This window comes from Talpa occidentalis, unplaced genomic scaffold, assembly GCF_014898055.3.
Source record: "Talpa occidentalis isolate TD23 unplaced genomic scaffold, MPIMG_talOcc4v2.1 talOcc4.13, whole genome shotgun sequence".
Taxonomy (NCBI): domain Eukaryota; kingdom Metazoa; phylum Chordata; class Mammalia; order Eulipotyphla; family Talpidae; genus Talpa; species Talpa occidentalis.
The window spans coordinates 36,406,545-36,550,723 of NW_023601322.1; the positions used below are offsets into that span (position 1 = coordinate 36,406,545).

The 144,179-nt window shown below is 42.1% G+C and overlaps 1 protein-coding gene across 1 annotated transcript; it reads left to right on the forward strand.

The window, feature by feature from the left end:
- Positions 1-19,760: 19,760 nt before the first annotated feature.
- Positions 19,761-112,801, forward strand: KCTD1 (potassium channel tetramerization domain containing 1). The gene is given in 8 exon segments (XM_037508708.2): positions 19,761-20,492; positions 20,495-21,526; positions 21,529-21,545; positions 21,548-21,874; positions 63,009-63,187; positions 93,454-93,598; positions 107,557-107,862; positions 111,853-112,801. Coding segments are annotated over 8 exon segments (2,598 nt in total). The 5' UTR covers positions 19,761-20,059; the 3' UTR covers positions 112,012-112,801.
- The last annotated feature ends 31,378 nt before the right edge of the window (positions 112,802-144,179 follow it).

Here is a 144,179-nt window from a genome sequence, read left to right on the forward strand (position 1 = left end):
GTCTATATGCTAAAATGCTGCTTAAGCAATGGAGAGAGGATCAATTAACAGACTAATAGCCTTTTAAAAATGTTAAATAGCAATTTTTCTCCTTCCCCAAAACCAACCTCCCCACCTTTTTTTTTGAGAAAGAGGAGAGAGAGAGCTAAGGAAGGAAGGGAGGGAGGAAGAAATAATACTACTTTCTCAAAGAAGATATATTTGGAATGCACCTCTATATGTTTCAAACAACCTCAACAAAAGTCATTTTAGCACAAAAAGATATTTATGCTATTTGTTGGTCTTCCAAATTTCCTCTTCCATTCTCTAGTCTCAAAAGGTATCAATGGCAGCAAATTAATTACAAATTAATAGGGAGCAGAATGTTGGCCTTGATTAAGCTCTCAATGGATCAAGTTAATTACTCTATTTTTTTACTTGTATTATTCTATGGTGTAATGGTTTCAGATGCAATGATTATATAAATGACTGCTTTTATACCCTACCCACCTCATTGTGTTTTTTTTTATGTTGAAGAAAAAAGTATTTTAAAAATGCATTTATATTTATTAACTACTCCACTCTTCCCCACCCCTTGATAATTCCACTTAACATTACTTTTGCTATATTTGGGGTTGCATTTAAAATCACCTTATAGAGTCACCTTATGCAGAGAGGAAACAGGTAAAGAATGAAGAAGATCTAAAATGTTTTAACTTAAAATGTTATGAATGTTTAAGAAAGTTGACTTTGATTATCTTGAATTTGACTTCACAAAATGTATTTTTCTGAAAATATTCCGATGGTTTTCTTCAAATGAGATCTCTCTCTCTCTCTTTTCTCACACACATACACACACAAAGAGAGAGAGAACTATTTTTGTACATAGATTAGAAGAAATACCAATAGTTTCTTCAAAGTATGTATTCTATTCCTATTTGCTGTGGTGGATGCTTTAAGAAGAAAAATACTAGACCCCTGTCTCTGGAACAAAAGCAGCTCCCTCTCATTCCCACATGGCATCTATCTTCCTTTGGAGTTAAAACAATTACTATGCCCCTTACTCTCAAGAAAGCACGTGGGAATTGCAAATAGAGTCCAGGGTGGATGTTATATAATTTGTATGTCAATAATTTTCCAAATGCAACACTTCAGAATTAGTAACACATCTCTTAAAACAGTGAAAAATATCTGGAGGTTCTTATTCCTAACAGAGATTAGTAAAACCATCCAAGTCCCTGTCCTGGGAGATACTAAAAGATAGAGACATTGGGCCTCCCTTGGTGGCGCAGGCAGTTGAGCGCTGCGCTATGAAGCTGTCTACAGCCTCTGCAGCGCTGGTTTGATCCCTGGCCGGCCGGGGAGGGTCCCACATGGCGCACAGACCTCTCCAGTCTTGTCCGCTGCTCCCCTCAGCAGTGTACCTAGTCTGTCTGCCTGTTCTGTTCCCCGCTCTGTCTCTGGTGAATCTCTCACCCTCCCATTCATCTGGCCTGTGCCCCGGTTCTTGTATATATAAATTTAAAAAATCTTTAAAAAAAAAATAAATAAATAAAAATAAAAAAATAAAAGCTAGAGACATTGATGTTCCGGTATGTCTCTTTAAACACCAGTCTGTGGAATACTAGGCAACTGGCTGTATCAAGGGAAGCTGGTCAGCATTTGAATTCCACTCGGAGAGAGGATGATCTTCAAAGTCACTTCCCTTCTTTCCTAGCTCCTAGAGAGCCTCCTATAGCATAGAAATCCTTTCCCTTGTTCTTTTGTCTCAGGAAGCAGCCCTTTGTGACACCAACCTCAGAGCTGATGCCTGAACCAGCCAGAGGACATAGTGGCACAGATTCCTGGGTGGAAAGGAACAGATGGCTTCCTCACAACTCGCCCTCTCTCCTTCAAGATCTTGCCTCCAAAACTGAGCTTGGGGATTATTGTCTAGGGTTCTCCAAGCCACCAGGGAAAATGCCAGTTGTGTGGGCTGTGACTTTGGGATGAGACCCTAGAGCCTGTAGAGTCAAGTTGAACCTCCAAGTGCCAGCCTTCTGGATTTCAGCACACAGTCTGCTCCAAAGGAATGTTCGTGCAGACACTCCCCGAAGGAGCTCCCTCCCCAAACTGCAAATTCAGACCTCCCAAACAGATTTGTCAAGTTGGAAATCTCTATATATACCCACCCTCACCCTCCGTGGGCAGACGAAATTTCAGAGCTGTGTTCTCGGTGAATTGTTAACCAGCTCAGAGGCTGGCAGCGCACCTGGAGTGGCAAGCTTTTGTTGGTTTGTTTCAGGACAGCCAGAAGGAGCTCGGTGGAACTGGTCTGGTGCCTCTGTGGTGCAGGTGTGGACCTGGCAGGGTAGGAAGTGCAGCCAGGGAAAACATGGGCAGGAGTCTGGGCAGACTGGGCTGTCCTTAGAGAATATGACTTCCTCTTTCCCTACTCAGGCACTGGAACCGTGGACAGACTGTGTCACCTTGCAAAATGAGTTTCAGGAAGAAAATTGCTTAAAAATGCCCAAAAATCCTGCATTGACTTAATTAAAGAGGAGATGATATTTCCTTACAGATTTTTTTTAGTACATTTCAAAATGGCAAGTCATTAGATTCAATTCAGTTCAGTCAACAGGGATTCATACCTACTATGTGTCTGTGTTTGTGCTAGGCTGTTGGTATAAGGAACACTCTTTCCCATAGGGATCAGACTCTACTAATTTATCTTGGGTGATAAATGTAAAGAATATTGTGAAAGATACATTTCTCCTAAATAAAACTTAAGAATTCACAAATCCAGAGAGAAAATTATTCAGGAAGAAAATATTCTTCGAATGGCAAATTCCCACAATACTAACAAAAACAGCAACTGAGTTTGTATACCAAGTACAGATCTATTTTTGCCTTTCATCTAGTGATTTCAAAGAGTTTAGCAATCACTGCTGAGCTAATCCTTGGTACTAAACCTGACTCTTCCATCTCCTTCAGAAAAAAAAATTGGCACTAACACTTCAACATCCCACAGGGAAGAAGTTCTAGAAACAATGCATGTTCACCCCCACAGGAGAATCAAGCAGCAAATGAAAGACAGGCTAATTTATTCCAAAAAGTAAGTTGGGACTCAAAAAAATCAAATCAATGCACAATAAAAATGAATGTCACTAAAAAAGTGCAAAGTTATTTCATGCAGGTGGACCTGAAAAACTCTTTAATGTGCCTTTAGGCATCCTTGGTGAACTTTGTCTATCAGAGCCCTAAACTCCAAAGTACTTTTCTGGGGATACTTGCTTCATTTTCCTCCAGAGAATTGCTTCCTCCTGTTTTAAAAACAGAAAGGAAGATAAACATTTCATTTCCATCACATAATCTATAAAGACAACCTGATTCAGCTGATGATCTCCAAGTGCTTTGATGGGTCCCCTCAGAGCCATACTCATTTGAAGGGAAAGGTTATGAATGAAAGAATTCAATTGTTGCAAAAATAAATTGAGAGTGTGCCAGAGATGGAGGTGATCTGGAACAGACCTGATCCCTAATTACATAGTAATCTGATACTTAGCACTCTCACCTGCCAGTCTTCATCTTCAAAGGACCTTACCAATACTAATGAATTCTTCACTTCCTTTTCTCTCCTCTCCTCCCATAATAGCTACTCTTGAAAGAAAAGTCGATCTAACTCTTTAGAAAACTTGACTCACATGATCATATTCTAGAGGAGAGTCATGAGTATCTCTTTCCTTTTGATGTTTGGTGATGTTTCCTTTTGCTTTGTTTTGAATAGATATCACTGATTCTGTGGCCCCGCGAAATTGTTCTTGAAAATAGCACACACAAATAAAGGCACATTAGAGCCATTCTGTAGAGATGGTGTTGTAATAAAATGACCCAGAATATTAGCAGGGACAAGCAGTGGTGGCTTCATGAAAGCCTCCACGACATGTGAGCTAAATCCTAACAGATAAGGATTTAGTGTCAAGTGTATAAGAGGGGAAGGCAAACTCGGCAGAAGGGACCTGTGTGGACAAAGACCCAGGACTTGAATGGGCATTGATGGTGCAGACAAAAGGCACAGTGCAGTGAGCTGGAGCCCAGGCTGGAGGTGAGAAAGGTTGATTGGAAAGAGACTGACAAAGTGACTTTCTCAAGGTCCCACAGCTGGGAAGTGGCACTGCGGTGATTTAAGCCAGGCTGTCTGCTCTGAGTCCCTGCTCGGTGGAACTCCTCACCTCCCTACCCTTTCTATACAAAAAGCAACATAAAAGGAACTCACCACCCGATGGGTGAGAAAGGCAAGTAAGTTCACACTACAACATATGCCAAGGATAGTTATCCAGTACCTTCCCTGCGTCAGTAACTATGCTAGGCAAAGTGAATGCATATTTTTTTAATCAGAAGCCAAAGGAGCTCTCTTTTAATGAATGTCAAGGAGTCTGGTTAAGGAGAATAACAATTATAATGTGTAACCTCTAACAGGTCTGTCCAAAATGCTGGGAATCTTAGGGAAGACTGACAGTAGAGAGTCATGAGAAATGGCATCTGAGGATTTGAGAAAAGACTGGAAGACTCACCAGGTCTACATTGTAGGTACTACACAGAATCATGATCATTGCCAGCAATTATTATGCACCTGGCGCAGGCAGTTGAGCGCTGCGCTATGAAGCTGTCTACAGCCTCTGCAGCGCTGGTTTGATCCCTGGCCGGCCGGGGAGGGTCCCACATGGCGCACAGACCTCTCCAGTCTTGTCCGCTGCTCCCCTCAGCAGTGTACCTAGTCTGTCTGCCTGTTCTGTTCCCCGCTCTGTCTCTGGTGAATCTCTCACCCTCCCATTCATCTGGCCTGTGCCCAAGTCTTGTATATATAAATTTAAAAAAATCTTTAAAAAAAAAATAAATAAATAAAATAAAAAAATAAAAGCTAGAGACATTGATGTTCCGGTATGTCTCTTTAAACACCAGTCTGTGGAATACTAGGCAACTGGCTGTATCAAGGGAAGCTGGTCAGCATTTGAATTCCACTCGGAGAGAGGATGATCTTCAAAGTCACTTCCCTTCTTTCCTAGCTCCTAGAGAGCCTCCTATAGCATAGAAATCCTTTCCCTTGTTCTTTTGTCTCAGGAAGCAGCCCTTTGTGACACCAACCTCAGAGCTGATGCCTGAACCAGCCAGAGGACATAGTGGCACAGATTCCTGGGTGGAAAGGAACAGATGGCTTCCTCACAACTCGCCCTCTCTCCTTCAAGATCTTGCCTCCAAAACTGAGCTTGGGGATTATTGTCTAGGGTTCTCCAAGCCACCAGGGAAAATGCCAGTTGTGTGGGCTGTGACTTTGGGATGAGACCCTAGAGCCTGTAGAGTCAAGTTGAACCTCCAAGTGCCAGCCTTCTGGATTTCAGCACACAGTCTGCTCCAAAGGAATGTTCGTGCAGACACTCCCCGAAGGAGCTCCCTCCCCAAACTGCAAATTCAGACCTCCCAAACAGATTTGTCAAGTTGGAAATCTCTATATATACCCACCCTCACCCTCCGTGGGCAGACGAAATTTCAGAGCTGTGTTCTCGGTGAATTGTTAACCAGCTCAGAGGCTGGCAGCGCACCTGGAGTGGCAAGCTTTTGTTGGTTTGTTTCAGGACAGCCAGAAGGAGCTCGGTGGAACTGGTCTGGTGCCTCTGTGGTGCAGGTGTGGACCTGGCAGGGTAGGAAGTGCAGCCAGGGAAAACATGGGCAGGAGTCTGGGCAGACTGGGCTGTCCTTAGAGAATATGACTTCCTCTTTCCCTACTCAGGCACTGGAACCGTGGACAGACTGTGTCACCTTGCAAAATGAGTTTCAGGAAGAAAATTGCTTAAAAATGCCCAAAATCCTGCATTGACTTAATTAAAGAGGAGATGATATTTCCTTACAGATTTTTTTTAGTACATTTCAAAATGGCAAGTCATTAGATTCAATTCAGTTCAGTCAACAGGGATTCATACCTACTATGTGTCTGTGTTTGTGCTAGGCTGTTGGTATAAGGAACACTCTTTCCCATAGGGATCAGACTCTACTAATTTATCTTGGGTGATAAATGTAAAGAATATTGTGAAAGATACATTTCTCCTAAATAAAACTTAAGAATTCACAAATCCAGAGAGAAAATTATTCAGGAAGAAAATATTCTTCGAATGGCAAATTCCCACAATACTAACAAAAACAGCAACTGAGTTTGTATACCAAGTACAGATCTATTTTTGCCTTTCATCTAGTGATTTCAAAGAGTTTAGCAATCACTGCTGAGCTAATCCTTGGTACTAAACCTGACTCTTCCATCTCCTTCAGAAAATAAAAAATTGGCACTAACACTTCAACATCCCACAGGGAAGAAGTTCTAGAAACAATGCATGTTCACCCCCACAGGAGAATCAAGCAGCAAATGAAAGACAGGCTAATTTATTCCAAAAAGTAAGTTGGGACTCAAAAAAATCAAATCAATGCACAATAAAAATGAATGTCACTAAAAAAGTGCAAAGTTATTTCATGCAGGTGGACCTGAAAAACTCTTTAATGTGCCTTTAGGCATCCTTGGTGAACTTTGTCTATCAGAGCCCTAAACTCCAAAGTACTTTTCTGGGGATACTTGCTTCATTTTCCTCCAGAGAATTGCTTCCTCCTGTTTTAAAAACAGAAAGGAAGATAAACATTTCATTTCCATCACATAATCTATAAAGACAACCTGATTCAGCTGATGATCTCCAAGTGCTTTGATGGGTCCCCTCAGAGCCATACTCATTTGAAGGGAAAGGTTATGAATGAAAGAATTCAATTGTTGCAAAAATAAATTGAGAGTGTGCCAGAGATGGAGGTGATCTGGAACAGACCTGATCCCTAATTACATAGTAATCTGATACTTAGCACTCTCACCTGCCAGTCTTCATCTTCAAAGGACCTTACCAATACTAATGAATTCTTCACTTCCTTTTCTCTCCTCTCCTCCCATAATAGCTACTCTTGAAAGAAAAGTCGATCTAACTCTTTAGAAAACTTGACTCACATGATCATATTCTAGAGGAGAGTCATGAGTATCTCTTTCCTTTTGATGTTTGGTGATGTTTCCTTTTGCTTTGTTTTGAATAGATATCACTGATTCTGTGGCCCCGCGAAATTGTTCTTGAAAATAGCACACACAAATAAAGGCACATTAGAGCCATTCTGTAGAGATGGTGTTGTAATAAAATGACCCAGAATATTAGCAGGGACAAGCAGTGGTGGCTTCATGAAAGCCTCCACGACATGTGAGCTAAATCCTAACAGATAAGGATTTAGTGTCAAGTGTATAAGAGGGGAAGGCAAACTCGGCAGAAGGGACCTGTGTGGACAAAGACCCAGGACTTGAATGGGCATTGATGGTGCAGACAAAAGGCACAGTGCAGTGAGCTGGAGCCCAGGCTGGAGGTGAGAAAGGTTGATTGGAAAGAGACTGACAAAGTGACTTTCTCAAGGTCCCACAGCTGGGAAGTGGCACTGCGGTGATTTAAGCCAGGCTGTCTGCTCTGAGTCCCTGCTCGGTGGAACTCCTCACCTCCCTACCCTTTCTATACAAAAAGCAACATAAAAGGAACTCACCACCCGATGGGTGAGAAAGGCAAGTAAGTTCACACTACAACATATGCCAAGGATAGTTATCCAGTACCTTCCCTGCGTCAGTAACTATGCTAGGCAAAGTGAATGCATATTTTTTTAATCAGAAGCCAAAGGAGCTCTCTTTTAATGAATGTCAAGGAGTCTGGTTAAGGAGAATAACAATTATAATGTGTAACCTCTAACAGGTCTGTCCAAAATGCTGGGAATCTTAGGGAAGACTGACAGTAGAGAGTCATGAGAAATGGCATCTGAGGATTTGAGAAAAGACTGGAAGACTCACCAGGTCTACATTGTAGGTACTACACAGAATCATGATCATTGCCAGCAATTATTATGCACCTACAGTGTGCCAGGCACTGTTCTAACCACTCTCCTGTAATAACTCATTTAATCCTCCCAATAATCTATCGTGCTACAAAATACTAACATAGAGAGTGGAGGAATTTTGCCCAAAATCACACAACACATAAGTGGCAGAGCCCAAAATTTGAATCTAAGTTATTTGGCACCAGAACCCAAGCACTTAATCACTACACTATACTCTCTTACTACAGAGAAAGGAACACCAGCCTCTTGAAGTTAGGGAAGGCTTCCAAGTAGAGGCAACATGGGAGGTAATTCCAAAAAGATCTCTAGGAGTTCAGCCACTGAACAAGGGGATCAAGAGGATGTCAGGCCAAGGGACTACAAGCTTAGGTATGCAGGAGGGGAAGCAAGTATTTTCAAGGAAAAGTAATTGTTTCCTGGTAGCGGGAGGGAATAGGTGGATGTTATGGAATGGTGGGTATCACTGAAGAAGTAAGAAGGGAGTAGCTTTTACTCTGGATTTGTTGCTTTTCAAAGATGAGATGCTCACACAAATAGGCCAAGTGAAAGAGCCTCAGAAACTCGTTCAGCCTGGACACATGTGGTGGCAGCTCCCTCTTCTACTTCAGCTTATATTCAAAGTCACAGAGGGGCGGGATGCCTGAATTAGGGTGATGCCACTGAAACTGCAGAGCATGAGCTGGAGAGCACTGATTTTAGGGGTTCTTATAACATGGATGCATCACAGAGACAGGAAGAAAGAGGAGAGGGTTCGACTGAATTGTGTCCCCTCCAAAATCTCAATGTTGCAGCCCTAACTTCTAGTATGACTGTTTTGGGGCACAGGGTATTCAAGGAGGTGATTAGGTTAAATGAGATGATGAGGGTGGGGCCCTAATCTTATAGGACTACAGTGCTTCTAAGAAGATGGAGACTTATGCTTTCTCTTTCTCCAAACACACTCAGAGAAGTCCTGTGAGGACACAGAGAGAAGGCACCATTTACAAGCCAGGAAGAGAGGTCTCACTAGAGACCAGTCCTGATGGCACTTTTATCCCGAACTTCTAGCTTCCACAACTGTGAAAAGATAAATGTCAGTTTAATCCACCCAGTCTGTGGTATTTTGTTATGGCAGCTAAGGCTGACTAATACAGAAAGACAATCCATATTTGGATGAATACACAGCAGATGGCTTTAAAGCAAATGGTGAGTTGACTAGGCAGGGTTTGGCACTGCAGTGTAAGTTGACAGTGCAATGGGGCAGGCCTCTGCCCCACCCCACGACATTGGTTGGGGGGCTCCACTTGAAGAGCAGAATCTGACTGCCCCAAAATTTCTACCCCCTTTCTTCTCACTCTTGGTTGCCTTCCATCCTAATTTCTAGAGAAAGAGACTGGCTTGGGAGTTCCATCCTGGTTTTTAGTGGGTTCCATCTAGGTTTCTAGTTATTCTAGGGACTAGTCCAGCAACTCGTTCTTGTTCCAATCAGGTAGGGCTGGTGGTCATGTGATAGAATACTTGGCTTGACCAATCTGCCCGTTCAACAGTGACTGTGAGCAAGGTGGCATTCTCTAGAAAGGCCTGGAATGTGTCAGGCAGTATGACTGAAACATCTACAATGGAAGAGGGGGTGGTATGAAGATCATTATTATGGCTTTAGGTTTCTTAGGTACATCACTTATAAAATACACATATATCCTTTTAGTTCAGTTTTTTCAACAAATTACATCATATTTTACATCAATACTCTTTACTCATTTAATAAAATGCCTTGGAGATCATTCCATTCAGCACTTACAAATCTATGTTATTCTTTGTATCTACAGCTAGTACTCCATTGGGCAGATGAGGCATTATTTATTCACCACCCACCTCTAGTTAGGTTGTATCTGATGATGCTTTATTACAAATAATGTTTCAAGAAAATTCTTGTACATTTTTCTTTGTGTACAGCCTAGATTCCTAGAAATGAATTGCTGGGTTGAAAGGAATGTGCATTTTGTGTGCTTATAGCTTACTGCCAGATTGTCCTCTAAAAACACTGTACCAATTTATACTTCTAGCAGTAATGCATGTGCTTATTATGCCACATCCATATGAATGTTTTCTAAACTATTTTGAGTCACAGCCCCTTTATATACTGCTGAAAGCTATGAATCCTTGTTCTAGGAAAATAAGTCAATGTACATACACTGAATACTTTCTGCATACAATATCTGCTGATCCACAGACACCTGAAGAGGACCCAGGAAACCCAAAACATTATAGTAAGCACCCTTGAGTAGATATATATGGTAGTCTCCCAGTCTAGGACAGCAGGTCTCAATCTTAGCTGCAAATCACCTAGAAAGCTGAAAATTCCCCATGTTCAGGCCACTTCCCAAACCAAACAGCTTCTCCGGGGAAAGGATCTAGGCGTCAGTAATTTTTGGCAAATTTTCTGAGCTATTCTAACAGGCAGTCAATGGCAAGAAACACTGCGGCCTAGGAGAGGCCTAATTTGAAGACAATCAGTGTACCAGGAGGCTTTCAGAGCCTCAGACCTGGCTGCGAGAGCTTTTATTTTAAGAGAGGCAGGTGGGGAGGACCTGGCATTGATTATGTGTGTTTCATTGGGAAAATGTTCAGCATACACAAAAGTAGACAGAATGAATGCCCATGTGACCTAGATTCAACACTTTTTAAATTTTGCCATCTTTGCTCTGTTTCTTTGGGGGTGGTGCGAGCTGACTGACATTTCTCCCTTAAGTTACTCATCAGGGCTGGTATTTTTAAAAAGTTCCTCCTGGTGATCTAGGTGCTACCAATGGTAAGTACGCATGTGCAATGTAAAGCCTCCCAAACAGGAAGAAACCCCACATAGTGACAGAAGAAGGAGGAAATACCAAATGCAACTCTGGAGAACTTGCAGCCAAAGGGCAGAGGGCTGTGCAAGCTCTGGTGGGCCTGGGTCTACCCACAAGGGTCGCCAGCCTTGCCAATGTGCTGGAAGCTGCAATGGTTGGAGAAGGTTTCAGGGAGAGGTACGATGTGGAGTTACACCTTAGAGAATCAGGACAATCTAGATCAGCAGAGGGGAGGAGCGGAAGAATTTCCCGGTCAGAAGGAAGCTGGTATTTCCAGCAGGTACAGGCCCCTCCCTTCAGCCATGGGAGTCTTATGGAAGACACCTTCCCCTGTCCTGCTAAATTGACTCTGGAAGGCTCACTGAGCTTCGCAATCTCAACCCCGAGTGCCATCTTTCCTCATTTTCTGAGCTGAATTGGATATGTTTATCCGCCTGATCTCCTCGTCGGTGGTTCTCAAAATGGGATCCAGGAACCAGCAGCAGCAGCAGTGTTGGCCTGGTGCTTGCACATTCACAGCCCCACCTTGGACCTGCTACTTCCTGGGACACCCTAGGGGTGGGTCCTGAGCTCTGTGTCTTGACAGATGGATTCAGCAGATGGATTCAGATGCAATCCCAAATTTGAGGCTCAGTAGCCAAGTCCTCCACTTTTTCAAGCACTGTTCTCTCTGGAGTGAGTCCTCTCTCTCTGAAGGCTGGACTCATCTTGGGGAGATACAATGAAGAATGTTGGGATATTAGACTTGGAAAGATTATGGGGAACTTGAACCTAAGGTAGGAAAGGAACATGAAGACTTCTTGAACATGGGAGAGATGTATTGAAATGGTGTTGGAAACTGTGTTTTCAGAATGCAGTTTGAGCCCAACCCCCCCTGAAATGATAGGCAAAATTGGTTATGCGTGTGTATCTTCTGAAGAAGAGGTTTCATAATTTTCTTTCAATTTTTAAATGAGTTCATGGCCCCAAAGTGATTTCGTAATCACTGCTAGAGAGGAAATAATTTGATTACTTGCTAAATTACATTAGCTTTTGAGACAGTGTTTCTCAAAGTGTGGTCAGATTCATATTAGAATTGTCTGAGCTGTGTGTTTAAAAAATGTACATTCTTGGGTTGTACCCTAGACCTGCAAAATCAGAACCTCCGGAGTTGGCACCTAAGAATCTACATTTGAAAAGAAGTTCCCTAGGTGATTCTGATGCTTTTCTAAGATTCACAAACTGTCTCAGGTTTTAAATCTACATAAGTCAATAGTTCTAGAAAAAAATTAATAATGAATTTAGAAAGCATATGAAGCACTAATCCTTGATCCAAGGGTAGAAAAAGCCTTACAATGCCTACAATGCCCCAGATCAGTAGCCAAAGAGCTTTCCTGGGCATTTCAGTGATCATCCATTTAAAGTTATATAGCAGTCCTCGCTTATGCATAGTTGCAGTTACCCCTGGCTCACTGTGGTCCTAAAATATTATGTACAATATGGCATTCTGAAAGAGAGAGAGAGAGAGAACGGCCACATTCACATAACTTTTATTACAGTATAGTCTTACTATACTTAATTTATGTTAAATTTTATCACAGTTGTGTACATATAGGGAAAAATATAGTGTGTGTGTATGTTTCAGTACTATCTGAAGTCACAGGCATCCACAAGGGTCTTGGATTGTATCCCACTCAGATAAGAGGGATCTCTATTACATACGTTATCATATAGACAGCAAAATGGACCTGAAGCGAAGTTGTTTCTCAAACTCTTTGCTAGATGGAAATAAGATAAGTATGAGAAAGGCAGAAGGAAAACTATTGACCACATGTGCCTGCTGCAGGTTCACCCCTCCCTGGAGTCAGGCCAGGCATGTTCCTAGAGAGAATCTTCTGCATTCATGCCTCACAGCGCGCGCTTGGCAGAGTTTGCCAAAAATCCATTGATCACAAATATTGAATTATGGATTTTGAAATATGTAGTACTTAAATAGTACACCATGTGGGATTGAATGTATGGAAATACACTCAAATTTTTTTCCTGGGTAGTGGGAACAGAACTGAAAGGTGCAGTGTGGAAAAGTAGTAAAGAAAGTCTGTGTGCTATAGAGTCATTAGCTATATGATGTTGGGCAAGTTATTAAGCTCTCTGGGTTTCTACGCACCTGGAAAATATGATCTCCCTATGTACTCAAGAAAACAACTTGAGAGGTTAGATACAAGATATCACATCCAGCACCCGCTAAGTGTTAACAAGAAATATAGCATCTGTATACTTTTCAGAATTTCTGTACTCTGAATCTTCCCCCATGAAGACCGACTGCTTTTATAATCAGAAAAAGGTGATAGACCATAGTCTTTTTAATTTAAGAAAATGAACCACAAAGAGAAAAAAGATAGTAAAATAAACAGATACAATCACCACCACGGATGTTTTTATTTGCAGTAATGAAAATACATGACCCCTGGGGGTATCCTCATCAAATCACAGATTGTCGGAAGAGTAAACATGAAGAATTATGAGTCCTGTACTGGTGTTCACTGTGCTCTGCCTCTGCAAACTAACCCCGAAAATAGAGGGGTTATACCACAATGTTTCTCTGCCTCTCCAATATCAGGTACAAAGCCTGGATCTCCAGCATCAAATTATTAAAGAAATAGAACACACTCATCCGAGGGCTTCTTTAAATATTCAGATAAATCCATATGCCCCTATCAGTTAAATTAAGCTTTCCTAAGAAAAAGTAAGTCAATTAGTTCAAAATGTGGGTTAGTGCTTCTGGGTATTTAAAAGGGGATTCTTTTTCTTTTTTAGTTCATTTAGAAACATAGCCACAGGGCAGGTACATATCCACTCCACACACGTCCTGTGAATTGCCTCTATATACCTAGATACTAATTTCTGATATCCAGAGCTTTAAAATTTGGTCCTTAAACTTTCTCAAAGTCATGAACATTTTGAAATGGGAGCTTTAAAAAATTATCTTGCTTTGACCTTCTACTTATATCAGTTATTTTCACCATCATTATCCATATTCAGCCAAGGGCTTGAAGCTGCTATAGAAAACAAGAAGACATGATTTCTAGCGTAACTGAGCTTCTTCTTTCAACACTCTCTAAACTTTTGAGAACAAAGTTAGGTCTCCAAGACATTATGACTTGTAGCTCTACTGCACACTTTGTGACATGTCCTGCAAAATTCATTTGTCCAAGTGATCTAGAGGCAGTAAACTAAATTTTACCAAAATACAAATTAAAAACAAATATTTATTAAGATTAATTTGCAGGATCAACTTCTGGGTTATAGAATATGAACATTTTCATTACTTTTGAGAGGTTGAGGTTGCTAAATTGCTCTCTTAAAAGGTTAGCTTAATTGGCTCTGATAATGAAAATATGAGCACAACATTTTTATACCAACATTTGGGTTTACAGTGGTTTTTAACCTTTTGTTGTTTGTTTCATTTTGTTTTTACTAATAAGCTACTTTTTTGAAGTGTAGCAAATAGTTTCAGGAATATTTTATAAGCGATAATAGATAATAGCCCCTCTACTATTCAAAATATATGTATTTGTTATACAACATTAATATGTAACGTTATCTCCTTTCCTATCTTAATTAGTATTCCAATGGTATTGAAATAAATGTCACTTAATAATAGGACTAAAATCCACTTCAATCCCACATACCATTTAAAGATATATGACAGGAGATAAAGAAATGACTATCATTATTAATTTAGTCTGATTTAACTTTGACAGTCTTTGCATTTGACTTTATTAACTAAATGAAGTTTCATTATCAGAATATTATAACAGATAGTTCATGTTTAGACTCCCCTCCCCCCAAAAAAATCCCTTACTTAGGGAAAACCACACTTCTTTCAAACATTATTGGTTCTTAACACAAACCTAGGAGACTGGTAGGTGATTATTAGGTGGAAAGATCAAGAATTGTAGTTGCCAGGTGGCAATTAGAAATTAAAATCTCTACTCCTGTCAATCACTGTGTTAAGTTCACTCTGACCTGTTTTTGGACAAAACAACAAAGAGGAAAAATAGGTCATACCCTCCTCCAGATAGATGTAGACTAGCCCAGGATTTCAACAGAAAACACCTCACTTTAGTCTGGCTGGGTTTGTTGGCTTTCCTTTTGCATCAAACTTCTTCACTGTCATTTCTTTTAAAACACCAATGAGTCCCTACTTTCAATAGCCCAGGAATAGTTTAGATGCCAAGTAACAAAACTGCATTTTCAGGCCATTTCAACTGTACTCAGTCTAAGACCTTGGCTTAGTACTTACTATTCTGGCTTTCCAAGATTCCCAAATCAAATGATACACAGAAGTATTTTAATAGTAGGGAACTGTTAACTAGAAAATTTTCCAAGAACCTAAATGTGGTGAAATGACTCAAGTGTGGATTAGGGAGCCAAACTTCCCTGCCATATGGAGGACTGGGAGACCTTGGGCAAGTGGCTTAACCTTTGTTAAGGTCTTAATTTTCTTCAAGCATGGGAAATATCAGAGACTTCATAAATAAGAATGAAAAGTGAATGTTTACTAATGTTCCAGGCACCGTATTAAGTGCTTTGTTCACATTAACTCATTTAATTCTCCCAACAATCCTATGAGGTAGCGGCGGCTATTATTATTATTTTCTTCCAGATAATAACATAATGGGAGGAAAAAGACAGCTGGTAAGGCCAAACAAAGATTTAAACCCGATGGTCTGGTTTCAAAGACCTGGTTTCAAAGCTTTTAACCACTATGCTATCCAACCAGTTCTTATGGTTAGAGTTCTCTGTAGGCATCAATATTTGTATGTTTATTGACTGTCAACTCTGCCAGTCATTCTACTAAAATATGTTAAGATACTGCCTTGGAAATGAATCAGAAAAGCAATAATAAATAAGACATAGTTTCTGCTCTTGTGGAGTCATTTTCATTTTGTTTTAGTTTGTAGAGTTAAATTACATGGGTTCTATTTTCATCTGAGTTCAAACAACACAATTCAAGATGACCTTCAATTAAATTCAACAGAATTTAATAACGAAATTATGAAACACATGTCCAAAGAGCTTCAATTTGAATTCATATTTAACCTACTAAGTACTTTGTACTTAGTAATCAAATCAAGAAAGAATGAATTAAATGATGAATTAAAAGGTGACTTAATTAAATGCCTTTTCTGGTCACTCCTCCCAAAAGGCCACAAAATTTCTTGAACGTACCAATTTAAATTCTCCCAACCTACCTCTCTTAATACATAGATACTTCCATTCCTCTACCCCTAATTCTACTACTGCAATAACTCTTAACATGTTCCACTAGAGAATTAATTAATTGCAGGGAAATATTAAACCAAAGCAGTTATTACATTCATCTTAATTTGCAAACAGTAATTTTGCCTGGTAGTTACCTTTTGTCATGAATTTTAATATAGAAATTCAGATTCATGATATTTCATATTTTCCAAAAAAGTTTCTTGTTAAATATAGAATTTAACTAAACACAGATCCATCCATCTATCCAGAGTACAGGAGTGCTCACCATATCCCAGGCAACAGCTCAAACTACAAAGGTATATTGGGGTAGTAGAGGAAACAGGCAGATAAAAAAAGCAATTACATCAATTACATAACAGATGATGCTGAGAAGATTAGAAGCAAAGAGGAGGGATTTCTGAATGTTTTTATGTGGCAGAACCTTCATAAGATGTGAACCTGAAATGTAGAGTTATAAAATGAGAAGGCAACTTAGGGTTTGTTCTTTCAAAATAACCATGTCACTACTTTTTAATTAACCTAAGAAAGGGAGAAGCACAAATATATATATGATACTTTACAGTGATGAAAAACAAACTTCTTGTTGAAGTTGTAAACATTTTAATGTAACATATAGCAAAGAGTCTGACAAATAATGCAATAAATATGCCGTATAGAGCTGGAAGAGTTTTTTAGATGAAGAAGCCATGCATTCTGCACGGGGAGTCGAGATTTCTTTCAAAGGAGTGATTGCTGTCAGTGGTAAGCAGGGACACGAAGGGACCTCACCACAGGAGAGGTGGAAGGCTGGGCTGATAAGCAGAAGACAAGGGATACTGCCTCTCTATCAAAACAATAGGAAGCTTTTTTGATTCTCTCAATTTGGAATTGAGTTGCATAGAACCACAGGATGCTTATAAGGAATCATTTTTTTTTAATGGAATTGAACTCCTTTATGAACTGAACTATAAATTTGTGTTACTGGGTATAAAAAAATAAGCAATGTGGGTTTGGGGGGGGAAGGGGTTTTGGGAGGGCTAATAACTGCTTGATTTTTCTGGGTGTTCTTTCTAGTAAATACTAACCTGAAAGGGTCTTTTCCAATATTTTATCTAGTGTCATCATGGGCCAAAATTTTTGGCAGTAATTCTGGAGCTGGTGCCAGGAAGCAGATTCACCGTCGGACGGTGAATAGGCCAAGGCATATTTCCCAAGGTGCATTGTTCATATCTAATGTAAGCGGGGGTCCTGCGCGCAGTTTGCAAACTGTTCAGGCAGCATCAGAAACTCTTGTTTTTCCAAGACCGTTAAAAAGTTTTTTGCTTTTGGGTTTTTGGGTTCTGCTATTCCCCACACCCGCCCCCATGGCTTGTGCCAGTTGAGACCTGCCCTGGGGGGTATTTTGTCCTGGGAGCACAAAACTATTTTCTTTTCTGGAAATAAGTTGACGTCAACTGGGAGCTGTTTTTGGTTGCTTTGTTTCCCGGAGCGTCCAACCCAGCTCACCGCCTCCGGCAAATTGCGAGCAATTCAAAGCAGCTCTCCCAGTGAGAGAGAGAGAGAGAGTGAGTGAGTGAGTGAGTGAGTGAGTGTGTGTTGGGGGCGGGGCTCGGGGGGGGAGGGAGAGATGAGGGTACCCCAGGCCCGAAGAAGTAGAGACACCTAGTAAACACCTCAACTCCTGCAAGGAATTTAAGCTCGAGTCCCCAGGCCCGGACCCGGGCACCTCCCCAGGGTTAACTGCGCTTCTGGTAGGAAACGCCGCTCGCTCGCAGCCCCAGGTAGCTTTTGCCTGGTGTCCACCTGAGCTCCCAGCACCACTGAAATTCTCTTCCCGATGGAGCATTCCGGGCTGAAAACCTGGGAGCTTTACGGGACAAAGGGCCAACTCTCCGGACATAATTGCGTGACTGGTGTGTGTGTGCCAATTCGTGTGCACATATCCGCGCGTGCAATTAACCTTGCCTGGGCTCGGGAAACAAGCACGCCATTCTACATTATTAACGCCGGCAAGTGCATTTTGAACAAAGTCGGCCCCACCTCAGGGACAACTCCTGAGAAGTGCAATCTCCTGATTCCACACCTCCCGGGACGCTTTTCTGCAGAGCCGGGCAGGATGTGTGTGCGTGTGTGTGTGTGGTTTTCCCCGAGGAGCGGGAGGGGGCCTGTGAGGCAGGGACTTGCTCTAACTTGTTCACACCTGGCGCGGTTTCCCCAACGCTCCGCGGCGTCCAGGGCCGAGGACCGATCGCTGTTAGAAGACACCTTCGACTCCTACTTAGACTCCCACGCGGCGCCGAGAGCTAATCTTCCTTTTTCTTTTAGTTTTTTAAATAACAAATTGATGGATGGGTTTCTACTGATGTGTAAAATTACAAACCCCCCTGAAAGTAAGGCACAGGGTCGGACAGGGACCAACCGGCATTTGAAATACCTCGCGGCCGAACTCCGAGAATTCGGACTCGGAAAGCAAACGCGAGGATGCACACCGGGCGCTGACCAGGCTGCCTCGCCAAGGGTCGGCTGGTCCCCGGGGCGTGCTGGTGGTACTTAACCTCGCTCCTGGGACTCGGACCCGGCCGGTGCGCCACGGGACACGCGGGCGGCCCCGGGAGGATAAAGTCAGGATGCAGCGCGAGCTCGGGAGGTGGTGGCCCGCGCAGCGCGGCCAAAGAAAACAGCCGCGGTCTCCCGCGCAGCCGCTGGACCCGAAGAGCGGGAGGCGGCGACGCGAGGACGCGCCCGGAGTCTGGGCGCGCCGGGGGCGGGCGTTTGGCTGGAATTGGGACAGTGTCTCCTATGGGAAAGCGGGACCCGGCGAGCTCTTTGGCCGCCTTTCCAGTTTCGGAGGTGCCCGCCCCCGCGCGCCGGAGGCAGCGCAGCCCGGAGGGCAAACGAATGGCGGTTGGCAAACTTGGAACAAGAACGCGCTCGCGATCCGAATTGCCGGAATTGTGGCGGGGGCGGCCAGGACCCAAGTTCACTTTTTCCGCCCGCCCGACGGACCTTGGGGCCCGGCACTGCTCCAGCTCCAACCTGACGGAGCGCCTAGCCAGAGGGAGTGGTGTCGTCGGCGCGGCGGGCCCGGAGGGCGGCGGGCTGGACGGGTGGGGAAGGGTCCCCAGGGTCCCGGCACTTCTTCCCAGTCTCCCCTCCCTGCCGCCCCTCCCAGTCTCTCTCCCTCGCTCCTACCCTAGGCTGGCTGGACTGGCGCGGACTTGCCCCAGACCTACGGGGAGCGCCTCAGGTCTTTAATGACAGCTTAAAAGTGGCTGTTGGAAAAGTCGAAAGGGATGAGGCTGGCGTGGGGCGTGTTTCGCTCCTTTGCAAGAGTCGGAAAGGGAGCTGGGAGCCGTGCGGCTGGCCCAGGCCCCCGCGCCTCGCCGCCAGCAAGTAGGTGGGGGAGCCGCCGCCGCCAGCCCATCCCGCTCCCAAGCCTCGCCCGCTGCGCCCTGGCCGCGGGCGCAGAGAGGGTGCGGGGCCTCGCCGTGCCTCCTCCACCCTGCTCATTAACCTGCTGGCTCCACTCCGCTCCGGGCGGCCCCACCGGGCTTCCAGCAGCAGCTCCGCGGCCCGCCCGGCGCAGCCGCCGCCCCGAACCCCGGCTCCGGGGGGCAATGAGGGGGCGGTGGAAGGGGCACCGCTCCTCGGGCATTACTTAGAGAAGCGAGACCGCCCCGCCCTCCCGCCGGCCCTCCCTCTCTCCCGCCCGGGCCCGCGCGCCACTCCGCCAGAGGGTAAGTTGGGAGTGTTTCGCCCCCCCCCCCCCCCCGACAGCTCTCCCTCCCCTGCCCTGCCTCCTTCAAAGTTTCCCTGGGAGTGGGGAGTGGGACAGACGGGGAATAGGGCCCGCCGCTCCCCGCTCCCAGCCTACCTTGCCCCCGCCTCTCCTCCCCTCCGAGCCCCGCGCGCCGCGGCCCCTCCGGAGCTGCGCTCCGAGCTGACAATTGGAGCGCGGCTCCTTTAAGAGCCCGGCTTTGCCTCCCGGTAGCTGAAGGTCATTAAACACAAAAGCTCTCAGCGCTGCGGTCCAATATAGCGCATGCGCCCTGCCCGAGGACTGGCAGAGAGACGGCAATATGGCGAGAATGCCTGGCAGCGGGGACTGTAACACCAGCGCGGGCGGCAGCGCCGGCGCCGCGGCCGCGGAGAACAATGGGGAGCGGGGCGAGGGCGAGCGAAGTGCGGGGGGCCGCGGCCGCCGCCTCCACGGCCGCCCGCACTACTGCAGCGCGGGCGAGGAGGAGGAGGAGGAGGACGAGGAGGAGGACGAGATCCAGGAGGTGCAGATAACGGGGGACGAGGACGAGGAGGAGGAGGACGGCGGCGGGGGGCTGGGGGAGGACGAGGAGGAGGACGAGGAGGAGGAGGAGATGGGGCTGGACTGGGACGAGCCCCTGGAGCCCGAGGACTCGGCCGGGGAGGAGCTGGAGCCCGAGCCGGTCCATATGATCAATATGGACCAGAGCGCCGCGCTGGAGCCCGAGGCGCCGCCGCGACTGCTGGCGCCCCGGCCCGCTGCGGGGCGCCGGGGGACAGCGCCGAGCTGGACCCCGACGTGCTGCAGCGCCCCGAGCGGGCCCGGCTGAGCGAGAACACCCGGCTGGCCACCCGCTACGCCGTGCGCATCTTCCGGGAGTACCTGAGCGAGAAGGCGCAGAGCCCCGACTTCGAGACCATGGACAAGGGGGCGCTGTGCCGCGTGCTGCGCTCCTTCTACGCCGAGGCCCGCTCCAAGAGCGGCCAGCTCTACAGCAAGTCGTCGCTCATCAGCATCCGCAGCTCCCTCAACCGCTACCTCAACGAGCCCCCGTACTGCCGCACGCTCGACCTCACCAAGGACCCCGAGCTGCGCAGCGCCAACCTGACGCTGGCCGCGGTCATCCGCAAGCTCGAGGAGCAGGGCGCGGGGCCGGTGGTGCAGAAACAAGCCATCACGCGCGCCGACCTGCGCAAGCTCTACACTTCCAGCGTCTTCAGCACCAACACGCCCTTCGGGCTGCTCAACAAGGTCTGGTTCGAGACGTGCATGTACTTCTGTACGCGCGGCCGAGAGAACCAGCGCGAGCTGGAGGAGGACTCCTTTGGGCTGGCGATGGACGAGGACGGCCGCAAGTTCGTCTACTTTAAGTCCCTCGGGCCCTACCACAAGTCGCGCTCGTCGTCGTGGAGCAAGAAGCGCGCCGAGAGCAGCGACGAGGAGAACTTGCCCCGCATGTACGAGACGGGCACCGAGTTCTGCCCCTACGCCAGCTTCGTCAAGTACCTGTCGAAGCGCAACCCCCTCTGCAAGGCGTTCTTCCAGCGGCCCCGGGACCACTGCAGCGAGGGCGATGTAACCTGGTACGAGAACAAAGCCATCGGCAAGAACTTGCTGGGCACCAGGATGCAGATGCTCTCCAAGGCGGCCAAGCTCTCCAAGACCTACACCAACCACTGCATCGGCGCCGTCTCCATCGCCACGCTCAACAGCATCGCGGGCATTGGCACCAAACTGGGCTCGCCTGCCCCTCAGGGCTGCTACTCCGAAGCTCTGAACGGGGCGGCCCGCACCACTCCCACCACCCCGCCCAACCCATCCCTCCCACCACCACCGCCCCCAGCCACCCTCGTTGGGGAACACCTATATCCTCCCCAAAGACAGCCAGGTCGGGCCCGACGTGAAATCCGAGGCTGCGCCCAAGCGCGCCCTGTACGAGTCGGTGTTCGGGCCGGGGGAAATCTGCGGCCCTTCTTCCCCCAAACGACTTTGTATCCGCCCCTCGGAGCCTGTGGATGCGGTGGTGGTGGTTTCCGTGAAACACGACCCCCTGCCTCTTCTGCCAGAAGCCAATGGGCACAGAAGCACCAATTCTCCCACAGTAGTTTCACCTGCTATTGTTTCCCCCACCCAGGTAACCAAACCAAACTCTATGCATGAAATGTTTCTCTGGTGGCACTTGGGGACTAACTTGTGCTAATGCAGGTCTGGGTTGGGGGGAAGTTTTGAAAAGTAGCAAATATGCTGAAGCGGATTTGATTTCACCCTTAACTCTCTTGGTGCTTTTCAGGAAACTTTACACCTCACTTTAAACGGTTTGAGAGGGCCAGCTACCTGACCAATCACTGCTTCGCGGTCACACTAAAAACTTCAAAGCTCGCAGAACAAAAGTTCACCTCTCTGCAGCCTCTCTCCATTTGAATGCATGAATTTTATGAGACAAAGAGAGTAGGATTACTGTACTACGCATCATGGAAGCTGTTACTTAAAATATATTTGATTAAAGCAACCATTAAAATACTCTTATAGGTTCGCCCTAACTTATAAAGGTAGAAAAAGTTATACATTATTAAAAAGAAAACATGCCAATCCCACTTCCTGTAAGGGGGTGGGGAGTAGAGAGGCTGGCAGTTGAGTGCCAAGTTATACTGTAATGTATAGTTGAAACTTAAGTGAGTTTCCTTAAACTAAAATCACTTGTTAAAGTTGTTATGCACATGAAAATGCAGTATCTGCACTCCGGTCCGGGCACCCCGGCCTCTGGTATCCAGCATGTTACTGAGACACTCCTGTGTGTCTCTAGCCCATGGAACTCACCCTGTAGAGAGCAGAGAAGACTTAGGAGGATAGATAATTAAGACAACAGAACAGCAGGGTGGAAAGAATTCTATGTAAGGGTGCTAGCCTAGGAGCGCACCCACCTTGGGCAAATCCGTGCCTCTCTCTGGGCTTCAGAGTCCTCATGAAAGATAAGGGAGCTGTGTCGACACTAAAACGGCTAAATTCTAAGTTGAATTCTGGGCCCTTATTGGCAACTCTGGTGGCTACGTCTTGTCTTACTTTTCCTAGAGGAGTGTGTGCATATTGTTAAAGTCATACTCATTTTTTGGATACTCTTCTGCAGGAACCAGTAACCAGATGTCTTTGGGGACTGAACTCTAATTCTGTAGGCAGGAATAGCCACTGGAGGTTTTACAGCTTTGACCTCCCTGACACGAAGCAGAAGTAGGAATTTCCACTTTAAGTCAGGAGGTGTAGTGCAGGCCCTTCAGGAACAGATGTCAGGTACCTCTGTGGAAGGTGGAAATTCCAAAGTGGAAATTCCAGTTCTAGACAAACTGACCCTTTCAAACGTTTGCCAACTAATCAGCAAGCCTCAAGGCCAACTGAGAAAGGGGCTCTGAATGGTAATATAAACACTAAGAGTTCTCTAAAATACACAGGACCTGTAGGCTCTGTGTCTCTCTGTACTTCCAGTGTGCGGCGTGCGTTTCTGACAGGCCAGGAGGTTGTTTTAAGGAATTTGAAGGATGGACAGGAGAATTCTTTCTCTTTGGAGAATTTGGGTTTGCTTTTTCTGTGAAAGCAGAAATCGATGTTCACAGTCTTCTGGTAACGTCAAAACCCTCAAAATGTCCTTCTTGTGAGCTGCTTCTGATTTATTAAGAGTTAAAAGCCTAAGAGAGTTTATTAAAGTATGTATCTGCTTGGAATAATAATGAAACGATTTGACTGCTCTTATCTTGGTGCTGGTTTCATGACCCCAGAGTCCTAGAATCATGAGTCAAGATCTACAAAGCATTGGGGGGAGGGGGAGAAGGGTGTTTAGTTGGTTTTGTTTTGTTCTAAGGAATGCAATCTTTCAATGTCTTTTATTTTAACTAAGGGAGATAAATCTATAAACCTGAATATTGATTCTTTATTGTCTGATAACTCCCAAGTTCAATACAGATTTTTGTGGCCATGAGTTGGTTATTACTGTGGCTTTCAAACATTATTTTTGCTGAACAGTTTTGCAGTTAAAACACTACAAAAGTTGTTCTTTTTGCACATATTAACTAATCAGCTCTTCACTTCTATTAGAGTTACACTTCTTTATATCACCGTTCAGCAGTTTAATGGTACTCTTTAGTAACTCCTGGAGAGCTCACTTTTCTGAAATTGGAGCATTCTAAGTATGAAATGGATGTTTAGTTTAGGTAGAAAACTGATATTGAATTTATTTCCCCTGTATTGATTAAAATCACAGTAATGATTGAGGTCCAGCGCATTTCCTGGGGATTTATGGCCAACTGGGGTTACTGGCCCAGAGCATTGCTTTAGGTCATCAACTCCTCTGGCTGGTCATTTCCCCAGGAAATGCCCTGTGTACCTCGAGCCTCGGTCATTATTACTTAATTGTAAACATAGGCTCTCTAACTTTCACACTGACTTGACCTCATCAAGTGTTGTGGCACTGAACTCCACCGTTGGCGATATTATCCTAGACTTCCCGATGACATGGTCACACCCGGATATTTGATTGACTTTTAGCGTTGTAAGTTTCTCAAAAAATGAAGAGTCTGTTTAAATGCATTTACTCTCTTTGCTTTTTGAGGGCATTAATAAGTGGGTCATTTATGGGTCTGGTTAAAAAAATGAATGTCCTCACACATTCACAAAGGTTATGGAATTTTGATTTTTACTCATGTAAAAATTCTTTAATGTTTGGGGGAAGGAGAGGGTTGTAGTGGTTGACAGTTACTTTATCTGATTCACTCTTTAATTCTTTGAATTTCAAAGTGAAGGGTAGTTGGGGGCTTCCTTTTCCATCACATAGCTGCTGTGCTCTCAGATGATACAATTCTTGGTACAGATGATCCCAGCTCCCAGGGAGAGATTATGGTATATTTTAAGATTCAGCACCTTATCTCATATCTTCATAGCTGTTCTCTTTGAATGAGAATACATTTTACCTGCCTCTGAGAAAATGCTTCAGTTTAAAAGGATGATAGAGATTGGTGACTATCATTTATAGAAAAAATTATACTAATAAGAGTTTACATTCTAAATCTCATGATATTGTGGCTAAAGGTTTTAGAAACTGTGGTGGTCTCTCTCCAACAACAAACAAAAATGTGAAAATTAGCTCCCCAAAATGCGTTTAGCTTGTGACAAAGGTATCTTTATTTGCACTTATTTGACCCTAACTTGGATATTTCTGGTTACACTTTCAAGGAATTCTGTAAGTGGGAGATCTGTGAGTGGGAAGATTCTGGGTCAGTGGTGCATATCAACTGTTTCTATTTCATTGTCTTCACTAGGGGCCATAGTACCCCTTTCCAGTTTTGAAGGTGAAAATTGGAGCAGCCTTTTTATGGGGCTCACACAGACATTCATGACCTTGCATCTGAGGAGAAGCCAAATGTTAACACAGCACCAGAGAGCCAATTTTCCATTCAGGTGCTGTAGTGTGGGAAGGGAAGACTATTCTATCTTCTTACTAGAAAAGGCATGCATGTTATATGTTGCTGAAATAATCGCCAAAGCTTTTGAATTTGAAGACTAAATGGAAGGATGCTCTTTTTTTTTTTTTTTTAAACAACTTTTGAGACTTTTTTGCAATGGTTATCTGGAACTATTAGAAGTAACTTCCTTGTTTAAAATGGATATTTTCCTGATTTTTAATGTTAGTTTGTGGTTACATTCTTTTTTCTACTGCAGGAATGTTTGCTCTCCTTTATGGAAAGTTCACATTGGTGGAGAAACTAAATGTCATTAACATAAGTATGTAACTTTTTCATTCATTCAGGAAACAATTACTGCAGATTTACTATTTTAGCTTTTGTACCAAGAATCTTTATAAATTAATCCATTTTCCACTTGGCCAGTAGTCTCATTGGCAAGATTTGGCCTCATTAACTATTAAAACTAGATCAAAATAAAGTTAAAAGGTAATGTACTCTGTTTTGCAACAATCATTTTAGGAAAGAAATTTTTACTTTGCGCGTTAATATTGCATTAGTACACCAGTACTCAGGTGGACTATTTTAAAATGATATAAGCCCACATGTATGTCAGCTCACTATTTAATCCGATCCAGGAAATAGAGAAAGAAGTTTTTGTTGCCAAACAGAGCAGTTGGTCCCCTACATCTAAAACTTAAATCTTTGTATCACTCTGATTTCAAATTATGGCTCCCCTGACAGATATCACCTACAGACCATTCTCTTGTCATTGCAAATAGATTTCAAGCTAGAGGAACCCATTTTTCTAATAGGATTGTTAGTGCAGGTTCTCACCATGGCTTAAGCCAGTCAAATCCCTGCTTCAGTTATTTAATAAAATGTTCAGTTTTAAGCTACCTTTTGGCATTTTTTTTTTTAAAGATGCATTATACATACAAGAGCTGGGGTGTAGGCCAGAGGTGCAGGGGGTGAGAGGATTCACCAGAGACAGAGTGGGGAGCAGAATAGGCAGATCTACTGAGATACACTGCTAAAGAGAGCAGCAGTTGAGACAGGAGAGGTCTGCTGTGCCATGTGGGTAGCTCCCTGGCCAGGGATTGAACTCATGCCACTGTGGCTGCTGATGACTTCATAGTGCTGAGACTCAACCTCTTGTGCCCCCAGGCCGGGCATTTTGGCATCTTCACTGTCATTTCAGAAGCAAAATTCATATAGTAGTTACTGTGTAGTTACCTATGTTGAAAACCTTAAGACCAAACATATAAACTAGTAATCTTCTGTTTGTCTTATCCTAGAACTTAAATTTTACTTCTGTTGCTTGAACATTCATTGTGTTATACCAGTTAGTCAAGATTCCTTTTTAAAAACTTCTTCATAGAATTTAGATAAGGGAGTAGGGGAATGGGAATTAATTGGTCCAAAAGAAATATTGATTGACATCAATAAACTAAATGAAAGAAAACAGCTTTAGGATCTGGGAAATACCGCAGTGCCTTACTTGCTCATTTAACACTGGTGGTGTTCCAAAGATGCTGAATTCAGTTCAGCCATTGTTACTTGAGTCTCTTCCTACCTAAGTGCTGCCCAGAAAAACAGCTCTATTCTCACCCTCAGTAGGGGTTACAAAGGTTGGGTAGGTTAATAAAACTGAAACCGTTCTCTGCATTATCCCACAGACATCACAGTAGAAACAGATGAACGTTTAAAGTTGTACGTTCCGTAGAGTTTTGGACTGTTTGCAGGTCTTCAGATTTGTAAGTTTGTCTTTGCCTGCTGTTCTCCGGCAAGAGAGGGTTGACTCTGAATGCTGTAGAGTGTTACAACAGAGAATGAGCTTTACGATCTAGACATAAAGGAGAATGTCAGCCATTTAGTGTCTCTTCTTAAGCAAGGGCTCTGGAGTGAGATTAAACTTGCATGTCAGGTTGCATGACCTAATGGCCATGGTCATAATCTAGACACTAGCCTGTCCACTGGTACTGCAGGAGTCTGTTCTAATTAGATGTGATTTAGGTTTTCAGTAATTCTCAATGTCCTTCTGTTCAATGCTTTCATTAGTGGCTGATATCTTTAATATTATTCACCTAATAGCCTGAACTTTGTCCAATTCTTGGGTAACAGCATTTTCAAAATATGGAAGGAGGAAATATCTTACCAGATCCCAAATCTAGAGTATCTGAGCTTTAATTGGAGTTTCATCATAGCAGTGTATTTTGGAACTGCTTTGGGAACCCCAGTGGGAATTTCCTTTTTTTTTTTTTTTTTTCTGGAATCCCACTACATGCTGAGATTTGTCATTTGCATTTAGTGATTTCAAACACTCTTGCTGGCTCTCCAAGCAATGAGCTTGGACGAGTTTGGTTGTCTTTAGTATTTGGGGTGCAGGGATGTCCCAAAAGTGTGGAAGAGTGGTTTGGAAATGAGAAAGGCCTCCCATGTTGAATTCATTTATATAACCTTAGGAAATAAGAAACTAGTGGAGACCTTGAAGGAAAACTTAAGAAGCAGCTCAGTTATTCTCACCGCACCAGCCTGCTCTCACTGCCCACTACATCTCCACCTGTATCACAATACAAGCCTTTCCTGGGAGTATCTGCACTTACCCGTACCTTGAATTACTGCTTTCCGCTGATCACCCTGCCGACCAGCCCTAGAAGATGGGCATTTGAGGAAGGAGGTTAAAAAAAAAAAAAAAATGTGCTACCTGAAAGGGTTGACAGATTTAAGAGAGTGTTAGTTTGGAAGCTTTGGGGGGGATGGAGAGGAATTCAGAAAGGAATGCTGAAAGATGACAGAGATAAATGTCACTTCCTTTAGAAGTAATTCAGTTACCAAATTAGAATGTCAAAATGAGTTTGGAAGTTTGTAATCATCCGTTTCTAGTTTTACGCCTTGTCCCCACTTCAGCCAGGTGTCTCCCCATTCAATCTCTGTTCTTCTGTTCTTCTCTTAACAGAAAAAGGGAACTATTATTTATAGCCCCAGTTTCCACTTGGGCGCTTTGCATCACATACCAAGGACCAAGCTGCTAAGTATGCTATATATGGTCTGATTTAATGATTGTAGATTTTTCTCCCTCTCCCTCTGTGTAGACAAAAATGTTCATAGATAATATGTTCATATAGGTATAAATACACACATTGTATAAAGTTGATACAGGAGAAAAACTACATGCTCCATTTTGTTATAGTTGTGCGAGAAATGAGTATTTAAGACAAGTTTCTTGAGCATGTGGATTGATTGGTTTGGATACCTAGACTTGCCGTGGTTTTTGCCATGTAGCTTTTAAGGAACGTCATTTAGAAATGTGAGTTATTTCACCGTTCCTAGCTTTCTAGCAGTTCTGGGTCAGCTAGTAGACCACTGGACCAGATCCAGACAGGAATGAGTGAAGGGAGTGTGGGGCCCCTGAGGCCCTTTTACTAGGCTGCAGTCCTCAGACACACACAGGGTTCCCTGTTATTTGATGTCACAACCTCGGGTTCTGTAGTTGCGAAGCAGAGTAGAATCATTAGTAATAACTACCAAAAGGTTAAAGGTCCAGTCTCAGCATCACAGGGGAACTTGTTGGAAATAAAGAATCTCTCCACTTGTCCCCCTGATCTAGGACCTGCATTTTAACAAGAATGCCAGGCAATCTATATGTGTAGAACATCTTGAGGAGAATGGTCTATGTGGTGTTTTATTTAAACCTCAGATGAGCCCTTCAAGAAGTTATTATTTCCACTTTACAAAGGAGGAGCTAAGATTAAAATGTTGACTGACTTGCTTAAGGTCTAACACTTGATGAGTAACTATCCCACATTTGAATCTGGGCCTATCTGGTTCCAAAGTCTGTTTTTAAAATGCATGGTATGTTGACTCCAAAATTCTTATTAATTATTTAAATAAAAGAATCCAGTAGAGAGAAGGATGAAATAACATTAGATTCATATCACTACCATAGGTGCTTTCTTTTTTTTTTTTTAAAGATTTATTTATTTTTATACAAGAACTGGGGTACAGGCCAGATGTGCAGGAGGAATCTCCCTGGGCTTCCATTTTTTCCTGTCGCATGGGGGTGATGGTAATACCTACCTGCTAGGGTTATCAGAATTAAGTGAGTGACTACGAGAAAAGTGCTTAAAGCGTGGGTACTCTGTGGACATTTTCTGTCACTTTATTATTTTAGCATAGAATGTTTTAATTTGAAAAACTGCTGTTGTTGATGAAGTCCAAGGTTCAGCCCTCAGGCTTGCCCAGGTGCTGTGTGAGGGCTCTCTGCTTCTGATGCTGCTTTGGCTCATCCCTAGACTTGGCAGTAGCACTTGTCTGATCTGCTAGATGGGAAATCTCCAGATGCCTCTTGTGCTGTCACTCACCCTCCTCCCTCTTTCTGTTCTCCGAAAAGCCCATCCATATGGATGCTCTACCCCAAAGCCTGTTTTCTCCCCTCTGTTTTTAAGATTTGCATATGCCGTGGTACAGGTGGGATTTGTCTGCACTCCTCCGTAGGTGTGTTCTGCAGACCCTTTCCATTTCTCTTATAGAATCTTGGGAAAGTGTTAAAGGGAGTCGCAGGGAGATACAGGATGGACTTAATTATTACCCAAATGCCAGCAAATTCACAGTGGTTGGCTTAGAATGAGATCAGCAACTTTTCAAGCGATGAAATTTTATTTAGAATGGTTTGGGATTAGGGGAGCCGTCATAGTATTGATCCCCTTCTTCAAACACTTTAAAAATATTACAAAGATCCTTAAAGCAGTAACTTTCCATTTCTACAAGCAGGATCTGTATATGGCTACATCCTGTGATACAGAGTATTTGCATTTCCCTAATACATAATTGAACTGTAATTTTTTAGAAGATGTAAATATCTTTATGATGATGCAGGGATTTATTACCTCTAATTCAGTCTGCCCTCCAGATATTTACAGCCACCATAGTCCTTATAGGATGTTTGTGGGCTTTTATAATTTCACTAATTCTATTAAGAATACCTGTAGTTAATAATTTCATTGATTTTATTAAGCCAACTTATCTGGAATGTTGGTTTCTATTTTGTGGCTTTTTTCTGACAAAACTGCAAGTAGATTTTAGTTACTAATTTTATACCATCTGAACAAATATCTCATTGATTTTTTAACTCCAGAAAAAAAAATGCTTGCAGAATGTTTATTTCTTGGTAGATTGAGGTAGCAATTCAAAAACATACTGCTATAGAAACATGTAGACCTAAATAAAATTGTAACACGTATATTAGAAGACTAATTATGTTAATTTTATTTTCTCCCTCTCGATTTGGTGTTCATTCATATGTTCAGTAGGTGCGTTTCTCAAGCTACTTATTGTTTTAACTTAAGAGGAGCATAGCATCACAGACCCTGTATCGTCATATAACTAGACTCAAGTGATGTGTTTTAGAAACACCTCCAGATATAAGGGGTGATCTAAGAAAAGTCCAGGTGAAGGAACTTGCTGTACAGAATAGTACTGAAAATAGGATTTATGAATAAAAGCATTTATTGAGCACGTACTATGTGCAAGTCTTTGGAGATAATAAATAACTTAGAAATAGAAGATATGGAGAAATTACAATGGAATAGCTAGATGAACTCAAAAGGAAGGCTACTTGGAGAGGGTGGAAGAAGAGGGTCTGGTCTCATGTGGTGACTGTTCACATGTCAACCCTCAAGCGTAGATAGTGTGCGTTACTGTTTAAAAAATGAAACTGAAGGTGAAGGTGTCCTGACCAGACTGAAAAACTGAACATTTAAACCTTAAAAGTGTAAGGAGAATATGAAAAAATAAAAGACTGCCTTGTCAAAGATTTAAGCCTTTTCTTTGCTGTAACATTGAGACCTCTTGGGAAAGCCTTTATCTACTATTCAGTTGTCCCAACACAACGCAATACCAGTTTTGAATTTCCTGGAGTTATTGCAAAACTATACAACCTCAAAATATGTGGATTAGCAGCTGGGTGAACCTTTAGAGGGTCTGATACATAGTGAGATGTGGTATTGGGTCACAGTTTACATTTTAATACCAACTCTTCTGATTGCTGGAAGCCCAGTATGATACCTAGCATTAGTTATTTCACATCTCAGGCTGTGGGACCTACTATGAGTGTTTGCTTACGCAGGCACATGTGAATAATGCTTTTCTGTATGTGATTTCATTGTAAGGGAGCGGGGTGAGGCTCTTCCCAATGTCAAGTACTGGGTTAGGTATGCACTAGGGACACAGATAAAATGCTAGTCCTTGGAGGAATCACAACCTCATGGAGGAGGCAGGCAAGTCTCTGGAAAAATAAACCCTAATTGGGATAAACCCTGTGAGACTGCATGCAGGCAAGCTGAAGGGGGAGGATAAGACCTGTGATTATCCCCATTCTACAGGTGAGGAAAACTGATCCTCAAAGAGGTTAAGCAATTTGTCAAGTTCACGTAGCAACTGAGGAGCACCGTTAAATTTCCAATTCTAGCCCTAGGTCCAGACCTCTTGGGCAAGGCATATTTTGTAGCTACAGCTTAAGTTATAAAAGTTGTGCCGCTAGGCATTTAAAAAAGGACACTGGTGCACAGTATATAGGTGGATGATTTTTTGCTTTTGGAGTTTCAGGAAAATAAGAACAGTGTGAATCAGGGTGAAATTGAATGGCCCATTCTTCAAGTATCAGCACACACTCCAGCCGTCAGTGGCTGGAAGGTACAGTACATTAATTGGGAGATATTCATACAACATTGAACTCCGGTGGATCCCTCTGCAGAGGTCGAGTGCTGACTACTCCCATGGGCGCTGGGGCTCCGCGTGGTTCTTGTTCCCTAACTTGCTTCCCAAGGCCTTCAGTCTTTTCCTCTTTCTTCAGAGCACTTAATTAAAAGAAAAAGTGAACACAGTTCTGATGCAGAGTTATGACTAGTAAAAAGAACCAATAAAAATGGCTATTAAGTGCCTGACAAATAGAAAATGTTTAATGATACTGGGGCACTTTATGGGACAAGGGTTTACCTCTTGGCAGGGGATGACAAGCCTGCCCATGGAGGCTGTGCTCGCTGCTGCTCTTGGCAGGCACTGCTTGGCCAGCCAAGATGGCAGGCACAACAGAGTCTGCTTTCCTAGGGTCACCTGACTTCTTACTGCAAGAACATTCCTGGGAAGAGACAGCCACAAATATGTAGCCCTTTTGTTAATGACGACAGATAACACAAGGGAGAAAGAAAGGACATTCTGGTGATAGGGGGGTGGGGGGGAACGGAGAACAAAAAGAAAAGGGGAGGTAAGTAGCTCAGGTACCTCCAACCTTATAGGAAGTTGGGAATAAAAGTAACATTACCTATCATTCTAATTAGACTTACCAAAGTTCTAACTAGACCAAGTTAAATTTAAGTGACTAACAAACCTGAATGGTCTTAGGCAAGTCACTTAGTTTCTCATTTGCTACATAGTGATAATGGTGATATATATTTTAAGTAAACACTCATAATAAGTGCTCAATAAATAACTTTTTTTTAAAGATTTATTTATACAAGAACCGGGGTAAAGGCCAGATATATGGGAGGGTGAGAGGATTCACCAGAGACAGAACGGGGAACAGAACAGGCAGACTGACGAAATACACTGCTGAGTGAAGCAGCGGGCGTGACAGGTGAGGTCTGGCACCCCATGTGGGACCCTCACCGGCCGGCCGGCATCGAACTGGCACTATAGAGGCTGTGGACAGCTTCACAGCATGGCGCTCATCCGCCTGCGCCACCAGGGGAGGCCCAATAACAGTGTTTTATTAACAGTCTAGAGGAAAATAGAGGGGACTATAAAGGAGTTTTAGCTGAAAAGACAAGGATTGAAAAAATCACATCAAATTTATAAACACAAAGCAATCTCTTCATGATTTTCATTAGAATGTAGTGATACCAGTACACATATTCTAAATTTGTTGGAATAAATTTCTGTTTTTTTTTTTTGTTTAAAGATTTATTTATTCATGCATACAAGAACCAGGGTACAACAGGCCAGAGGTGCGGGAGGTTGAAAGGATTCACCAGAGACAGAGTGGGGAACCGAACAGGCAGACTGACTGAAATACACTGCTGAGGGGAGCAGCGGGCCAGACAGGAGAGGTCTGCCGCACCATGTGGGAGTCTTGCCGGCCAGCCAGGATCGAACCGGCCCTGCAGAGGCTGCGGACAGCTTCACAGTGCCACGCTCAACTGCCTGCGCCACCAGGGGAGGCCCCTGGAATAAATAATTGTATAGTGTCTTCTAAACTTTCATCTTTAAACAATACTATGACCAGAGGATAAATTGCAGGTTCTTTTTTTTTAATAATAGTTTTTAAAACATTCTCATGACTACTTTACAATCAGAAAAGACCTCATCTAGATACAATAAAGAATACGAAAAATTTTGGCAGAATATTGCATAGAACAGTGGCACTCTGTGTTAAAGTATTAATTTGAGAGGTTATGTCATTCTCAACTCTTTTCCTACTTGACAAATAATGTACTTGCTCAACTGACATAAATCATTAATTCACAGTTTAGTCTTCATTCAGTTTACACTAACTTGTTTAGAGATGAAGTCAGTAAACATTATCTGCACCATTAAGTATGAACTGCAACTAAATTAATAGCCTTCAAGGCTTTGCTTGGTATCAGAGCTACACATCTCATTCCTGAAGAATTTGCACCATGATCAATCCCGTAGCTAACATAGCTGTGCAATATGTTACTGTAAATACTCAGTGTACATTATTCTACCTAATCCTCATGACAATCTTGTAGGCTATGAGAGATTAGGTAGCTTGCCCCAGGAAAGTACAGTTGGGAAATGGCAAACATGGGACTATAGCCCAGGGCTCTCGTTCATTCATTCAGTGAGTATTTATTGAGCACCTATTATGTATTCATCACTGACAACCCCATAAAGAAAAGCTGTCTATTGAAATAGCTGCGTGACTGCAGGCCCGTCCTCCTGATGTGCTTGTCCCCTCCTCTCTCATTCAGCTCTCACCCACATGAAGCAGGCCACACACACCGACCACTTATGCTAACATAATCATGCCTGAGACTGTGAGCCCACAGCAGATCATGCCTGAGACTAGCAGGATTCACTCTTTGAGATAAAAGCGGTCACTGCTCAATGAGTTTCCCTAATTTAATATTAGGGGAGGGATGGGTAAACCGTATGGAGTAGGTGTTCATTTACTTCCATTCTTAAGAACTCAGAGTGGATAACACATCTGATCTCCTTGACTTGTTTGTTAAGGCAAGTAAACAGAGATCCAGAGAGACTGAGTAGCAGAATCTTGCCTGAGAGTTGGAAATTGATCAGATTCATAGACTCCTGGGATCTTTTTCCTGGCTGACAAAACCCCCTCCTTCACTTGTTAGGTTATCTGTAAGCATTACAGTGTGACTGCATCTGTTTAGACTTGTTTAGGTTGATTCTTATCCCGGACGTGGTTCTGCCACCCTCTCAAATGCTGCTTGAGTTGCTGAAGTCTGTTTCCTCTCCCTACACATGGGTTCTCTGCCCGAAAATCTGTACTTTTCTCCCTGCTCCTGTAAAAGCCAGCCGCTTAAGTGTCACTGATGGAATCAAAGGAAAATATTAACATAGGTAGGCACTTGTTTGTGAAACACTTAGTCCAAGTTGTGATACTTAAGAATTGTGAGATTAGTATTTCAAAATGAGAGATCAGCTTTGTAGCTGCTGGTTAAAGCTAAACTGTATTCTAACCTTACTGGATGTTAATCAGGCTCAGTCACCTAAACCAATTTACAAGAAGAGAGAGAGAGAGAGAGAGAGAGTCCATCCCTCCCTCTTCTCTTACCTTTTAAAAGAAAAGGAGAAAAAAGACAGCCACCTGAGTACTCACAGGTGGGCAGGAGAGTTGCTAAGAAGCCCTTCTCAATGACACAGCTGTTAGGAATAACAGGCCAGGTGACCTTTACACATCCTTTGCAGTCTGAAAACCTGTGATTCTATTCTGGCAAAAATGTCTGCAAATCAAATTTTTTTTGCAAATTTTTACAAGTGCTTGTAAATTAGAGATTGCAGTCTGAAGACATGGAAGGAAATTCTCCTTTAGAGCACTCATTTGTCCTTGATGTGAATTCCAGTATCTGTTCAGGCTATTTAAAATGATACATACCTTGGTATCCATGTAGTATCTGTTGCCATTTCTGGTTGTGATTTATATGTTTTAGGAATGTATGTGTATCTATCTATATATAATGTGTGTGTGTATCTATCTATGTATATGTTTTTTTTTTACAATATTTGACTTAATGTAATATATAAACTAATTTATCCGATTTAATGTATTTTAGCATGTGGTTGAAATTTTCTGTTGATTTGGGATTATGTTATCCTTTATTTCTTGTATTCAGAGTAGCTCTTCCAAAAAAAGCTTGAATATTTTTAAGTGCAAAAAATTATTATTTTCATGAATTTTATTCATTCTATCCATTAACTAAGGTCTATATCTAGAACCTGGCCTCTTTTGCTCACTGCCCTATTCCCAGTACTTTGTGCAGTGTTAGGCGCGGTGCTCAAAAGTATTTGTAAAAATGAGTAAAAATACTTTATGTTCACACTTTCAGGTTAATTTATAGTCTTTGCCCTCCTAGCCTTGGGCAGAAATGATCTATTTAGTCCACATTAGAAAAAATGCAGGTTAATTCTTCATTTCTTTAGAAATAAAAAGCTCCCCCAATAGCACAGAAAGGAAAAAACAAACAAGCACCTTAAATATTTGTTGCACACCTACTGTGTGTCCAGCATTGTGCTGTCCACTGAAGGGTTCAGAGCCCCTGAAAAGTAAGTCAGATTTTCTACTGATGCTTTCCAAAATTAATTTGTTCTCTTCTCTTGCAATCTTAGTACACAATGGGAATCACTTCCACCCAGATAAATCAAGCAAGTTAAAAATGCGATGGCAGTGACAGCAGTGCTGTGGGAAGAGAGGTGTGGGTCTGGCTGGGCATGAGGGAGAGCAGGACCAAGATGGACCTTCAGCCTTTTATGTGCTGTACCTCTCTGCCTGTGCCACTCATCTGCTTTCCTTTTCTCCCTTCCCCATAGACCTCATTTCCTCTCTGCCTTTTCTCTGGTTATCCTGCAACCTCATAACAACTACGAGAAACCCTTTTGTAAAGATACACATTTGATTTTAGTATTTGTTCAAATTGTAGATTGACTGTACACAACTGGGGATTCTCTGAGAGGAAGCTCCAACTTTAGGGAGTCGGTATTATAGTTTGGGTGTAGGAAAGAGTTCTTTTTTCTTGTCTGTCTAGTTCTGTCAGGCCAGGATTCTCTGTTGGGTTTTTATGGTTGTTATTTCGCCTCTTCTCACTTTCCTAGCATTAATTTTATTAATATTAAGACATTAAATCCTCTGTTAGAAAACAATGACTATTGTTACTAATCCCATTTTCCTCTTTGAAATTTGATTATTCACTGCTATAGAAAATAAAATCAGTACTCAAAATTGTTTAATACTGTTTGGGAATTTATGTCTGTTCTGGTTTAGGAACAAACGCCTTAAGTTAATTTCTTTTTTAATTTGAAGAATATGGTCTGAGAGGGCAAGTGCCGTTGATTAAATGACATAAAGCTACCTGTTTGTTTTTCCTTCTTCCTGCAACTTTTTCTTTTCTTTTTTAATGTGAATATTAAATTGTAAAATGATATATTTATTTTCTTTTTTTAAATTGTGGTAACATTGGTTTACAACACTGTATATGATTTAGAGATTTAGGATCACCCCTTTCAAGTGTTGCCACCACCCCACACTCACCACCAAGACAGCCATAGCCCCCCACATAGTCCATCGAGCTTCCTCCCCACTTTGTTCTCCCATGCCCCACTTCGGCCCTTTGGTAACCTCAAGTCTACAGTCATATTTTAAGATTTGTTATTGGTTTAGTTTTATTGTTTTGTTTCTCTCTATATTCCACATATAAATGACACCATCTGGTATTTGTCTTTCTCTTTCTGTGTTACTTCACTTAGAATAGGTGCTCGCTAGTTCCATACATGTCACAAATGGCAAGATTTTATCTTTTTTATGACTGAATAGTATTCCATCATGTATATGTACCACATCTTCCTAATCCGCACATCTGTCTTTTGGCACTTTGATGGTTTTCATAACTTGGCTGTTGTGAGTAGAGTTGCAATGAACACAGTGTATAGATTTCTTCAAATTAGTGTTTTTTCATTCTTTGGGTAGATAACTAGGAGTGGAATTGCTGGATCATATAGTTGATCCATTTTTGATATTTTGAGAACCACCCCCAGGATGTTTTCCCTAGGGGCTGTACCAGTCTACATTCCTACCAACAGTGTATGAGAGCGCCTTCCTTTCCAAAGACTCACCAACACTTGTTGCTTCTGGTCTTTTTGATATGGGCTATTCTCATCTGTTTGAGGTGGTATCTCATTATGGTTTTAATTTCTATTTCCCTGATAATAAATTATGGTAAGCATTTTTTTCGTATGCCTGTTGGCCATCTGTAAGTCTTTGGAAAAATGCCTGTTTAGCTCTTCTGCCAATTTTTTTATTGGGTTATTTTTTTCTTTGTTGTTGAGTTGTTGAGTTCTATATAGATCTTAGATATCAGCCCTTGTCATTTTTGTGGTATGCAAATATTTCCTCCCATTCAGTATGGCGTCTTTGTTTTAGTGATAGTTTCTTGCACTGCCAAGCACTTCTTTCTACTGGTCTATTTCTCTTGGTCTTTACTCTCCCTTAGACTTTATTCTTTGATTTAACTTCAAGGGGATGAAAAGAAAACAAAGCATGGAGGAAGGATTTTGATGTGAGAGACATAGTAGATAGCAGGAAGTACATGGGCAAAGACCCTGTGATAGGAAAGAACATAGAGCATTTCAGAACATTCGAGAACTGAGAGTCTTCACTATGGGCTTTGCACATAGTGAAGGAGAATTGGTGAGAGTGAAAACTACAAATTTTGTGAGGACCTTATGTCTAGGCCATGTTAAAGGTTTCAAACTTCATCTGATGGTGTGGATAATTATGGGAGAGTTTTAAGCAGAAGAGGACAGGATCTAAGACCCAACTTGCTTTTTTGTTTTTGAGTAATTTTCTTCAGTTGAGATATGTACCATGGATTGCAGAGGAACTGGAGGACAGGAAGAGGTGATTGTGTTTAAGAACTAAGACAGTTGTGGTAGAGGTAGAGAGAAATAGTAGATGCTTCTGAGATATTTGGGAGGTAGAACCCCCAGGGCATGGGGGTTAATATTGAGGAGGCAGGATGAGTTCAGGCAATGGACAGGGCAGCCTGTTGTGCTACATATTGAAATAGGGGGCAGAGGGCAAGGTGCCCTGGGGAAATATGGCGAGTTCTGCTTTGGAACCATTGAATTTGAGAGGCTTTGGGACAAACAAGTAGAAATATATGTTGAAGAGGTAGGTAAACAGGTTTGTAATAGTTTGGACTTGGGAATAAAAACTGAACGTTCACCAGTTTATAGATGATAGTTGAAGCTACTTGGAGTGACTTAGTGTGCTTAGAAAGAAATCATAATGGGAAAAGAGAAGGGGGCCCCAACAAACTAGAATATTTGGAGGCAGGGCTTGGAACCACCAAGGGGGAGGAGAACTTGTGGAGTATAATGTTTCAGGACCAAAGGGAGTGGTGAATTTTATTAACACAGCTGAGATTTCAAGTAAGACAAGACATCTGTGTGTGTCCTCTGACTTCTCCAGAGACCACTAGTACATCATTTTCATAGGAGCAGTTTTGTGGGGTGATGGGCAGAAGCCACACTGGAGTGGGTGAAGGAGCTATGAGGTAAGAAAGGGGAGCAGGTGAGGCTTCTTTGGGGATTGTCTGTCCAGGAGAAAAGAGCAGTGGGTGAAATTAGAGAGAAGGTGGTGTTTTCTTTTTGTTTGTTTTTGTTTTTTGGGGGGATTGAGGGGCTCTGTATTCTGTAGATTTTTAAGATGTTCCATGCTGATGGAAGGAGTCAAAGAGAGCAAGACTGATGGAGGGGTGACAGGATCTTGGCAGTGGGTGGAATGACCAGCTGTAGATTGCTTTATTCATTTTTAATGTACTTTTCTAAAATCACGGAAAGGAAAGACTGACAGCTCAGAACAGGAATGCTGTGGCCTTGCCTCCAGTAGCCTGTCTTGCCTTCTGGCCCACTGTGCTCCTGGGAGAGTCTGGATTCCTACTCAGAAAGGATTCCAGCTCCCCTCTTAAAGAATCTTCTTCTTCACCAGAGTCCTCCTTATTTAGGAGAAAGAACAAGAACAGTGACTATCTTATGTAGTTTAATTATGTCATTGACAAGTGGAAGATCAAGTTCAAGGTAGGGGTCCACTTGATTGAAAGAAAAGCCAGATAAAATAGGAACACTCTTGGAAAGTCTTTTTCAGACCAGGGATTGAGCGGAGGAGTTGTATTCTCTGCTGAGTCTTGAGTTTCTTGGATTTCAGATAGGCTCTTAACTAATGTCACATTGACAGTATGTAAGTGTCATGCATGTATGCAGAGAGAATTCTGGATTTCAGTTTCAGTTGGGTCTGAGTAAAGTAGATACTCATAAAGGGATAAGTCTTCTATTTGATGGCATTTTCTGGGGAAAAAATTACAATCTTAAAAAATGATTTACAACCATTGCAATCAAGCAAGTTTTTTCTTAATACACTGTATTATTTTTAGAGGAGTTTTAGGTTCAAGGCAAAATTGACTAGAAAATAGAATGCCCCCCACAAGCAGGCACAGCCTCCCTCAAGATCAGCATCGGGCATCAGAGTGTACATTGTTACAGTACCCCACAGTGACAATTTCTTAGCACCCAGACTCCTTAATTAACATTAGAGTTCATGTTTGATGTTGTAAGTTCATGAGTTTTTGTACAATGACATGCATTCACCCTCCTACGATCATAAAGTGTACCCTAAAAATCTGTGCTCTGCCAGTCATCCTTCCCTATTTGTTTGCAGTAATCTTCTTCCTTGTAAACATAAAAAACTGTTTTTAAGTTTCACCTCTCTGAAGATCTTGATAGGGCCTTAATAATAGCTTTGTTTTAGTTTGGGTGCTTTTGTACACAAAAGAAAAATTCAGTCACTGACCTGGAATTATGACTTCAAAGCAATAAGATATCTAATTCCAGCTTCCTTCTCTCTCTAAGCATTTCCAGCCACCTCCTCCCCCCTTTAAACTCTCTATAGTCAACATTTCAACAGAAGCTTTTTTTCCTTCCTCCTTTGGAGGAACTGTGGAGAGAGCAGACAGGACTGCCTTGACCTTAGCCTCACAGATTGCTGCAGGGCAGTCATCTGAGGGGGTGTTCCTTGCCGCCCCAATGTTACTGAACAGATCTAGTCCTAATGGGCAAAGAGGAGAAGCCGTGTATTTTTAAAGATACCGACAACAGTGTTCACAGTAGGTACCTTGAAAGACAGAGAAAGGTTGTTTGGGAATGAAAGGATTAAGGCATCGTCACTGGAGCTCTGCTGTTTACTCATCATAGAAAATATGCTGCTTTAAGCCTAGGGAAACTGGTAATTTTAAATCCTGTGATTTGAAAATTGTTGGTGAAAAAAAATCCCCAAAAGTGTAGGGATATACCAATTCTTGAGGGCAGAGCCTCCCTTACTATTAAGTTTCTTTATCTACACAAAGTGATCTTCATTACCAAGTCTTTTTTAAAAGATTTTGTTTATTTATTTTTACATAGAAGAACTGTGGTGCAGGCCAGAGGTGGGGGGTTGGGAGGAGGCCTGGTGAGAGGATTCACCAGAGACAGAGTGTGGAGCAGAACAGGCAGATTGACTGAAACACACTGCTGAGGGGAGCAGCTGGTGAGACAGGAGAGGTCTGCTGTGCCATGTGGGTAGCCCCCTAGATGGGGATCAAACTCAGGCTGTCATGGTGATAGTGCTGAACCTTAACTCCTAGGCCACCAGGAGTGGTGGCCTAAAAAAATCTAAAGGCACAAAACTACATATGCCTTTCCAGAGTTATCTGTCAGAGCCACAACTTTCAGCCCTGCTCCAACAAAATGTGTTGATTTCATTATTCTATGTACTGCCTAGATACACTGAACCAACAAGGTCCTATACCAAGTCTTGACCCAGCAGCTCCTTGGTTTCCAACCTCCATCTGGATACCTGAGGAGGGTTGGGGAGGGATCTGGAACCCCTTTTCGGATCCTTGTGATGGCTTTGCTCTTTTCTCATTTTCTCAGTGTTCATATTTATCTAGTACTTCTCTGCTGATTATCTATACTCAGCACAAGTGAGAGTAGCCACAAAATCACAGGTTCATTGTGCTTGGTGTATTGTCTAATACTTACTAAAACACATAACTATTTAGAAATAGTACCACCTAAAATGACCCTGCACATCTGTAGGAAACCTGTTCCACTGTTGGGGAGTATGGGTCTGGACCACTGTCTCATGGACCTGGAAGGGACCCCCCCCCAGATTTCCTGAGGTTCGTGAATTGAAACGCAGGAATGTGATGCAAGGCACTGACTCCCTCCTTCAGTGGCTCCCTGGTATCCAGAAATGTCCAGGAAGAGCCATTTCTTTGCTGATATCTTTTCACATGCAACTAACTCACAGATTTATTCATCCTTGGATTCTTTTGTTTGTTTTCCACCCAGAGAAAAGCTGGAGGGGATCCGACCTCCAGAATTTTATAAGCTGAGGGTCTCACCCCCAGTTGGGGATTAGAGATACCTAAATTATTTGCATATCTGCCAAGGACAGTGCCCACCGACTGCAGACTGACAAGGGCCCTGTTCTCTCTGAGCTTATTTTCTAGGACATGTGAGAGACAAACAAAAAGGGAAAGCAGATATCAGGAAACGATCACATTGTAGTAAGTGTTCTACATAAAATAAAAATCAGGGGCCAAGGAAGGTGATTATTGGGGTTTAGAGGCCTTCAGGGAAGCAATTTCACAGGTACAAAGGGGCGCCCTAGGAAGAAGTTCTGGCAGAGGAAATAACCTTTGCAAAAGTTTTGTGAAATAGCAAGTTAAGTTTATCTCTGGGTTGCAAAGAAGGGAAAGAGGACAGTCAATTGGACCTCACAGGAGGCCAAGGGGAGTTATGAACCCTGGCTTACAGAGTCATCACATGCCGGGATTCACCCCAGAAATGAAGCAGAGTGCAGTTGGCCAGAGCATGTGTTTAAACAGGTTGCCTCATCTGCTGACTACCTTAGAGATGTTAACTAGCACCCTGCCTCCCTGGTGGGGGGAGTGGGAGGGGTGGAGTCTGGTGGGGTGGGAGGGGTGTCTATGTTATACCTAGTGCTTGATGCACCAAGCACCAGTTAGCTAGCCTTGCCCTCCCCCAGACCACTCAGTGCTCTAGAAAGTCCTCACTCAGAGAGAGAGAGAGAATTACATGTGAGAAGTAAACCATGATTTTAAAAGCTGGTATCTGAATGATAGTGCTCTTTGCGGGATTCACTCAAGGAAGGCTCTAGAGACTGGTGGCTGGTATTGGCTGGGTTTTCTAGGAGAGGGTTGTTTATTGGGGTTTTTTGTTTGTTTTTGTTTGTTTGTTTTTTAAGGGAAATGAACTCTTGATACTCAGCATTCTTTCCACAGGACCTTGTTGGGTTGAGTGTGTCCAGGCAGTACATAAAATAATGAAATCAACACATTTTGTTGGAGCAGGGCTGAAAGTTGTGGCATTGACAGATAACTCTAGAAAGGCATATGTAGTTTTGTGCCTTTAGATTTTTTAATTTAAAAAAATGTTTTATTTTAACACATATACATGTTAAAAAATTTTAAATATACCATAAAAAAGGAGTTTGCCTCCTACTTGTGACTTCTAGTTCCCATTTTCCTCCCTAGAGACAGTCACTTAAATTTTCTTATGAATTCTTCTGGATTCAGACATTTCTTATGTATATTCAAATGCATTGCATGCATCCCATATGATTTTTGAGAGGTAGATCTTTCTTAAATGTTCTATATGGCAGCTGTTCAGAGGTTTAGAAAAATATAAGACAATATAGAAAGAAGATGGAATAATGTTATAGGGATATTGATTCCTGAACATGAGTGAATTTGGGGGCTCACATCAATAATAAGATCATTGCTAAAGGGAAAAATAAAAATCATGTGCAGTTAAATTGAGCTAATGCTATCTGTAGACACAGGATGTTTTAGAAATAGAACGGGGCCCTGAATATTCTTGTTTTGCATACTATAGGGGAATCTTCTGGAGTCTTTTGTTTTGGCACCCCCAGCAGGCAAGTGTGGCCCAGGATTCATGGTGGCTGTGGTCCTGGGAGCCTGTCCCCTTGGGGCTGGCATCTTTGTCCCAGCTGGGAAGCAGGCAGGGTCTAACATCTGGATCCACATCCTTAGCGGCAGTGGCTACATTAGAAGTCACTGAGATAGGGGCCTCCCTGGTGGCGCAAGGGGTTAAGATGTAGCCTATGAAGCTCTCCATAGCCACGGCAGCATGAGTTGATCCCCGGCCAGCCAGGGAGCTACCCACATGGTGCAGCAGACCTCTCCTGTCTCGCCCGCCACTCCCCTCAGCAGTGTATTTCAGTTGATCTGCCTGTTCTGTTCCCCACCCTGTCTCTGGTAAATCCTCTCACCAATCCCCCACCTCTGGCCTGTACCCCAGTTCTTGTATGCATAAATAAATAAATCTTAAAAAAAAAAAAAAAAGAAGTCACTGAGATAGCAGTTGAGAAACTCCCAGGGTAACACCTTGCTACCCCACAGTGTCCAGGGCCACTCCTGAAGCCCTCCAGCCCTGGTCAGTTCCCGTCTGTCCTCTGCACAGCACCTCACTGGTATTGGCTGGGCTTCCTAGTGCTCAGGGCCTGTGGCCAAGGATGGTTCTGAATGGCACCAGCCAGAGTTTGCACATCTAAGCCTGAATCTTTATTCTTCTGTGTTGCTTTTTTTCCAAGCTACTAGAAACTTTTCTTAAATTAGTAAAAGAGAAGCAGCAGGAGGTCATGGGAGGCTCCTATCACTATTTTTCCAAACTCAAAAACTATGTTGAGTTTTCCAAACTCAAAAACTGGTAGGATTTTCATAAAGCTATCCAAGGCTTGCCTCGGGTTTTTCAGATTTCAACCTATAATGGCCCTTTGAGACAACAAAAAATTTAATTGTTATCCACATTTTATAGGTGTAAAAATTGCATCCGGTAGTAGCCAAGTCCCATGAAAATTCATGCAGAAAATAAATTTTCCCAAAGTAAGTGAAAAGAAGCATTGGTCCTCTAATAGAGGGTTTGGGTCAAGAGAGTTTGAGGAACAATGCCATCATCCTGGAAACCCTGTATAAGGAAATCTGTTTAACTCAGTGCTTCCCAAATTTATCTGATCGTTAATTTGCCAACTTCCCCTGCCTGGTAATATCTAGCACTGCTATTTCTCATAATGCCTTGGAAAACAAGTCTACAATATCGCTAGGGAAAAAAAATATGTAACTTAAGCAACTTTTTAGAAGTGCATCTTTGTAAGTTTATTTGTACTATCTCAAACGCAAAAATTCCAAAAATGACAAACATGGGTCTCAGCCACCAATACTATCTTCAGATTCCTGCAGTAGTAGAATTGGCACTATGGGAGATGCTTGAAATCAACTTTAGGTCTCAACCACTTAACTTTCTTTGTGATTTGGTCAAACTACATCACATCCCTATACCTCAGCTTCTCTATCTGAAAATGGTGTTATTCTTACTTTGTGATGATTGCAGAGATTAATGAGCTGCTTCTCATAAAACACTTGGCACAGTGCCTGGCTTATAGTAATTGGCCAGAAAATACTTTCATTGTTAGTTCATGAGCTCCACGCAGATTTGCTGTTCAGCAGCTCGGTAGACTCCGTCTCACAGTTAGGTAATCAAGTTCAATCAAATCTCGATTTGATTGAACTTGAGGAAATTATAGTTGACTGAAGTGTCCAAACCTAATGTAACTGGGGGTTGGGGGGAGGTAGCCTATTTGTATTAGTTTCCTAGGGCAGCCACAACAAAGTACCCCCAACTAAATGGCTAAAATAAATTTATTGTCACATACTTCTGGAAGCAGAGGCAAAGGCCAAGGTGCCAGCGTTTTGGGTTCTCCTGCAGCCTGTGAGGGACAGTCTGCTCAGGCTTCTCGTCCAGCTTCTGGTTGGCTGTTTTGGCATTCCTGCAGCTGGTATCTGCATTCATGTTCACACGGCGTTCTCCCTTGTGCTTGTCTCTGTCGAAGTTCCCCCTTTTTATAAGGACACAGTCATACTGGCTTCGGACCCACTTTACCTCCAGTAGGACCTCAGCTTAACTAGTTACATCTGCAGTGACCCTATTTCCAAATAAGGTCACATTCTGAGGTATTGGAGAAAGTTAGGTCTTCAACATATGCATATTTGGGAGACACAGTTGAACCCATAATAGCAATATATTAGTTTAATCCCAATAATAAAATGTAAAAAAAAAGAGACTTGCTTACATCCATTGTGCTTGCGTTTTTCCCCTGGGAGCTAAATCTTTGTTTAAAATTGCCTTTATTGGGCCTCCCCGGTGGCGCAGCGGTTGAGCGCTGGGTTGCGAAGCTGCCCGCGGCCTCTGCGGCGCCGGTTCGATCCCCGGCTGCTCCCCGGCCACCCGAGGAGGGTCCCACATGGCGCGCAGACCTCTCCTGCCGCCCGCTGCTCCCCTCAGCAGTGTACTTCAGTCCTTCTGCCTGCTCTGCTCCCCACTCTGGCTCTGGTGAATTCTCTCACCCTCCCGCGCTTCTGACTGTACCCAGTGCATGTAAAAACAAAACAAACAAACAAATAAAATAAATAAATAAAACATGCCTCTATAAAAAAAAAAATAAAATAAAAAAATAAAATTGCCTTTATTGAGGTTGATTTGCATCCCCCCAAAATGCATCCGTTTTAAGTGTATGTAGAGTTCAGTGAGATTTGACAAATGTAAACGCACCTATGTCACCACCACCCCTGTCAGGATACAGGTCATCTCTATCATCCACAAAAGTCCCCTCTTTTCTCTCCCTAGTTGATAACCCCCACTGCCCAGCCCCTGGGCTGTCACTGGTCTGCCTCCTGCCCCTGAAGATCAGTTGGACCCTTTCTAGCATTTCGTATGAATTAAATTTTATAGTATAGATATTTTCCTGTGCTGGGTTTTTTTTTGCTTATGCTTGCTTTTCAAGTGAACCATTAAACCACAGGAATCTAGTGCAGAACTGTAAATCCTGCCCTTAGAAATCTACAGCTAGATGGAACACAATTTTGATAAAACTTTCTTAAAAAAAAAAAAATGGTATTTCCTTAGTGTGCCTGTGGTCCTATTTTCGGTATGTTGTATACTCATTAAATCTTTTCATCAGCCTTGTAAGGGAGCTATAATTTCCCCCATTTATAAAAAAGGCATTTTAGGGCATTTTTTACAGCTCTTGATTACTGCTACTTGGAAAATGGGTTTAGTTGAGGGAAACTGAACTTTTGCTTGCTAAGATTCCAGCTTCAGAATAGTGGAGTAGCCTGTCGTCGTTTTTATGAAGTGTCGAAAGGTCACTGTAAAAATTAAATAAGATAGTGTCAAGTGTTGAGTTTGGTGCCCAGCACACCATAAGGGTCCCGCAAATCCTACCTGTCACTACTGTACTCAGAGGCTGTCACAGCTGCAGTCCCTGTGGGATAATATAAGATGGAGGTTTTCACCCTGCAAGGTCCCCAGGCCTCTAGGAAGGAGTAGGCCTGGCTAAGGGGTAACCCTCTCCTGTCCTTATGTCCCCTGCACCCCCAGCAGTTCTGTCTTCCTCTGCTTTTCGTCTGTGTCTGAAGTGTAAGTTCCCTCTTACTCCTTACCACGTGAGTAAACATAGGCATTCCCCGGGGAGTCCTGCCTCGTTTTATGAAGAAGGTTTATCGACTTCACCGGAATGTGCAGGAGCACTGGGACCCAACCTCCAAATGCCCAGCCTCCAGCAAGTGAGCAGGGAAGATGCCAGCCCAACACCGAGGTATTTCAAGGCTGTGCCAAATGCCAGTTACAGGCAGGGGCTGTTCTTACCCATCTTGGTATTTCTAGTGCCAGGCAGACCAGAGTAAATGTTTATAGGCATAAATTGAAAGTTAATCATCTTACTTGTTTGGGACCTATTAAACATTTTAGAGCTGAAATATGGAATTGGCTGACACCATCTTTTTAGCAGTTATTTTAGTTTTTGTTTTTTTAGTTCTAATTTGTCATGTTTTCCTCTTCATCCTTCATATCACTTTTGCAATACATGTGAATTAAGGTCAATTAGCGTGTGTGTTGACATCCACCTCAAACTAAATCTTCAGAATTATCTCCAGATAAATCTTGAAGAGGTAGTAATTTCAGCTTAAGTGGCAATTAAAAAGCAAGAATTATATTTAATAACCTCCACAGGGGTACTTGAGGTCTCCTGTTGTGGATTCTTAACAAATACTATTCGTCATCAATAATTTAGGTGGGATATCATCTGACTTCCATTTAGTTTACAAGGTTACACAGGACTCAGCCTCTCTGGGGAGATGGCAGAGAGCATATACCTGGGTGCATTCATAGGTTGAAGCTGTACTTACCAACTGGAACCCTGAGCAAATCTCTGATTCTCCCTGAGCCTCAGTTTCCCTTTTTGGGAAGCACTCACCAACCATTTCTTTTCCATCCCTGAGTTCATTTTCTATTCATTATCAAAATATTAATATGCAAATTCTGTTTTAGAGCTGCTAACTCAAATATGATCCCATGTTATGGGATTAACATTAATTTAGTTAAACGTATTGTCAGATTTGACATTGAGGACATATTCATGCTAATTAGAACAGGTACAGTGAATAGACTTCTGCTAGAGCTGTCTCATTAAGATGGAATTTAATTGATTTTGATGCCTTTCTTACAGATTTTTAAGTGAAGAGTAACAAATGACAGCAAATGGCTCCTAATATATAGGCTTGTAGGTAGATACACCACAGCCCCTCTCCACAATTATATTTTACATTTAAAATATGCTAATTTTTTACCTCTTCCTATCTCCTCTATTATCATCTAACTAAATTATATTAGTGCCACCGAAAATAGCTTTAGAGAGAGACGTGGTTATCACTGCTTAATTTGCTTAACATTTTAATTTCCGTATACTAACTACATGAAACAGGATATCAAGTATGTTATTAGCAGATGAAATAATTCCAGTGATGGGATTTATTTTTGAGTCTTTAGTTTATATAAATGTTTGAATGAATATTAATACTCAAGCCATTATTTTCATTTGATTTCCTCCATTAGAAGCCCAGCGCACTTTCAGATATGTAAAGATTTAGAATATTTTTGCATTTATTTAACAAGTTACTTCCATATAACACTCGACTGACTTACAAACAAGTACTTAATATTTCAGCATCACTCAGATACCAGAGTCTCATTTTTTGCTGTTTGTTGTGCATAAGAATTACAAGAAGCATGTTCTCTATATTCAAGATCACGTCCATTCACGTGAGGGTTTTATAAGCAGTGGTATCTAAGGGCCATTGTTAAAATCAGGAGTTTCTGAAGATACGTGAAACACAATGAGATTTAAGCGTAATTGTAAGAGGCAAATATTTACTTACCACAATACCATCACTGAGATAGAAGTTGTATTTCGGCAGATCGAGAATACAGGAAAAAATGAATTTACTGGTTGTTCATTATATACATTATGTGTGTCAAATAGTATGCATTTTTTCTCAGCAAAAAGATAAGTGAAAGTTTCAGTTTCTGGGTTTTTTTTATATCTCTGCATACTGTGAAGTATAAAATATGCTGGGATTTCACAAATTCAGAATCACTGGAAAACAGGGAATAAACAAGAATCTGAGTGACATATGTGTAGATTGCTATTTTGTAAGTAACCCTTAAAAGTTGTCATTAAATTCTTTAAAAATAACGATCAACACTGGCAAAATTTTTTAAATCATTAAAAAAATTTGCTTACAATTTTTGAGCTACATTTCCAGCACAACATAAAAGTGCTTTTCATAATTTTCTTCTTTTTTATACATGAATTTTTGCCTTCTCACAATAATCATAAAAGTCATTGTTGTTCCTTTCTTAAAGATGGGGAAATTGAGGCACACAGCCGTCACACAGCAGGCACATGGTGGAGCCAGGACTACTATCCTGTCCTCTCACTCTTGAACTCCTGTTCTCAACCACGATTCCATCCTGCCTCTGTACACCATTGCCAATGTGTTACTTTTTCAAATAGAGTTTATAAAGAGTGGCTGTCAGTTCATACAATTACACCATAAAATATTTTACTTCATTTTAAAATGTTATTACTTTTATTATAGCATAAATGTCCACCTAAGTTATTCATAGCATTTCTCATAGTCTCTGTGCTTAAATAATGTGTGGCTATGTAGCTCTATTACATTACTTGAAGTATTTTGCCTATTCCAGCCCGGGTTAGTTTTTCGTTTCCCCCTCTGCTCCATTCTCCTCTATACTGAAGTGGTTCAAATTCCTTACTATGGTCATCGGAGAGAAGAGGAAGAAGGTAATGAAGGCGAAAGGTGGGGACTGTGGGGCATTGACCTCTTAAATCCTCTTTTTAAATTTAGTATTACAAGTATTAATTAAAATGTTAAATGTTGAAAATATTTTAAAAAATATTTTAAAATTGAATTTTAAGTTGTTCAGCAAGTGTTTTTTTAAAAATATTTACTTATTTATACATACAAGAGCTGGGGCACAGGCCAGAGATGTGGGGGGTGAGAGGATTCACCAGAGACAGAGTGGGGAACAGAACAGGTGGATTGACCGAAATACACTGCTGAAGGAAGCAGCGGGTGAGTCAGGAGAGGTCTGCTGCGCCATGTGGGTTACTCCCTGGCCGGCCGGGGATCGAACTCGTGTTGCAGAGGCTGCAGATTGCTTCATAGTGTGGTGCTCAACCCCTTGTGCCACCAGGGAAGCCCCAGCAAGTGTTTATGTAGTGGCTACTAACCACCAGGCTCTGTGCTAGAGACTGAAGATACAGTGAACAAAGAGCAGGTCAGGTCGCCGTGGAGCCTGTAGCCTGGTTGATTACCAGGAGTGATCCTGAGTGCATTTCTTTTGTGAACAAGCCACATCCTGGCTTGGGACTGGGTGGATTTGACTCGCTTGTTGGGTACAGCCCTACCTCAGAGCTGCACGGATACAGCATCAGCCCCACAGAGCTGGTTGGCCTCTTGGTCATTTTTCAAAACCTCAACAGTACCAGCTGCCTCATGCCCCCTTCTCAGAATGTAGACTGCGAACCCCGCAGTTCCTCCATGAGCAGGACTGCTTAATACCTGTGGCACAGGTGGTTTTACTGTGCAATATGACAGCATCAGGCTCTGTCTTGGAAAGCATACTGAATATACTTTATTTTCCCCAAATCCCTATCACCTCATTAGAATTTCACTTGAGAGTTTCATTTAATTGACATTTGTGCCTGTTAACACCATGCGATTGTGGGTTTTATTTCTTTTTATTTGATTGGTAGGATGGGTAGGTGACAAATCAAAAGCATTTAAGGGCCATTGCCCTCAGGGAAAAATGACTGAGGTCATAAACTGGAAGAAGATCAGAGCACTCAATTATAGAGCCTTATAGACTTGCTTTATCATCATCAGTACTGTTTATTCATTTTCTACTGTGTGTAAAATAAAAAAGTATTTCACTGAGCACTGTGGGGAGTTATAGGAAAAATAACTGGGTGGTACTTACCCTTGACTTCATTCTGATTGTATCTGTAGCTTTTCAATTGATGCCTGTTATTTTCCATTCTTCCACTATAACCATTTAGTGTGAGCTCATTTCTTGGTGAACTTTCCAGCCAGGTCGGGAATCTAATTGATACTCTGAAAATTAGACTTCAGCCCCACGATCTTCACAATGAAACTGTATATAAAGGGATTATTCAGATTTGTTATCAAGAAGGCCACAGCAAATTGCAAGACATGGAGAACACTTTAAGCCTCCTTCCCAAACCTCTCACAGCTACCCATCCCGTTTGGGTAGAGAATCTATTTGGAGGGATCAAGTAAGTTCCCACTATGGGATAAACAAGAGGACTGACAGGAAATGGAAACTGACCTTCTGAGTAAAATGAGAAAAACTGCTGATTCCCCCACAACACCAACACGCACACACTTCTTGCTGTCTCTTTCTTCTGATCTCTCCTATATTTTCCTTTTCATCATTGTCTCTTCCTGTCTCCCTTTTGAACTAATGACCTTTTTTCACTTCCTGCCCCTTCTCATCTCATTTCTTCTTATCCTCCCTTCTTGGCCTGTTCTTTGTCCTTGTCCTGTTTCTCTAACCCTGCTTTTGTCCTTAGACACCCTTGCATTTACTGCTTCAGTTACCACCACCACTGTATCGGGACTTTATATACTGTGCCGTCTGGTTAAACACCCAACTAGTATAGCTAAGATGAGACTTTTAAGAACACTGAAGAAATCCTGCTGCATACACAGCTTCTTTGAAGGGGAATGCTGCCATGCATTGCCACCTGCTGCCACTGGCAAGAGAAAGACCCGTTTCAGAGTCTGATCCAAGTCCTGGTGGGTCAAGCACTGCCAGATTATCCCAGACCGAGACGGTGCATTTAAGGCTGGAGAATGAAGGCTTAGCTCCCAGAATATTTTGCTTCTAACTTGAAATCAACTTTTTTTTTTTCACCTTGGGCAACTAATCTAAATGTTCTTACCTTGGTTTTCCTTCTCTACAAAAGACAGTATTGACCTTGACCTTCTGGACCTTTTAAAAAGTTTATGGGTTATGATTGCTCATAAAGTCGATGGTGTTTTAGGATCTCATAGATAACTACTTTGTATGTATGCATAAGACATTTTGTAAATTCCAGGTATGATGTTTTTTCTAATGCATTTTCATTTCTTGCCATACTTTTCTTGCCAATCATTTAAAAGTTGGTTTATTTTTTTTTTTTACTCTTGTTGGTATTTATTTTAAGATACTTATCCAAGAACACAGATGTCTCCTTTACAGTGTGAAAATTGTAAAGAATAGCTCATTGCAATAAAATACTGAGAAGGAGGATTACTTCACTGCTGTCTTTACTGCTTATTCATTCCATCTTCCTAGCCTGTGTTTTCAGTGCTACCTTCTCACCCCATGCTCCTAAGCAGGCAATTTCATCCATCAATGTCCTGAGTAAAATATCCTGAGAAACAAGTCTAAGACGACCAGTGCCAAGCTATTACTTCAGCTGTGGGCACCATTGGGCCATCATTGGCTGTAGCAACTCTGGCTTCCAACACATCTTCAGGAGCTGAGCCAGAGCAACTCATGGATTCACCTTTGCTTGTCTTCAATTCCAGTTTCCACCAATTACTCAACTGGAAATAAAGTAACTGGAAACTGGAGTGCCCAAGCAGCCAGAAGAGCATCAGTCTTCATATGGCTCAGAAGAGCATCATATCCTTCATATTCTGAGGATAAAGATCCCACCCAGCACCAGATTTCACCCAGGAGAAGCCTTGCTGGCTCACTGATAGGCTCCTGTTTGTGACATGTCAGTTTTTCCCTCTGCCACCACTGCCCCCTGCCCCTTTTTATTACTCAGTTCATCTTTTGGAAAAGATGACACTGACTCTGCTTACAAGAGATTCTTTATTAAAAAACATCCATTTTATATCACTAAAACAATTTTTTTTTTCTATTCTGTAAGGTAATCTCAAATAAGCTGCTTCCAGACCACCGCAGTCATTTAAAACATTGCAAGATATAAATAATAGTCCAATAACACAGTGCTAAGAATCTCTCAGAAATAGGCAGGCATTCTGCTCATTAGCATCATATTTTATTGGCCATTTCCTCCCGTCAGTGATGGCAGATCAAAATCTGCAGTGATTAAAATTTAATCTTCCTCATCAGCTAGAGAAAATGCTATGGTTATTAAGGAATCTCTGTTGGTGTCTTTTTCTCCTTTTTTTTAAACATTCATACTTTTGGAATGCCTTTCATTTCATGACTAGTTCTGCTTTCTTTCAAAGAAATTTTGAATTTTAGTTCTGACCTCCTAAAATGCTAACTTGTTATGATACTTGTATCTCCATGGTTTATATTTTTTAAAAATACTATAGGCCGTCTGGTCCAATTGCTTATATTGTAAATGGGAAAACTGAAGTGAGAGATGAAATAATCTACCAAGGCCATATAACTCATCAGTGACATGGCTCAGACTGAAATTTGGGTCTCCTCCTAGGGAAATTCTAAGCTCAGAAACAATGTCAGCACTGTTAGAAGCACTGGAACTAGTTTCCTCTTTAGATCATAATTGAGTCAAAAGTTAGGAGTATGATCCTTGTAATGTGAATTTGCTAAGTATAAGTATGTCTTATTAAAAAGTAAATGCCCTGGATTCATAAAAACAGGAGTGGTGTTTTGTTGTTTTGGGGTTGTTTTTTTTTGGTTTGTTTTTATTTTGTTTTGTTTTCTTGCTGTTCCAAAGTATTGTTTACCCTCGGAGTAATTTGCTTAAGAATGTCAGTAAGTAGTTCTCCTAGCATTTAAAGTATAACTTAATTTTTTTTATTTACATGGGTCTCTCTTATTAGGAATTCTCTGTGTATATGGATAGTTCCCAAATTAGATTTAACTCCCTAAAAATTTCACTTCGACAATGCCATAACTCAGCAGCAAATAGACAAGCCAGTCAGCATTTCCTAAATGAATGAACAAATGAGCAAATGAACTTTATGAGCACACCTGTTACATAAGTTAGATTATGTTGATTTACAGATCTTTGTATCTTCATTTTTTTATTTTTTTAAAGATTTATTTATTTGCATACAAGAGCTAGGGTACTGGCCCAGGTGTGGGGGGTGAGAGAATTCACCAGAGACAGAGTGGGGAACAGAAAAGGCAGATGTACTGAAATATACTGCTGAGAGGAGCAGCAGGAGAGACAGGAGAGGTCTGCTGCGCCATGTGGGTCACCTCTCTAGATGGTGGGGATCGAACTCATACTGCAGAGGCTGCAGATAGCTTCACAGTGCTGTGCTTAACCCCTTGCGCCACCAGGGAGGCCCAATTTTTATTTTTTAATGCAGAAGGATCAAGTAAATAACTATCTAAGAATTTATGAAGAGTTTCCCAGAGACTAAAGGAAGGTTAGCAGGAGGGGTTTTGACACACTATTGAACAAGGAATTTTTATGACCGCATCCAAGATGTCAGTAAGTCAAGTAGATTGTCTGTTAAGGGGCAGATGTATCCTGCAGTTAACATCTAGGACAACCAGTTAAAGGAGTTAAATAAAATGTAAGTTCTCTGTGGTGGGGAAATAAGAGTCCACTCCGGGGGTAGGTGTCCACTTCCTGGGCCTGCTGGCTCCTGCCTTCTGCCAGACCGCTGGCCATCTTTGCTTCCTTCCAGTTGTGTTCAACCCAAAACAGAACAAGTGTAAGAATGTGGACGGAGCAAGGCAAATCCATCCCTTTTCTCTGAAAGTCCCAGAGCTTGGCTACCCTAGTAATGGAGAATGGTAACCTTATGCTGGTACACAGTGCCCAGCGTGTAAGATATCACAGTAAATTCATTACTAGATAATTATAGGGCAAGCCACTTGACCTCAGAGTCAACTTCCTTCTCTGTGAAATGGTGATAATACCTAACATTGTGCAGAGGTTTCTGATTTCAGACTAGAAAGCCCTCTGTGAGTGTTAGATACTGTTTCATTGCCAGGCTTTCTGCCATTAGCATCTCCCTTCCAAGAACACACGTACCGAAGGCCAGTGCAAGAGGTTTGTGTGCACGACTTTTGTCAGTTTGCATTTGCTGTGTTTGCCATTTGGGTACCAAGGGGACTTGGGAGTGGGGCCAGACGACCAGATAGTTCCCAAGAGTGTGGAAATGATAGGCTCCTGCAGACCCTTTTTTTCAGAACCAGACTAAATAGACTTCTGTGTCAGCTAAATATGAGCTTACCATGACCTGAGGCCCATTTAATTTTCTGTTCCACACATTTCCTCCCTGGCAAGAAAATAAAGGGAAAGGAAGTATTATCCCTAAGTTCAGTTCCATTTATTTTTCTTCATTCAGCGCTTCAGTTTTAAATGTCAAAAAAAATCCTGATTATGGAGGTAAACTATAGCAATGTGCTAGTATGTACTACTAGATTTCATTGGGCAATATATTGATGTTTTTTAATGTTTCAAAACAGCATTTTTTCATTTCTAAAGTAATATACATTCAGTGCCATAAAGTACAAGAGAATAAAAGCAAAGTGAAATTTGCCTGTAACATCATCAGCCAGTTCTAACCCCTACTAATAATATTTTGGTGCATTTAATTCCTAAATTTTTCATGGTACACATATTTTTGCAAAAATGGCCTTTTCCTATACAACTGTTACAGAACCTGCTTTTACTTTAATGCTGTTTTAATTTTGTTTTAATCAGTGACATCCATAGTTGAGCTGTAGTGTGTATTTAAAAATACTCTGCAGTGTTTTAAGTACATTTAAAAATAGCTAAGAAATCTAATTTAAAAATTAATTCAGCTATAATAAACACAGCAAAATTATATAAAAATGTTCTCTTTTTTCAAGTTCATGTTCTTTTTGGGAAAAAAGCAGATAAATTTTGGCAAATAGTCATTCTTTTCACGGTCCCAACTTGGTAATCTAATAAGGGAATTTCTCGGATACATATTTCATTCCGAAAAAGAGAAAAAAAGCACAAAGGCACGTTAAGGGCACTTACTCCATATCTTGTAGAGATTGTTCGTGGAAAGAGATAGTCAGTAGTAACCCCTCCTGTTGCACAGCAAGAAGAGTAGCATTTTGCTATTTCAAACTAGAAAGTCATTGCAGATGAATTCAACACAATTGTTAATAATTTTGAAACAGCTTTGATGCATCCAATTTTGTATTTATTTTTAATCTGTCAGCTAAGATTTTGATCTGAAAAGGAAAAGCAAATACAGCTCAAGTGTCTTTTCAATTTATAAACCTACTGTGATGATTTTTTTTCTCTACTTCCGGTCAAACCTCTAATCCAAGGCACAGAACTAACTAGCAACTTGGTCTGCTTGTCCTATTTTCTTTTTCTTTTTTTCTTTTTTTTTGTCTCTATCCCACAATGTAATGCTTTTATCAGTATAAAACACTCCTCACCCCCAGATCTTGCCTCCTCATCCACTTTAAAAAGAAGGCTCCTCTGTACATCTGGTGTGCTGGCTCATCAAATTTCATTTCTCATGTGCAAAAAGAAAGAAACTCCCTTTCTTCTTCTCTCTTTAGGCCAGGCACTGCCTGTACATCTTTACAAACTTGTCTCACCCACTGCAGAACATCACCTCTCTCTAGGAGGGGGCAGGCTCATCCACATCTTAGAAACCAAGAAACTGGACTCAGATTTGGTAACCTCTCCAAAATCATGCAAAGGGTAAGGGTGAGCTTGAACCAGGTCTTCAGATTCCAATAACCAAGACTTTCTTATATACCTTTTGCATGTTCTGTTTAGGTGACTTTCCCAACTATATAAAGTTTTTAAATGTGTCTTACCTTTAAATAATGGTTGTTTTTACTATGTTGGAGCAGAAGAGTTTACATAAAATTTGAATGCTCAGAATATATTTTGGTCTAATTCTTTGTTGACTTCAGAGATTGACGGACTCTGTCTTCTGAATAAATTATATGCATATATGTGTATGTACACATATTATATACATATATTACTCATCAACCTCTGACAAGCATTTTTTTTTAATTAATGTGATAAGATTTTTCTCCCCAGGGTCATTCTGCTTTTTAGTTAGTCAATAGAGACTATAAAGGTTGTTATATGGTAGGAACCCCATAAATCTTACTTGAATGAATGAAGAAATGAGGCCTCTTAGAAAATATTTTGACATTATGGTTGTGAGTCTTTGTTACATGATTAAGTAGCTATGGTCAGTAAAGTGGCATTTTTCTAGAAAAATTATTATTCTGAGTCAGTAAAATTGTGACCATCTTAAAATAACACTCCCAAAGAAATAACAAATGTCCATCCTAGGAAACAATATCTTTTTCTAAGATACTTGCAGTGGCATGCCTTAAATGGTTGTCCAACTACCAGCAAAAAGAATTAATCAGCATACTTTAGGCTTTCATTGTGATATAGATGCTACTCGAGTGTGTGTGTGTGTGTGTGTGTGTGTGGCAGGGAGAAATGCAGTTTGAAATTTGTGGAAAAGTTATGGTTTATATTAAATTCCTTTACTGTTCTATTGAATGTTATGAATTACAACATCAAATAATACAGATATATATTTTACTATTGACATGTTTTTCCAGAAGTATCCCTGAGAAACCTGTTTCTTTTCCCAGTGAAAGAGGTAATGTACTCCAATTTGATAGCAGAACATGACATAAGACAGGGGCATACATTCTTAACAAATAAAGTCATTAAAACTTTCAGTTTAAACTTCAACTCATTTGTTCAAGGCAGTGCCCCTGGGACTCCTGTTCAAACAGCACACAGCTAGGTTAGATTTAGGAGGCAAATTTTTCATTAGCTTCTTTTGAAAAATGCCTGAAGTCAAATCCCTTAAAGGATTCTCCTACCAAAAAATCATTGCTGCTCTGTTGGGTAGGTGAGATGGATGATTAAGCTACAAGAAGCCAAGGACTGAAAGCAATTGGAAATGGAATCGTAAAGATAAACTGATCAACATGCCTGGAAAATCCACATAGGATAGAAATAGGGTAAAGAAGAATTAAAAATAAAATCACAGAGGACTGTTTCATGTCAAAGTAATTAACTCAAATTTGGTAATTCCTAAGAGAGGAAATTCTCTCTCTCTCTCTCTCTCCCTCTCTCTCTCTCTCTCTCTCTCTCCCCCGCCCCCCCCTCAAAAAAAACGGGAGTAGTTCCCAGAAATTTAAATGTGTATTTGAACAATGAAGTGTTTACATAGTTATATTGGAGGAGTTCCCAACCCCCCCCCCCCATGATCATTCTTGGTTTATTGTCTTTTTAAGTAGAACTTAGAATAAAGCGAATAAATTTGCATTGTACATAGATGTAAACTGTGCACCCATCCAGAGCCAGATGTGGAACTTTTCTAGCTTTCTGAAAGACTGGTTCTTCCCCTTTCCCTGCCAGGACTGCCCCACCAGTGGCCAGTGTTCTAAGCTTTGTTGTCAGAGATTCCTTGTGCTGTCTCTATCTTCCTGTGAATGGAATCAGACAGGCTGTGCTCTCTGTCTGGTGCCCTCCCCACACTGCAGACACTGTGTCTATAAAAGGGGTTGTATTTTTTTTTGATCACTAAATGGTTGGTAATTTATTTTTTATAAAATCAGTAGAGGGAGAAATCTGTTAGAAGGGGATAGGTAATGAATATGTTATGGGGTCATAATCGTTTGTATTCATTTCTAAACCCCCCCCACTTCTCCATTTAAACATGAGTGATAAGTTCGTTTTGTCATGAGTTGGATGTCCATATCTTAAGAAGCATGGTTTACTGTGCTGTCCAATACAATAGTCACAGTTAATTACCTAAATTAAAATTTAAATGAATTTCAGTAAACTAAAATTTGGTATTTCAACCACACTGGCCACATTTAAAAAGCCTAAATGGCCACCTATAGCTAGTGGCTACCAATACTGAATGGTGCACACAGGTTTCCATTCTCATAGAAAATCCTGTTGCAGAGTGCTGTTAGGAAAGCCAGCAACTCGCTCCCTGCCTCTTCGTCTTTTCCAGTCATAAGGATGTTATAGGAGGCTTTTTTATTTTCACTGTAAGTCAGTTCTGTTGTTTTCATACCATCATCTTATAAGTTTCTGTTTCCTGCAATATCCCTACACCTTGGGGAAAATAAGGGAAGGTTCTCCCATTTTTGGGACTTGGCAATGCTGCTTGGAGTTCCTCCTTACAGCAGCCCAACTTTTGTTGACTTCTCAGCCATCAGATCTCAATCTATACCACCTCAGGAACCTTCCTGTCCCTCCTCCCAGACCCCAAGCCTGGAAGAGGTATCCCCTCCATTAAGCTGCCAAAGTAGCCTGGCCCCTTCTGCTACGTGATGGTAGCTGCTTGTGTCCTGGTTTCCGCTCTCCCACTAGACAAGCCCAGTAAGGCCAGGCTCTAATCTGTTAAGTTTGCTGTTATACATTCAACCCCCCTATAGTTCCTGGTGCTTAGGGTATGTTAATAAACATCCCAGAAGGAGGAAACAGTAGGCCACATGCTGAAGGGGGCAACAACCAAGTAGATTAATGTTCGGATGGGTTTCCTTTCCTCTAAGGTAAGGTTCTGTTCTAGAAGGGGACTTCTCAGAAATGGCTTTCTTTTCAGAGGACACCTCAGTACTCTGAACTGATCTTCAGTCGTGATGATGGCACATCGCAGACATTTGCAATCTTTCTGATTGTAGTTTATGGATTTCATCTCATCAGAAGTAATACTAAAAGACATTGCAAACTGAGATGTAAAGGATGAGTGATTAAATGGAAAAGCAAATAGAAACATGGGGTTGAAGAATGCTGATGATCTGATAGAAACTGTTGCGTCTCTCCACGGGCAGCTGTTGATGATTCTTACCAACCCAAATGATCTCATGGTGGGCAACTGGGTAAAAATAAGGATACTTTATCAAGATAGGTAACAGAAATCTCAAGTTAGCTCTAAAAATAAATTAATTTTCCCAAGTAACAGGAAATCTAGAGATCTGAGACCCAGAGTTGGTGGATTTAGTAATTCAGCAATACTAGTGAGGACACAGGTTCTGTCCAGCTCTCTTCTCAGCCATCCTGGGCATTGGCTTCATCCTTACGATGGTAGGCAGATAGTTGTCGCAGGCATAGGTGATGTCAATGTCCAGATAAAGAAGAGAAAGTAGCAGTCAGCTCCAGTCACTGGCAAGGGGACGGGTCACCACGATTGTTAGATGAAGCATTTACAGTAGATGAAATGGAGATTTAAATGCCTACTACAAGCACCAAGTCTCCCGGCCCCAGCCTGTAGATATTGAAAGTTCTTTCTCAACCTCTACCAGTACAGAAAATACTGAATGGAATCCCTTTACCCTGTTTGCTAATATCAGTTAATGCCTAAAATGGTGATAACTAAAAGGCTACATTCAGAACCAGGAATGCTTCCAGAAGGGGAACAGAGAGTCTAAAAGAGCCAGAAAGGCTCTCGGAAGGCAAAGTTATGCTTCACAGTCCTACCAGTCCACCCGAGCCCAGCTGTCTTGAAACTCCCTCCTTGCCTTTAAGGGTTAATGTGCACCTTGGGAGAGGAGTGTGTGTGTGTGTGTGTGTGTGCGTGTGCGTGTGTGTGTGTGTGTGTGTGCTCGCTCAGGGGGGCGCCCACCCTACATCACACATACCCCAACTGAAGAAACACTGCTTTAATTTTAAATTTAGCAATATCCATACATTTATGATTTACAATGTAAATGGTATATATTCTGAGAAATCTGGAATCCTTCAACCAATCAGTTATGCTTTCATTTTTTTCTCCCGCTATATAGACCTTGCAGTGTTAGAGCTGTGTTGAATGAGGTCACAGTCTAACTACAGTATTAACCCTGCAAATCTGTTCATTTTCACCTGAGCACCCTCAGGCAAGATATAGAATGTGTCCAATTGAAAAACTATTACAGACCTTGCAAGTGCCCTGATGGGCTGAGACTAACAGGGAGGGGCTGTGGGGATGGGGGCGTGTCTTTAGCCAGGAAATCATTTCTAAAAGGAAGTCAGGTAGTATATATTTCTTAAGAGTAGAAATTGTCGCATTGCATTTTTTAAAGAGAAAGCGTGCTTTCTGTCGCCCAACTTTTAAAATGCTGCTTTTCATCTTTTTGAACCTTTAACTGTTTTATATTTCCTACCAACTGTCTTTGTTTCTTCCCTGCCCACTTCCTCTTAATAACACTCTTTTCTGTGTGTTCCAAACATCCTTTTGTGTTTTTTAATATCTATTTTGTACTATTAAGAATATGCTGTAACATAGGAGGAATAATAGAATGAACACCCAGGAATCCATCACACAATTTAAGAAATAAAACTTTAACTCTTTCCTGGGCTCTGTTTAGCTCAATATGGAGAAAAGCACAACACAGATGGTCAACATTTTGTGGAAAGGCTCCGTCACCCCCCATTCATAGTGGACATGAGTTTCAGAAAGCATGTGTGCTCCGTCTTGCCCGGACGTGTGGGTAATGCTAAGTAGTCTAACAGTTGTGTCCCAGGTGATCCCTAAAGCTGTTTCAAATCATAAAATCTGTGATGTTTTGCAAATTTATATTTTATCATGCTGGGTTTTATGCACAAAAACAAGATGGTTTTCTCTTTGTCATCTCCAACAAAGGCATTTTTCAAAATTCCCTTCCTGTGCCTTATCACTGGCTTTGCCACGCATGGCTTTTGTGTTTGAAAATAGTCTTTGGCTAAATTATAAACGTAAGCATATACTTATGATGTTAGTCTTGCAGAAGTCAGATGTACGTGCTATTTTAGCTTATTCCTCAATGGTAGACTCTAAATGTTTGACCCCTTAGTGGAGTGTCAGAGACCTGACTTGACTTGTCTGTGGCTGCGCTCTAATTTAAAAGCAATCAACCGGGCCTCCCCTGGTGGCCCAGCGGTTGAGTGCTGGGTTGCGAAGCTGCTCGCAGGCTCTGCAGCCCCGGGTTCGATCCCCGGCTGCCAGGCGAGGGTCCCACATGGCGCGCACACCTCTCCTGCCGCCCACCGCTCCCCTCAGCAGTGTATTTCGTCAGTCTGCCTGTTCTGTTCCCCACTCTGGCTCTGGTGAATCCTCTCACCCTCCTGCTCTTCTGACTGTACCCAGTGCTTGTATAAATAAATAAATCTTAAAAAAAAAAAGTAAAAGCAATCAACCATGCTTGGATAGTGCTTGAAATATTTCTATTATATCCATGGAAAGGATGTCATATTTTATATTTTCAAGAGTACAATTTCTTCAGCATGTTCTTGCCGCCTCCACACGACAGCCTCCTCCTGCTCCGTTTGCTCATGTTGTGCCTTTGCCTGTGGGAACTTGGTGCTCCATGGACATTGTCTTGATGCCACCTTGGGGAACTTAACTTCTGCATGAAGCTTGCTTGTGGCCCACCAGCACCTCCTTATCACTGGAGGATGCACTTTTTTCAAAATATCCCCAAGCCCATGGTTTTAAGGGTAGGGAGCAGGGAACGAATTGGATAAAGTGCAGGTTTAGTTGAGGTTTTATTTATTTATTTGTTTAGATCTGTTGCCTGGTGAACTTATGCTGACTATTTACAAGGTTACTTTGAGTGTGTGTGCTCATGGCTAGGCCAGTTGTGACCCGTTTCTTACTGATTTGAAAAGTAGAAATTGAAGAAAACATTTTGCAGAACATGTGCTGAAAGGCATGTATTTATTCCAAGTGCATAGCAATAAAGAAGTTTTCAAAGAGAAGGAGAAGGCAAACATTATATTTAGATGTGTATTGTTTTAAGTGTTGATTATCTTTTCATTTGGAATGAATGGTACTTCCCCACATGCCACTTACTAGTTGCTAAATGCAAGGAGGATTGATTTGTAAAACAAGCTGCGGTAATGCTCAGGATGCCTTGAAGTGAACATGAGCTCAGCTCCTTGATTCTGAGCATGGGAAGTTTTTCTTTGTTGCAGAATTTGTTTTTCTAATAGTCTTATCACAAACCAAGAGCCTGCTGGCTGTCTAGATTTTATTGCTGAATGAGTATCACCACTCGTCACTGGCTTATTCTTTATGATGTTTGTGTTTCCTTTCTCTCCACTGAAAAAAGAAAACATGTCTAAACTTGCTTATCTCTCTGTAGGACAGTCGGCCCAATATGTCAAGACCTCTGATCACTAGATCTCCTGCATCTCCACTGAACAACCAAGGCATTCCTACTCCAGCACAACTCACAAAATCCAATGCGCCCGTCCACATTGACGTGGGCGGCCACATGTACACCAGCAGCCTGGCCACCCTCACCAAATACCCAGAATCCAGGTAATTGACAAAACGGAAAACTCCCACTTAGAACTGACTGCATGTGTTTGATGATCTAACTGTTTTTCCTTTGACCAGCACAGCGGCCCGGCCTTGTTAGGGAAGGGTTAGGACACCAAAGTGTCCAGGTCACCTGTCACTGAGGCTGCTCTTGGATGTGGCCGTAGGTCTTCTACCTGTTGGAGTTTGACCCACAGCTTAATTAGGTCCACATCCGACTGTCCCATGAGAATGGAGATCTAAGATATTTCACTCAAGATCTTCATCTTTCTCAATGTAGTATAAAAAGGACAGTCATTTCTCCCACTGAGATTTCTATGTCCTCTTCTCCTAAAACATGGTTTCTTATCAAGTCATATAATTCTGTAAGAGATCACTTGCCCCACCAATTTGTGGAAGAAAAAAAAAAAACGAGAGAGACTCTTATCAGTGAAATAGTATATTTAGAACAGTGTGCAGAAGTCCAGGAAGCTAGGATAATCATGTTTAAAAAAAAAAAAAAAGACAAAAGGGAAGGGTGATGGAGCTTGTGAGAGTTCATGCCAGGTAAGTAAATATAGAAGGAAATAGGAAGAGGAGAGTGGGCTACAAATAGATGCTGTACATTTATCATGAGGTGTCTCCTCCCACACGCACCTACCTTTTCTAAGGGAATTCCATGGAAGCCATTCACTTTGTAGCCCTGACGACCCCCAGCCTGTACATAGACAGGGGGCCTGTGCTCCCTCCTGGGAGGACATTTGTCTTCTCTGGTTGCGTGTGGGTGGGGGAGGAGGCATGAGCTCATATGGGCTGTTGTCAGAAAATGAAAGTGCTTCCCCTCTTGTTTTTGCTCATATGAAATGGAAACACACTGCTTGGGCTTCAAAAGGACCTGATTGTATCCTGTAAGAATGAGTTACAAAGTATAGACAGCGGGTAGCCTGCAGCCTAACTAGATAGCACTCCATAAACACCCCTGTCATCTGGATAGCTGCCCAAAGACTGGTTTTTTGTTTTTTCCAAATCTCAATCCACAGCCTAATAGTTTCTGAAAGGTAAAGGTTGAGGAGAAAGAGGAATTATTTTCCCTTGATCTTCAGATTTCATTTCTACAACCAAAATGAAGTAATTTCTAAAAAAAAAAAAAAGATGTAAGCCAATTATCAAAAAAGTGTATGTTCTAAAATGAAATCATCAGATCAATCAGTTATTAGTGTTACGGAGTCCCCGCCTTCGCTAAGTGCATTGTAGTGGCAGCCACAAAATGATGCTAGGTGTTGGCAGTATTTCTCAAGGATATCGCTATATAAGGAGCATTTTTTTTTTTATTTTATTTTTTTTTAAATATTAAATTTTATTTTTATATTCCCCCATACAATTGCAAACGCCCCATTCTGACCCCAATCCTTCCCCTCCCGCCCCCCACCCCCAAAAAGTGTCTCTGGTTCATAGTTTTTTGTTGATTTTGATTTTCACTTTCTTATATTGATTTTCCTGGTCCCTTATTTAAGTTTTCTAGATTCCTGCTATGAGTGAGACCATCCGGTATTTTTCTTTTTCTTTTTGGCTTATTTCGCTGAGCATGATCCCTTCCAGTGCCATCCATGTTGCTGCAAATTGCATGTGTTTATCTTTTTTGAATGCTGAGTAATATTCCATGGTATATATGTACCACATCTTCTTGATCCAGTCATCTATTTTTGGGCATTTGGGCTGTTTCCAAAGCTTAGCTATTGTAAACAGTGCTGCTATAAACATAGGAGTGCAGGTGCTCTTTGGAATTGATGTTTCTGTGTCCTTTGGGTAAATACCTAGGAGTGGAATTGCTGGATCATATGGAAGCTCTATGTTTAGTAGGTCCAGAAATCTCCACACAGCTCTCCATAGTGGTTGGACCAGTTTGCACTCCCACCAACAGTGCAGGAGAGTTCCTTTTTCTCCACACCCTCGCCAACATTTGTTGTTGCTAGTTTTTTTAATATGTGCCATTCTCACTGGTGTGAGATGGTATCTCATGGTAGTTTTGATTTGCATTTCCCTGATTACAAGTGATGTTGAACATTTTTTCATATGTCTGTTGGCCATTTGCATTTCCTCTTCAGAGAAGTTTCTTTTTAGCTCTTCTGCCCATTTTTTGACTGGATTATTTTCTTTGTTGTTGCTGAGTCTCATCAGCTCTTTGCAGATTTTTGTGATCAGTCCTTTATCATTAGTGTTGGGTGCAAAAATGTTCTCCCAGTTGGTGGGGTTTCTCTTTGTTTTTGTTATTGTCTCTTTTGCTGTGCAGAAGCTCTTTAATTTGATGTAGTCCCAGCTGTTTATCTTTGTCTTCACTATCACTGCTTTGGGTGATGTGTCTGTAAAGATGTCTTTGATATGCAAATCCCGTAGTGTTTCGCCTATATTTCCTTCTATGTATTTTATGGTTTCAGGTCTTATGTCTAGTTCTTTAATCCATTTTGAGTTGATTTTTGTGTATGGTGTGAGGTAGTGGTCAAGCTTCATTCTTTTGCATGTAGCGACCCAGTTTTCCCAGCACCATTTATTGAACAAACTTTCTTTGCTCCAATGCATAGTCTTTGCTCCTTTGTCAAAGATTAGTTGACCATAAATCTGTGGGTTTATTTCTGGATTTTCTATTCGATTCCATTGGTCTGTATGTCTGTTCTTGTTCCAATACCATGCAGTTTTGATGATTATGGCTTTGTAGTATAGTTTGAAGTCTGGGAGTGTGATGCCTCCATTTCCTTCTTTTTTTTTCAGTAGAGCTTTGGCTATTCGGGGTTTTTGGTGATTCCATATGAATTTCATCAATAATTGTTCTATTTCTTTGAAGAATGCCATTGAGATTTTGATTGGAATAGCATTGAATCTGTATATTGCTTTTGGTAGGATGGCCATTTTAATAATGTTTATTCTTCCAATCCATGAGCAGGGGATGTCTTTCCATTTCTTTGTGTCTTCTTCTATTTCTTTTAACAGTGTTTTATAGTTTTCTTTGTATAGGTCCTTTACCTCTTTTGTTAGATTTATTCCCAAATATTTGATTTTTTTGTTTCGATAATAAAAGGGGTGGTTTTTTTGATTTCTTCTTCTTCAGATTTATTGTTTGTGTATAGGAAGGCTACTGACTTTTGCGTGTTGATTTTGTATCCTGCCACTTTACTGAATTGATTGATGAGTTGAATTAGTTTTTCTGTGGAGATTTTGGGGTTCTCTATGTATATTATCATATCATCTGCAAATAGTGATAGTTTGACTTCTTCTTTTCCTATTTGGATTCCTTGGATGTCTTTCTCTTGTCTTATTGCTCTGGCTAGGACTTCCAGTATTATATTGAAAAGCAGTGGTGAGAGTGGACATCCTTGTCTTGTTCCAGATCTTAATGGAATTGCTTTCAGCTTTTCACCATTGAGAATGATACTGGCTGTTGGCTTGTCATAGATGGCCTTTATGATGTTGAGGTATGTTCCTTGTATCCCAAGAATTTCAAGGGCTTTTATCATGAATGGGTGTTGCACTTTGTCGAAAGCTTTCTCAGCATCTATTGATATTATCATATGGTTTTTATATTTCTTTTTGTTGATGTGTTGGATAACGTTGATTGATTTTCGGATGTTAAACCATCCTTGTGCCCCTGGAATGAATCCAACTTGGTCGTGGTGAATTATCTTATGGATACATTGTTGGATTCTGATAGCTAAAATTTTATTGAGGATTTTTGCATCAGTGTTCATTAGGGAGATTGGCCTATAGTTTTCCTTTTTTGTGTTGTCCTATAAGGAGCATTTTTTGAAAAATGTCTATATCCATTCCCTCAAATAATCTGCTATAGCAACACCAACAGTGGAAAATTCCTCTTCAGATGAACACTTAATTCTAGATAAAAGTCACACAAAAAGGTTCCAAAAGCAAATCCTCCTCAGCTGAGGCAAAATTCACCAGTCTGATTTTTAAACTCAGCTACAGGAGAAACATTAATGATAATACCATTCACGTATGATGTAAGCAGTAGTTTGTCTTCCAGTGTTCCTTGTAGCTGCGTGGGTCTCTTCCTAGTCATATCCCTCTGGGGTTTGGCCTTTGGGATGTTCCTTTGGCCTTTTGGTAAAAGTAGAAAATAGAAGATGAGAGGTTCTGCTTATTCATTTCCCCTGAAAATAATTGGCCAGTTTCACCCTTTTGGTGCTGCTTAGTAAAAGATCTCCAAAATAGTGTCTCATTGGTGGGTCTTCCTCTGGCCACTTTCCGTCGGTGTGGCTGAGGGTCTACTGTTTGTCCTTTGTCATCCACATCCTGAGAGTGCATCACATTCCACAGAGCTCAGCACCCGGTCGGTCCTGCACTGTCTCATGTGGCAGTCACTAGCCACATGCAGCCATGGAGCCTTTGAAATGTGGCCAAATCGGAATGCCCTTGACTTATAAAATATACTTAGCACAAAAAAATGTGGGCTATCTCAGTAATTTTCATATTGATTTCATGTCAGTATGATATGTTTAATAAAATATATTTAAAGTTAGTTTCACCCGTTCTTTTACTTTTTTAATATTGCTGCTAGAAAGCACTTTTTGTTTCCTTGGGACAGCTCTGAACGAACCAGATTTTTAAATCTAATTAAACCTACCCTTCCCCCAGCCTGATACTTGTGTGCAATATAAATTGAATTTCTCTTTCACCAACTTAATTAGAAGAGATGAAATTGTTCCTCTTCCCTTTCCAGTCTTTCTCTACACTTCCTTGTCATCAGGGCCACTCACAGTATCACAGGAGCAAACATCAGAAATAATCTGGTTCATTAGTCCCAGATTTGAATGCTCACACTCCCAGTTTGGCCATTTCTAAGCGCCTGTTTTCTCTCGTGTAAAAGAGACACAAATATGTGTCTTCTTGCAAGATTATTGGGAGGATTAAATGTGATTATGAAAAACATACCATGGCCTGCATCCAGTTTTCTGACACTTCAAGGGGAAATGTATAGTGTACAAACAGTAATTTGTTTGCAACAAGTAATTTTTTTTTAATTTAAATAATAAATTTTATTTTTATATTCCCCCATACAACTGCACATGCCCCATTCTGACCCCAATCCCTCCCCTCCCGGCCCCCACCCCCCAAAAAGTGTCTCTGGTTCATAGTTTTTTGTTGATTTTGATTTTCACTTTCTTATAGTTATTCATTTTCCTGATCCCTTATTTAAGTTTTCTAGATTCCTGCTATGAGTGAGACCATCCGGTATTTTTCTTTTTCTTTTTGGCTTATTTCGCTGAGCATGATCCCTTCCAGCGCCATCCATGTTGCTGCAAATTGCATGTGTTTATCTTTTTTGAATGCTGAGTAATATTCCATGGTATATATGTACCACATCTTCTTGATCCAGTCATCTATTTTTGGGCATTTGGGCTGTTTCCAAAGCTTAGCTATTGTAAATAGTGCTGCTATAAACATAGGGGTGCAGGTGCTCTTTGGAATTGATGTTTCTGTGTCCTTTGGGTAAATACCTAGGAGTGGAATTGCTGGATCATATGGAAGCTCTATGTTTAGTAGGTCCAGAAATCTCCACACAGCTCTCCATAGTGGTTGGACCAGTTTGCACTCCCACCAACAGTGCAGGAGAGTTCCTTTTTCTCCACAACCTCGCCAACATTTGTTGTTGCTAGTTTTTTTAATATGTGCCATTCTCACTGGTGTAAGATGGTATCTCATGGTAGTTTTGATTTGCATTTCCCTGATGACAAGTGATGTTGAATATTTTTTCATATGTCTGTTGGCCATTTGCATTTCCTCTTCAGAGAAGTTTCTTTTTAGCTCTTCTGCCCATTTTTTGACTGGGTTATTTTCTTTGTTGTTGTTGAGTCTCATCAGCTCTTTGCAGATTTTTGTGATCAGTCCTTTATCATTAGTGCTGGGTGCAAAAATGTTCTCCCAGTTGGTGGGGTTTCTGCAACAAGTAATTTTAAAAGATACTGTCTTTCTGCAATTTCAAAGATCCTACAAAGAACTTTTATTCCATTATGAAATATTATTGATTTTTTTTTCTCTCTTCCTTTCTTTTCCCCCTCTTTTAGGTATAATTGATATATAAGATTGTATTAATTTCAGGTATACAAAATAATGATTTGATAGTTACATGTTACAGAATGATCACCACTATAAGTCAAGTTAACCTTCATCACCAATGCATAGTTCTTTTCTTGGGATGAGATCTTTTAAGATATGCTCTTAGTGGGGCCTCCCTGGTGGCGCAGGGGATTAAGCATCACACTATGAAGCTATCCACAGCCTCTGCAGCACAAGTTCTATCTCCAGCCGGCCAGGGAGAAACCCACATGGTGCAGCAGACCTTTCCTGTCTCGCCTGCTGCTCCCCTCAGCAGTGTGTTTCAGTCAGTCTGCCTGTTCTGTTCCCCACTCTGTCTCTGGTGGATACTCTCACCTCCCTCATCTCTGGCCTGTGCCCCAGCTCTTGTATGTATAAATGGATAAATCTTTAAAAAAAAAAAAATTTGCTCTTAGTGACTCTCAAATATGCAACACAGTGTTATTCACTAGAGTCACCATGCTTTACATTACATCCCCAGGACTTCTTTATTATAGAACTGGAATTTGTATTTGTGACCAATTTACCCATTTCTTTTTTTTTTTTTTTTTTTTTTTTTTTTTTTTTTAATTTTATAGAGGCATGTTTATTTATTTATGTATTTATTTATTTGCTTGTTTTGTTTATACATGCACTGGGCACAGTCAGAAGCGCGGAGGGTGAGAGAATTCACCAGAGCCAGAGCGGGGAGCAGAGCAGGCAGAAGGACCGAAGGACACTGCTGAGGGGAGCAGCGGGCGGCAGGAGAGGTCTGCGCACCATGTGGGACCCTCCTCTGGTGGCTGGGGAGCAGCCGGGGATCGAACCGGCGCCGCAGAGGCTGCGGGCAGGTTCGCAAACCAGCGCTCAACCGCTGCGCCACCGGGGAGGCCCCAATTTACCCATTTCACCCACTGCCTTGGCAATCAATAACCTGTTCTTAGGCTCTATGGGTGTGTTTTAGTTTTTAAATTCCACATATAAGTGAGATCATATTTCATTTAACATAGTGCCCCCAGGGTCTATCCATGTTGTTGCAAATAGCAAGATTTCTTTCTTTTTTTAAGAATAATGTTTCATTGTAGATATATACACCACATTTTCTCTACTGTCCATGCTTAGATGGGCACTGAGGTTACTTCCATATCATGACTATTGTAAGTATTTGTCATGAGGATGAGTATATCTTTTAAGTTAATGTTTTCATTTCCTTCAGATAAAGACCCAGAAATGGAATTGCTGGGTCATCTGGTAGTTCTATTTTTAACATTTTGAGGAACTTTTATGCAGTTTGCCGTAGTGACTGAACAATTTATATTCTCACCAGCATTGTGTCCACATCCTCCCCAACACTTGTTATTTGTTTATTTTTGTTTCCTTTTTTTTATAATAGCCATAATCACAGCTGTGAAGTAATATCTCATTGTTGTGGAATTGATTTACATTTCCCTGATGTGAGTGATGCACTTTCTCCTGCACCTGTTGATTAGATGCCTTTCAGAAAATGTCTATTCAGATATGCCCATTTTTTAATAGTTGTTTTATTTCTTGGGGGTTTTTTTTTGGGGGGGGGGATTCTTCGTATATTTTGGAATGATTTTTGTTCTATGTCTATTTAACCTGCCCTCTTGACTCAAGACCATCTTTAGAATATTGTTCCCAGAAGTGTTACCATGGCCCACCCAGCAGAACCTTGGAGGCACCTGGGAAGCATTAAAAGGCCATGCAATGCCCTGCCCCAGACCAATAAAATAGGAATTTCTGTAATTTCCCTAAGATCTTGACCATCTGGCTTCAAACAGCACTGAGATGTAGGGCACACCCAGCGAATATAGGCCTCTTCCTCTATGAATATTTCATGCTACACCATGATGGTAGTTCAACAAAAGAAAATACCTTCTTATCTTCATTTCTTTCATTACCAAAGTTCCCAGGTACTTTCTTTTGGGTTGTAAACCCTGATCAGGAATTCAATAAGCAAGTTGACTTTTGTATCTTATAAGAAGGTTAATCATCTGCACGGTTTTTCACTTCTACCGTGAGACCTTTTTTAGCCAAAGGGCCTGAAGTTTTCAAATTAATTGAAGTATAGCATGTGTCAGCAGTGGGCACTGTCTCTACCAATGTTTTGTATAAGATGCAAAACGGCTCTTTGGACGTATTTATGAGACAAGAACTGATTTCACACCATCTCAGTGATAAACACTGCTCCCTTCCAGAGAAGTCTGCCTATTTCTAAAAAATTGTAAGTCCTAGACACCTGGAAGGGAAGTGGGGCTTGTACTCCTACCCTGAGAATCTTAGGACAGACATGATTATACCTGATTGAAAAATCCATAGTGCCTATTATTAACGTCATTAATAAAAAAAAAAAACCTAAGTATCTAAATAATTTGTTAGAGTAATTTAGATTGGTATCAAATTACATGGCCTCTTTAAAATCTCCTTCTGTTGGCACTCTGAAATATCTTAATCATGTGTGTTTGATATTAAAGAAATACTCTGTGACTGAAGACACCAATCTGAGTTTAAAGTTAGGACTATTTCACTTACTGTCAGGGCTAACAAAAACAATAGAAACTATAGTGATTATAGTTATTCAGACGTGGACTTTTGAAAACCAGGATGTGGTCTAGTATTGCTAATTAACCAAACCTATCAGGTGGTATTAAGGCCAGGGTCTTAGCTGAAAGAGCTGACTGTCAGCCAGTGACCTAGAGGTGAAAGACAAGATCTCATGTTACAATCCCCTGAGCCATCTGATCTGACTGATCGACCTAGCTTTTGTGTATTTTAAATCCAGTACATGCGTTAACTCCCACATAAGTAGATTATGCTAAATTGGTCTCTCCTAAATAGCAGCAGAGTTACTAAGCACACTGGCAAATGTAGGTAATTGCAAAACTCAAGAACACGGCTTTCAGCCTTGGAGTTGACACCCATGGCCACCCAAGGGGTGTGTGTATTTGGAGCTTTAGAATGGAGATGCCAAGGATGCGTGCTTTGCCAGGAGAGATCCAGCTGCTGGCGTGCTTTCACTCTCCGATATGTTGGCCATTACTGAATGTTTTTTGTGGGGCTACACTAAAAGGAAATTTGGATGACTGCAATATTAAGGGATTTGTGCACACACTCTGAGGATGATTGAATTCTTAACGGTTGGATTTTCATGTAATTGTGTCTGTTTGGGAAGTTTTCTGTTGTCTTGCATGAAGGTTGGGATTCTTTGCTGTGACTATATGAATCCACAGTTCCCAAGGAAGCACCACAGTCGGTCCACAGACATGGGTCCAGTGTCACCATATGGGCCTGTGTTTCAGGAGCTCAATAAAAAAGCAAAAAAATAACTATTGCAAACAATTCATGGACTTTCTTTTAGTATTGTTGCATGGCATGAAATAGAAAGCTTTTTAGTATATAATTTGTTCCTAAGATGAGCATGATTTGTAATTCAGTGTCTATCATGTAAAGTCACAGAATAGGTTATTGGGGGGTTTTAGGTGAGTCAATGTCAACTTTAAATATGTAATCTCAGCACCAGTGGAAAGAAAGCATATTCCTGCAGTTGGGAAAAGGTCTGTGGAAATGGATGAAATGGTGAACAGTTTTAATTAGTTAATTTGTTGGTTTATTTAAAAAAAAAAAAAAAAGGTAGCTTACTGAGATTTAAAAGGAAAGAAAAGCACCTGGCAAATGAAAAATCGAAAGTTTCTCCAGGGTAACAGGGAAAGCTTCTTCCTCTTTGTCTCTTCTTTTCATCTTACAATATTACTTTTCAGAAATCACTCCACAGTTACATAGGCAAAGAGTAAAAGATACCAGCTTCAAAAGACTTTTTTTTAACCAGCAAAGCTGGAGTTTCTGTTTAGTGTTGAAAAGTCAGTCTTTTCTGTACATAATTTATGCTATACTCCTGGTGAATTCAGCACACTTCCTCTGCTATTCCTGAACAAATCAGGCCTAGCTTTTAAAGTTTTCTGACTCATAAAGGCTTGTCATAGAGCATAATGCAAAGAAAATTGCAATCACGCTAAAGGGCCTGTGATTTTCCCTGTCATGACCTTTCATTCAACCAGCCGTTACCCTGTGCCCCCCCCTCAGCTAGGGCACACACAGGCCAACAAGTTCTTGCATGCCTAGTTTACATGGGGGAAGGGACAATAAACAAGTAAATAATCAAGGAACAATATGGGAGTTAGTAACAAGTGACATAATAGGGCCTCCCCGGTGGCGCAGCGGGTTGAACGCCCGTGCTGTGAAGCTGTCTGTAGCCTCGGCAGTGCGGGTTCCGTACCAGCCAGCCGGCGAGAATCCCACATGGTGCCTCAGACCTCTCCTGTCCTGCCCACTGCTCCCCTCAGCAGTGTATTTCTGTCGCCTGCCTGTTCTGCTCCCTGCTCTGTCTCTGATGAATCCTCTCACCCTCCCATGCCTCTGGCCTGTACCCCAACTCTTGTATAAAAATAAGTAAATCTTAAAAAAAAAACAAGTGATGTAATAGAATAAATAGGCCCACTCTGGGATGGAGTTTGCCCTCTGTGAAGTCTAAAGGTAATCTTGTTCTTATGTTTTGTGTTGCTTTGAATAATCACCTTTATTCATCTACATTTTCGAGACAAAGTCCAGTTTGTTCTTAGTTTAGATTTATAAGTACATTTTGCCACTTAGGCATTACAAATCACCCTGATCTATGATCAGTTGCCTATTCCCAGATCTGTTACTCAGCTCCTGTTAGCTCATGTGTGGGGAATATACACATTTGCCTTTCATTTTGGTGGCAGGGAATGACAGAGGAAGCCGACTCTGGGCCATAGATGTGAAACAGCCCAGTGCCAGGGCCTCTTTAGGCCATCTTGCTAGTTACATTGACTATGATGTTTTCTTTAATTTTGCATTTTGTTGGTCATTAAGGTTATATTTGGATATCATCAAAGTGAAGAATTAAAAGATGCTGAAGTAAATATGCAAAGCCCTTTGGAGGCAAATAATAAGGCTTATCCGGGGCCTCCCTGGTGGCACAAGGGGTTAAGACGCAGCCTATGAAGCATGAGTTCGATCCCCCGCCAGAGAGGAGACATACATGGTGCAGCAGACATCTCCTGACTCGCCCGCTGCTCCCCTCAGCAGTGTATTTCAGTCAGTCTGCCTGTTCTGTTCTCTACTCTGTCTCTGATGAATCCTTTCACCCCTGCACCTCTGTCCTGCACCCCAGTTCTTGTATGCATAAATAAATCTTAAAAAATAATTAGGCTTGTCCCTTAGCCCCCCTCCTCACTGAGACCAGGGAGAGGGGCAGGCCATGCCGCCACTGCAGGTCTCTGCTGGCACTTTCAGTGGCTAAGCAGTGATGGAGGTGGGAGGCGTAACACTGAGTATCCAGCTTGAAGCAACTTCCGGTAAAGCTGTGGGTTATGGTCTTCCTTTTATTAGCTTGTAAGAACTCAACCTCAGCTTAAATAGAAACCCTCTCCCTGGAAAGCTGTTTCTTACTGAGTTTTCATCTTTGTCAACTTGGTACACAGTATTGCACCTGCCATGGACACTCAAAATCTTGTTTAATAAGTGAATTAATAGTTGGTTAAAATATTGCAGAACACAGAGGTCAGAATCTCAGAACAATGAAGGGCAAGTTGAGTAAAGCTGTCAAACTTGATGTTCAAAGGCTGAACTGGGTTCACTTACCTCACTTACCTCATTGAATGTGCCACCGTAACCTTCTAGGAAGAGGCTGTTTTTCGCCCAGTTTACAGATGACAGCACTGAAACTGAGAGGTTAAATGATGTGTTCAGTGTTATTTAACAAACAGAAGACCCAGGATTCCAACTCTCACTCTGACTCCAGGCCCCTTACTTTCTTCTTCTCTTTTATAGCTGCAGTGGCAAGCCCATAGTCTGGAAGGCAGGTAGGCCAGCAAGCCTCCCAGCCCCCAACAAATCTTTATACATTTTCTCTCAGCTCTCTCTGGCATTCTCTTGCAGTCTCGCCTCCTTTTTTTTTTTAAAAAAGATTTAATTATTTATGCATACAAGAACTGGGGTACAGGCCAGAGGTACAGGGGGTGAAAGGATTTGCCAGAGACAGAGTGGGGAACAGAACAGGTAGATATACTGAAATACACTGCTGAGGGGAGCAACGGGCAAGACAGGAGAGGTCTGCTGTGCCATGTAGGTGTCTCCCTGGCCAGCCAGGGATAGAACTCATGCTGCAGAGGCTGTGGATAGCCTTCATAGTGCTGTGCTTAACCCCTTGCGCCACCAGGGAGGCCTGGTCTCACCTCTTCTGTAGTCACTTGTCCTCTCGTAGCTCTCGTCTGTTCTAAGTGACACTGCCCTTATAGCCCTGGTTCTAGGCTCATGTGTGCACACTTACGCATGCCCACACCCATACTCCAGGAGTCCACCATCAGGCACACATGCCCTGTGCCCACACTCCCAAGCTCCTCCTGCATTAGCACAATCAAGGCCTTAGGAGGTAGTCACAGAGGCCAATGATGTAAAAAGCCTGATCAACTTCACTTACCCTACAATAGCCATGCTTCTCAACCCTAGGGGTGGTGCAAGGGGTTAAGACACAGTCTATGAAGCTTTCCGCAGCCACTGCAGCATGAGTTCAATCCCTGGCTAGGGAACTACCCACATGGCGCAGCAGACCTCTCCTGTCTTGCCCACTGCTCCCCTCAGCAGTGTATTTCAGTCTGCCTGCCTTTTCTGTTCCCCACTCTGTCTTTGGTGAATTCTCTCACCCTCCCACACCTCTGGCCTGTACCCCAGTTCTTGTCTGCATAAATAAATCTTTAAAAAAAAAAAAAGCCAGCCCCGATGGCCAAGATTTGAGTGTATTGTTCTGGGACAGGCACTGGGCATGGGATTATTTTTATGTTTCCTGTGTCCAACTGTGCAGTATGCCATCCATCTCACCACCTTTTGGGATTCTGTTCTAAAAGTGGTCTTGGGCCTCCCTGGTGGCGCAGTGGTTGAGCTCTAGGCTGCGAAGCTGCCCGCAGCCTCTGCAGTGCCAGTTCGATCCCCGGCTGCCGGCGAGGGTCCCACATGGCGTGAAAGACCTCTCCTGCCATGTCTGCTGCTCCCCTCAGCAGTGTATTTCGTCAGTCTGCCTGTTCTGCTCCCCGCTCTGGCTCTGGTGAATTCTCTCACCCTCCCGCGCTTCTGACTGTACCTAGTGCTTGTATAAATAAATAAATAAATAAATAAATAAATAAATAAATAAATAAATAAATAAATCTTTTTTTAAAAAAATCCTCTGGGAACCAGCAATGTTACAGACACACCTCCATGAAGGGGAGGTGCCAAAAATAATAAATAAATAAATAAATAAATAAATGAAAGTGGTCTTTTTTTTTTAAGATTTATTTATACATACAAGAACTGGGGTACAGGCCAGAGTTGTGGGGGGTGAGAGGATTCACCAGAGACAGAGTGTGGAACAGAACAGGCAAAATGACTGAAATACACTGCTGAGGGGAACAGCAGGGAAGTCAGGAGAGGTCTGCTGCACCATGTGGGTATCTCCCTGGCTGGGGATCAATCTTGTGCTACAGTGGCTGCGGATAGCTTCATAGGTTGCATCTTAACCCCTTGTGCCACCAGGGAGGCCCTAAAAGTGGTCTTTAGCCAGGAACGTGATCATATACAACATTTCAAGCTGCTTTGTTCCTGTTGGCCTTCACCTTATACTCTAGTCGAGAGCTCTGTCAGCCCTTGACCCATTGAGTCAAGGCTCAGCGGGTTCCACCTGTTGACCCTTAGCCACTGAGGTGGCCAGAATTCCCTGACCTTGGATAACCTCCTCTAGTTGCCCTAGTGTCATCCCAGTGTAGCACTGTCATTTTCTCTGTGTTTTGACTTAAAAAAATCCAGAGACACCATGTTAGGCTGGGCAGTGAAACTTTTTCTTACTTCCAGGGAGTACTTTTGTTCAGGCCCCAGTGTCTTGTGTACAGTGTTGGCCTGCAGTAACAGACAGAGTTAGCCTTGGATCAAATACCGTGCCACTTGTTGTTGGCTGTTTATTTGTTCCTGTGAAGAGAAAATCATTAGTAAAGTAGTCAGTAACTGGCTTTGCCACTAACCCATGGAGCCAGAGGAATGCCACACTGGACGACACCTGGATACCAGGGCTCATCAAGTGGAGGGGTCTAGACCCATAGGTGCATTGTCACCCCCTTCTTGCTGGGCTCTGCCCTTCCTGACCCAAGAGTATCCCACCAATTCAGCAAATTTTCTCATGGTTCACACCTTCTACATAACACATATATGTGGGAACGTGTGTGCAGACACCCACACCTATCCAAACATTTTGAAAGCATTCATTTCTACGACATGCCTTCTAAACCTATGCCCTAGGTTTTTATTTATTTTTTTTTTAAATATTGATTTATTTATTTATTTATTTATACAAGCACTGGGTACAATCAGAAGTGCAGGAGGGTGAGAGAATTCACCAGAGCCAGAGCAGGGAGCAGAACAGGCAGAAGGACCGAAGTACACTGCTGAGGGGAGCAGCGGGCGGCAGGAGAGGTCTGCGCACCATGTGGGACCCTCCTCCGGTGGCCGGGGAGCAGCCGGGGATCAAACCAGCCCTGCAGAGGCTGCGGGCAGATTCGCAACCCAGCGCTCAACCGCTGCACCACCGGGGAGGCCCTGCCCTAGGTTTTTAAACAAGTAATAGCTCCACCTGTAGTCTTCAGAGCCTTTTATCTTGTGCCTGCCACAGAGCAAATGCTTGATAAATATTTGTTGACTGTCATATGAATTTTGCTTAATGTTTCTCTCTGTGACCTGGAGCAACTCAGCCACCACAGGGCTGCTGTACCATGAAGGTCAAACACTTTGAATCATCAGGTGCTAATGACAGGCTTAATCCTACCTGCACAGCACAGATTTACATCCTTTTTTCTTCTTGGCAGAGCCCAGAAAGGGATTTTTCTAGTCTGGTTACTCTGAAGCAAAGGAGTAAGGAGAAGACCCTAAATCAGCCCAGACACCAAGGAGGCAGATTAATAGAAAGATGACACCTGCCCTCAGAATGCTTACCTCCAATTGATACCTCCTCCCCCAACCCCCTTTGTCTTGAGATGCTTGGGAGAAATGCAGATTCCTGGGCTCAACCTGCCTATTACTAAATCTATATCTTAGGATATGAGGGAAATACTCAGCTTCATCAGCACCCAGGTGCTTCACTTGCATCTCAGAGTTTGGACGCCTATCTGTAGAGCAGAAGGGCCAAGCAAATGTACCAGCATGCAAAATGCAGTGGGAACTTCAAGGGTGTGGCTGGAGACAGGTTGTTAAAGTGGGATTTTTCTTAGAGATTCAGGCTTGATTCTCATCATTTGGGACAATGTACTGGCTGGATTCATTTTGATCTGTCATAATAAAAGTGTCATTGAGCAATTCCAAGATCATTCCTGCTGTATTTTTTGTCATATTTCATGTTTCCCCTCATCCTTCACGAAAGTACTTTTATAATAAACTGTTCCATATACTTGTTTGAAAAGTTAATTAGTAGATATTTTATGGAAGATTCCAGTCACTTCTTACAAGGTTAATATGTGAATAATAAGCTCCACTTTACTGGGTTATAGAGAACAATTCTATTAAAGGGGCTTCAAATGGACAATGCTGCTTCATGCAGTGCCGCTCAAAATGCTCATGTGACTTTGGCTCCTCAAACCCGTAATTTCTTCAGTTACTTACCTCTGACTTGGGTTGAGCATTTCATTTGAAAGTGTGTTTTGGCCACATAGAGTTTTATGTGCAGGAATATGGCACCCACAGTGTTATTTCTGTATACACTGTTTTGCTCTGATATCACCTTCTCAGGTCACTGTGGTCTACTTCTCGTGGATATGAAGTCTCCATGTATCAGAAAGGAAATATCCCACTTTAAGACAGTGAGGTGTCCATGCTGTGTGTATTCTTGGCTAAAATGAAACTGTGCAAGTTACTCTCAAGTTGGGAGAGTCTTTTTCTGAAGCTCATCTGGAAAATGAACTTTCCTCCCTATTCACAGCTACACATATGATGTTATAGTTTTCATTTAAATTTGGAGGACTTAAAAAAATAATAATACTCAAAATGCACACTGAAGGGTACCTTCTGGGTTCACTGAACACACAAATGCCCTTTGCTGAGACCTGAGGTGTATTATTAGAAGGGTTCAGTTCACTTTGTCTGCCAAATAGTTCAGTCTATTATCATTACATAAATAATCCTCCAAATACCAGTTATTTTCATAAGAAATGCAGAATTTATAGCCTCAAAGAGAGAACAGTCAATATTCTACCTCTGAACAATCATTATCGGGCTCCTGGAAATACAAAAACAGTTCATCCGCAAAGCTGCATGCTGAAATGGGTACAAAATGCTTTACATGGCGGACTTTTGAATATGCCCAGGGTGCTCCCAGTGGGAGGATGAGGGAGTGTGAGAAGTGGAGGGGGAGGAGAAGTCAGATGTACAAGGTGCATATTTCACAAGTGCATATTCCCAAGGCAGACACCCAGAAGATCCAATCTAGTGGCAATCATATTTGCAGAAGAAAACATAAAATTCCATGTTTCATTCCCACAATTAAATTAGCTCTTTACTGGACTGTCTGAATCTAATCAAGATACAGTGTCAGTGGAAATGTCTGTCCCTGGATGGTGGCTGCCTGCTGCTGCATAAACACCATGTGTTGCTTTGCTTAGTTATGCATCGCTGTTTATCATTTTTGGTGGTAATGATTATTTTTACTCTTGTGCAGCTTTTCTGATAGTGTTTTCCATATTCAGAAAATAAGTTACAACTATGCCTAATAGCTAACCACCACTTTCAAACAGTAGCAAACCTTGCCAGGCTGAGAGGGCTTCATAACTGAAAGGTGAATTTGAGCTCGCCCAGACTTGTTTCTGTGATTTGAGCTGAACGTATTCCAGAACTCCCACCCAACCTCATTAGGCTTGGCGAGGCCCTTGCCATCCCTCTGAAAAATTGAGTTGAGAAAAAAAATAATAAAACCTAGAAGGCCCTGGAGGCTTTAAAGCTTACCTAAAAAATGAAAAGTCTTCTGTCTCAAAGTGTGCAGTCAACATAAAAGAAAAAAAGACAGGTCTTTTAAATGTAACCTACTGATCCATAATCTTAGGAACCCAAGTGAAGCACTTCATCAGAACATCATCATCTTGATGATACAGGGTAGAGGAAACAGGATGGCACGAAGGATGGAATTTAAAGAAAATTGTTGGACACATTTAAATGGACTGCAACAAAGGTTCTAACAACTAAGCAAACCAAAGAATCATGTTAAATGTAAATAACGCCATTCTTCACCTCGATCATTATCTATGATGGTTAGAGAAACCCAGCAGTAACGGTGAGGTTTGTATTTCCAAGTACATGTCCTGTCAGGCCCTTGTGGTCCCATCTGTGATCCTTCATGCAGATTTTAAAACCGGGCAAAAGTATTTATTTGAAAAATGGGTTTTGGCTTTTCTGCATTTGTCACCTAGGACTTCCAAATGGAAATTCTAGAAACAAGCACGGGACACACAGGTATCACATGGCTACTAAAACTTGTCAGCTTCTGTGTAGGCTCATCTGAAAGAAAGAGAAAAAATGAGAACTTCTCATTCCAGGAAATGTTTCTTTCTTTGTGTTTTGCAGGTTGGGACTTGGTTCTGTTTGGTTGGAAGGGATAGGGAGAACTAGCGATAAAAACTCCTACAGCCCAGTGTGTCTATGGACCGGCCTGGTGCCGCTGGGGAAATTCCTGAACTATGATAAGCCCAGCCTGAGCCCCAGAAGATGGTTACACAATTCACACACTACAACAGCGCGTTGTCGGCCCCGGCGCAGCCAAGGGCAGAACGCTGTCAGGCCTGGTTCATTACTTCCCAACCACACACACCCGAGAATGTTGTCTTTGAATCATGAGCTGATACAAACTTAATATTTTTCACATGTCATTTTGATTTGGTGATTGTTTAAATAACCTTGCAACATAAATTAGAAATTGTAAGCTTCTCAGGGAAGAAATCTAAGGAGGCACATCGCCCATTGTGATTTGAAGAAGCAGTTAGGCATTTCTTTAAACAAAAAGACTGGTGTGGGCGGTTTCTATATACTCTGAAATATTTGTACTTTTGAATTTCCGTAAATATGTCACCCAACTTTTAGCCTTTCTCTCGTCTGAGGAGGGGTACTTCACAGTCCTCAGGCTAAATCTCCTCCCTTTGGCGTTGTCATCTTAAAGCCTAGTTTCTGAATTTGTTTTTAAGTTTCCGAGTCACTGTTAAGTCATACCATGAGAGAATAATTCATTCCTTTTCATTCATCCAGCCGCCTTGCTATATAAACACCTTTCAATTATTTGAATGATGCCTGTTGCTGTTGTAAGACCCTTGAATGTCAGAAGTTGTGTATGTGTGTGGAGGAGCAGAAAAGGGGTACAAAGGAGGCAGAATAGATTATGTCTTTCATACATCTGTTAGGCTTTCAAAAAGCATATAGCTAGTCTCTAGGTAAATCGTATTTTCCTTGCTCCTCCTTTTTTTATTAAGCACTATGTTAAGTCCGATTTTTTTCACTTACAGGTACTAAGCAAAAGATTTAAATACGTCATTGTAAGCTCCTGTTTTGCTGGCCCCATTAGAAGTGGGAAAATGTTAATTGAAAATAGAAACAGCTGGCTCTGAATAGTGCTCCCCTAGTGTCATTTAATTAATAAGATGCTTCTATTTGAAGTGACTACAATGACGTATTATAAGCTGATTCCAACAGTCTGGAGTAGTAAGACACCAAAGGAAATGGGGCAGGTTCCATCCCCTGTCCTTGTCACTGATAATCATAACAAGTACAGTAGACAGAGTAGGGCTGCTGGGAGAGCACAGTCACAGGGGTGGGGGCTGAGAGTTCCTTCCACTTAAGAGACGGGGAACATACCTGGAAGGATCAGGAATGGCTGTCATTTGGGAAGTTACTAGATCGATAGGCTGTTAACACTCAGGAGTCCAGGAATAAACGTAGTCCTTCAAAAACAGATCCGATTCAGTGAGAACACATGCAGATGAGTTTTCTGTGTAGTTAGAAACAAGGCAACTGGAGCAGAACTGCAAGAAGAACGGCTGTGGGAGGTGCCAAATCGGGAAAGAGCTGGGAGTGCTGAGACAGACGGACACTGGGTCGGGCTGCACTGACAATGGGATGTCCAGCACCCTTCAGGGAAAAGGCTGCCTAGTGCAGCAACCCTCAGCAAGTTACTCCAGGCTCTCTCACTCTGTTTCTTCATCAGTAATCGCAAAATATAATTTGTATTTACAGAGTTGTTGTGAGGTTTAAATCAGATGATCCATAAAGTTTTAGTAGTGTGCCTAACACAAATTCTCAAAAAACATCAGCTATTATATTTTTTTCTCAGAATAGTGATCATTGTAAAATGGAAAACATTCTAGATTTGTAAATCAAGAGAAAAAAAGGAGTGTGCAAAATACCTCCAAATATAGAACAGACTGTTGGGGACGCAGGGGGGTGGGCAGCTCGTGTGCACATGTGCATGCTTGTTGGCTTGAGAAGACCTAAACAGAAACTGCTTGATCTGAAAATAACCAGCGTCAACGTGGGCTCCCAAGAGGTTACGATGATCTGATCCTAGATTCATCTTAGAGAAATTGTCGTTTGTCTTAGAAATCATTTTTTTAACGATTTTATTTATTTTTGAGTAGAACTGGGGTGCTGGCCAGAGGTACAGGGGGTGAGAGGATTCACCAGATGCAGAGTGGGGAACAGAACAGGCAGATTGACAGAAATACACTGCTAAGGGGAGCAGCAGGCGAGACGGGAAAGGTCTGCTGCGCCATGTGGGTAGCTCCCTGGCTGGGATAGAACTCAGGCCATCGTGGTGGGCCTTTAAGGTGGTAGTGCTGAGACTTAACCCCTTGGCCCCAGAGAGGCCCCTAGAAATTTTTAACACACACCTGCTCAAGCCTAAGAATAGGGCCAGCTGATCTTAAAAGTTTTCTTTCAATTCAGGTTGCACAACAGGATTTTATATTCAGTCAGAATCCTGTCTCAGGGTAGCACACATTCTCCGAAGGATGAAAATCTGTCAGCATTTACCGAGCACATGCCTGGCAGACACAGCCCTGTACCAGGGGTCAGAGTGACCCCGGACACGAAGGGCATGGCTCCGAGCCTGCACTGTGGTCCAACAGCCGCTTGTGAAGTTTGGCCTCATGGTCGACTAGCCGGCTGCAGTGTCCTGGCCTGGAAGAGGGGTGTGATAATATCTACCTAGTGCCTATAAAGGCCCACTACCATTCCCTGCATGTAGTGAACACAGTAAATGTAGTTCTTACCTAATATCAATTTAGTCATCTTAATTCTTTGTACTGGGTATTAATCCGTTTCTCAGATGAGGCCATCAAAATTCAAACTGATTTTGTCTTAACGATACTAAAGCTAGAGTTCAAACCCATGTCTGAGAGTTTTAGAGCTCAGTGTGTCAGGAGCTCCTGAGACAATAGTAAAAACACCAGGTCCGAGGTCTTGTAAAGGTCAGTGCTTTGAGAGACATGTTCTTCTCACTTGGGGTGTCTCCACCTCACCATCATGTCCTTTTTTTTTAATGCCTCTGTAACTTTGTCTGAAATCCCTTCTCCAAGCCTCAGTGCCCTTTTCCTTATGCCTAGTAATCCTTAAAATACTGCACAGGCATTGCCTCCTCCAGGAAGCTTTCCCAGCCTGCCCTTACTTGCCGTGTCGTGGTAGCCCTGGGACAGTACCATCCACATTTTAAGCAGCCCAACAAAACACCAAGAACTTGGTAGGCATTCAATAAATACAAAGAAATAAAAAAAACAAAACTAATTTGTTTATGTATTTTCTGCATCAGTTTAATTATAATAATACATTTTCATATGTAATCCTCCCAAGTAAAGTTTTTCTAGCCGAAGAGCTGTGGGGAGGACTCCTAAGATTCCTGGAGGATTAGCAGTGCCCTGGGAGGCCTTGAGCTAGGCCCGGGCCATCATTTTGTCACCAGTGACAATTCTTTTTTTTTTTTTTTTTTTTTGGGGTCAGAATGGGGGGATTGCAATTGTATGGGGAATATAAAAATAAAATTTATTAATTAAAAAAAAAAGACAATTCTTTTTTTTTTAAGTGTTTTTTGTTGTTTTTATTTATTTATTTATTTATTTATTTATTTATTTATACAAGCACTGGGTACAGTCAGAAGTGCGGGAGGGTGAGAGAATTCACCAGAGCCAGAGTGGGGAGCAGACTAGGCAGACTGACGAAACACACTGCTGAGGGGAGCAGTGGGCGCAGCAGGAGAGATCTGTGCACCATGTGGGACCCTTGCCAGCAGCTGGGGATCGAACCAGCGCTGCAGAGGCTGCGGGCAGCTTCACAGCCTAGCGCTCAACCGCTGCGCCACCGCAGAGGCCCACCAGTGACAATTCTTTAAGATGAGCCCTTGGTTGTTGTTGATCTTATATTTTAAACTTGCCTTCCATTCCCTGCTTTCCTCAGTTCTGTGTATCATTTAAGAAAATGATGCTGCCTCAGGGAACAGGTACTGGAAACATTACTTCCCCATAAGTAGATATAATTTGTTTTGTTTGTACTAAGAAGGTATTTTCTCTCCTAAATTACTTCTGTCCATTTCTATAACAAGCTTTGAATTAAGTTTTATCTGTGTTCATGAAAAAGAGACATTTCTCAAGTGTGGAAACCATATAGAACCAGAGTTTTTCCTAGGATTTTTAAAAAGTTACAAAATTTGAAGCAAATTAAATGCTATTTATAATAATTTAGATTTCTAAAACATTAAGTTGATGGGTGATTTTTTTCAATTATAATGATGTCCAGCATAGAATTCCCTTTTTCAAAAAGGAAAGAAAAGCTTTTTGATATGAACATTTTAAAATAGATGCAAAAATAAGGAGAATACAATTGAACTCCTATGTTTCAGAAAGTTCCAGATATCGACCTAGCATCTTTCTTCCCCTCACCCACTCTGTTGCCATCCTCTCTCATCTCATCAGAGTGCTGTCCACTCTGTCCATGTCTCCTTTCTTCCCACGTGCCACCTGCAATGACAATTCTCCACACACCTCTTCATTTGTGCAGCTGCACATACACAAACACGCATACTATCACCCACCCTCCCCCCCTTTTGCTGCCTTTTTTAGTTTCAAATATTAGGAAAGAAACTTGGACTCTACTCATTTGGGTTAGTAGACACTGAAAAGTATGAAGCTACAAGTGCTTCTGAAGACAAAAGAATTCAATAGAAGAATACTCTTTAAATCTGATTTTTTTGCAAAGTTATGTCCTAGAAGACATTACTAACTTGATACCTAATGAGTTTGTGGCAGATTGTTTTTCTATTTTACTGTGTTTTCATCCTCTATACTTTTCCAATTTTCAACAATGAATAGGTATCACTTATATCATTACAAATATCCCCAGAAAGTAATGCCAAAGAAGTAATTTAGAAGTTGCCTCAGAATCTCTTAGCAAAATAAATCTGGACTACAAACTAAATTAAATCTTTTCCTCAAGTGCCAACTGTATTTTCCATAGCGAAGAAATAGGCATTTCTTGGGAAAGGAGGGTTAAGTGGGTGAAGAGGGTCAACAACCTGACTTAAGTCCTTTTATCACCATCTTTGTCCTCTGATCTATCCCTGACACTTCATCTCAACCTCACCTCTGGCCAAGGTCCTCCCCTCTGCCTCTGGGCTAGTGCTGTGGAAACTACAGATGAGCCCGTCTCTCAGACCTCCCTGCCTTTGTTATTACCTTGTGCACTGGATCTGTAGTGCGAAAGGATTAACACAGCACTGCTAATACAGGACCTAGTGTCCAGTTATATGCCATAGAGTTGAGGTGACTTGCTCGCCCTATAGCATGAGTAGATAGAGCACGTGGAGCCAACCCTTCCGAGTTAAATTTCCTTAGCTGGAAAGTGACAAATCCCATAGAGTTCTTCAGGATTTAGGGGTAGGGCACAGCATGAAAAGTCAGCACAAGAGCTGCAAGGTAAACCAAATTGGAGCCTCATGCACAGCGCACTCGCAGATGTTTTCGTTGTCCTAAGAATTCTCACTTTCCCATTTCTTACTGTGCCCCCTTCATGGTTGTACCAACCATTTGAAAATAACCTCCAAAGTCTTGGGGTGTATTGCTTCACATCAGTGTGTCTTCTTAGTGCGCCCACACCTCAACTACACCAAACTCCTATGCCTCAACTTTTTACATCCCAGCTATTAAATAAATGTGTTTCCCTAAAAAAAAATTGATAACAACTAAATTTTCTTGGGATAACATGCAAAGTTAACAAACCCTAGTGAACTATAAAAATGGTTCATTTTTTTCAAGGGAAGTTGTTTAGTTGTTGTATTCTTTTGTTTTGTAGGTTTGTTTGGTTTTTTATTTATATTAGTTTTTTTTAAAGATTTATTTATTAATGCATACAAGAGCTGGGGTACAAGCCAGAGATGTGGGGGTGGGGGTGAGAGGATTCGCCAGAGACAGAGTGGGGAACAGAACAGGCAGACTGACTGAAATACACTGCTGAGGGGAGCAGCGGGCGAGACAGGGGAGGTCTCCTTCACCATGTGGGCAGCTCCCTGGCCGGCCAGGAATTGAACTCGTGCTGCAGAGGCTGCGGATTGCTTCATAGTGCGGTGCCTAACCCCTTGCATCACCAGGGAAGCCCTATATCAGTTTTTTAAAAAGATTTATTTATTTATGCATACAAGAGTTGGGGTGTAGGCCAGAGGTGCAGGGGGTGAGAGGATTCACCAGAGACAGAGTCGGGAGCAGAAAAGGCAGACTGACTGAAATACACTGCGGAGGAGAGCCGTGGGCGAAACAGAGAGGTCTGCTGCACCATGTGGGTCACCTTCCAGACTGGGGATTGAACCCATGCTGCGGTGGCTGTGGATTGTTTTATAGTGCTGAGACTTAACCCTTCACAACACCAGGGAGGTCCTTTTTTTTTACTTATAAATGAAAGGTTTGCAGTTTAATGGTGAGAACACAGGCTTTAGAATCAGATCTCAGTTGGAACCTAAGCCATGTGACAACCATCTGAGCTTCAGTTTCCTCACCTGAGGAGTGGAAATAACATGGGTACCTCATTGTAAGAATGAAATGAAATAAAGCCTTTGTGATGGTGACCCCAGCTGGCTCACTCTCTGGCACATGATCTGTTTAGTAAAGCATAATGAGCATTAGCGTTATCCCCTGCATGAGCTGACATGGTTCCTTCCTCTGTCCGTCCCCATTGGAACAGCCTGGTGGGTTTATCGCCAGAGTCTAGCCAGCTGTGCATCCTTGAGTATTACATATTTGGGGCTCTGTGTCTTCGTTTATGAAACAGGAGGTTGATTTAGGTCACCCTGGAGATCCTTCACTTCTAAAAGTGTGGTTAGAAACTTAAGAAAAAGTGCTGTGACAATTCAAAGTGACAGAATGTCAGAAAGCATCTCAAGTCGATGATGTTGACTTGTTCCTTTTTTGTCTCCATGCCTATCTTTGCACTAATTCTCAACTCAGCTATTCATCACACTGTCTTGGGGCCTTTTTAAGAAATGCAGGTGCCTGGACACCACCTCTGACCAGTAATTACAGAAGAATATCTGGTGGCAAGAATCTGTATTTTTTTTAAAGCTCCAAGGTGACTCCACTGTAGTCAGGGTTAAAAACCCTTGCTGTGCTCTATGCAAATGACATAGTCAAAAGCATGGCAGAGGAGACAGGATTTGGATAAACCTCAAGCTGCATCTGTGAGGTGATGGGATTTCAGATTTGTTGTTTTGATTCTGTCTCACTTCTAAATTCTAACATCAGTGAGAGCATAAACCTGACATCAGTCCCCATTATGCACCAAACCAAATGACAAATCCGTGGCCTGGATGATCCCACTCTTCAGGATATGGTTTCTGCTTCTCTAGCCTCGTTTTTCAGTTGGGCCCGACTCTGTGATCCAGTGAAGAATAATCACTTGTCAGTCCTTTCCCGCCTTTAAGTCTTTGTATTTTCCCTAGCCTTTTTTTTTTTTTTTTTTTTTGCCCTGGCCTTATCTCCCACCCCTGTACTTGGTAGTTCTGCTTATCCTTCAGCTCTTTAATGAATTTTCTTTTGAATTTGAGTGGGGTGTGCCTCCTGTGTGCCCCTGTAGCCCTCTTAATACACTCACACACTCTGTCTCACTGCACTTGTTCTGTATTCCCAGCCCCATAGCATCCCCCGCATCTCATAGTTAGGCTCAGTGAATACTGATGGAAAGAATGAGTGAATAACTGAGTGACTACAGAATAAAGATCCTTAAGGATCCTTAAGGATCTGAATCGCACTAACTTAGAGAAACCAAGTTCCAAAAAGAAAGGAATGCACAAGGACGATTCTTAGTGAGTAATTCACATTAAGCCAGGTAAATGAGTTTCTATATAGTCGTTCATTTAAGACTATTCTTTAATGACCAGTGTGTACAATTCATTATGTGAGGGAGCGGGTGAGCCACGGTAGGGAAGCAGACTTGCTATCCACCAAAAAGAGCTTAATTTCCTCAGAGATTTGGCTCTGCATTATTTGCTCCATAAACAAGAATAATAGTAGAGTGCTAATATTAAAAAGCATGAAAGATGGATGTATTTCAATATCTGTTAATACGTAGTTTAGTAAGTCTTTATAATCCTATTAATAAAATATTTATAGATGAAATAACATGATGATAAACTTTATTCCCTTGCATATTATATATAGACTAGAAGTCTAGAAAAATCTATATGTAAAATACCATATAATTACATGAAATACAAAAGAAAAAAGCAAACAAAAGAAAAAAATTATGTGAAATTGACAACTGAACATAATCTTTGGATAATTCCATTAAAAATAAATATTATTGGATACAGACTATATGTTGTATCCTAGAGAAGACACAGAAATGAAAACCAATTGTTGCTGCCAAACAGGAACAATGAGGATGGAAACCTTATGTTGGGAGGCTTGGAAACCTAAAAGCTACACACTTTCCATGTCTTTCCATTTCATTCTCACCTGGGTTATTTGTCATGGTGCCTTCACTCGCTTTCCTTGTGTCTTCTCTTCCCTTCTGTGGCGTTTCCCCCTGCAATTATCTGTTTCCCTGCCCTTCCCCTAAAATATCCAAATTTCCACCCATATATTCTTTGAAAAGGAAAAAAAAAGAACACTGTTTGGTTGGGATTTACTTCCAAAATCCCACTAGGGAGAATAAGGCATAGGTATAAGTCTAGGTGAAACAAGACTGGCCAAGAGTTCATGCCTTCTAAAACTGGATGAATACTGGGGGATTCATTATATCATTTTCTACCTTTTGGTAAATTTGAAATTGTCCACAATAAAATGTTTTTTTTTATTTTTTTTAATTAATAAATTTTATTTTTATATTCCCCATACAATTGCAATCCCCCCATTGTTTTTTTTTTAAAGATTTATTTTTATTTATTTATACATACAAGAACTTGGGTCTAGGCCAGAGGTGCACGGGGGTGAGAGGATACACCAGAGACAGAATGGGGAACAGAACAGGCAGACTGACTGAAATACACTGCTGAGGGGAGCATTGGGCGATTCAGGAGAGGTCTGCTGCTCCATGTGGTTTAGCTCCCTAGCCTGGGAGTGAACTCAGGCTGCAGTGACTGTTGATAGCGCTGAGATTTAAACCCTGCGCCACCAGGAGGCCCATAAAATGTTTTTTTGTTTTTTGGGTTTTTTTTTTTTTTTTTGGTTTGAAAAAAACGTCATTTGTTGGAGGAAGTTTTCTCAGCATTGCACTTAGTTCAGCAAGTATGTAAAGAAAACAAAACCAGCTATACATCATCCAGAGCCAGCTTGGTCTTGGTCAGTTGAAAAACAGGAATGCTCTCTGAGGTTAGTAAACTGTAATCAGTTCCACATAGTTTTCAGGCACCAGGGTTTACAATCAGTGCAGTTTGATTTGTAACTCCATTCATATGTCCACAAGAAATACAGCCTGTGTCAATTTTCCCCTTTATTTGCTGAGCCAAACAATGTGCTTCACCGCTGCACCTTCAGCTCTATCTCAACACCCACCCACGGACGCCATTTTACAATCATTGGCACTGCCCATTCCTTCTGCATTGTTTACACAATGCAAAACATTCCTTCTTTTAAAATTAGCAAAAATAAACAGCACCATTTCCTTTTATTACTCCTAATATTAATTGCCTCAAATTCGGTGCCTCTTTTTTCACAAAGAGACCCTCACCTCAGTCAGAAATGTGCAAGAACGAGGCCCACAGGGTCTTCATTGCTAAGCCGTTCCCTCTTCTCAGAACAGTCCTTTCTTTCCCTCAGCTCCGCATAGACCACAGAGCCTTATTCTGCCCTAAGTAAGCCAACAAGCATTTCGCCACTGTCTTCAAGCCTCTCTCCTCCCCCATGATCCTCCAAGCAAAGCTCTCAGTGAAGTTTCCTGGGCCTCCCTGCTGAGCACCCTGCTGGGATTTCTGAAATGATGGGTGGGGTCCAGTTCCTTCTCAACTTCTCATCCACTTTTTTTTGAAGGAGTTGGCCCAGAGACTCCACTTCTCCCATGCCTGGCCCAGATGCACAGCCTCTTCTGTGCCCAGGCTGGGGCTGCTTTCCTTTGTATCTTTCTGTATTTCCCCTAAGTCAGATGTTAAGGTGCTTCTAATTGCAGCTAATTGCAGCTATACACAATTTCCTGTATCTGCTAGAGGTGGTTTTTGTTTGTTTTGCATCCTAAAAACACTTAAATTAAGTTTCCTCTTTCTGATCTTGGAAAGGTCTGTAACAATACACTTCTGCCAAGATTATTCCATTTACTCCTTAAATCCTGTTCCTTAGTGCCTGTGGTCATCTAAGAGCTGCCTTCCTAGAAATGTTTGTGTGATAGTTAGGGATGCCTTCTGTTGCTCTTCTCCTCTTGAGCCATGACATCATTTGATTTTCTTATCAACCCTGAGAGAAAGTTAGGGTGGTTTTATAAAAGCAATAATTTTATCAAAGCAAGGGAGGTACAGAGAAATGGACTCATCCAGATAATAGCTAGTAACTGGTGGAGCCTCATTCCTTTCCCCACTCAGTTACTCCTTTACTTATTCACTAAGTGAAGAGTTATTAATCACTCATTCTGCTAGTGTACATCCAAGTCTAGATTTTTGAAATGAGCATTGAAAATGAGCATAGGATTTAAGAATGAAATGCTTTTTATTTTTTACTCAGGTATTTGCAATTATTGATATTATTTCAGGCCACAAAATCATCAATGCTTGGATTTCATTGTGAAGCTCTTGCTGAGCAATTATAAGATAGAAATAAAACTCTACATGAAAAGCTTTCATTCCATAGAGGTCATTCTTTTCATTCCTATCATTGTAGGGAGGGCCCTTTGAGATCAACGCTACTTAACTAGTTGAACCAGTTACTCATCATTTTGAACCTATTTCTTCATCTTTAAAAGGAGGATAATGGGTTTGTTACATACATAAAGTCTTAGGAGAGTGAAAGCTATCTGCAAAAAGCTTAATAAATATAGCTCCCCTTTCTTCCCCTGTCAGCTGTAAATTTATCATGTTATTAACCGTGAAGAGTAAAATGCTTTAATAATAAGCAAACAAGTCTCATTCTTTCCTATGCTGCATCAAACTGTCTTGGAAACACTATAAATAAGTGACTAAATGTGTTTTAGTTTTACTGCCTCTTCTTTATGTAGCATACTATTTGATTGATGTGTTAATGAGAAATGAATGGCAAGGTAGCATCTAGAGAAGAACACTAGGATGGCTGGAAACCACCCCCTGGATAATCACCCAGAAAATATGGAAAGTTGGACAAAGCTGAGAAAAGTATACTGAGTTTAAGAAATAGCACCTGACCATAAGGAGTTGCTTGCTTCTTTTTTTTCCCCCCCATAATAAGTTGCTTTCTTTGTGCTTTCCTACCTTCTGGTAAGACATTAGTTAGAAATACATGACTTTTCTTTTTGGGTAGGGTGGAGAGCCGCTTTGTTATTTGTTAGCTTGCTGTATTTTAAGAGTGGTGGAATTATTGTCTACCATTACATCTGTCCAATTTCAACATAAGATTAATAATATATGATTTCAAAATTATTGAAAGCAATTCAATGATGTTCCAAATCAGACATAGATTTGTTAGGAGTGCTGCAGAAGCTTTGCATTTAAAAGCAGAGCCATTTGCCTGCTTATGAAATGTAAAACACATTCTTTTGGTAAAAGAAATGATTTTGAGTATAACTAACAAGTTCCATTTTCTAACAGGATATTTGTTGCTAGTTAACCCTCTACTCTTTCATATATACATATGGCCATCTTCTGTTAACTGAATATAAACCAGGGTATGTAGGTTCAATCTTCCTTACATGAATAAATGATAATAGATGCAAAATGCTTCAACTGTGACCTCTGTTCAAATGTTAGCTCTATAAATGGAAAAAACATTATGGATTCCTGTTTTTAAAAATTATCCATAATTACTTAATGTTCCAGAACTAGGACATATTTTTTGGGTGGTCAAATATATAATTTTTATGATGATGCCAGGCTGTTAGAAATTATTTTTGCTAAGACCTTAAGAAACTAAACTGTGTATTGTTAATGGAAAACACATTCTAGACCAGTGATATTTTTAATTATTCTTTTTCATAATTAAATGTAGATGTTAGCATATAGGCATTGCTTTATTTTTAGCCAGTTTGGGATTCATGGAGAAAGCTCAGAAAACAGATTTCTTAAAAACAAAATTGCTTTTTTGTGGAATCTGTTTAAAAGACACTTTGGAGCAATAACAATTTTTAAGCCTCAGAGAAGGTTGCTTTAAGTAACAGGAAGAAAAAGACTTGATCTTCCATTATAGTGACAGAACTTAACCATAATCACCATGTAAGGAACATTTCCTTTACAGGTAAAAGAGAGTGAGTAAAAACCTACTTGAGAAAACCTGAGACTATTTTGAATTGTCTGGCCTTGAGATATTTATCAAGCAGGGACCAGCACTTCTCAGAGAACCATTACTATTTAAGGGGTGATTTTTCCTGACTGCCAATTTTGAAACTGCTACCTTTGACACAAAATGGTAGCTCTTAAACTTAGTGACAAACAACTGATTCTAATTGTCTTCACTGTTCCCTCTTTTCTATCACAGAATCGGAAGACTTTTTGATGGTACAGAACCCATTGTTTTGGACAGTCTCAAACAGCACTATTTCATTGACAGAGATGGACAGATGTTCAGATATATCTTGAATTTTCTACGAACATCAAAACTCCTCATTCCCGATGATTTCAAGGTGAGGGATTCACGTTAATTAATTACCAGCAGCATAATAAATATGTGATTTGTTTTGCTATGCTCCAAAAATATTTCTAGTTCTACATTTTTAACATATAACAACTCTAATAGCTCCAGAGGTCTCTCTGGTTGTACTGTCTCCATGAAGTACAGTATTATGCTCATTCAAGCTTTACATAACCAGACGAGGATGACTTTTTTTTAATTGATTGAACTTTATTTTCTTACATTGTTGTTCGTTTTTGTTCGATATTTGATTTCTCCCCTCAGGTGTAGTCCCCATAAATCTCCCACCACCACATCACTGGTGAACTGTCACCATAGTCCCCTATGCACTTTCCCCCCACCCCCTGTTTTAATTCATCTCCATCCCTCTCCTCTGCTGTATGCCTTAGATTAATAGGTGACCTGCAAGTTCTGTCTTTTCTTTTTTTTTTTTGACCCTATGTTTGGTTCCCCTATATTCCTCCTATAAGTGAAAGCATCCGATTTTTCTTTCCTTCTGACTTATTTCACTGAGCATAATCCCTTCTAGCTCCATGCATGTTGCTGCGAATGGCACAAGTTTATCTTTCTTGATCTTTGAGTAGTATTCCATTGTGTATGTATCCCACATCTTCTTGATCGCTCATCTGTTTTGGACAGTTAGGTTGTTTCCATATATTAGCTGTTGTAAACAATGCTACAATAAACATAGGAGTGCTGATTTCCTTTTGAATTAATGTTTTTGTGATGAGGAGGATCACTTTATATTTAAAGAATTGAATGACAATTCATTTTAGCACATTGAAAATTAGTTGGCCAAATTCAATGTTTATTTTTAAGTCTTAGCTAAAAAGAAAAAAAAAAAAGGAGATCTTCTTAGTTTAATAAAGACTTTTTCTCCCAGGAATTTAAAGCAAGTATGATTCTTAATAATATTCTAGAATTGTTCCCTTTAAAGTTTGTAGCAAGTGTTACAGTTAGTCCTACCTTGTGCAGGCAGCTCTCAGAGTTGGAGTTAGACAAGGAGAGCAGATTGGGGTCAAAATGGGGGGGTTGAAATTGTATGGGGAATATAAAAATAAAATTTATTATTTAAAAAAAAAGAAAGTTAATATTAGAAGGGAATATACAAAAATGTAGTCTTTGCAGCTATTAATACTTCTAAATAGCAGATTCTAAAGAATCAACTGAAAATAACACTGTAACTAATAGAGAACTCATTAAAGAGTCACGTGTCGAGGGTGATTAGCCAAATGAGAAAGAGAATATAGAAGGGACATGTCATGTACACGTTTATCTTACATGACAACAACTTTATACATTTGGCAAGAAAATAAGAGAAAGAGTAATAACTGCAACTAGCATGTGCAGTTTCCTGTAGCCCTGGAGTGAGCCTCTGGGACCCTGCTGCTCCCCTCAACAGAGGTCGTTCCAGAGGCCTCTCAGAGGGTGCACAGCATGGTGCTGAGCGTGATTTTAGAGATCAAAGAAGTTGGTTTGTGGAACATGTCTCCTAAATGAAAATCAGCGACTTCATCTCTGATCTCTTCCAACTCAAGAAGGAAAGTATTGAGAGTCTGGTTCTAATGTGGCCCTTTCAAGTTCTCCATGCAGATTTTTTCTTTGTGTGCAAATTTTTGAACCTCTTTCCTGCCTTCCCCTTATGCCACTTCTTTCACTGGCAACCATCTTATACAAAACTTTCATGTAATAGCTGGATTCTAAAATGCCTTGCAGCTCTGAGGCCAAAGGGAAGTCTCCCACCTCCAACCCTCAGTCTAAAGGGGGGGAGGGGGCTAAGTAGGGAGAGAGATGGAACACACATCTCTCAAATAGGACCATAGAGAGGACTGCCCCCCAGGCTGCTGGCATGACCACTTGGGTAGTTGAAGACCGCAGTCCTGCTTCCCATCCTAGCTGTAGGCAGAACAGAGGACTAGGAAGAAAGTCAGGGCAGCTTTTAGAAAGCAGGTGCTGGTTCTGTGTGGAGAAGGACAGCAAAATGTGATACAGTGGAGGCGCAGGGAGGCGTTTTGTTACTCTCTCACATTTTCCTAGAAGGAAGGCAGTGAACTTGAAAGGAGGAAAGAAGGGAACTTTCACTTTTAGTTCTATTTTAAGGTGTTTACATTTCCACTCTAGCTGGATAGTTCACAGGCTTCTTAAAGCTAAGCTGCCAGAACATGAGCTGGCCACACCCACCTGCCCCAGCCCACCTCCACCATGAAAGATGCCCCTTTTTGTCTGTATTCTCTCTCAGCAAAATATCCAGAATCATCTGCCGGCTCCAGGCTGGAACCGGGGAGTCACTCTGAACTTTCTCTACTTTTCCTTCCACATATGATCCGGTGGTGAATCCATCTATCCACCTTCTAGGTATTTCTTGAATCGCTCCACTCCTCTCCTGTCAACTCCCTAGTCCAAGTCCAAGTCCAAGTGAATCTCCGGACGTCTTGGAGTGACCTTAAAATTGGTCTCCCCTCACCACTCTCCATGTTCAAATTCGGAGACTATTTTTTTCATTAAACTCTTTATTTTGAGGTCATTATAGATGCACATGAAGTTGTACAAAAGTAAATAAACAACAGATCCTGTGTTACCCAGTTCCCTCCAAAAGGATATCTTGCAAAATTATAATATAGGTGCCTGGCCTTATATTGATAGGGTCAGGCAGAGAATGTTTTCATTATCCCAAGGATCCTTCCTGCTGCCCTTTTATAACCCCACCAACTCTTTCCCCTTCTCCCAATCCATCCTTCCAAGGGACATTTTTCAAAAATGTTAGTGTAGTGTGACTTGTTCCATCTTAAAACTCGGCAGGGGCTTCCCATTGTTTGTGGAACAAAGCAGCAGATCCTTCTCAGAGCCTGCCAAGCCAGGTGGTCCCTGCCCATCTCACCCAACTCTTACCTTACACATGTTCCCTACAGGACTTCTCTTCAGTCCTCAGACACACACCACTTCTTGCCCCCTTCAGAACTGTCTGCCTGATGACCTTTCCCTGATTTTTCTTCTGTCATTCACGCTCATTTTATTCATCACTGTCCTGTGCCTGGTCTAGCTTAGGTTTGCCTGTGCCTCCTGATTCTCCATACTCTACCGTCACACTCAGTACATTTGTAATTATCTGTCTCTATTCTCTGTATCTACCCAACTGTAAGTTGCAAGTGCTTTCAGCTACAGGTGTTGGAATAGCCAATCAACAGTGTCTTCAACTAATGAAGATTTGTTTTCCTCACACAAGAACTCAGAGTTCCGTGTTTGTTGGTAGTGGTGTCTGTTCTGTGATGTTATCAAGGTCAGGACCCTCTCTTTTCATTTTTTGCCGTCGACGTTGACCTTTTGGCCTCATGCTTGTCACTTCATGGTCATAAGGAAGCTGTCACAGCGCCAGACATCACCTCCTCCTTCCAGGCAGGAAAAGAGGGCAAAAGGGCATTTAACTCACAAGACCATCCTTGTCAGAAGATCCCCAATAGACGCCTCTTTATAGCTCATTGACCAGAACTGTGCCTCTGCTAGCTGCAAAGGAAGCTAAAAAAGTGTTTTCTTCTTTTCCAGCCTCCATAGTGAGAGAATGGGCAAGGGGTAGTGTGTGGGAATAGCTGTTGGGAAAGCTAGCCAGCAGTGTTTCTCACACTAGCTCGGTACTGCCACGTATTAAGCATGTAAATATTTGTGGCATGAGTGAATATGAACAGAGGGATAAATAAATGCAGTGAGTTTTGGATTCACAGATTCTGGTTCCTATCAACTAATCTAAAACCTGTTTATGTATTTTCTTCTATTCAAACTCTCGGTGTTTTATATATACATATATGAGATGTTTATATATTTACATATACACAAATATATGACTCTACTTTGTAAAGGTCTAACAACAGGGACATTTTAATGTTTTTTTTAGAGGGTTCTATGTGCTGGGCACACAGTAATTTCTTAGTATCAATTAATTTAAATATAGTCCAAAAGGCTAAAATGTTCCTAGGGACAAGAAGCCAAATATAAATAGGTGCTGTATTTCTGTTTAAAATGAGAGGAATAGGCGCTCAGACCTCTCCTGCCACCCGCTGCTCCCCTCAGCAGTGTACTTCGGTCCTTCTGCCTGCTCTGCTCCCCGCTCTGGCTCTGGTGAATTCTCTCACCCTCCCGCGCTTCTGACTGTGCCCAGTGCTTGTATAAATAAATAAATAAATCTTAAAAAAAAAAAAGGAGATAATGTAAATGTTGGTTCTATAGTCTACAAAAACATTTAAAAAATAAATAAAATGAGAGGAATAAATGTAAAATGTAAAGTGTGTGTAAATATGCTTAGAATGATTATACATATATAATCCTCATCCTAAGCAAGTATTAGAGCAATATATTAGTTTGCAATTACCATGATTAAAAGAGATGCAGATTCCAGGGGATATAAAACAATTTGTGGGGCATCAGTATTAGAAAATGACAATAATCATTTGTTTTTAGGTACAGCTTGTTCTAGTAATGGTGTTAGGTATTTTAAACACATTTAAACATGGCAGAAATTCTTTTTCCCCCAACAGCATCCAGGTTAGTTGCTGGGGAAGGAGAACTTCTCATGGGATTTAAGTTGTGGCCAGTTCCAGAGGACAGTCCCTTGAGGATTCTCCCAGTCCCCCCACCTGCCTAGGATTGGGGTAGTTGCTTCTCTGCACCTTTCATCTCCCTAAGGACTCCAGAGCCCTGAAAACCTCCTATTCATCTATTCTCAGCACAGAACACACCCTTTAATTGGCTCAGGATTTAGCTGTAGCCCACGCTTGGGGAAAAAGACAAAAGCATGTCAAATTATCTCAAAGCCTGAAATGTTTCCCACAGAACCTCTGTATGACAGGCTGTAAATTACAGGGTCTTCTGGAACCTGGAGGAAAAGCAGAAGGAGAATGGAAGCTGAGGTGGCCATTCAGTTCTCGTGGCTGATGATGGAATTGCCCCAGCAGCTTCAGATGAGCCCTCTGTCTGCCCATCCTTGAACAGTAACTTGCCAGGCACTTTGTTCCTCATTAGAATTGATTTCCTGACCCTGGCAAAGGACACAGCATCTTGCATATGGAAACAATTCCTTCTTACTGGCTTTGCTAGGGTGAACCTAGCAAAATTGATTACCTGCTTCCCTCTCTCACACTCTAATGCTGGGTTGAAAAAAATGCATGAAATCTTGAAGTCACAGCCTCCTGTGCCCCTTAAAATCTTGTTCTGACAATGTGCTGTCTGAGCTACCCATTTAACAAGTTATAATCTCATATTTCAAAACACCATATAAGTGGCAGATGCATGTGCTCTGCTTCCATTGAAAGCTGATGGAATCTGTTCTCTAGATAAGTGATTGCAGATCTTCTCTGCAGTGATTTATTATGGATATTACATTCCTTCTTCCCTTAGTCCTCCCCCTCCCACAATGATACTGATTTCTTCCTTGTCTTATTTTCTCTTGCACACATTCATGAAAGCACACGGGCTAATTTCTGGTGCACCAGGAGTCCCCCAAGCTTTGGATTCCTTCTGATGGGGAACCACAATATTTCCCCTTTCTAACCCTTTGGCTTGGACACCTTTGGTAAGTGTCCCCCATGTTGTAACATCTTTTATGGTCCAGTATCCACCCTTCCTAGATAAAGAAAAATGTGCTGGCAAGCAACCCCCAAATAACATATTCCTGGCTTAATTCAAAAGTCAACTTGCTCATAACTTTTAATGTTATAGGAGAAGCATGTATACAATTTGAATATATAGCTAAGCAAAAAAAAAAAAAGTTTAAGCAGCATATTCCCATCACTCAGATTGCCAGTGTTAAAACTGAGTGATAACCTTCTGGATCTTTTGTACACTTATCTCAGACAATAATCTCTACTTTTCTATTTAATAGTTTTATTTCCTCTAATTCTGCAACCATATCCAAATTTCCCTGCTTGAGGACAAAAGTATCCTTTGCAGGTGGTTTTTCCAGGACCACATGTGGAGTCCAGTTATGTCCCTTTCTTTTATTATCTACCATGGTCTTTTTTCAGGTAATGACTTGCTGCAGGTACTGGGCCTGGTGGCAATTCAGATTTTTCTTATTCTTTTGTCATATCTAGTTTAACTTGTTACTCTGTCCTTTAATTTCCTGAAAACTTGAAATAATATCTAAAGCCTTGATGGGTTTAGGTAAAACATTTTGGCGAGAGTACATCTCCAATGATGTTGTGTACTTCATATTATGTCACATTTGCACACTTGTGTGATTGAACCACCATTAATGATGCTGAGACTGACTGTTCTGTCAGGGTGAGTTATGTGAATGATGTGTTTATTAGGTGGCAACAGAAATGATCTATGAAGCTCATTGTTTCTCAACCTCACACTATTAACATTCTGAGTCAGATTACTCTTTGGAGGGGCGGAGTTGAAGAGGGCTGGCCTGTGCATCCTAAGATGTTGGTCTCTACTCACTGGAGGCCAGTAGCACTCCACCACCCTCCGCCTCTCAGTTATAGCACCCAGGAATTTTATCAGATTAGCTAAATATCCTATAGGGTCAAAATCATCCCCAGCTGAAAACTAGTAGACGAGCTGAAGGAAGAGCAGGGAAGTAATTACAGGAAGGGAACTAGTCTATCTCATATAACTAGTGGAAGCATTCTCTTGGGGTGGAAACCCCAGGGCTGCTCTGAGAACCTCAGGTGTGGGAGCTTGTGTGCTTCTATGTGCTTCCACTAAAATGGCTCCTCCCCAGTTATGCCCTAGGTCTCTGTCCCCTTCCGTTTTGCAGAAATGCCTTCTGATTGGCTTACTTTCAGCCAATTGGCTGCGACAACACTGACATGTCTTCCAGGTACTCACTCCTGAAATTTGAACTTTGTCACAGGAGGCAGAGTGGTGAGATGGGAAGAACCCCAAGAACTTTCCTCTCTAGAAGAGAAAGAGTCCCCACTTGAGAGCTCTCCAGCTCATGGTCAGCTGCTGCCTCCTAGAATTTGTGTCTCTGAAGTGGGCACTATCCTGCTTAGAACTCCTGTTGAGAACCACTTCTCTCCCCCTCCCGGGGATGCTCTCTTCGAGGCAGAAGTAGCTGCAGTAACCACGAGGGGGACTGGGAGGCTCCAGCCAGCCAGCCCCAGCCCCTCCTCATGGCATCTCTAGCCCCTGCCCTCACCATGCCCTATTCAGACCCAACTCCTACAGGTGGTGTACACGTGACTTTCTAAGCCAGGGGGTGGCTTCAAAGTGCAGATGAGCCTGCCTCCACCTCTGCTGTCAGCGCCCACTTGAGTCTTTCAGAGATTGAGGGTAAGGAGTGGAGACAGTGGCGAAATGAGCCGGGACACTGGCCTGTTACTTCTGTTTCCTTTGATAACGATCAACTTATATCTTGGGCTGGATATCCTCGCCCCAGAAAATAAGAGTATTTGAGAGAAGCTGGAAGTCAGGGGCTGGGAGTATCAAGAGGTAGCAGGGGAAAGGGGCAAATGTGCTCGTCCTTTGGGGCTCTGGAAGAAAGAGGGCTGTGGTGGAGGGAGGGATGAATAGGCAGAGCACAGAGGATTTTCAGGCCAGCAAAACTACACTGTTGATATTGTAACAATGCGTACACCTCAATGCATACACCTCATTTGCAAACAAATGTACAACACCAAGTGTAAACCCGAATGTCAGCTGTGGACTCTGGGTGATGATGCTGTGTCAGTATAGGCTCATCTGTTGTAATAAATCCACACTCTGGTGGGGGATGTTGACAATGGCGGAGGCTACCCATATGTGAATTTAGGGAGGTATATGGGAACTATACTCTCAATTTTGCTGTGAATATAAAACTGCTGTAAAAAAAAATAAGACTTTTTATTAGCTATATTCTCTTGAAATGAAAGCTAGTATTGTTTTACTAATTTTTATTGAGGTAATATTGGTTTATAACTTACATATAATTTAAAAGTATAGGATCACACTCTTGGGTGTATGTTACCACACCTTAGCTACCACCAAGGCACTAAGATTTTTTTTTTTTTGAAGATTTATTTTATTTATTCATGTAAGCACTGGGTACAGTCAGAAGCACCGGAGGGTGAGAGAATTCACCGGAGCCAGAGCGGAGAGCAGAACAGGCAGAAGGACTGACGTACACTGCTGAGGGGAGTAGCAGGCGGCAGGAGAGGTCTGCGCGCCATGTGGGACCCTCACCTGGCAGCCGGGGATCAAACCAGTGCTGCAGAGGCTGCGGGCAGCTTCGCAACCCAGCTCTCAACCGCTGCGCCACCAGGGAGGCCCAAGACACTAAGATATTTTAAAGAAAAGAAAGAACACCAAACTATAGAATATTTTTTTCTTTCTTTTCAAGATTTATTTTTATTCATGCATATAAGAACGGGTCTAGGCCAGAGGTGTGAGGGAGGCAAGAGGATTTACCAGAGACAAAAGGGGAAGCAGAATGGGCAAATCTACTGAAATACAGTGCTGAGGGGAGCAGTGGGAGAGACAGGAGAGTTCTGCTGTGCCATGTGGGTCACCAGGTCACCTCCCTGGCCAGCTGGGGAACAAACTCATGCTGCAGTGGCTGGTAATAGCTTAATAGTGCTGTCTTCAACCCCTCCACACCAGGGAGGCCCCGAAAAACCATTGTTAATCTCAAAAAAAATTTTTAAGAATATGTATTCTAGAATTTTTAAATACTTTAAATGTGATGTTAGGTTTGTGAATAACCTGTTTCCCTTCAACTGGATATGAGGCTAAGCAAGAAATATGAATGGGCCTCCCCGGTGGCTCAGCGGGTTGAGCACCGCACTGTGAAGCTGTCCACAGCCTCTGCAGCGCGGGTTCGATCCCGGCCACCCTGGCTGGTGAGAATCCCACATGGCTCACAGACCTCTCCTGCCATGCCCGCTGCTCCCCTCAGCAGTGTATTTCGGTCATTTGCCTGTTCTGCTCCCCGCTCTGGCTCTGGTGAATCGTCTCATCCTACCCCACCTCTGACTGTACCCTGGTTCTTGTATAAATAAATAAATCTTAAAAAAAAAAAAGAAATATGAATGATGCTTCTTAATAAGAGATCAAGTTAACGTGGCAGCAGAGGAGGGTAATAGCATCTCGTACATTCTGGAGTCTCTTTGCTGAATGTGAACATGGATGCATTGGATTCATTTCCTCCCAAGGAATAACAGGCCCAAACCTGCAGCTGCTCCCTGAGCTCCTGCCATTTCCACCTTGTACTTTGGAAATAAGAGATAGAGACGTGCAGAGTTTGTAAAAGCCAAAGAAAGGAATGGTGGTCATGATCAGGTAAGACGAGGCTCTCTTAAGAAAAAAATATTTCCAGAGTTCCAGAGACCAAAAGGAAATGAGCACAAGGCCACAGAGGTGAAAAGGAATCATGAGAAACTCCGAAAGACCTGGGAATTAGACAAGAAAATTAAATGATCCTGACTGAGGAGGAAAAGGAGGACAAGGCTTCTAAAGAAAGCAGCCATCAGGACTGTCTGTTCTGCAAGAGTTCCTGAGCCGAGACCAGAAGTGTGCGTTAGCAAATAGAGAAAGACAAATATAAAAGAGCCTGCCAAGGAAACGAATGGCCAGCGGAAGCTTAACTGTGCAGAAATGGTAACAACAGCAACAAGAGGGACCTTGTCAGTTCTCAAACCTCCCGGGGCTGGAGGCAAGGCAGCATGGCAAGCTGGTGGCCTAGGAAGCCTTGTGCTCAGCTGTTCTCTAGTGGGGGCACCCCCAGCACAGATGGCAACTGCTCTGGAGATCAGCTTGAATAGCGTGGTGAAGGAAGGGATGGAGCCAGAGTAGTCAAGAGAGAGGAAAAGAACATCCAGCATCTCCAAAAGGTTCAAGGCTAGGCCCATGTGCTTACTTATACTCCAGGGTCCAGGATGACCTTTTGGGAGCCCTTTCAGCCCTTCACTTTAATAACCACTAGCAGGGTCCTTGAGAAATCTGTGATTGGGGCCAGAGTCTAACAAGGACCAGTGTTGCCCAGGTTTTCCAAGAGCAGATAACAAGGAATGCGATCAGCATTGTTCAGGGAGGTGCTCTGTCAATACAGAGCCAGACAGACGGGAGGGAAGATGCAGAATCAGCAGAGGGGGATTTTCACCCTCAGTTCCTGTTACCCTGATTTCCTCTGACTTTTTTTTAAAGATTTATTTATTTATGCATACAAGAACTAGGATCTAGGTCAGAGTTGTGGGCAGTGAGAGGATTCACCAGAGTCAGAGTGGGGAGCAGGACAGGCAGATCTACTGAAATAAACTGCTGAGGGGAGCAAGAGATGAGTCAGGAGAGGTCTGCTGCACCATGTGGGTAGCTCCCTGGCTGGGGATCGAACTCATGCTGCAGTGACTGCGGACAGCCTCATAGTGCTGAGACTTAACCCCTTGTGCCACGAGGGAGGCCCCTTTGGCATTTGACAGACAAACCAGCAGGTTAGGGCATTGTCATGGATAGAGACTCATAAAATATCAGCACTGGGTGCAACTTTAACTTATCTCCCCCATTTTATAGGAGACTGTTAAGGAGACTCCCTGGGCAGTATGCAGACTTGAGTCCCTCCTACACCTCAGCCTTCCTCTTGGAGTTCCACCCAAAAAATATTTCAATAAGACATCTAGCAAAGGCCACAGTTACCAGCTGGATCCTCTTAGAATGACATGTTTTATAATTGCTGGAACAGCCAAAATCCAAAGCCTTAATTTATTACCTGAACATCAAAGGCCGTGTCATAATCTGTCCACCAATGCCTTATGATTCACAGAGAGAAACAGAACACCCAGTTCCAAATGACACAAAAGTGAAAGGGAGACCTAGTACTCAGGTTGAGAGAATCCAAATGTTCTCGATATGGAGGATTAAAAAATGTTAACAAAGATGGAATGAGGAAGACCTTACTCGGTGGCAGCCCCTGTGACAAAAGCATTGGCATTTCACTGTAAGCAAAATGTGAACTAATAGCATAGTGGGAGGACCAAGAAAGCTAACACAGCTTCATATGTGTAGTAGGCAGAAAATGCCCCCCAAAGATGTCCATGTCATGTGTGGCCATCTTGTGTCTTCTTGTGTCATATGTCCTATTTACCATCTGAGGCATAGCAAAAGGGACTTTGTAGATGTGATTAAATTAAGGGTCTTAAAGTGGGAGAGATTAACCTGGATAATCCCGGTGCCCCAGTAGAATCACAAGGGTCCCATAAGTGACAGAGGTGAGCAGGAGGGTCAGAAGAAGAGGAGGAGATGAGCCAACAGAAGCAGGGGTAAGAGTGATGCAGGGGAAAAGCCAAGGACAGCCTCGGGAAGCTGGAAAAAGCAGGGAAATGGATTCTCCCATAAAGCATCTGGAAGAAACACAGCTTTAATGGCCCTTTATAGATTTCTGACTTCCACAACTGTAGGAAAATAAATTTGTGTAGTTTTAAGGCACAGCATATGTGGCAATTGTCACAGAGGCAACAGGACACTAACACAGGCTGCATCAGTGTAGGTTAGAGTGTCCAGCTAAGTGTGTGTTGTGCAGTACACTCCTTAGAGCATATCTTAAATTTTAAGGTCAGCTCTGGTTTGGGTTTTAGAAAGGATGTTAACAAAGTCAAGTGCACATCTGACTTGAAAGACCTTGAAGTTGTAATAAATGAAAGGAGCTGAAAAGATTGGGTATCTCCTGAAAAAATATTAAAACATAATAGTCATCTTCCAACGTCTGAGGGATTAACATGTCAAAGAAAGAACAGGGTCATGATAACCCCAGAGGACAGAATTAGGACAAAAAAATGGGAAATTCAGGACTTTTACAAAACTCAGAGCTGCCGGCAAAGTAAATATAGCATTCTGTGGCTTGTTAGGTAGTAAACTTCCTGTCACTGCAAGTATTTGGTCAGAGGCTAGACGGTCACTAATCTTGGAAAAGACATCCAAAGAGCTGAGGTTGGGCGAGAAGACTGCTGCTAAGCATCTTTATGCTAAGATTTGATGACTTGAGAAAGTCATCGGATAACTTAAGAAAGACAAGTCATATTTTCGCTGAAATCCAGATCCTTCCTTATGCTAAAATTTATACTTAAATCTCACAGGAAAATAAAAAGCAGTAGCAGAAGTTCTCGCTTCTGTTCCTTGTGTAACTCTCAGTGCTGTTTTTAGATTTCCTTAGAGCTGTCATCTTGATGAGTAAGCAGAGTACTGAGGTCAGTGTCTCATAATTGGCATACCTTAAAGATGGCAAGGCCTCCGTAGCAGGGTCTCAGGTAGACTGGAAGGTACCCGCAGTCTAGTCTCCCCTCTCCTAACCTCAGACTGGGGGCACAGGGGGCTCCCTTCTGCCCTGTTTTAAGTTGACTATACCTGAGCTTAGTTCTCAACTCCCCTCAACCAAGCAGTGTCCCCTTATAAGTCAGGAAGCTAAGTAGGTGGTGATATATGAAATAATGACCGGAGCAGTGGGCTACTCTCTTTAGGAACCAAGACTCTGCAGTAATGGGGTTGCCAGGAGAGGACAGAATAAGGCAGAATGTTCTGCTGATAAGTGTGGACCATCACTTCTTCCACCGACCCAAGTTTCTCAGTACGGAAAGTGGGTGACCCAGCTAGAAGCCCACTGGTATTCTCTCACCTCGCCACACCATTTTCCCTGGATACCTTGAATAATGTTGCTGCTGCTGCTGCTGCTGCTGCTGCTGCTGCTGCTGCTGCTGCTGCTGCTGCTGTCGCTACTTAATTTGCAAGAGAAAGAGCAAATAAGCACATCTCCTGTGGTCATTCACTGTGGTCATGCTCTGTCCCTCCCAGATGGCCCATCACAGTAATCGGGCCAGAGCTTAAGGCTGTGACTTTCCTGCAGGCACCAAGCCACCAGGCACTGCCTCCAGCTCCAGCCCATGCATAAAAGGCAAAAATGCCTGTGTCAGTTGATTAAAAATGTTCTCGGTCAACGTGTCTGGACAAGTACCCACTTACCTCACACCCAGAGATGATTGTGGCCATAGCTACGTTTAGACATAATATTGACCTTTGTGATAACATTGTTCCTAAATTGCTGACTCCTTCTCATCCTTCTTTGTCCTCCCGTTCAGTGGTTTGTGTGTGCATGTGTTTTAATAGGTATTTGCTAGATTTCTGCTTTAATTCAATAGATTTTTTTAAGGCAAGAACAAAAGAAACCATGCCTAAACATAGGGTGATTGCACTTTGAGGAAAAAGACTAGTTTCCTTCCATATTACCAGGCTTGCAGGAGGTAAGACCTAAGGTTTGGTGTGAACCTATTCCCCCAAATTATATACAGTGTTGTAAACCAATGCTGCCTCATTAGAGAGAAAAAAAAAGTAAAAAGCAAACAGGGCAAAATAAATAAAGACCTAATGATGGCAACACTGTCAGCTGGTTGAGGGCAGCGCGTGAGCCTCCCCCCAAATCTCAGATCACCAAGGTTCTTAAAATCGGTGTGTGTACCCTCCAGGTGTCCACCACTATCCCTAGCCCCACTTCGACCAGTGCACTACCCTACACCCTCCTGTGAGAAGGAATGTAGGCTTCTGGGAAGTAATGCACAGCTGTGCCTCCCTCACCCCAGTGAGTATATATGTTCCATGCAAGAGGACAGAAAGTGGTTCTCACCATGCAACCAAACTGTAAATACCCAGAGGCACTTATCTATGAGAGCGGAAAGGTCTTTGGTTCATCTTTCACATCTCAATTTTTTATCTACAAAATGGAATAATGATTCCTTATTTACTGGGCAACTATGGGGGTTATAATTCATATAAAGCAATTAGAAAAGGACCTACCTGGTGCTTAATACCTTTAGCTCCTTTTCTCATCAATGAATGAATGAATGAAAATTGTGTCTGTACAAACATGTTGTAAGGAAAACATTTACACCCAGGTTTGATTATTGAAGTAGTAGTGGTGAAAAGATTGTGTGTTCTATGTGGACATTTACAGTCCTTTTTTTTTTTTTGCACTATAAAATCTTTTTCTTTTTTCAGGACTACACTTTGTTATATGAAGAAGCAAAATATTTTCAGCTTCAGCCTATGTTGTTGGAGATGGAAAGATGGAAGCAGGACAGAGAAACTGGTCGCTTTTCGAGGCCCTGTGAGTGCCTAGTGGTGCGTGTTGCACCAGACCTTGGAGAAAGGATCACACTCAGCGGTGACAAATCCTTGATAGAAGAAGTGTTTCCAGAGATCGGGGATGTGATGTGTAACTCTGTCAACGCAGGCTGGAATCACGACTCAACGCACGTCATCAGGTTTCCACTGAATGGCTACTGTCACCTCAATTCAGTCCAGGTATGGTGTTGTCATACACTGTGTGGCATTAAATGTCACTAAATGCTGTTACTTAACCTTGCTTCACCTAATACGTTTCCTCCAGAGAGCTGAGAAACTCTCATATGGCAACACTTTTGTTGGGTATGCCATGTGTTCACCCCTCTACAGCAGTCATTCAGTCACTCCACAGATATCTATTGAACACCTACAAGGGACCAGCTGCAGGTATGAACACTGACGATACAGAAGAGAAAAAAAAAATAAACAACAGCTGTGTTTTCATGGCACTTACATCACAGGAATGGAGTGGGGTGGAGGGGCTGCCCAGTAACCAGCATAAATACTGGTCAGGTACAGAGAAGAATAATCCAGGATAGAGTATTCCAGGCATAAGGACCTGCAAGTTCTGAAGACCCCAAGGTAGAATTGGGTAGCTTGGCATATTGAGAAATATTAGGAAAGCCAGCATGACTTGAGGAAAGTGGATGAGGTGTAGGGAGTGCCAAGACTCCCTGACCAGACACAGCTCATGGATTGCCTTGTAGAGGGTGTGGAGTATTTTTTGGTTCTTTTTTTTTTTTAATTATATTAAAGTTTATTGAAGTAACATTGGTTTACAACACTGCATATGGTTTAGGGGTACAGATTCACACCTCTTCTTGCTTTGTTTTCTTTTGGAGTTGCCTATCCATTTCTTTACCTTGTGTGAGTGAACTGGAAAGGCACCGGAGGATTTTGAATGGAGTGACATGATGCAACTCATATTTGAAAATGAATCCTCCAGCAACAGGTAGAAAACCCTGGAAGTAAGGAGGCAGTTAGAAAACTATGGTCCAGACAGTAGCTGAAAAGTGTTCAATTCTGAATATCTTGAATGTAGAGCTAAGAAAGCTTTGTGATGATGGCTCTGGGTTGTAAGATGGTAGCCAAGTATGTCAAAGATTTTTCATAAAGAACTGGTGAATGGAATTCCCATTTTCTGAGATGAAGAAGTCTGGGGCAAGGAAATTTGAGAGAGGAATTCAGAAGTTTGATTTACACTATATGAGGTGCCATAGATGCCTAGCCCTTGATCTGCTTTTATTATCGATGGATGAATGGATGAATGAAAGTTGAGTCTGTGCCTTAGACGCTGTGGGTGTGATCATCATGTCAGCTAACCTGTGCCTGCCCCAGGCAGAGGCTTTACATACATTGTCTTCCAACATCCCTAGCAGGTAAGTACTGTTAATCCCCCTGGCTTGCAGATGAGATAATGGAGGAACACTTGAGTCTTGAATCCAGGTCTGTGAATTTAAAACAGTGTAAAGTCAATAGAGTGGAGATTTGGGAAATTACTCCCCTGCCCCCCATTTTCTTTGGAAAGGGCCCATGACTTTCCAATGAGCCAACCCAACTTCTCCCAAAACTCAAAGACAAAGCACTCGTTTTACTCATTTTGCCTCTGAGGATTTTTCCACAACCATTTATATATTTTTTTTTATATTATAAACACAAGTCTGAGAACAGAACAGCAGGAAACTCTCACAGAAACTGAGCCCTGGGCTTACTAGATGAAGGCGCACACTCGGGCAGCAGGGGGGCTGCCTGTCTGTACAGGTGCAGAGGGGCACCCCAGCCCTGTGCAGTGTTCCCCAGCAGGACTTCAGTTATTTATAAAACCCTCCAGAGTTCTGAAAGCCTTTCCCCTCCCACGCACCCTGCCCCTGGCTGCTCTCTAGAGAGGAGGGAAAGAGCCATTCAGAACCAAGCACACATTTCATCACTTCTCTAGGGCTCTATCTCACACACAAAACCTCAGGTCACCCTTTATGCCACTGAATAACTCAAAAATTCACATCCCAGATCATCTGAGTCTAATGAGAAAATTTTCATCTGGATTGATGTCATCATTTATGACACAGTCATAATCCCCTCTTGCTTCCTGCCCCACCAACCAAGAGACCGGCACCATCCTCTGGCATTGAGAGACTTTGGACTAAGGTACATGAGACCTGGTACCCCACTGAGTGGTGTTAATATTCTCAAATGATCACTAACTTTTCTATTAACAATATGATGTTTAAAAAGTAGTGACCAAGAAGCATTACATTGGAATAAGCTTTGATCATATCCAAGGTAACATTGGATCATACTGAGTAATTATCATATGCAATTCAGCACTCTCAGTGAGGAAACTTAGGGATTTCCTTATGTTAGCAATTCAGCCACCTTAACAAGACTTAAAGGCAAATGATATCAGAGTTCTTTATTATTCATTTATTACATTCCTTATTGCTCAGTTTCTTCTACCTTGGTAGTTCCTCTCCTAATCACGGTAAGAATGCTTTCCAGTACGGTGACTTGCTCAAGGAAATTGGTTTTTTTCCTTGCTGACAGGCTACATTCCTGCCTTTGCTGGCGAGTTCTTAGAATGAACTGTTCATCCTTTTAATCACTTGCCACCACAGTGCATCTTGATTTTGACATTAGGGTTTGTTTTATTCATTCTGTCTTTCACTGCCCAGCGTGCATATGCATTGTGAATTTATATCCAGAAATAGAGCACTCCACGGCACAATGTTTGTTCATTTTTTATCACATAAAGACTTACTTTTTTTTCAAATTTGCCAATATTTGAAGTGTTCATTTTTAGAAAGCATACTTTTGGCCTCCCAGTCTCATCTAGTAAGCCCTTTTGCAAGATAGCAGATTCTATTGCATATAAAAGTAGGTGGCAAAAAGTAATTGTTTTTTTTTAACAGTAAGAATTCACTTTATGTTGACTACATTTTGAAAGTTATTTAGTAACATTTACTTCATTCCAAAAATAAATTCGAGCCAGGATTTTTTTTTTAAGTTCTGATTAAGTCATCTTGTCTTTAGAGTGGCATCAAAATAATATAATTATATTCAGAATTCTGGCAGAGAACATTTGCAAGTCTAATATTTGTGGGATCCCTAAAGAAACAGAACACTCTAGATCAGTTCCTGTATTTTTGCCTATGCTAGGGTTGTAAAAACTGTTTCCTAGTAAGGCATCTAGTGACAAACTCAGGGATCTTTCTGGCATTAGGTATTTGATTTCAAAGTTAAAGAATAAATAATATGACCTATGAGAAGTCTAGAATATCTTTATTTGGGATATGTTTTGTAATATATAACCATTGCATTTCTTCCTGCCTCCCTGAATGCACATAAAGCAATAAGCCTACTTCAAATGCCACAAACTGAAAAATCTGTAGATAAACCTCAAATGTCTTCAGTAGTCTATTTGTTCTACTATTGAAATATCAGTCTTTCAAGCTGACATATATTAATCCTTTTTGTAGACCTTAAACATTGGCAGAGCTGAGAGTGAGTTGAGAGTGAATCACTGGAGGAATAAATTCAGATAATGTCACTCTATTTCCATTTCCTTTATCATCTCACAGAACATATTTTAATGGTAAATGAACTTTGAAATGTGAACCCTCTCATTGCACATTGCATGAAATGGAATTTGAGGCAAACAGATCTGAATTGGAAACCCAGCTCCATCACTTACCAGCAACAATTGCTCATCTATAAAATGGGCTACCACCGCCCCTTATGGTATGTGATTGTGATGGTAGATGAACTGGCAGGTGGAAAGTAAGCAAATAAAGGTACATTTTAGGTACCAGAAATGTTGGCTTCCTCCCTCATGCCGGTTAACACAGCGTCTTCTTTTGGAAACAGGATCAAGTATTCTTAGGGATTAGGTAAGACTGACCAAAGCTTCGTGTCATCTCAAATTTACACTAGCTAAGCTATGGAAACAACTCAAATGCCCCAAAATAGATGACTGGATCAAGAAGATGTGGTACATATACACAATGGAATATTACTTAGCAATCAAAAAAAGATAAACTCATGCAATTTGCAGCAACATAGATGGAGCTGGAAGGATTCATGCTCAGCAAAATTTTGGGATATTTCTTTGAGCTGTGTACATAGCCAAAGGACCCAGCTAGGTACTAACCGAATGTTTATCCTGGCCCCTGGCAGGTCCTCGAGAGGTTGCAGCAAAGAGGATTTGAAATCGTGGGCTCCTGTGGGGGAGGAGTGGATTCGTCTCAGTTCAGTGAATACGTCCTGCGGCGGGAACTGAGACGGACGCCCCGTGTACCCTCCGTCATCCGGATAAAGCAAGAGCCTCTGGACTAAATGGACATGTTTCTTATGCAAAAAGGAAAAAAAAATATAAACAAAAAAGGGACATTTATGTGCAGTTGGGACAGCAAACCAAGTCCTGGACCTAAAATTGAATAAAAGACACATTTATATCCAATAGAGACCACACCTGTATTCATATGGGAACAATTGGAATAGTGATATCCTCAAGGTGTAAAAAATATATAAATATATATATATGTCAAAAGGTAGGAAATGCAAAAAAAGAAAAAAAAAAAGTGGTAGCTACAGTTGGTGCTGTGATGGCCGTGAAATGTCCTGGGCCTCTCAAGGCCTCTGACCAATAAGCCATGAGCAGTGAGGACGCATCTCCTTACAGTTTCCATTGCCAACAGCCATCCATTGTTTCTTTTCCTTTGTCTTTCTTTTTACTTTTTTTTTTTTTAACCATATTGGAGTTTCTTTGCATTTGGAGGTTTCTTGTCTCTTTAGACGGGACCTGGCAGAACTTCAGAAAAACTCTCGTGAGCACATTGCATTCAAAAGACATTAGACATGAAATTTTAAATGTAGTTTGTACAAAAGTCACCGTTTTTGTCCGCCTCACAGATGTGAACATGACTTTGTTTTTAAAACTGATCAGTTTTGCAAAGGGGCCAGAATTATTACTTGTTAGAATCGCTCCAGTTTGAGTCTGCTGCTTTCCTACAATTTTTCAAATTTTATAATGTATTAAATACAATAAACTCTGTTTAAAAAATAAGTTCTGTGTGAAACACACGTGTTGGAACAAGGTTGGATTAAAATGAAATTTTTCTTTTTTTTTTTTAATTTTGTGTTGTGTGTCTAAAAAAGGTCTAAAAGATGGAGCCAGTTTTATGGTCCAAACCCTCTAAAAGATATATCACCTGTTCTAAATAATTTTCTCATTCATCAGGTTTCTTGTGTGTATGTTTTATTTATAAATTCCAGTTATCTGTTGCTATAGAGCAAGCCACCCCCAAAAAACAGTGGTTTAAAAGAAACCTTTGTTCTCTCCAGTGTGGTGGGATTCTCCCGTGAAGAGCAGCATGGCTGGGTTCCTTCCACCACTGGTCTTAGGTAACATCATCTGTGGCCAATTGGGCTGGTACATCCAAGATGGCTCCCTACCTGGCTGCCAGTTTATACTGGCTTTTGGCCTCCCGAGGTGCCTCAGTCCACACCCAGCATGGCAACTGTGTTCTAAAGGGAGCTTGCTAAATGCAAGGATTCTGAGAAGTAGGAAGCAGAAGCACAGTCCTTTCAAAGGCCAACCTTGGAACTGCCTGGTGTACCTCTGCAGTCTCTTGGCCCAACACTCACATCGCCATCCCAGATTGAAGCGGAGGGGAAATAAAATCCACTTCCTGGTAGGGAATGACAAAGAATTTGTGATCAACTTCAATAATCATTAAGAACTGTCCTCCCTCCACCACCAACACCCCCCCCAAAAAAAAAAATCCTAGGTGAGACATTATGATTTTGGAAGAAGTAGATAAAATATCACGGCCAGAATGATCACTTTCTTATTATCTGGAAAGATAAGAACCCTGAGATTTCAATACCACTTTGAAATTAGACCCTCAGCTTTTCTAGGGAATTAGTGATTCTGGAGGCTCCTCTGTCAGCCCTGTCACCCCCTTTCTTCCCTAGTTCCTCATTGCAAACACTCAAAATAAACCTGGCATGATGATAAGATTGACAGGTAAACTATAATGTGTTTCTGCAGCAGAGATGTTCCTGTGGTGATGGGCTATTTCCATTCTGAACTTTCTCTTTTTTTTTTTTTTTTTTGGAAATTAAAAAGTCTATGCCTGAGGACACTAGTAATGAAAATATCTCTGACTTCAGAAACTAAAAGTAAGTTGTTAATGGCTCCTATCACCCCCCTGAAACACAGAGGCAGCCCCAACGTCAAATTACTCTAATGACTGCCAGCCAGAATTCCACGTGGTTGCTTAGTTTCCTCATATTTGAGACTTTACATCACTGTGTCAGAGGGAGACAACCAGGGCCATTCCCATGTGGCTTTACCAGCCACATCTTGCTCAAAGAGTACAGTTGCTAGATGGATTTTATCCATTCTCATTATGTATAATTTCCCCAAATCAATACAGCAAGGGCCCCTACTTTGGAATATTTTGTTGGTTATTTGCATCAGTTAACATTTACGTAGCACTCCCTATATGCGGTTAGTATTGTCTGACCCAACACTCCATGAAATCATGTGCATTAGCTATTAGTAGTCACTTTATACTTCCCTAAATTCTTAGGATCATTTATACAACTACAACCCAACGACACAGCCTTTCTATAAAAACTTATGCAACTCAATTACACAAATACATTACTTGTAATTTTCACATTTTTAGGCCTTACAGCCTAGAGATTCCCAGATACCAAAGTACTTCAGGAAAAAGCTGGTCAATCAAAATATAACTGAGTCACAATCTTAATTTTTCTACTTTTTTGTTATCAAGCTATAGCTCATATTCAAACTTCACCTGTTGTCCCAATAAGGATTTTTTATAGCTGAGTTTATTTTCCCCTGCAAGATCTGATCAAGGCTGATTCATTGCATTTATTAATTAACCACCTTTTTTTTTTTGTTCTTCCATGACAGTGACTTACTTGAAGAATCTAGGTCAATTGTTTTGTGGTTTATTGCAAAATCTGGATTTGTCATGTTCACCACCATTAGTAGAATCAGGTTAATGTTTTTGGCAAGAATTCCACATAGATGATGTTATGTTCCTCTCATTGCATCACATCACAGGGACCTGTTTGGCTCATATGAGAGAGTAATTTTGACCACTTGGTTGGGGTGACAGCCACCAAATTTCTAAAAGGTAAAAGCAACTTTTTCCCTTTCTAATTACTAAATAATCTATGGGGTTGGAATTGCAACACTGTAGATATCCTGTTCTTCAACACATTTGTCCAGTTTTTAACATTCATCAGTATACTTTTTCTAAATCAGTCATTATCATGGTGGTTATAAAAGTGTACTTTTGCCTGAGCAAAAAAAAAATTACACACTAAAAAATTGTACAATGGCCTGAACCAGTGGTATTTGAAATAAGCTTTTTTCTTTCTTTTTTTTAAAAATACATTTCTTTTGTCAAAGACCCACAAACTATAATCTTTGACCTGTTTCCTAAGAAGTATTTTAGCAAAAGAGAATGAAGCAAGACAGTTACAAACTGGTTTCTAAATATCAGGTTGAGTTTCTACATAGTAATAATAGCCATGCACTAAATGTTTGCTCTGCTCCAGGCATTTTACCTGCATCTAACTTAAATCTTTATGACCATCTTAAAAGTTCTATTAGCCCAATTTCACAGTTAAAGAAACAGATTTTAATACATCAAGTAAGTAATATGGTAAGGCTAATGTTCGATCAAGTTTTTTAAAGAGTCCCAAAACAAACTAAATGAGAAAAAGTAAGTTTTCATGATGTAGTAGAATGAAAAAGAAAGTCGACAATTAATGACATTTTCTCCTTGGAATGGAAATGTATTCTTGAATTTAAATTTATTTCCAGCACCACTTACAATATGTTGGGCATGCTTTCTGCTGTGGAGTGCTGACCTGCATAATAACAGACAAAATTAGGGCCTGGGCATCACTAACTCCAAGACAAGGCACAATGGATATACATAATTTCATATTTATAAACCAATACTTATAAAAATGCCAAAAATAAGGGATCACATCTAGTTGGGAAATTAGAAAGGGGTCATGGGGGAAGTGGCACTTGAAATGTGGATAAGCTTTGCAAAGTGGTATAGAGGGAGGGGGCAAAGGCTCCAAGCTGGAGAAGCATAAGGGTCAGAGAATAGTGTAGGCTGCAGCTGGGTTAATTAGAATAGAGTGAAACATGGCTGAAAAAGGAAGGTGGAATTGAACTGGAGTGGGACTTGAGCTTTAAGTTCCAGGCTGGGGGTTGGACTTCATTTAGAAGCTTTTGGAGAATCAAGGAAGGTGGGCTTTGTGGATAGTCACATAGAGTCTGTAGACTTGATTGGCTAGGAATAGTCTATTTGTGAGAAGGGGTAGTATTTCTAGTTCACATATTCATGGCTTACTAGCTAAGTGCTGACAGCCCAAAAATGTATGAGAAATTAAAGAATCACCTCGAGTGTAAGGGTAACAAACTCAGATGCCAACAAGTGTTGGGTGAGTTGCATAAATTAGGAGCCGGACAAGTGCAACCATGTGTGACCAGGGGCAGCCCCTGTTCAACTCCTATAAGAGAACAAGGGTGTTGTACACCTTCTCATTTTCCAGAAAATCTTGAAATCTAGATTTTTGTGTGAAATTTCCAGATATGTATTAGAATTAGTTCACTTTTTCAAATGTATAGACCAAATAAGACATCTGCAGAGTTTGTTACTCTGAGAATTATGACATAATAGATGATTTAGACATTCTAGAAAAATTTCATTTGGGTGGAATTACATGTGATGACACATGTAAATTCTTTGTATACCTAACTTCTAAAAAATGAAAATTTGAGGCAAGTTTTCAGACACAATCTCAATTGAATGTGAAGATTTATATCCTGGTATGTTACTGACAATAACCACAATAAGCTACCTTCATTAAACGGTTACTGTGTGCCAGGTGCTCTGCTAAGGGCGTTACAGATATTTTTTCCCTCAGTGTTCTTAGAAACCCTATGAAGTTGGTATTCATTATTGTCCCAGTTTTACAGATGAAAACATTGGTATGTCAAAAATGTTCCTGAAGTCCAAAAGAACTTTGGAACAACACACACTACACACACACACCCCATGTTTGATTAATACCTTGGACTCAACTCTCCTTGGTCTCCTACTCTGTGCAGACTTGTTTGACTCTGTCATTGGCTACTTTGGTGTGCTTCATTATATAACACTAGACAAAATTGTCACTTAGTCACTTAGTGGTTATAGAGTAGGAATTATTAAGCCCGAAGAAATCATGTGGTCTCTAACTTTCTGTTATGTCAGGTTTCCCCAAATTTGCCTGTTCTTAGGACACACAAAAGGCATTTGTTAAAGTTACAGATTCTGATCCACCTCCACCCTCTCCATCCCAACTTCCCTGAATCTCAATTTCTAAATGAAGAGCCTGAGAATCTATTTTAACAATGCTCACCACAGATAACTCTTCCATCAGGCAAATTTGGAAAATACTGGATTACATCATTGTGTCCTTCAATCTTGGGTGAAGAGAATAGTCTGGGGTACTTTCGTGAAATGCCTTTTTTTTTTAAACTCATTGGTATTTATTATGCACTAGGTGGCTTCTTTCCTTTTGGAAACAAACTGAATCCTTAAAGAGGAGTTAGTGGGATAGGGAAATACTTAACTGAAATTTAGCCTAAGGACATTCATCCTTTCCTAATTTGGTAGAGAACTCCCCTATCCTGTAGAAAAAGCTCACTAGCCACAGAATTCTTCTTCTCTTAAAAAGTTGTCAGAGATTTGAATGAATAGAAATCTTACAGCACAGGAAATAATTATAGCAGCATCTACCACCTCTAAAAACTATAACTTAGTACAGGTGTGCAGGAATTCCCCTCTTCCCATGTATTTTAATTTGTATGAATTTCTTTGAAGTTTAAACGATGATTTCACATATTCAGTATTTGAAGAGATAAATATATAACCCTAACCATTTACCATAAACTCCTTTTTCATGTCATTTGCTACATTTTAGTGTGCACTTGCACTTGCTCGCTCGCTCTCTCTCTCTGTGTCTCTCTCTCCATCACTCGATGTGAAACAGTCTTTCATCACCTTCTCAGTCTATCAGATTGTGCTTGTCAGAATAAGAAGCTGACAGAACAGGCAATAAATTATACTGTTGACTAACAACTGTAAACACAAAAGAAACACTGGCTGTGCATTCCACCCAAACTCTGGAACTTGACTTAGAAAGTTTATCCTGGAAGCCGAAGACCAAATTCTTGTTACAGAAACATCATATTAATTGTAAAGAAACAGCATCAGTAGGGACTGTGGATTACATCTAGCCTGAGGAGGCCTTAAAGAATCATCTAAAAGTTGCAGCAGACCTCTCCAGGCTCGCCCGCTGCTCTCTTCAGCATTATGTTTCAGTAGATCTGCCTGTTCTGCTCCCCACCCTCTCCGATGAATCTTCTCACCCCCCGTGACTCTGGCCTGTACCCCACTTCTTAAAAACAAATTAAAAAAAAAGAATCATCTAAAAGCCTACAAATTGAGCAGTCTCTTTGATGCAACCTCTTTTCCTGCTCATTAGTAGTTAAGGAGCAACTGGATTAGGAACAGGAAAAATAGTAGGAGGTAGAGTGCACATGAAATTTAAATTTTTCAACTATTATTGTTCTTTGTTTAAAATATTTTATTATTCGAAAAATTAGTGTTTTGTCTTCATATTCTCAAATATTTGATCTATTATTACATATACATACCATAAATTTTGGAATTTTGTGAAGTAGGTGCACAGTCATGAAAATATTCAATAATTCAGTTATAGTTCTTACTTTGACCAGAGTAGATATTGACCTGTGTAAGCTTTCCCTGACTGTAATTCTAATTTCAAAATTAGAGTTATTTTCCCAAAGTTTGAGGTGGGTACTACATGCACACCCCCAATTCCCTCCTGCCAATAGTTTCTGCATCAAGCCAGTCACTTAGTGTCCTCCACCTCCAACTTAATCCTCATCCACTTCTTGGAACTTCATCCCAACAAAGTTAGTCAAATGATAGGTCATGATGATTTGTACACAATCACAAAAAACCTTTGTATTAATGTGAAAAATATACAAAGGGAATGACCTGTCTCAACTGAAACCCTGACAAAACAACAAGACTAAACCTCAATGACATTTCACGGAACCCATGGAAGAGTCACATGACATTGTGAAGCCATCAGGTTATTCATTTCTCAAATTCTTACCCTCGATTTTGGCCAAAATGTGATCCTTTTTTTCTTGTGTGTCATTGCTCTTCTTGGCCTACTCTCTCTCTGATGATCTCATCCACTGATGGCTTCTCTGTCACGTGTGCTTCAGCCCCAGCCTCTCCCAGAGCTTCAGGCAAGGCAGCCAGCACCAAGAGTACGGTGACAACACAGCACTGCCATCTGACTTTTTGTTAGGCAGGCGTGTAAGAGATGGAATCAGATTATTTCAATATATTCTGTCATCAGCAATGTTTCATCAGTAGGAACTGCAAAACATTCCTATTTAACGATCTAGAACTGAACTTATTTGGATTATAGACCTTTCCTTTAGCCTTTTAGATTTCTTAGTTCAAGATGCTCCCTTCCATCCAAATCAGGAATTCATTTTCTATACTTCCCACTTTAATTGGTCACCAAGTGCTCCAGAAAGTTTCTCCTAAACATTTCTGAAATTAGCCTCTTCCTCTTCATCCCTGCTAAAACTTCCCAATCGTAAAATTATCATATCATTAAAATTATCATATTATCAATGCCTTATGTATGGATGATTCTGTAATATGTTAATTAGTTTATTGCTAGAAATTGGGAATGGTATTCCTAAAATGTACCCTCCACATTGCAGATCACTCAGTCACATATGGTACAGCAGACCTCTCCTGTCTCGCCCACTGCTCCCCTCAATAGTGTATTTTGGTAGATCCACCTGTTCTGCTCCACACTCAGTCTCTGGTGAATCCTCTCATTACCCCCACCCCCACACCTCTGGCCTGCACCCCAGTTCTTCTCTGCAAAAATAAATTAATTTTAAAAAAGAAAATAATGTCCAACTAATATGCTGTCTATACGAAATAAATGTAAAATTATGGGGAAAGATACTATAGTAAACACTTATCAACAGAAAGCTGAATTGCTACATTAGTAACAGTCAAAGTAGTTTTAAGAATATTACCAAGAATACAAAGGTCGTTTGTAATTTTATAAAATGGTCAAGCGTACATACTCCTAGACATTTTCTTTTTGCACATGACAAGGGAACATTGCAGTAGAATACAGGAATTAAAACTGATAGAAGTGCAAGGAGATAACAGGCAAATGGAAATTATTGCCATCAGTACAACTTCAAGAATTCACAGAAGAAGTAGACAGAAATCAGTCAAGATATAGGAAAGTTGAGCAACCCTATGAAAAGAACAAAGGATGTTCTCATAATGGAATTAAATTAGAAATCAATAGCAGAAAGATCTTTAGAAAGTCTCCAAATATTTGCAAATTAAATAATACATTTCTAAATAAACTTTAGGTCAAAAAAGAAATTAAAAGACAATGGAAAATATTTTTGAACTGAATAAAAATGAAAATATAATACATCAAAATGCATGGGAGTTTGCTAACACAGTATTTGGGAGGGAATTCATAGCATTAAACATGTGTGAGGAAAAAAAAGAAAAATATCCAAACAATAACTCTAGCTTCCACCTTAAGATGCTAGAAAAAGAAGAGCAAATGAAATCTAAAGTAAGTAAGAAGAGCAAAGTAAGAACCATCAAAATGGAAACCAATAAAATAGAGAAAAGCAATAGAATCAAAAACTTTCAGAAAATCAATGGTATTGATAAAGTTAATCTAAATGAAGGCAAATCAAGGAAAAAAGTAAGAGAACACAAATAATCAGGGTCACGGATGATCCAGTCAGTGAATGAGCCCGGATTCTAACCTACACCCAGCCAAGAGTTGTGTCCATGCTCAAAGGATTACACAGGGTTCAGATTGTCAAATAGATTGAATACAGCTTGTATAAAGTTTTCTTGTGTCCTTTAAAGTGTTTCTAGGACCTCTCTGGTGGCGCAGGCGGTTGACCACCACACTGTGAAGCTGTCAGCAGCCTCTGCAGTGCGGGTTCTATCCCAGCCTGCTGGCGAGAAACCCACATGGCGCAGCAGACCTCTCCTGTCTCGCCCGCTGCTCCCCTCAGCAGTGTATTTCATCACTCTGCCTGTTCTGTTCCCCTCTCTGTCTCTGGTGAATCTTCTCACCCTCCCACGCATCTGTCCTGAACCTTGGTTCTTATATAAAATATAAATAAATCTTTTAAAAAATAAAAAAAAATACAGTGTTTCTAACAATTTTAATAACCTGCCAAATTTCACATTGATAACCCAAACACTTCCCCAATACTTATTTTTTAAAAATTATGTTTTGCTATTCTCTAGATGTATTTGCCACAATTTTTGTTAAATATTACTTTTTGGGGGCCTCCCTGATGGCATAGGGGTTAAGTCTCAGTGCTCTCACATCACCACTGCAGACTGAATTCAATCCCTGGCCAGGGAGCTAACCCACATCGCAGAGCAGACCTCTCCTGTCTCCCGCTTCTCACCTTAACAGTGTATGTCAGTAGATCTGCCTGATCTACTCCCGACCCTGTCTCTAGTGAATTTTCTCACTCCCAGCACTTCTGGCCTATCCCCCAGTTCTTGTATACATTACTTTTTTATTTGGTACATTATGATTTTCAGCATTAAAATTACTTTTGAAAATAGAGTCTTATACTCTTCTATCAAACTGAGAGTACTTGCCAGAAAAACAAAAGTAATTATGGCTTGGATTTCAGCATGCTAAGTCATGACTATAAGCTTTTGTAAAGCTTCCTCTTCTTCTAAACACCAGGAAGTAACTATAGAGTTAATGAGAGCAATGCAATAGGGGTGGAGAAAAGAAAACTAAACAGTCTGATCTTTCCCTCTGCCTCTCCAGTCTGAATGTGGCTGATAAATGAGTTCATCTACCACACAAAATAGCCTTTGTTTTGTTCTGTAGCTTACTGGCTTTCCACTGCTAAGAAAAGAAGAGGTAATATGGTTTGCCTCAACTTGTCTGTGTACCACTGGAATTTTTCACTTTTTGAAGCACAACACAGTAAAATTTCTTGAAATCTGCCTACATTCAGTGTTAACCACTTATCCCAGTTTTCACTTGAAAATATTCAAACTTACCGAAAAAGTTAAGCAATATTACAAATAACACCATAGATCCTTTATTTAAGATTCCTCAGTTGTGGGGCCTCCCTGGTCACTCAAGGGGTTAAGTCTGAGCACTATTAAGCTATTGGCAGCCACTGCAGAAAGAGTTCAATTCCCAGCCAGGGAGCCAACTCACATGGCACAGAAACTCTTCTGTCCTGCCCGCTTCTCCCCTCAGCAGTGTATTTCAGCAGATGTGCCCGTTTTGCTCCCCACTCTGTCTCTGGTGAATCCTTTTACACCGCCCCCCCAACTCTGGCTTACACCAGTTCTTATATGCATAAATAAATAAAAATAAATGTTCATAAGAAAAGTGTGAAAATACCACATTCATACATACACAAGTGACTATTTAAATTTCCCCCATTGTCCCAATAATCTTTTTGGAAGTTCTTAGTATCAAAGTACCGCGCCGAAATCAAAGGAGAACATCCTGATCTATCCATTGGTGTTGCTTGCGCAGAACCTGGGAGAAATGTGGACTAACACAGCTCAGTTGATCAGCAGCCTTATAAAAAGAAATGTGGACTAACACAGCTCAGTTGATCAGCCTTTTGTATTTTGTAAAAATACAAAAAGGATATTGCCACATAGGGAGCTAAAGGAAAGCCTGATGTGGTCAAAAAGGAAGGCATCAAGGCAGAAAAAGGCAAAGAAGAGAAAGAAAAGGGGCAGGGTATGGGGGGGAGAAGGAATGGGGAGTGTAGGGAGTGTGAAAGTTGACTGGCACTGTTTTTTCTCTTGTCTATAAAACACTTACCTCCAGGGCTTCCCTGGTGGCACAAGGGGTTAAGACACAACCTGTGAAGATGTCCAAAGCCACTGCAGCAAGCATTCGATTCCCGGCCAGGGAGCTACCCACATGGTACAGCAGACCTCTCCTGACTTGCCTGCTTCTCCCCTCAGCAACGTATTTCAGTAGGTCCACCTGTTCTGCTTCCCCACTCTGTTTCTGATGAATCCTCTCAGCCCCCCACACCCCTGGCCTGTACCACAGTTCTTGTATGCATAAATAAATAAATCTTTAAAATAAAAAAAACTTACCTCCCCTGTACACAACTCATCCTTTTTAAAGAAAAAATTGATATGTCAGACTCTGCAAGATTTGCTTTTAAACTTTTTTTTTTTGCATAATTAACATACTAGTGAATATGTTTTTAGACAACCTTGTCCTGGTGGTATTTTCAATAGCCACTAACCTTGCCTGATACATGGTGGGGGTGTAAATTGGCATGGACATTTAAAGCAGGTTCTTGTTGGTGCACAGCATTAATTAGTTATATGTGGGGATGGTAGTCTTTCATCTTCAGTTGTCTCTGATGCAGCTTATACGGACTCATTGTTCTCTTAAGTGAATACCACTCAGTGATTGCAAAAAAGAAAAAAGTTGCAGCTTTTTTGTAGACACTCTGAATGCTTTTATGTAAATACAATTTTTTTTAATTAAGAAAAAAAGACAAGAAAACCAAAGCCAACTACTAACTTAAAGCCCTAGTCCAGGACCTCCCCTGGTGGCGCAGCGGTTGAGCGCTGGGCTGCAAAGCTGCCCACAGCCTCTGCAGTGCTGGTTGAATCCCCCGCCACTGGCGAGGGTCCCACATGTCAAGCAGACCTCTCCTGTCACGCCTGCTACTCCCCTCAGCAGTGTATTTCGTCAGTCTGCCTGTTCTGTTCCCTGCTCTGACTCTGGTGAATTCTCTCACCCTCCCACGCTTCTGACTGTACCCAGTGCTGTATAAATAAATGAGTGAATCTTTAAAAAAAAAAAAAAGAAAAGAAAAGGCCTAGTCCACCAATAAGAATTCACTCCTGAACTGTCCCATGGCTCTCTCTACATGGGCCCTTGACCCTATGTTTGTCTTTCTAGATGTCACCCTCAGCCAGTGAAGACCTTGCTGCCGCTGTCTTCCCTGTGTTGAGAAGCACCGCGTGCTACAAAAAGTTGGGCTTGAAGGCAGCATCCTGTTAGCTGAAGAAATGATTGTTGGGCCTCCCTGGTGGCGCAGTGGTTGAGCGCTGGGTTGCGAAGCTGCCCGCGGCCTCTGCGGCACCGGTTTGATCCCCGGCTGCTCCCTGGCCAATAGAGGAGGGTCCCACATGGCGCGCAGACCTCTCCTGCCGCCCGCTGCTCCCCTCAGCAGTGTACTTCGGTCCTTCTGCCTGCTCTGCTCCCCGCTCTGGCTCTGCTGAATTCTCTCACCCTCCCACGCTTCTGACTGTACCCAGTGCATGTATAAACAAAAAAACAAGCAAACAAATAAATAAATAAAACATGCCTCTATTTAAAAAAAAAAAAAAAAATGAAATGATTGTTACCTCCCAGAAGCCATGAAAACTACTCAGTGGGAATTTTCAGCTTGTCAGTTCTTTACAGTAAAATAGAGGAGTTTTGCATTTTACCCAAATAAAGCAGCTTGGTGGGCGACAGAGTTGAGAAGGCTCACATGGGAAGCTCTCTATCTGGTTGCTGCTTCTCAAGGCAGCCTTAATTTTCTTCTACTGAAGTAAAAGAAGTGAAATAAAACTGACTTAAAGAAACTGGCAGTCCTAACTAAAGCAATATTTACAAAAGCACACTTGGTTTTTGTTAACTATTAGCACTGCCACGGCACCACCTGACAAACAGTGCTTGAAATATAAGAAGAAGGCTGTTTGGTTTCTCTCTGGCTGAGCACGGAGTGGGGCTGGCACTATGATAGACACTAACGCAGGAGACGGCTCCTGCATTTGAGGGGGTATAGGGTAAGGTAAAAGTATCAGGCTTTTCTGCCCTCCTGCCTTGAGGATAGATGAGGGAACCCTGTGGTCCTGCATGCATGCCTGATGGCGGGCACCTGGAGTGGGTACACCTGGCCTAAGAGACTGAGTTTATAAGGGCGGCGTCATGGGGACGCTGAAGCCAAGAACGAACAGAAGCCGAGAGAAGAAGAAGAGAAGCAGAGAGAATGCCAGAGAGAGCCCAGACAGAGTGAGGATTTGCTGGGGGCTGGGAGGCCTGCCAGCCTCCCGGCCCCCCAGCACCCCTGCCTGCCATATGCCTGGTAAATCTAAATAAAAGACCTGCAAAAGCCACTGAGGACTCTGACTCCTCCTTTACCTGGTCTGCTGGATCAGAAAACCTGCTCTGTGTCCTTCCTGCCCTGCTCCTACAGGGGGCCACTCCCAGCAAGTGGAGGTTGGTGGCCTTGTCATGTATCAGGAGACTGATAGATGTCTTGATGGGGATGTGTTCAAGTTGGGAACATGGAGGAAGGAGCACCCATTTCATCCTGGGGAATCCAGAGAAGGCTCACAGAGATGGGGCAAAGCAGAATCTTAACAGATGACCCCCACCAGGACAAGAGAAGGGGAGTGGGAAGCATAGCATGTTCCAAGCAGAGACAACAGCATGGCGACTTGAACAAACTTGGTGCCAGTATAGTAAGAACAGTGGGTTCCCTGAGGGCCAGGGGCAGGGAAGACCACCAGACACCCCCTTTGGGAAGTTAGGAAGAGAGCTCTTCTGGGTCTGAGTCCCACAGACTAATTCAGAATCCCTGGGGTGTGGCCCTAGGTACCTACTTGCAGGTGATCCTAAGGCCATGAGGGCCCATATGGGAACCAGCCTTAGGCAATAAGGAATCATTGACATTTTTAAGCAGAAGAGTGACGTAACCAGACTTGTTTTTAAGAAATTTTATTCTTGTGGCAGAATAGAGAAGGAAGTAGCACAGACAGAGACTAAAGAGATAAATCAAGAGATTATTCCAGCTGTCTCATGGAGCTATGATGAATGAAAGCAATTGGGAGGTAAAAGAGGGGGTGAATTCACAAGCCATTTCCAAGGTAGAAACAATAGAACTTGATAAGAAATTAGATGTGGATGGTGAATGAGAGAAAAGAATTGAAAATAATTCCAAAGTTTCTACCTCAGGCTTCCAGGGGGTTCAGAGCCCTTAAGAAAAAGAAGGAATGGAATGGAATGCAAGGACCTTCCATTTTAGGGCAGATAAAAAGGACTTTTTAAAAATATATTTATTTATTTATGCACACAAGAACTAGGGCACAGGCCAGAGGTGCAGGGGGGTGAGAGGAATCACCAGAGACAGAATGGGGAGCAGAACAGACAGATCGACTGAAATACACTGCCGAGGGGAGCAGCTGGACAAGACAGGAGAGGTCTGCTGTGCCCTGTGGGTTAGCTCCCTGGCCTGCTGGGAATCTAAGCCATGCTGCGAGGCTGCTGAGACTGTGGATAGCTTCATAGTGCTGTGTTTAACCCCTTGCGTCACCAGGGAGACCTAAAAAGCACTCTTAACAGAGTTTGCTTTGGGGCATGTGGCAGTGGAGGGACTTGTGGGCACCAGAAATGGTGGGCACAGTCAGATATGGGCTCTGGGGGAAGCAGCTGAGTTTAAACATGTGATACCAGAGTGGTGACTGACAAGAATTGCCCATGAAGTTCAGGGAAAGTGTGTAGTGAGGCTATGATCCCAACCGAGTAAGGCCACTGACACTTGAAGGTTGGTAAAGACCCATGAAGGGTGAAGAACGAAAACCAATAAAACAGGATGGGAAAGTGGGATGAAAGAGTTTCAAGAGTGGGGGGGGGGGCCTCCCTGGTGGCGTCTCCCTGGTGGTGCAAGGGTTAAAGACAGCACTATCAAGCTATCGCTAGCCACTGCAGCATGAGTTTGAGTCCTAGCTGGCCAGGAAACTAACCCAAATGGAATGGTGCAGCAGGCCTCTCCTATCTTGCCCATTGCTCCCCTCAGCAGTACATCTGCCTGTTCTGCTTCTCACTCTCTCTGGTGAATCTTCTCACTGCCCCCTGCACCTCTGGCTTACACCCCAGTTCTTTTATGCGTAAATAAATAAATCTTTCACAAAAAAAAAAAAGTTTCAAGAGTGAGTCAAAGTGTCCAGTGCCTAAAAGAGACTGATCAGGGATAGGACTGTCTTCGGGCATGGCCTTTGCAACGCCTTTGCTGACCTTCGAGAATGAAGTGTTACCATCTGAAGTCAAATTGCAGCAGACTAAGAAGTGAATCAGAGGTAAGAAGTTGTGAGAGTAACTGTAGACTAGTCTTTTAAGAATTTGTGATGGAAAAGAGAGCCAGGGCAACAACCAGGAGGAAATGACAAAGTGAAATAAGTGGATTCTTTTTAAAAAAAAAAAAAACCAAAGCTTTTTACTTATTTAATTGGCACACCTTAACATAAACCATTTGATCGAGACTCTACTGTTTACATTCTCTAGACCAAGAATCATTACAAATATGTTCTACCCCAGCAATTCCTAATAATGTTTTTGCCAAGGGTATAGGCTCAGCATGGCAGGCTGCTATTTTTTCAATTTGAATATTTCAGAACAATTATATCTGTCTAAACCATCTCAAATTCTTGCAGTACAAAAACATTAATGCCAGGTTGCAAGTGAGCTTACATGATGTTTATAAGAAGGGATGAAAGTGATAAGAATGAGTTTTAAAATCCACACCCCTTGCATAACCTTGCATCACAGTGTGTTGCTAAGAACAAGGTGTGACCCATTTAATTCTCACAACTCAATAACAATATAAATAAGAGCATAAATGTTTATAGTGTTGACTATATTCCAGGCAATATCCTGAGTGCCTCAATATATGAATGGATCTACTACTCAAAGTAATCTAATGAAAAAGAGCCTATACCCCATTTTACAGAAAAGGAAAGTATAGTTCAGAGAGCCTAAGTAACCCACTGAAGGTCTACATTGCTAGTAAGTGGGAGTGAATTTCTTTTAATAATTTTATTGTACTTGGAAATTAAGGACAAATAGCCAAATGAAAAAAGTTAAAAATACAAAAAGGCCAAATCCATAAACAACCCAGATGTCTTTCTTCAAAATAATAGGTAAATAAATTGTGGTTTATTCAAACAACTCAACAAAAACAACAAAAGGACAAAATGAATAATCTCAAAGAATATTCGCTGAATAAAACCTCAAGCAACTGAAGGAATATGTACTGCATGATTCCACTTTTATGAAATTTCAGAACTGGCAAAACTAGTTTCCAGAGATAGAAGTCAAAATAGTGGCTACCTCTAGGGTGAAGGTGAGGGGGTGGAGAACTAGAAAGGAGTTCAAGGGAACTTTCTGGAGGTAATTTTCCTAAATGCAGTCATTTTAGAAATGTCCTAAATGTAGTCATTTTAGAAAACAGGAATTCAGAGATGATTGGGCCCCTGGTTTAGAGCAAGGCCGAGGAGTAGGCCGATGTCAATAAGAGGTGCGGGCTTAGCTCCTGACAAGCCTCTAAAGCACTGAGAATGAGGGAGAGTCAGCCCAGGGGCCTGGGCAGGGCCAGCTGAGGAAGTTAGCATCAGAAAGCTCTTGAGGAGGAGTCTTTGGAGGAGTGAGCTCCTGGGAGAATTCTTTCCCAAGGGTAGAGGTTCCTGGGGTTAAGGATGTTAGGGCCAGGGGAATTCCCCTCTTAGAGATGCAGACCCAGTGACTTACTCATTGTTACACTTTAATTAGCCAGAGATCTGGGATAAGCACATAGCCCATTTATTCAAAAGGATAAGTCAACTGGGGCAGTGTCAGGCCCTCCCCAAATGCAGGACTCTGCCTCATTTCACTATCCACTGCTAATGAAGGTGCTTAGCTTTACTGCCGCAAACCAAGGGGTGACTTTCTATAGTTTTTCCATTTAATAAAGATGTATTGGGCCTCCCTGGTGGTGCAAGGGAATAAGTGTCAGCACTATGAAGCTATCCTCAGCTGCTGTAGCACTAGTTCAATCCCCGGCTAGGGAGGTAACCCATGGGGCGTAGCAGACCTCTCCTGGCTCACCCACTGCTCCCTTCAGCAGTGTATTTCAGTCAATCTGCCTGTTCTGCTCCCCACTCTATGTTTGGTGAATCCTCTCACCTCCCTGCACTTCTGGCCTGTATCCCAATTCTAGTATGCATAAATAAATAAATCTTTAAAAAAATAAACATGTATTAATCATTTATCATCAGCTAGGTGTTAATAGGTGCTGAAAATGCAAAAAATAAAAAGCCCGTGCTTTTGTTATCAGATAATACAAGTTTGACTATGGGAGACCCCGTGTGAATACACAGCACACTAGCATGAGGAGAATTGACTGGGGGGTCGGGGGGAATACATGATTTTCTGGTAATGGTTCTGCTAAGGGACAGAGTTGTGAAGTTTTCCTAAATATGTTTATTTTATTATTTTTCAAAGATTTATTTTTATTTATGTATACAAAAACTGGGGTGTAGGCTAGAGATGTGGGGAGTGAGAGGATTCACCAGAGACAGAGTGGGGAGCAGAACAGGCAGATCCACTGAAATGCCCTGCTGAGAGGGGCAGTGGGGGAGACAAGAGTGGTCTGCTGTGCCACGTGGGTTAGCTCCCTGGTTGGGCATCATACTCAGGCCACAGCGGTGATAGTGCTGAGACTTAACCCTTATGCCAGTAGCGAGGACCTAGAAGATGTTTAAGCTTCTGAGAAGATAGTGAAGTTTAAGGAACTAAGGAGAAGAGATTAAGGATAAAATAATTGCACTGAAAGCACAGGGAAGTACATGTGCAGACACAAGAAACTGCCTTCTTCTCCTCTCCATTCAAGACCCCAGTTCCCAAAGTCATGTAACTGGCAACCCATGTGCCCTGCACCAGCCAAGTGGACCCATCACATCAATCATATATCAAGCAATGGCCAACGTGTCAACATAGAGAGTGACTCACCTAAAACCCCAAAATAAATACATTGGAAACTCAATGTGCTTATTCTACAAACAGAATTTCCATAAGAGAATTAAGAAACAGGACATACTTAAAGAATAGTTTAACCAACATGATGATCTTAAAGCAGTCACCTAAACCGGTTCCACAGGCAAGAGTCCTAGTCCGAAACCTGCTGGCTTTATCCACCAATATCTTCTGAATCTAAGAAACGCGAACACTCACTGAAAGGCTGGCTACAGCTCCGCCAGTGATGGATAGCAAAGCAAAGGGAGCACTAATGAAACATTAATGAAAACAGTTACTTCCATAAGAAAAATGATCTGTTCTCTCCCACCTTTGTATTGATTTTTGACTAGCCCTGTAATTGGAAATGTATAATTTTATCCTAGGGTGATGGCAGGCAGAGGGGCAGAGCACAGAATCCAGTCAGATGTGGGCAAGCTTCCAGTCATACAGCCAGTCTTTACCCAGGGAGGAGTAGCCCCTGTTCCTCTCAGCTGAAACCTGATCCTCCCAAAGCAGTAAACTCCCAAGGTTAGGGATGACAGTGACACTTCTGCTGTCCCCTTCTCCAACAGCCTTTGAGGATCACCCTTTCCTGTATTGATCAATTAAAATCAGCACAGCCTTAACCAACACAATGCAGGAAGTCACACCTCTCCCCCAGTTTTTAGGAAGTCCTTGGGAAAGTATTTCTCTTTTATGTAATAGCCACCTGACTCATCTCACTCAGTTCCAGGCTCAGCTCTCCTGTCCCTTGTCATTTCACCTGCTGTCACTACTGCCTTATCTAGCACAAAATATTCTAGCTTAAATTCAGCTCACCTCCTTGCCTCTCCAAAGACGCTAACCTGAAGTCTTGCTAGATTAGCGAGGTTAGTTAAGCTACTAAAAGCATATTTTGCTGGAGGATGTAGGGCGGACACTTCATTTGCCTTGCTCACTACTCAATCCCATGTGCCAAACCATCACCTGAGTCATCATAGGAGCTTAAAAATAATTACTGATGTAGAGTAGTCAAACTCATCGAGGCAGAAAGTAGAATGGTGGTTACCAGGGCCTGCAGGGCTGGGGAATTGTTGCTCAATGGGTGTGGAGTATCAGTTTGGGAAGATGAAAAACTTCTAGAGATGGAGACTGGTGACGGTTGCACAATATGAATGTATTTAGTGTCACTGAACTGTACACTTAAAAACAGCTGAAATGACCTCACATCTATGGGAATGGTTTACATCAAAAAAGACTAATGACAAGTGTTGGCAAGGGTGTGGAGAAAAAGGAACTCTTGTACACTGTTGGTGGGAATATAAATCGGTATAACCATCCTGGAAGATAGTATGGGTCTTCCTCATAAAGCTAAAATGAGAACTACCATATTATTCATCAATCCCATTTTTGGATACCTACTTAAAGATACCTACCTCAATCATTAACTCACAGAGTTGTATACCCCATAGAGTTCATTGCAGCACTATTTACAATAACCAATATATGAACATAACATAAGAGCCCATTGATAGAAGATTGATAAAGATGTGGTTAATACATGTAATGAAATATTGCTCAGCTATAAAAAAAAGTTGATATTTGCAGCAAAATGAAATGAAATTAAGGGGATTAAGGGAAATAAGTCAAAAGGACAAAGACAATTATTGGATGCTTTTACCTATCCGTGCGATATAAGGAAACAAAAACAAAATGGTGGATATAAAAAAGTATTAAGGCTGTCAGAGGGAAAGAGAATGGGGAGGGAGCAATTGTGGAGAGGGCCTAATAGATGGTAGTGGAGTTTTGTTTAAAAAGTAAACTGAGGGGGCCTCCCCGGTGGCGCAGCGGTTGAGCACTGGGTTGTGAAGCTGCCCGCGGCCTCTGCGGCGCCGGTTTGATCCCCGGCTGCTCCCCGGCCACTGGAGGAGGGTCCCACATGGCCCGCAGACCTCTCCTGCCGCCCGCTGCTCCCCTCAGCAGTGTACTTCAGTCCCTCTGCCTGCTCTGCTCCCCGCTCTGGCTCTGGTGAATTCTCTCACCCTCCCGTGCTTCTGACTGTACCCAGTGCATGTATAAACAAAAAACAAACAAACAAATAAATAAATAAAACATGCCTCTATTAAAAAAAAAAAAAAGTAAATTGAGGGCCTCCCCTGGTGGCGCAGGTGGTTGAGCGCCGTGCTGTGAAGCTGTCTGCAGCCTCTGCAACACCAGTTCAATCCTGGCCTGCCAGCGAGGGTCCCACATGGCGCAGCAGACCTCTCCTGTCACACCCGCTGCTCCCCCCAGCAGTCTATTTCATCATTGTCTGTTCTGCTCCCTGCTCTGTCTCTAGTGAATCCTCTTATCCTCCTGCGCATCTGGCCTGTACCCGAGTTCTTATAAAAAATAAATAAACAAACCTTAAAAAAAAAAAAAGTAAATTGAAAAACAATCTTGCCAACACTTTGAAAATAGAACTCTTGTAGTTTAAAAGAAAAAATAAAAAATATACCCCAACACTATATCATACTAATGTTATTGCTACAAAATACACATTTGGCTTGAGATTTTTCTGAATACATTCTATTTTTCTTTTTTACTGTATCTTTTAATCCAGTGCTTCCCAGTCCTGGCTGCACATCAAATCTCCTAAGGAACTTTCAAAAATGCCAATTAGAAAAAAAAAAGAAATGAAAACAAAATGGATGAGATGATAAATACTGTATTATGTAAATCTCCCCATAGTAAAAAAAATTGAAGTGTTAACATTATGAGATCTACTGTTCAGAATAAAAACTAACTTAAAGGGCCTCCCTGGTGGGACGAGGGGTTAGGACACAGCCAATGAAGATGTCCGCAGCCACTGCAGCACGAGTTCGATCCCTGGCCAGGGAGCTGCTCACATGGTGCAGCAGACCTCTCTTGGCTCGCCCGCTGCTCCCCTCAGCAGTGTGTTTCAGTCGATCTGCCTGCTCTGTTCCCCACTCTGTCTCTGGTGAATCCTCTCACCCCCCCCACACCTCTGTCCTGTACCCCAGTTCTTGTGTACATAAATAAATATTTAAAAATAAATAAATAAAAATTAAAAATAATATAAAACAGAACATTTGGCCTCGCACAATCCCACTGGGGAGAGGGAAAAAATCAGAGCTCTGATGGATATATTTTAAGTCATTATTTTTTCTATTTGGGAACAGATTTCAATATATGTAGTATAAAATAGTATAGCAGTATATGTATAGAATTTATAAACAAATAGACTTACATTGCAAAAACATTACCAAAAACTTTGTAGTCCCCGGCTCCATGGTCAGCAGACTTTGAAGACCACCACCAGGATGACTTTGTATTGTGTGGCTCCTCCATACCAGGCTGTGAGCCCTGTAAGGTCAGGGCCCTTGTGTTTTGTTCATCTGTGTATCCCACAACCCAGAACAGTGCCTGGCACACCATCAGTTCTCACCCAGTAGTTGCTGGATGAATGAGCCGTGGTTGCTGTTACTTGATGCTTCTCCCAGACGCAGCCAACTCAGCCCAAGAGGGCCATGCTGTGGGGGGGATCGGTGTCCCTGGAACACGTCTTCTCCTCATTTTTTGGCTACTCCATCCCCCAGTATTTTCATTTGCAAAAATGAAGAAGTTGGGCCAGATGCTTCCAAAGCTCCTGAACTTCTATAATGCCAAGTTCCCTGCCCAAATGCCAATTGCCAGGTAGAAGTCATTCTAAGCTACAACTTGACTCTGTGTCAGGGATGGAAGACCCTATCCTTTTTATACAGATTCAGGATGCTTTGGGGGACTTGACCTGGCTGTTTTCTTAAGTCACAAACTAAAACACCTCCTTTAGAACAGCAAAAGTCACGCACCTAAGATCACCAATCAGGGCTTTTCATTGTTCAAATTAGGTATCATGAAAGATGGCTGTTTTAGGAGTAAAAAACCCAAATCTACACTAAGTCTCCAATAAGGTCTTGTTCTGACACAGTCTGGGTAGCAGGAAATCTGTGTTTTTGAGAACTGGCAACTGACAATACTGGATGTAAGTTACCCCACGCACTTTCTGGATGGCTTGGAGCAAGCCCCTTAACCTTGCATCTCAAGTGCCTCTTTTGATAATTATAGAAAGTAACACCTGTCTTGTGGAGCTGTTAGGAAAATAAAAATCCATAATAAAATATCACCCTAATTGTTACTATGAGAGATTAAGTCAGTAGTTTTCAAAAGAATTTTAGAACTGTCAAGAGCTGCCAGAACTATGAGGGGATGGGGGTCCCTATGAGGTTAGTTCATCCTCCAAGTCACCTTTTTTTTTTATCATGCTCTGCTTTTCTTAGATCTGTAAATTTTTATTTCTTCTGAACAAAAGAGTCTGTGGATTTTTTAAAAGATTTATTTATTTATGCATACAAGAACTGGGGTATAGGCCAGAGGTGCAGGGGGTGAGAGGATTCACCAGAGACAGAGAGGGGAACAGAACAGGCAGACTGACAGAAATACACTGTTGAGGGGAACAGCGGGCGAGACAGGAGAGGTCTGCTGCGACATGCGGGTTAGCTCCCTGGCCTGCCAGGGATGGAACTCGTGCTGCAGAGGCTGCAGATAGCTTCACAGTGCTGTCCTGAACCCCTTGCGCCACCAGGGAGGCCCAGTGTGGATTTTTTTTTAAGTTTTAAAAATACTGGACTAGATAAGGATATGCTTTTTATATTGTGAATATAATTTTAAAAAACAGTGAGTAGTAAGTTATCTTAACGCCCATCAGTGGGGTGGGGGTTACCTCCTGACAGAGAAAATGTGATGGTCTTGCCCCAGAATTCCAGACCCCAGATTTCCTCCACCAAGCTCTGAAAGGACAGGACCAGTTGTTCATCTCTAAACAAGAGGTGGGTAAATACCTCCTTGGTGAAATATCTCACAGTCCCATCTCTGCTTGTTCCCTAACCTGGCACATTCTAGAGGCAGAAAGGGGGAGAGAGGGTCCATTATTAGGAAATACTTATTAATACACTTAGGACTACTGCCTCTCATATTGTTTTAATCCAGGGTTGGCCTGGGGCATGGATTGAAAACAATGCTCTGCCGGAGGTGGTCTTCAAATGCTACAGATAATGATTTATGCTCTTACCATCCTTTGCAGCCATGGGCAACCTTTTGGACTATAGATAGGCCCTAGCTTGCAATGATTTGACTTAAGATTTTTTAGTTTCATGATGGTACAAAAGCAATATGCACTCAGTCGAAGTAGCACTTTGAATTTTGTTTGCGGCTGGTGATGAGAGGTAGGGAACTCTCTCCTGACGTGGGTATTGGCAGTCTGTCCCCTGGAGCCATCACCTTCCCTTGCCCAGCTCTCACAGTCCTAGGCAATCACTAAGCCACTTTCTGTCTCTATAGATTTGCCTATTCTGGACATTTCATATAAAGGAGTCATATAATATGTGGTCTTGGGAGGATGATTTTTATATTAAAACAAACAGCTATGTTATGAAAAGCATGAAAAAATTATATTAATTTTTAAGTCACAACAGATAAGTTAGTTTCTCCATCACGAGGGTAAACAGACTTCTTCTAGCTATTCTAGATTGTCATTGGTAAAGAGAGAAATTAATGATCCTGTCGCTGTAACATCCCATCTTCCAGGAATTATCGTTCAATGCTTCAAGCATCTTCAGGCCCAGCGTGCTTTGCAGCCTGGCACCTTCATAGTGTGAACCCACACCACCATTCTGGTTTTCTCCTTCAGTAGAGTATTCAAAATCTTAATTGAATATTTACCTTTTATAATTAAATAAGTTTTGTGTCAGATGATCTGCACAATTGTAAGGCTAGGTTTAAGAGGTCTATTTGCACTGAGCTCAGCTAAGGTAGGATGTATGGCAGGCTAGGTATATTACATGCATTTTTAGCTTAAGATATTTTCTTTTTTTAGATTTACTTATTTAGCATACATGAACCGCGGTGTAGACCAGAGGTGCAGGAGGTGACCAGCGGTGCGGGAGATGAGAGGATTCACCAGAGACAGAGTGGGGAGCAGAGCAGGTGGATTGACTGAAATACACTGCTGAGGGGAGGAGTGGGCGAGACAGGAGAGGTCTGCTGCGCCATGGTAGGGTAGCTCCCTGGCCGGGGATTGAACTTGTGCTGCAGTGGCTTCCAATAGCTTCATAGTGGCTTCATAGTGATGACACTTAACCTCTTGTGCCATCAGGCAGGCCCAAGATATTTTCAATCTACAATGGCTTTATTGGGATTGAGGAAGAGCTGCTCTCTATGACTGCTGCTAATCTGAGATCAGGATCTAGTGAAATAGCCTAGTTTAGAGGCACACGGCATCCTGCTCCTTCATTTGTGGAGTAAAGATCTTGGACAAATAATTGACACTTTCTATGAATAACTATGAGAAAGTGAAAATCAAATCAACAAACAACTATGAACCAGAGACACTCTATGGGGGGTGAGGGGCGGGGAGGGGAGGGATTGGGGTCAAAATAAGGGAATTGCAATTGTATGGGGAATATAAAAATAAAATTTAATTTAAAAAAAAATTGACACTTTATCAGCTTCAGTTACCATGTCTGAAAAATGAAGGTATATAGTGTCCACCTTGCCCACATCACAGGACCTTTGTAAAGGTCTCATGATGGAATGGACCCAAGAAGGTAGATCCCGAGGTGACTGGAGGTCACATGAACATGCCCTTTGGGAGGGAGGGGTCCTGCTCTGGAGACACCCATGGGTCCAGGGTGTGAGGTCATCCGGAGAAGGCCAGGTCATGGGAACAGAGCTTCCTCCAGATCTCTCCTCACATCTGGTCCCTGCAGTCACTTTCCTGCTTGCCCAGTGCGGGGCAGGTTAAGATGAAAGAATCCTGGCTAAGATTCCATCTAGATACCACTTCCGTGATTAAACAGATTGTGGATCTTATGCCCACAGCTTCTTGAAGTTGGGCTTTGGTTCAGTGGGGCCTCCTCCCCCTGCACCCCCACCTCTCTCTGCAGAAGTTGGAGGTGAAGGGTCCCTGGTGTAGTCACTTGTTTTGGGGACACCGAGAATATAAAAAGCTAGAGAAAGCTGAGATAAGAAGGCTAATGACACAGAGCAGGGAACATGTGTGGCTGAACCAATGTGGAAAGTAAATAATTTAGGAAAACGACGCATCGTGAATACAAGTCCAGTACATTCGGGGGCTTCCCGGGTTGTCCTGGATATGGACAAAGGCCACCTGGTTCTCTTTAAATCTGTAGATTAAAGGGGTTAAACCAGAGCCTCCCTTCTCAAACAGGTACCGGTAAACCCAGCTTACTCCACGGTAAAATGCTTCAAGTTACTCATCTTCCCAGAATGGTTATTTTACTTGAAGTTTAGGAGGAACAATTCTTTATTGTTTCCTTCCAACAGCTTTATGAAATATAACTCACATCCCATATAATCCACCCATGGAAAGTGTATAACTCAATGGCTTTTAATGTATTCACAGATTTTGCAACCATTTGAAATCATTTCAGTCACCCCCAAAAAGAAAGACTGTACCGTTTAGCCACCACCTCCCATAGTCCCCAGCTCTCAAGCCCTGAGCTACTTTCTGTCTCTATAGATTTGCCTATTCTGGATATTTCACATAAATAAAATCATACAACATGTGGAGAATAATTTCTATATTAAAGCAAACAGCTATGTTGTGAAAAGCATGTGAAAATTAAATTAATTTTTAAGCCATGAAAGATAATTCAAAGAAATTTCCCTTGTGTCTGGCAGCTTCATGCAAAGTTTCCTTCGGGGATGATAATTCATTCTGTTTTATCTCTGCCACTTAGTGGAAATTCTGGGGAAATTCTAGATCTTCTTTCTAACTCCAACCTTGAGAAGATGCTAAGGCCCAGTCTGACAAACCTAAGAGATTTTTCCAGGAGAAACTGTTAGTGACCTGCTGTTACCATTTTCCTCCTTTCGATTCTTTTTTTCAACTCATCTTTTCGGCTTATCTCACCTCCACCCAGAGGTCTCCATTTAGAGTAACTAAAATAATAATACGGTGACACCAATATTTCATATTTCTAAATAAAAGAATAACAGGTTGTCCTGACTGCTGGATCACCCCATATCATCCCCCAGCCTCTTGAGAGGAGCTTCTTAATCTTTTATTCACTGCAACCTGCCCAGTGCCAGGGCAGTGCCTCGGAATGTCATAAGGACCCAATGAGTATTTGCTGTAAAAAAGAAATGAAAGGGATATAGGAAGAAATGGAGAGCGTGAAAAGAAAAGGAAAGGGCTAGGAAGAAGGCAGGGAGGGAGGAAGGCCATCGTCAGCACAATCATGCAACGAGTTAGACTGTACGAGACTCTCAATATAGCACGAGGAAGGGTTGTTTGCCTTCCGGGTTTTGCTCTCTGAAGGAACTGGCACTGCCCCTTCATTTTCAACAAATGGAAAAGGAAACATGTAGCTGTGGAGAAGCAACAGAGAGAAGGGATCAGGCCTCCCTGGTGGCGAAGGGGTTAAGCACAGCAATATAAAGCTATCCACAGCCTCTGCAGCATGAGTTCGATCCCCCGGCCCATCAGGGAGCTACCCACATGGTGCAGCAGACCTCTCCTGTCTCGCCTGCTGCTCCTCTCAGCAGTGTATTTCAGCCAATCCACCTGTTTTGCTCCCCACTCTGTCTCTGGTGAATCCTCTCACCTCCTACACCGCTGGCCTGTACCCCAGTTCTTGTATGCATAAATAAATAAATCTTTTAAAAGGGTAGGGGAGAGAAAGCTGAGACAGAGAAGGGATCAGGGTGCTCCTCAGTAGTGACTCTGAGAAGTGACTCGGAGGAAAAGCAGACAGGAAGGAGCATCCTCTGCACCCAGCTCAGGACTGTCTAATAGAGCCTCTTTCCCATGTAAAATCCTCAACCAACATGAATGACAGATATGCCCAGGATCCTGCCTTACAAATCGAGGCAAGAAAGGAATTTAGGGCAATTTTGAGACAGAGCACTTCTCACCAGAAATAATAGCCAGGAAACACTGAAGTCTGAGATCCGAGGTCCAGCTCGGCCATAGGCAAGTGGACAGGATTTGGCCTGTCATGCCTGTCCACACTTCAAGGCTCTGAGGACAAGAAAGGAATGTTTCAAAGCTACGTGAAGTCCATGACTTTAGACATGAGGAGTGCCATTCTTATCACCAGCCTGCTGCGAACAAGGAACTGAAGGATGAAACCTACTTCTTCCTTTTGTGTCACTCAACTTGTACTAGGTCACATGGTGTGACAAATGTCCCTCAAATCTGAGTTGTCCAACTGCCTCAACAACAGGTTTCTTTCTTCCTCATGCTTTCCATCTTCCTTGCGTCAGCTGTAGTTCTTCTTCCATTCCAGAACCAAGGGTGGAGGAGCAGATCCTCTCAGGGAGAGCTTGTCTCAGAGCAGCAGCTGGAGAGAAGTGGTGTGTGCTTAGAACCAGGGTGTGCTGCTGTCACTCACACGCATACGCCAGCGTATGTCATATGCTTCAGCCAGTGTCAGTGAGGTAGAGAAAGCAGCGGTCTCACAGGCGGGGCAGCAAATAAGGCAAACAAGGTTACAGTCTGCCACACTCCAGGCATTGCCAAAGGCTAGGCTGAATTTCTTGATGGCAAGAATTGTGTCCTTTCCCCTGTGCCACCAGTGCCTCCCACAGAATCTGTTTAGAGTGGAGTGCTCAGTAATGAAAAGATGGTGCCCACATTTCCAGGTAGAATATAAGCACAATGACATTATCAAGACCGAAAATCAGGGGCCTCCCTGGTGGCACAAGGGGTTAAGTCTGAGCACTGTGAAGCTATCACCAGCCAGTGAAGCACGAGTTCAATCCCCAGCCAGGGAGATACCCACAAGGTGCAGCAGACATCTCCTGTCTTACCTGCTGCTCCCCTCAGCAGTGTATTTCAGTGAGTCTGCCTATTCTGCTCTCCCCACTCTGTCACTGGTGAATCCTCTCACCACCCCCCACATCTGGCCTGTACCCCAGTTCTTGTATGCATAAATAACCTTTTTTTTTTAAAAAAAAAAAAGACTGAATTAGAGATCGTGATTTCAGTCTTCTATGTTCCATTATACCATACTCAGTTGCAACCTCTCCTAGGACTTTGAACTTGTACATATCAATAACTTTGACCTTCAGAAACTGTTATTGCCCTGAATCAGGGCAAGAAAAACAACTGTTGACTAGGGAACTTGAAGATAAAAGGGAGTGAGTAATTTTTTTTTGGGGGGGGGTGTAAACCAGGAAGCACAGTACTTTTAATTTATAAAATGTTTTTACATATATTCTCTCATTTGACCTTTCTAAAAAGCCAGAGTAAGGATTATTAAGGCCATTTTTGATGAAGAAATAGCATTTAAGCAGAAGCTTAGCACTGCAGTCAATCAGTCTGGTTTAAGTCCTGGCTCTGCCCCATGCTGGTTTGTGACCTTGGAAATGTTGCTGAACCTTGATTATGCTGGTGGTTACAGGCATGACTGATAGATACATCCACAGGGTCTTGGGGTTACTGAACATGAAAGGAGTCTTAGAGGGTGAGGGACATCATGCAGAGGTACCAGGAAGTCTGAAGCAGATGTGGGCTGACCAGGTAAGTGCTGGGCATGCCAGTGCCCAGGAACTGGCGACAGCAAGTCAAGCCCTGGCACAGCCCCTCCTGCCTCGGAGAAGGGTGCTCCAAGTGCCAGATTCCTTGTTGTCAGGCAACTTAAGGGCCATCTATTGAACCAGTCATCCTGTCTCACCACTTCCTCTCTACATCTCAGTTTCCTCATTATAAAATTAGTGCACCTCTCTGAGACAACTATAGTGAGTTTAATTTTTTTAGGATTTATTTATTTATGCATACAAGAACTGGGGTACAGGTACAGGCCAGATGCATGGGAGGGTGAGAGGATTCACCAGAGACAGAGTGGGGAACAGAACAGGCAGGCAGACTGAAATACACTGCTGAGGAGAGTAGCAGGTGAGACAGGAGAGGTCTGCTGTGCCATGTGAGTAGCTCCCTGGCTGGCAAGGGATCAAACTTGTGCTGCAGTGGCTGTGGACAGCCTCTCAGTGCTGTGCTAAACCCCTTGCACCACCATAAGGGCCCTAAAATGAGCTCATTTTAACAGAAACTAAAGCTCCACTATACAAACAACATCAAGAGAAATGAAAGACCATAGGTTTAAATAGTGTCTTAAGTATTTTGGTAGCCTTGGTGTAGGGCCTGTAGGAAAACATAAGAGTTTTCTCAGAGTTTCTCAGACTGTTTTTCCGCCATGACCTTCCAGCCCAGGTGGCCTAGTAGATAACATGTAGCCTTGAGATGTGGTCTGCATGTGGGGAAAGCAGTAAACAATGTAACCTTGATATATAGTTCACAGTGCAAACCTACTTCTTTAAACGAGGCCTAAACTTGGCCCTGTGCCAGCTTTGTCTATAAATCATATGAAAGCTAATAGAGCTCCTCCCTGGGGGACCTCTCATGGCGACTCACAGGACACTACAAGGGTCAGAGCCCAGAGAGGGGCTGCTTCTGTTGCTACTGTTGCCTTTGCTGCTGCTGCTGCCAGGGGCAAGAGAGTCCAAGGTGGCCCCAGGGGGCCTGGGGGCCTCCCACCACTGGGGCTGGCATGGGGCTGCTGCCACCGAGACCCTGGGCCAGACCGTTCCCACCAGGCCAGCCGGACAGATAATGCTGTTGCTACCTGTGTGTCTCCTGTTGCTGTAATAAAGGCGTGTTCCTGTCCCCACAGGTGGGCTTGGTGACCTGTTTTCTCATCTGCCGCCATCTAGGACAGGACAAGCTTGTGGCTGAGGCCCTAGACATGGTGGGGAGAATGAGGACACACACACACACACACACACAATGGAGGCTGAAAGTAGAAAATTTAGGATGGAGCCTTCACGGGGCCAGAAGCTAGAGGTGGGGGTAGAAATGATTAACATTTTCATTAAAGCAGCTATGGAACTGGAAAATCCTTAGGTGAGGCCAGGCCAGGAGGTGGGAATGTATAGACTGAGGGTCATTACCAGGAATCACCAGTCATTATAAACTAACCCAAACAGACCTTAGAAGTGATTTCACAATAGATAAAATTCCAAAAAGGAATAAACCCCCCAAAAGAACCCCATTTAAGAACAACTTCTGCTCTGGCAAAATGCAGACCTTTCCCCAAGATTGTGTCCCATCTGTACACGAGGAACCGCCACAAACCTGTCCCTCTGCCCAGCTGTCTTTCTACAGGTGCCTCTTTTTTTCCTTTCTCATTTTCCTAACAAAGTTGTCCTTTCAAAACGCAGCCTTTGCCTGTTTGAGTCTACCCAACCGTCTTTCCCTTTGTAAACTCACCATGTTCCTCTAAAAGGGAAACCACTGAAACCTTTCTGAGAGATAACCCAAGGCCCTCGCTCCATGCACCCCAACATCACTTCTGAACATCTATGTCTCAACCTTATCACACACACACACACACACACACACACAACTATGTGGTGACAGCCTAGTACTTGACAATGGTTTTGTTAGGAAATGAATTTGGTTTTAAAAAAGACTTTTTGGGGCCTCCCTGGTGGCACAAGGGGAGTAAGCACTGCACTATGAAGCAATCTGCAGCCTCTGCAGCACGAGTTCGATCCCTGGCCTGCCAGAGAGCTACCCACATGACGCAGCAGACCTCTCCTGTCTCATCCGCTGTTCCCCTCAGCAGTGTATTTCAGTCAGTCTGCCTGTTCTGCTCCCCACTCTGTTTCTGGTGAATCCTCTCACCACCACCCCACACCTCTGGCCTGTCCCCCAGTTCTTGTGTGCATAAATAAATAAATCATAAAAAAAAATAAAAAGACTCTTTGGGGAGGATAGAAAGAGCTCAGGTTACCTGGCGGGAGGGAGTCAAGCCCGGTCCTGCTCAGAGGCTGGAGGACTCCTACTGCATGCCAGGAGCTTTGTCTGACATTTCAGGTGTGGATGGCTCACCCCAGGGCCAGCCTGCAGGAGTCACCAGGTTTTGGGGGACTGACATGGAGAAAGTGAGCATGATGCGGTGGGTGTGGTAGGAGACTGCTTGGGCATTTGAGCAGCTTAAAGAAGATAGGAGGGAGGTCGCCAGGCCGAGTCCCACTGAGCAAAGCCAGAGACCAGAACCTGTTTAGTGAGTACCGAGACTTCATTCTCTTTCCAGGAGCAGCCCTGAGCCCTGAGCCCTGCTGCTGCCAGTGCAGACAAGGTCAGAGTGGGGAGGAGAGTGAGGGGCCGGAGCTGGACCCATAGAGCTTTACAGGCCTGAATTTCATTCTGCAAGGGTCAGGGAACAGCTGAGGCTGGACCAGCTACATAGTTGTAGGGGCCCAGGGTAAAAATGAACACACAGGGCACCCTGATTGTAGAGAGTTCAGAATTGTAAGACAGCAGCAGGAGGGCCTCAAGCTTGAGTCCTCAGCATGGGTCCTACGTGACCACACAGGCCACACACCCACCCAGAAAGCCAACCCCAGGCTGGTTTAGTAATGCAGCCCCAATAGATGGCAATTTCAGCCTCAGCCAGGAAAGGCCCTGTGCTACACCGATTTTATAGTAAGACTATTACACTTTTTCTTCTAACACAAGATTAAAAAATATTTTTAAAAATCTTTGATGATGGGCCTCCCCTAGTGGCTCAGCGGTTGAGCGCAGGGCTGCGAAGCTGCCTGCAGCCTCTGCAACGCAGGTTCAATCCCCGGCCACCGGTGAGGGTCCCACATAGTGCCACAGACCTCTCCTGCCGCCCGCTGCTCCCCTCGGCAGTGTACTTCATCTGTCTGCCTGTTCTGCTCCCCGCTCTGACTCTGGTGAATTCTCTCACCCTCCCGCGCTTCTGACTGTACCCAGTGCTTGTATAAACAAATCTTTAAAAAAAAATCTTTGATGATATCTGACAATTTTTAAACTTAGTACTATTAAATACACAAATTATTTAACTGATAGAAATCTCTTTTAGAGACTTTTCTAGAATCTCTTTTCTCCAGACATCGAGGCCCTAATAAATTATCCAGGGTTCCCAATGCCACCCTAGTGGGCAACTCACTGCTAAGGTTAGATGTCAGGCTGCCTTGGAAAACAGCACAGCAACTCCTTAGTTTTAAGTTCTGTCAAGAGAAATCTTTCTTGAAACTCTCCTTCAACTTATTTTGCAGCAAAGTCAGCCAAACTCCACCTAAAAAACCCTAAGGAATGTCTTATTATGTCCCTAGGATTAAGAAGAGTTGGAGAGAAGAAAATAAATTGCATTAAAATGGGTAGGTGAGGATGTACTTTGGGTACCCTCACACCTCCACTTTGCCCCAGAGCCCTGGGCTCTCCATCCCCCACCAGTGATCTGAAGAATCCCACCAGGGTCAGACTCCATGTCCCATATAAAGACCAAGGCCACCATGTCTCCCCTTTGCACCCTGGGGAACCCTGTGGACAGAGGTTCCATTTGTTTACTGCTAGATCCTCTCCTACTGGGCAGTGCATAAAGGGATAGCTTTTTAAAGGCAGATGCGATTTTCTCAGATTCTTA